A 144179-nucleotide genomic window follows, 5' to 3' on the forward strand; every position below is an offset into this window, starting at 1 on the left:
ATATATATATATATATATATATATATATATATATATATATATATTTTAAAGCCATCGATCCCTTTTGCTTGTCTTATGTGGCTTATAGTCCAGTGAAGAATATGTAGCCAAATGACATTGTAGATATCAATGTGATTGGCTCCTGTGACTTTCTTCAGATCATGATTGTCTGAGAAGTGGCTCAGCGGTTAGCATTGCAGCACTAGGGTCCAAATCCCACCAAGAACAACATCTGCAAGGAGTTTGTATGTTCTCCTCGTGTTTACGTGGGTTTCCTCTGGGTTCTCCGGTTTCCTCCCACATTCCAAAGACATACTGATAGGGAATTCAGATTGTGAGCCACATTGAGGACAGTGATAATAATGTCTGTAAAGTGATGTGGAATATGAAAGCGCTATATAAGCAAAGCATAATAAGTACAATAATAAAATCTAGTGAGCCTAATACCCTTTTTATACTCTATGGATAGGGAAGAGAGGAGCAGAGAGAGAAAATAGGCATAAGGAGAGAAACGAAGATTGTACTGAGCTTTCTAACAAGTCTTTTACCTCACCCACAGAGCTGGACTCACATCTACACTGCTCAGTACTGCTCTATATTGTCTTACATGCTGCTGCTACGTCTTTCTGTGTGGTAACTAAAGAGTAAACATCAAGAATCCTTCCTTTGGTGTGTGCTTTACATAAAAGATATTATTGTCGCTAGTTTCCAACCACCAGGTCAGATTCAACTGTGATTTAAGAAATAGATCCTGGAGAGCAGAAAGCTGATAAAAACTGCAGGATACAAGTTATGCAATGGCCAGAAGTTGTGTTATCCTTGATGTACATACAGTTGAAACCAGAAGTTTCCATCCACTATATATAAAGACACATCTGCAGGTTTTTCTCAATATTTGACATGAAATCAGAATAAACCTTTCCTGTTTTAGGCCAATTAGGATTACCATAATTATTAATATTTGCCAAATGCCAGAATAATGAGAGAGATAGAATGTTTTAAAGAATTTTTATTACTTACTGCAAAGTCAAAAGTTTCCATCCATTTCATTAGTATTTGGTACCATTGCCCTTAAACTGAATGACTAGGATCAGACGTTCGGGATTTCCTTCCACAAGCTTCTCACAATAGTTGGTTGGAATGTGGGCCCTCCTGACAAAACTGGTGTAACTGAATCAGGTTTGTAGGTCGCATTTAGCTTTGCCCATAAATTTTCCATAGGCTTGACATCAGGACTTTGTGATAGCTGCTCCAAAATATTAACTTTGTTATCCTGAAGCCGCTTTGTTACCATTTTGGCAGCATGCTTCGGGTCATTGTCCATTTGGAAGACCCATTTCCACCCAAGTTTTACCTTCCTGTCTTGAGATGTTGCTTCAGTATTGCCACATAATTTTCTTTTCTCGTGCCATCTATTTTGTGAAGTGCACCAGTCCCTCCTGCAGCAAAACAACCCCACAACATGATGCTGCCACCACCATGTTTCACAGTGGGGATGGTGTTTTTAGGCTTCCAAGCTTCTCCCTTTTTCCTCCAAATGTAACGATGGTCATTATGCCCAAAAAAATTCAATCTTAGTTTCATCAGACCACAGGACATGTCTCAAAAATTAAGGTCTTTGTTCCTGTGTGCATTTGCAAACATTAACCTGGCTTTTTATGTTTCTTTTGGAGTAATGGCTTCTTCTTCCCGGCAGAGTGGCCTTTCAGCCCATGTTGATACAATACTGGTTTTACTGTGGATATTGACACAATGTTACCAGCTTCCGCCATCATCTTCAAGGTCTTTTGCTTTTGTCCTTGGGTTGATATGCACATGTTGGACCAAAGCACGTTCATCTCTGGGACACAGAACTCATCTCCTTCTGAGCGGTATGATGAAATTGTACCCAAGGATGAGCCAGACTTGTGCAAGTCCACAATTCTCTTCCTGATATATTGGCTGATTTATTTCGACTTTCCCATGATGATACACATAGAAGCAGTGTGTTTCAGGTGTGCATTAAAATACATCCACAGGTGTGTCTCTAATTAACTCAGATGTTGCCAAAAGAATCTTCCAAACACATGAATTCGTCATATGGGCAGTCCAGAATTGTTTAAAGGCATAGTAATCTTAGTGTTTTAAGCTTTTGACTTTGCAGTAAGTAATACAAATTCCTTAAAACTTTCTCTCTCTCATTATTCTGGCATTTGGCAAATATTAATAATTATGGTAATTATAATTGGCCTAAAGCAAGAAAGGTTTATTCTGATTCCATGTCAGATATTGAGAATAACCTGCAGATGTGTCTTTACAGTGGGGCAAAAAAGTATTTAGTCAGTCAGCAATAGTGCAAGTTCCACCACTTAAAAAGATGAGAGGCGTCTGTAATTTACATCATAGGTAGACCTCAACTATGGGAGACAAACTGAGAAATAAAAATCCAGAAAATCACATTGTCTGTTTTTTTATCATTTTATTTGCATATTATGGTGGAAAATAAGTATTTGGTCAGAAACAAACAATCAAGATTTCTGGCTCTCACAGACCTGTAACTTCTTCTTTAAGAGTCTCCTCTTTCCTCCACTCATTACCTGTAGTAATGGCACCTGTTTAAACTTGTTATCAGTATAAAAAGACACCTGTGCACACCCTCAAACAGTCTGACTCCAAACTCCACTATGGTGAAGACCAAAGAGCTGTCAAAGGACACCAGAAACAAAATTGTAGCCCTGCACCAGGCTGGGAAGACTGAATCTGCAATAGCCAACCAGCTTGGAGTGAAGAAATCAACAGTGGGAGCAATAATTAGAAAATGGAAGACATTCAAGACCACTGATAATCTCCCTCGATCTGGGGCTCCACGCAAAATCCCACCCCGTGGGGTCAGAATGATCACAAGAACGGTGAGCAAAAATCCCAGAACCACGCGGGGGGACCTAGTGAATGAACTGCAGAGAGCTGGGACCAATGTAACAAGGCCTACCATAAGTAACACACTACGCCGCCATGGACTCAGATCCTGCAGTGCCAGACGTGTCCCACTGCTTAAGCCAGTACATGTCCGGGCCCGTCTGAAGTTTGCTAGAGAGCATTTGGATGATCCAGAGGAGTTTTGGGAGAATGTCCTATGGTCTGATGAAACCAAACTGGAACTGTTTGGTAGAAACACAACTTGTCGTGTTTGGAGGAAAAAGAATACCGAGTTGCATCCATCAAACACCATACCTACTGTAAAGCATGGTGGTGGAAACATCATGCTTTGGGGCTGTTTCTCTGCAAAGGGGCCAGGACGACTGATCCGGGTACATGAAAGAATGAATGGGGCCATGTATCGTGAGATTTTGAGTGCAAACCTCCTTCCATCAGCAAGGGCATTGAAGATGAAACGTGGCTGGGTCTTTCAACATGACAATGATCCAAAGCACACCGCCAGGGCAACGAAGGAGTGGCTTCGTAAGAAGCTTTTCAAGGTCCTGGAGTGGCCTAGCCAGTCTCCAGATCTCAACCCTATAGAAAACCTTTGGAGGGAGTTGAAAGTCCGTGTTGCCAAGCGAAAAGCCAAAAACATCACTGCTCTAGAGGAGATCTACATGGAGGAATGGGCCAACATACCAACAACAGTGTGTGGCAACCTTGTGAAGACTTACAGAAAACGTTTGACCTCTGTCATTGCCAACAAAGGATATATTACAAAGTATTGAGATGAAATTTTGTTTCTGACCAAATACTTATTTTCCACCATAATATGCATATAAAATGATAAAAAAACAGACAATGTGATTTTCTGGATTTTTTTTTCTCAGTTTGTCTCCCATAGTTGAGGTCTACCTATGATGTAAATTACAGACGCCTCTCATCTTTTTAAGTGGTGGAACTTGCACTATTGCTGACTGACTAAATACTTTTTTGCCCCACTGTATATATAGTGGATGGAAACTTCTGGTTTACACTGTACAGATTTCTGGATTTACCCATTCTGCATAGTCCTTTATGAATAATCTCTGATCATCAATATCACAAGGACTTCATCACTATCACAAGGACTTCATCACGCTGAGCCTTGGTGTAGATGAAATCTAGATGGCTGAAGGATGGGGCAGAGTTACATGGCAGGCTTGCGATTTCCATCATTTTGCCTGAACACCTTGAACATGGTTGATAGATGGGATGAAGCACGAGGTTTTCCGCATTGTGTACACAATCTATAATTAGTAATTACTGATTGACAAGACCCACCGCAATGAATACCGCGCAGGACATTGAAGGACACGTGAAATTTTCAAGACTCTTAATAAATGTGTCATTTGTGATTGCATATTAATTCTATGAACATTTAAAATGCAGATTACATGGAAAATCAAGAGAGAGACGGATAATCATAATGTATCAGAACAATGATTTGCAATAACAGAACATTGGACGTGTACATGTGTAGGGCACAGTTATAGGACAAACTTAAATCTATGATTTTTAATCAGCTATTTAACATCTCATTTCAAAAGTATGTACTCCCTTTCTTATAGCTGGTAATACATGGTGGTGGGGTGGAGCGCACCCCCAAATAATGGGGTAAGGAGTGTCCTCCTGATATCTGTGGAATAGCCCCATACTGTATGTTATTTTCATCAATAATATAAAGTAGAAAAAAGCCTTAAATGTGAATACATAGATAAAAAACAGCAGTTGGCCAAAAAAAGTAGCTCTCTTGGGGTAAAATGAGGTCTGGTTCAAGGAACAAGAGGGAAGCATGATCCAAGAAACGAAGGATTCTGGGGTGCAGGCGGATGCTAACAATCACCCTGAAACACTTTCTCCATCAATGAAGGAAGGTCCGGAGCGCACTCTATAAGGTCGGTGTAGAGGTGCCGGTTGGACAAGGAGGACCCTGAGCTGAAGAGAAATCATATTCTCTGCACTCTCTTGGATGGAGGCAAATAAAACTTCTTTATTGTGATACACTGTTTCCCTATAGATGAACAAGCAAATACCTTTCTCTTTTATGCAGGTTTCTGTTGGCAGTCATATCCATCCCTTGGATTTTCAGGTCCTTCCTGCCGATCTGGATTGGGGTTTCCAATTTTTTAAGTCATAAAGACTTTTAGATTTTCTTGCAACGCAGCCAGGACTTTCCACTTAGTGGATGATGTGAATATTCTTGGATGTTCGTCCCTATTTACTCCACAATTAGCGTTGTTCCGTTTGTGCCGTTCTTTCCAATTATCCATGGACTCTCCAGCTGCTCCGGCTGTAACAAAACCCTCCGTGGGGGGATGTATAAATTATGCCATAAACTTTATAGGTTTGGTTTACATTTTACAGTGTATTATTATGCTCCTTGGATGTAGATGAAAAAGTTTATAGGTTTATTTGTGGCCAGACATAAAAATGAATCCGAGTGACCTTTTAAAAATTGCCGTTAAGAGTTTCCGAGGAAAAGTGCAATAAACCTGGAACACGAGGCTAAAAGGAGAAGACGCAAGAATATTTATAAGAATAAGAGGCATTTTTCAGCTTTTAGAATCCATCATTTTAGATGTTTTTCAGCACTTTTTACATAATAAACCTGCGACCTTGCAGGTAAAGTGTCACATTTTCGGGGGTAGCCATCTTGCTGGAGCTCCTGCACTCAACTTCGAAGAGAATTTTCATAGTTGCTCTATAGGAACAAGAAACAAAGAGAAATAAAAAATTGACTTCAAGTGAAGATATTTGGTGAACATTCTCTGCATCGCGTGAGCCGGTGACCACACAGGACAACTGGAAAGAGCCAGCGGCTCCCAGCAAAAGGAGATATATGCAGATGGGCCACCAACTGATCAACATGGGCCCTAAGAATTGCAAACGTGTAAGTCTATATAGCAGCATTGCTGACCCTCCTGACCTTACCACATACATGCACAGTCAATTAGGGTACTGTCACACAGTCACACTTTGATCGCTACGACGGTACGATTCGTGACGTTCCAGCGATATCCATACGATATCGCAGTGTCTGACACGCAGCAGCGATCAGGGATCCTGCTGAGAATCGTACGTCGTAGCAGATCGTATGGAACTTTCTTTCGTCGCTGACATCGCTGGATCGTTGTGTGTGACAGCGATCCAGCGATGTGTTCGCTTGTAACCAGGGTAAACATCGGCTAACTAAGCGCAGGGCCACGCTTAGTAACCCGATGTTTACCGTGGTTACCAGCGTAAACGTAAAAAAAACAAACAGTACATACTTACATTCCGGTGTCTGTCCTCCGGCGTTCTGCTTCTCTGCACTGTGAGCGCCGGCTGGCCAGAAAGCGAGCACAGCGGTGACGTCTGACGTCACCGCTGTGCTTTCCGGCCGCTGTGCTTACACAGTGCAGAGAAGCTGAGACGCCGGGGACAGACACCGGAATGTGAGTATGTACTGTTTGTTTTTTTTACGTTTACGCTGGTAACCAGGGTAAACATCGGGTTACTAAGCGCGGCCCTGCGCTTAGTAACCCGATGTTTACCCTGGTTACCCGGGGACTTCGGCATCGCTCCAGCGCCGTGATTGCAACGTGTGACCGCAGTCTACGACGCTGGAGCGATAATCATACGATCGCTGCGACGTCACGGATCGTGCCGTCGTAGCGATCAAAATGGCACTGTGTGACGGTACCCTAAGTCTAAGCATGCATGTTTTTTTAATGGGCAGATGAGAATTTGCTGCTACCAGATATCTCTACCTGTAGATTATTTTCTTTAATGTGGGAATAGGATTAGACATGCTGAAAGCCAACATGTCCAATTCTTCACCACCAATAAAAGCGGGAAGACAGCCCAATACTCATTAAATAGTAGGCATAGTGAGGCAGCTTTACCTGTCACTGTAATCCGAACTGATGTAATTGGGATTTAGCCTTTTGTGACTACTTTGTGCCCGAAGAAGCTGCTGAACACTGGAATGAAATTTGAAGGATTAGATTACAGCTGATGTTCTATGTCTATAAAGAGAGGAAGAGTGAGGCAGAGAGTCAAGCACAGATTTGTGCTGCAGCTTTCTAGTAAGTGCTTATCTCACTCCGGTGCTGGATTTCTAGCTACACTGCTCAATAATAATCTCCTCCATGCTGATGCTTTCTATTAGTTGATTATCACACCTCAATGCTGGATTTGCGCCTACACTGCTCAATATTGCAGTTTAATTTCCTCCATGTTACTACTTTATAGTAAGTGTTTATCACTCTGCAATACTGGATTTCCAGCTACATTGCTCAATATTGCAGTTTAATTTCCTCCATATTACTACTTTATAGTGAGTGTTTATCACACTCCAGCGCTGGATTTCCACCTACACTGCTCAATATTGCAGTTTATTTCCTCCATGTTGCTACTTTCTAGTAAGTGTTTAGCTCACTTCAGTTCTGATATCACAGCTACACTGCTCGATGCTGCAGTTTTTTTCCTCCATGTTGCCACTTTTTAGTATGTGATTATCACACCCCAATGCTGGACTTACAGCTAAAATGCTCAATTCCAGTTTTTTTTCCTCCGTGTTGTTACTTTTTAGTAAGTGTTTGTCTCACTTCACTGTTATTATCACAACTACGCTGCACAGCTCTATACTCAGTGCTGCTGTATAATGTCCTCCATGCTGCTGCTTCTGAACATGTGCTACATAAAAACAGGCGAGCAGTGATCCTTCATGTCTGTGTCTGCTGTGTATGGGAGACCACCATAACCGTTCTTCTACACCCTCTAGCTCAGAGACAACTGAAAATCAGATATAGATGCTACAGTGGGGAAAACTTAAAAAAAATGAAGGACATGAGTCATATGATTGCCAGATTTAGTATTAGTCTACGTTCACATTTGCGGTGTGTGCCGCAGCGTCGTCGCCGCAACGCACGACGCAACAAAAACGCAATAGAAACGCATGGTTTTTCGACGCATGCGTTCAATGCATGCGTCGAAAAACGCAGCGTTTTTTGGAAACGCAGTTGCGTTTTGACCAAAAAACGCAGCGTTTTTCGACGTATGCGTTTTCCTACAGTGAGTCATTCTTCATCCCCCCCCAAAAAAAAGTGTCTACACACTAGATAAGGACCACCAATGGCTAGAAGAGGGTTGGTGTAATGTAATTGTGTATATATACCCTGGCAGAGATGAATTCCTCCCATTTTGCTGGTATTCATGATGGAGCATCCCATGGACAGTATCTACATGGATATGGAGATGGAATTTGCCTTGGCTAATGCCTATGCTGTCGCCTGTTTTCATCAAAGGGAAAGGGAAAAATGGAGATGGAGTCGTCGCCGCTTTTGGATACACCCTATCGTGGAAGTCCGGGAGAGCCGTGGAGCCTACCACTGCTTGTTTGGCGAACTCAATGACAACCTGGAAAAATATTTTGAGTATACCAGGATGTCTCAGGACAGCTTCCGCTATCTTCTGCGTCGGGTGGAAGGAGGCATTAGCAGGCAGGACACGCAGCTCCGGAGATCAATTTCCGCAGAGGAACGGCTGCTGGTGACTCTACGGTACATAGCTGTGAATGACTGTGATATGTTCTTCCCTTTGTTTATCTTTTTTTAAAAATTTTTTTTTGGTTTGGTATGGTCAATATACTTTTATAAATTGCAATGTACTTTAATGTAATTTCTTTATCTTCTTGGCAGTTTCCAGGCTACCGGAGAGACCTTGAGATCCCTTCATTTTCAATTCAGGATTGGAGTCTCCACTCTTTCCGGAATTATTGCTGACACATGCCGCGCTTTGTGGGATAATCTCCGGGAGGAATTTTTACCCGTCCCTACAAGTGAAATCTGGGAGGCCAACGCACAGAAATTTGAGCAAGTGTGTTCTTTTCCAAACTGTATTGGCGCAGTGGATGGAAAGCACATTCGGATTACCAAGCCTGCAAAAAGTGGATCCCTTTTCTATAATTATAAAAAATACTTTTCAACTGTTTTAATGGCAATTGCAGGTGCGGACTGCAGGTTTCTCGCAGTGGACATTGGTGCTTTTGGCCGTGCAAATGACTCACGGACATTTAAGGAGTCGGATATGGGCCAAAAATTATATGGGAACAATTTTAATTTCCCACAGCCACGACCTCTTCCCCACACCGAAGGCCCTGCGATGCCATTTGTTGTGGTTGGGGATGAGGCATTCCAAATGTCTGCCAACCTATTGAAACCCTACTCCAGTCGGGGCTTGGACCATACAAAACGGATTTTCAATTACAGACTGTCCAGGGCCAGAAGGACTGTGCAGTGCGCCTTTGGCATCCTTGTCTCCAAATGGCGTATACTGGGATCCGCCATTAATCTTAAAATTGAAACAGTGGATGAGGTGGTGAAGGCTTGTGTGGTTCTCCACAATTATATTATGGCCAAAGAGAGACTGAACGTGGAACTCGATGAACCCATAGCCAACCCATTGCCCGATTACCATGATCATCCTCTGAGGACAAGTGTGAAAATTGCGCAGATGAGGGATCGTTTTGCGGCCTATTTTGTTTCAGATGTTGGCCGTGTGTCATGGCAAGATCAAATGGTGTAGTGTTAATGTTACTGTTGGACTGTATTCTGGTTTTAACTACACCAATAAATACCTCTACTGTGACTGTGCTAAAAATATAATATAATAATAAACTAATTCTCCAGTATTATGTGCAATAAATGTCATCCGTTTAGGTTGGTTTTGTTAGGTCAAATTTTGCATCTACCTATACTTCACAAATGTAATGTGCCTTATCCAAAAACTTGGAACCCTTTGTTTTTAAAATGTTGTTGTTTAATAAAAAAAATTTCTAAGTTTTCTACCCTGCTTCAAAGAACATATTTATACCATACCATATACATATTTATTTGGTTGTCAGATCGCCGTGTATCGTTGTGTTTGACAGCAAAAGCAACGATACCAGCGATGTTTTACAATGGTAATCAGGGTAAATATCGGGTTACTAAGCGCAGGGCGGCGCTTAGTAACCTGATATTTACCCTGGTTACCAGTGTTAAATGTAAAAAAAAATAAAACAGTACATATACTCACCTTCGCGTCCCCTGGCGTCCGCTTCCTGCACTGACTGAGCGCCGGCCGTAAAGTGAATGCACAGCACAGCGGTGATGTGACCGCTCTGCTGTTAGGGCCGGCACTCAGTCAGTGCAGGGAAGCGGACGCCGGGGGATGCGATTGTGAGTATATGTACTGTTGTTTTTTTTACATTTAACACTGGTAACCAGGGTAAACATCAGAAGCGCGGCCCTGCGCTTAGCAACCCGATGTTTACCCTGGTTACCCGGGGACCTCGGCATCGTTGGTCGCTGGAGAGCTGTCACACAGACAGCTCTCCAGCGACCAAATAGCGATGCTGCAGTGATCTGCATCATTGTCTGTTTCGCTGCAGCGTTGCTTAAGGCTACTTTCACACTAGCGTTAACTGCATTCCCTCACAATGCGTCGTTTTGCCGAAAAAACGCATCCTGCAAAAGTGTTTGCAGGATGCGTTTTTTTGCCATTGATTAACATTAAGCGACGCATTGTGACGGATTGCCACACGTCGCACCCGTCGTGCGACGGATGCGTCGTGCAGTGGCGGACCGTCGGGAGCAAAAAACGCTACATGTAACGTTTTTTGCTCACGACGGTCCGCTTTTTCCGACCGCGCATGCGCGGCCGGAACTCCGCCCCCACCTCCCCGCGCTTCTCCGCACCTCACAATGGGGCAGCGGATGCGCTGGAAAAATGCATCCGCTGCCCCCGTTGTGCGGCGGAGACAACGCTAGCGTCGGGAACGTCGGCCCGACGCACCGCGACGGGCCGAGCCCGACGCTAGTATGAAAGAAGCCTAAGTGTGAAGGTACATTTAGTGTTTGTAAACACCTCATACACTTTAGTGTTTGTAAACACCTCATACAGCAATGAGAGACACCCAAAAAAAGGCAAAATAAAAATGTTAAAAATACTGTCTGACATTGCATATATGAGGTGTTTGAAGCACAAAATATGTGTAGACGGCGCACGGCGTGAATTGCCGAGAAGTATACTGCAAAATAAGAACAAATATTGTTGTTTTAAAAATAACAATTTTTATTGGGGAAACAGGAAAAAAAAAGGGGAAATAAACTTAGGGGGTATCAACCTCAGCTACCATGGGTGAGTGGTAAGTCTCTGGTTGGGAATGGGGAGAGGAAGAGGAGGATGATGAGCCAGAGTCCAACAGGCTCGATGGTAATTCCAAGCCCTCCTCAGGGTACACTGGTGAAGAAACCGCAACCTCTGTAGGGGAGGGAGGAGGCAAAACCAGTCTTGCCCTGGTTCTTGAATGGCCCTGGCTGCTCCTGCTGCGGCTAGACCCCCGCCGTGAAGTTGGTGTCTGTATGATTGGAGCAGCCAGAGCCTCAGTGTGTGTCCTCCTTCTTTTTCTCTTTCTTTGATCTCCCGCGGCAGCTCCCACAGCATGATGATGGCTACGGGAGGATGAGGGCCTGGCAGGAGCAGGAGCCGGCGGCACAATGTTACGGTGCCTGCGGTGGCGTCGCTCCGCACGCGGACCTGGGTGGGGTGGCTGGAGTGGCTCTGCAGCAGGAGTCGGAGTCATGCTAGCCAGCGACGGCACTACGGGCATTGTTGTCGCTGACTGCATGACCCGAGCCTGCTGCAGAGCCCTCACATAGGCAGTGTTGCAGGCCTGCATCACCGAAATCTGGAGTTCTGGCGTAAGGTGTTCCACCATGCCCTTAGCAATGGCACTAAAAAAATGTTTGGCCGGCCTCGAGAGCTCGGATTCCATATTTTCAAGGCGCCGGTCGATATTGGGCAGAGCAGTGTCCATTCTATCGCCCAACGCCTTGAAACAGTTCTGGAAGACCGTGCTCAAATGCAAAAATTCGGGCATGGTTGGCCTGTCCGAGGCCCGCTGGCGCTGTCGGGAATTCCTGAACGAAGGAGCGCCAGAGGCCTCGGGCAGGGGAACACCTGATGGACCGGCTGCCGGTTCTCCAGATGGTGGTGCAAGCCTGCTGTCGCTGTGGGATGGCTGTGATGGGTCAGATGGCGATTCATGAAGGTCCGCTCCTGATGGGCAAGCTCGCTCGAGGGTGCTGCTGTGTGTTCTGTGAAAAGATAAGGGAAAAATTAGTCTTCAATTAATAACCTATCACATACGCCAACTCCTGTAATAAAATTAACATTACATGACACAACAATACATTACAATCCTCTGTCTCTCAATCTGTGTGGCCTATAATAAATTGCTGATTGTTATCGCCAGATGACCGTTATGGCTGACGATAACAATCATGGACATACCAACGGCAGAAAATGACTGCTCATTCCCGCTGCCAAAGCCTTTTGACCGCATACCACTGTCATCAGACAAAAATTATTTTGTCAAAAAATCTTTCTTGACGCTGCCTATGCCGCAAAAATAGTATAAAAAATTTTAAAAAAAGAGAGAACTTAAAAAAAAAAAAAAAAAAAAAATATACACAGTGACTTTGCTGATGTCTGCCATGTTAACGCTGATCGCAGGAACGGCCATGACGTTAGGATCATGTGATCGAGACGTCATCATTATTCCTGCGATCAGAACTACCCTGACTCAGAACGTAACCTGTCATGGACTACAAGGACTCACGCTTAACCCAAAAAGTTACTAATCCACTATATACCATCCCACTAGGGAAAAAGTTACGTGGATGGCCAATATGCTACGCTGACTACATGGATGGCCAATACACTATGTGCCTGGGAAATATACTATGTGGATACGTGGCTAGAACGTGTACTATGTGTCTGCGATATAGTGGCCTGCCAATATACTATGTGGATGCACAATGTACGTGGCTGGGCAATGTACAATGTGGCTGTGCAATATGGTATGTGGACAAAATACTTACTGTCGACAGCCAAGGACCGGTCTTAGGAACTGTAATGCCCTGTGATATTTATAGGGCACAGACTTGGCCGCAGCAGCACCACTCCGAGCTTGCTCCTCCTCATTACGGAGCCCCTTATTGAAATGGTCCTTCATGGATCGCCATCTGGTCCTCAACTTTTTAACTGTGAATGCAAAGAAAAAAAAAGGTTACATATTTAGCATTTAAAAAGGATAAAACAACCGTGTGCGATGCAAAGTTGAAGGCGTTGATCGCATCACACACGGTTGTGTTTATCCTGGCATGATGGGTCATAGCAGCGTATCAGCACGGCGTATCAGCAATACTCACCGAAGTTGCTTTTGTCCGTGCCTGAAGCGCTTTCAAAGCCATCCCACAGCAACTGTGCCACCTCAACCCACAAACGCCTCAACACCACCTGGTCCATGTGCCGGGGGTCACGGCTGTCCCACAACGGGCCACGCTCCTGTATGCAGGTGATAAGGAGGTCCACATCAATACCACGATCTCCTTGGTCCCGTTGTGAAACCTAGAATAATTAGAAAACATAAAGGTGAAAGACTTGAAAATATGAACAACCACCAGCACCTGTCATGATATGTACCTTTGCCCTGTCCTGTCTTTGAATAATATGCCATTTGATGTATGTATATCTCTGGTTTCTACACCTGTATTTATGTATGTTCTTGTGTGTATGTTACCTTCCCTCAAAACTTGCAGCCCTTAAAAGCTATCCCTAGTGAAAGCAGGATGCTACTCAAGAAAAAAAAAAAAAATAAAAAAAAATACTCACTCGCCGGCTTGACGCCACACCTTGGCCCCGAGCTCTCTGCTCCCGCTGACTCCCTTCTCCCTCACTTGAAGAAGCCTGTTAAAATTGGAGACAAAAAGTATTGCCAAGGCTACAAATGACAGCGAATAGTAAGCAACTGGACATAATTACTCACCGCACTCCCCTGCGCCGATTGGCTATGTTCTGAGTCACTCGCCATTCTTGCAAGTTTGTTCTGCAATGAAAAAATGAGCAAAAAATCACATCCAAAGCTAACAATGCCACATACAATTAAATAGCCCCCCCAAAAAAATAACCACAATGGACTGTTGACTGATAGGACAATGCAAACTCAACAAGCGACACCACAACGCCATACATTGCAAGAGAATACAATAGAAGATACAACACAAGGCAGAGTATGAAAAAGTTTAATCCAGAATAGACCCAAACAAAATGAAGCCAAAATAGACACCTATGTCCACATTTGAAAAAATAAAAACTTACAAAAAAAAACATTTATTTATACAGAAAAAAAAGGCCCAATGAAATAGCAAACTAATGAACGCCATACTTTACAATTACAACAAGACATGATCCAAAACAACACCATCTGGTGACATATAACCACAGAAATACATCAGAAAAAGGTGATAAATACCATTCTAGATAATAAGCAAAAAACATTACAGGACAACCGCTGTTACAATATACAGCAACCCAAAAGATAAACCATAGTCAAATAGAAAAAAACCCCCATGAAACTGAAAAAAAAGGGCCTCACCAAAAAAAAAAAAAAACATCCATACTACACACTTGGCAATGCAAACAGTAAAGGAAGGAGATATATGCCATACGGAAAACGACGTAAAACCATCAGAGATTTAAAAAAAAAAAAAAGAAAAATACTATTGAAAATAGAAGGGCATATAGCCGCACGGAACAATACAATACAAATGAAACATCACAAATGTAGCCCCCCCACCAGCAAGAAAAGACACTCAAGGAAAGAAAAAAAAATGCCAACAGCATACTTTACAATAAAACACAGCAAGACATGAGCCAAGAAAACGCCATACGGTTACCCCCAACAATAGAAACCAGAAAAAGACATGCACCAGAAATTTAACAAGAAAAAATCAGCCAAAAAAAAGACATTGAACAACCGCATGACACCAGAACAACCCAAAATCCATTAAAACCAATCCAAAACCAAGCAAGGCCGAAGAGAATAAACGCCATCATATAACGCCAGAAGTACATCAGAACCAGATTTAAAAAAAAATATTTCAATAACAAACCACAGTGCCATAACCGTACAATAGCACAGACCAAACATTGCACAAATTTAATCAAAATCAAGAAATAAAACACAGAATTAAAAAAATGCAAAGAGAAATTAATATACTTACAGGTTTTGAAAGCAGATTCTCCTCTCAGTCCTCTCTCTCTTGAATAGCCTTGTGAAAGACAATGCCAAACCCCTTTTTTTTTTTAAATATATAGTGTTTTTTTAGTGTCTAGACAAAGTCTAGACAATGTTTTGCATTTTTTATTTGAAAACGCATGCGTCGTACAACACACCACAACGCAAGTACTTGCGTCGTCTGCGTTGTCAATACAATTCAATGGGGAATAAGGCGCATCGACGACGCAAACACAACGCAAACACGACGCATGCGTTTTTTAAAAGGTCGGCGCCGCCCAAAAAATGCAACATGTTGCGTTTGCCGCGCCCTGACAGGTGCGCCCTAACGCCGCATGCGGCGTACAACGCAACACAACGCATGACAACGCATGTACATGCGGCCCCATGAGGCGCCAATGTTAAAGATAGGGCCGCACGACGCATGCGTTTTCTTGCGGCGACGACGCTGCGGCGCACACCGCAAATGTGAACGTAGCCTTATTCCTCATGTACACACACGAGAGCTTGTTGTAAATAATTATCTGATATGACCCCCTATACTTTACATTATATACAGTAAAACATTCTGTGACATAAGAAGAAATTCCACAATTTATTGTCATTATTAGCCAACATTTTCCTTCTAGAATCCTCATGAGTGAATGCAGCAAAAAATATTAATTGTTGCATGCACTGAACTTGGGATATATTATTTGTAGAGTTATCAATTACAAAAAATAACAATAATAATAATAACGATAATAATAATAATAATAATAATAATAATAATAATAATGTAGCCCCGTCATTGTCTGCCATAACCAGCCCTCCTGGATTGTCAGCAGGTTCATACGTCACCTTTTCCCACACACTTATATTTATGGCATTTAATTAGCACGACATTTCATGGACACACTGTGGGCGGTTTCCCTCGCTCTTGTTATAAATCATCGCTGTGATTATTTCCTGGATATTGCGATCACCTTCCAGTAAGAATCACTCCCAGCATCAATGCGCCTCTTGTTGTCTTTTATAGCGATGTGCCGATGATTAGTATGGACGCCACAAACAAGTCTGATCCCACAAGAGACGCAGTGTTGATCTCTGGAAGGTGAAGGACTAGAAGTCTCAGCACAATTGTAAATCAGATTTTCCCACTTCCTATAAATAAGCCATAAAGAGGACCTGTCACCAGTGGAAGGAGGACAGATTATTCCCGCGGCTCCCTTGAGTAATCTTTATTTGTCAGATCTTCCGGACTATCAGGCAGCAGGATGGGTAGCATCCAATCGTTCAGAAAATCAATGGGGTTGTTGGTAATAAAACCTTTTTCATATGATCTACAGTATTAGGGGGTAATATGGAAGTCGTATCCAGCTCTGGACTTCCAATGAGGCGATGAATGCCGAAGATGGATCATTAGTGGGGGTCTTACTCCTACCACTAGGGTTGAGCGAAACGGGTCGGCAATTTTCAGAAGTCGCCGACTTTTGGCAAAGTCGGGTTTCATGAAACCCGACCCGACCCCTGTGTGGGGTCGGCCATGAAGTCGGCGATCTTCTGAATCTGGAATCGGAATTCCGATACCGATTCCCGATATGTTTAAGATATCGGGAATTGGTATCGGAATTCAGATTTAAGTGTAAAATAAAGAATTAAAATAAAAAATATCGCTATACTTACCCTCTGATGCGCCCTGGTACTAAGCGGGAACCTTCTTTCCTTAGAATCAGCCTTCCAGGACCTTGCGGTGACGTCGCGGCTTGTGATTGGTCGCGCGGCCACCCATGTGACCGCACGCGCGACCAATCACAAGCCGCGACGTCACCGTGATGTCACCGAAGGTCCTGGAAGGGCTGATTCTTAGGAAGGAAGGCTGCTGGAAAGAAGCAGGGCGCGTCCGAGGGTGAGTATATACCTAATAGGAATATACTCACCCTCGGCTTCTTTCCGGCAGCCTTCCTTCCTAAGAATCAGCCCTTCCAGGACCTTCGGTGACGTCGCGGCTTGTGATTGGTCGTGCGAGCGGTCACATGGGCGGCCGCGCGACCAATCACAAGCCGCGACGTCACCGCGATGTCACCGCAAGGTCCTGGAAGGCTTATTCTAAGGAAGGAAGGTTCCCGCTTAGTACCAGGGCGCATCAGAGGGTAAGTATGGCGATATTTTTTATTTTAATTCTTTATTTTACACTTAAATATGGATCCCAGGGCCTGAAGGAGAGTTTCCGCTCCTTCAGACCCTGGGAACCATTGGAAACCCAATGCACTGCATTGGGTTTCGAGTTTCGGCCGACCCCGACCCCGACTTTTTTATAGGATCGGCCGATTTCACTCGACCCGACTTTTGAAAAAGTCGCGTTTCGTGAAACCCGACCCGATCCTATAAATGTAAAGGTCGCTCAACCCTACCTACCACCCGTGTTATCACATTGTGGCTCCCACACCTCACCACGGACCACCAGGGCCACCAACACAACACCGTTCTCCATAAAATGTCCATAATGGTGGCAGACTAGTGGATGCTCTGCACTCACATATTCACCCTGGGAATCTCTCACCCGATACATTACATTGTCATTGATCTGACACTTTTTTTTCTGCTGCATCATAAGAAATTCCTGTTCTACAGCATAAAATGGGTTTATTTGGATCCCAAGGTCACGAGCATCCGCCAAGGTCATCTGCAAAGTCTACAGGACATATGGGGATGGGATGAGGTCTCATTACATGCACAGACACTTGATGGAGACTCTTGGCAGTCTGGATCCCATTATAGCAGTAAGTGGGTGTCACATTATCCTGATATTTGTCAATCACACCAGATGCTATATCGTGTCTTTATAAAAAGTAGCACAGGTGCAGATTGTCTCTCTTGTAGAATATGATAATAATTAATGTGTCCCAGGAGAGAGGTTTATCAGGCTGAACATCACTGTTCATGAGTGCCAGATTGTGACGGTGCACACTGCACATACAGTAATGTCAGGATTCCACTCGATCGCCAGCGCAGTCATGTGACCACAGGGACTGGACTGCAGATGAGAATGTAGTCAGCACCTGACGGCCTACTGATGCTGGCGATAGAGGGCAAGTGACATTACGCACTGTCACGATCCAACAGTCACATATAATGATTACAGACTTCTCTGCTCAGCCCAGAAAACCCCAATGTGCAGGTGGGCAATAGGAGGGCCGCGGAGGTGACGCTTTGCTATTTAGTATTCTTAATATCATTCGTTAGGGAGGTCATTAGATGTTTGCAGTGTAAGGAGAGCTGACATGGGGCTCCTGGTCCTGGAAAAAAAAAAGAAAGAAAGAAATATCTAATAATCTTTAGTCAGCTTTTCTGGAAAATGCAATAACCTTCAGCACTGAGAAGGTTAAACTATAACATAGCGCTCTGTGAAATGTGCAAGGCAAGCAGCCATTGATTGTGCCTGAAATACCAAGCGCCAGTGTTAGCGGCCGCTCTATAGTCGGTGAGCATCGTATGTATTAATTGAACACACATTTAATCAAACGCAGCATATGGGAGCAAGCTAAACAAAAGCCTAATGAAATAGATTGATTGCTTCTACTTCCAGATCCCACAAAGGGAAGCAGGACTTTCTCTATTTGCTAAGTAATTGAAGATCAATACATTAGAGGCTTCTGCTCGCAGTGAATGTCGTCTTCTCCTCCGGACGACACCGCTACTAAGAAAACATCGGAAAAGCTTCCAATCAGCAGAAGCAAACCGGGAATAATGAGTCTTGGATGCAGCCCTGAATCCTCATACTCCACTATCTGTCTGTCTGTCATCTACCTACAGAAGCATGTAAAAGTTTGTCCACCCCTGGTCAAAACTACTGTGATTGTGAACAGTTAAGCAAGTCAAAGATGAAATGATCTCTAAATGGTCTAAAGTTGAAGATGACACATTTCCTTTGGATTTTATGAAAAAAAAAAAAAAAAAAAAAAAAAAAATATATATATATATATATATATATATATATATATATATATATATATATATATATATATATATGCAGCGCCCCAGAGTCCTGGTCGTTGCAGTACTCTGGCTCCACCACTATGGGGAGCTATGGTGCGTCTGATGGCACTGAAGGAGTTCATCTGATCAGGTATCACAGACACCAATACATTTCACAGCCGGGCCTCCGGGGGGAGCTAAGGGTTCTATTCATTAGGCCACTCCCCACAATAGTGGGTAAACTGGGGGTCAGGCAGGAAGTTAGATGAGAAAGCTGACTGGGTTGGAACCAGGCAACACCTTGTGGCAGAGGGTGTTGTAGGGGAAGATACAGTAGGGTCTCTATCAGGGGTGGGATCCTGACAGAGGCTTGGCAACAAGAAAGAACGTAACGGGACCGTGCCTGCTCCGGGTAGCGGCGGTACCCAAGAAAGGATTAGAAGCGAGATAGATTGTGCTGAGTGAGAAACGAGATCACGCAAAGGAGAAATACCAGTAGGAGTCGTGCTGTAAGACCGAAGCAACATCCTATTGAGGCGCACTACCGGTGGCCGAAACGCCGAGGGAGTATAATAACATTCAGCTTCAAGCAATACTTCAAACAGCGGCAGGGCAGTCAGTCTAAGGCGGGCTGTCTAACACATATCACCTATGCAGTCTTGGGGGGCAACTTGTGGAGAGGGGCGACTCTAGGGTCCCGGAAGAGCTCCGAGCCTACCCGTCAGCGGGTGCCGTCCCAACCAGAACATCAGGGAGGGACGGAGGATTAGCAGAACATCATCTAATCGAGTTGTGAGGGAACTTAAGAAACAGACACAACAGTTGTGGGGGACTTTCCGTAAGCACAGCAGGGAAGGACCACAACACATAGCGCTAGAAGGAAGGCACCGATTTCCACCTGTGAAGAGAACTCTGGAGGTGCCATTGGACCGGCCGGACTTGCGCAGCCTGGTGAACCGTATTCCGGACTGAGGACTCAGAGATGTTCAGTAAAGAGGTAAAGAGACTGCAACCTGGTGTCCTCGTTATTTACTGCACTGCACCCATCATATCCATCATTCACTGTGCGCCCCTCAGCAGGGTCACGGACCGGGGCCTAGCCGCCGTGACAACCCCAGAGCAGAGACTCAGAGGCCCGGTACCGGGTACCCCTCGGCCCTGCGGCGGTGGGGGCGCTGCAACTTGGCGTCACGAACAGGATCTACTCAAGCCTGAAGAATCAGGTCATGTGTGCCTTGGAACTGTGATCTGTCGTATTTGGACTGTACTTTATTGGGAGACTGTGTACTACCACTTGCCGCCAAAAGTTCCCGCCAAAAACCGCCGCCATTGCTGCGCCAGAGAAGAAGGAGGGCTGTCATGAATCCCCAATGGCTAGGGATAGCACAGGATGAGCAAAGTATAATAAATATCGGACGAGCTCTAGGGTGATGGAACCTGGGCTGACCGCTGCCCTACGCCTGACAAACGCAACTAGAGATAGCCAGGGAGCGTGCCTACGTTGGTTCTAGACGCCACGCACCAGCCTAAGAGCTAACTAGTACTGCAGAGAAAACAAAGACCTCACTTGCCTCCAGAGGAATTAACCCCAAAGATATAGTTGCCCCCCACATGTATTGACGGTGAAATGAGAGGAAGGCACACACATAGAGATGATGTATATAGCTTTAGCAAATAGAGGCCCGCTGAAAACTAGAAAGCAGAATGACACAAAAGGGGACTGAGCGGTCAGCAAAAAAACCCTAATCAAAAAAACCATCCTGAGATTACAAGAACCCATGTGCCAACTCATGGCACATGGGGAGAACCTCAGTCCACTAGAGCAACCAGCTAACAAAGAGACATTCTAAGCAAGCTGGACAAAAAACCAAACAACTGAAAATCAGCACTTAGCTTATTCTGAAAGATCTGGGAGCAGGTAGGCAGGAACCAAACAGAGCACATCTGAACACATTGATAGCCGGCAAGGGAAATGACAGAGAGGCCAGGTAAAATAGGAAACACCCAGCCTCTGATGGACAGATGGAAACCAAAGGCCGCAACCCACCAAAGTCACCCAGTACCAGCAGTAACCACCAGAGGGAGCCCGCAAACAGAATCCACAACAGTACCCCCCCCTTGAGGAGGGGTCACCGAACCCTCACGAGAACCCCCAGGGCGATCAGGGTGAGCTCTATGGAAGGCGCGGACCAAATCAGTCGCATGAACATCGGAGGCGACCACCCAGGAATTGTCCTCCTGACCATAACCCTTCCACTTAACCAAATACTGGAGTTTGCGTCTGGAAACACGAGAATCCAAGATTTTTTCAACAACATACTCCAATTCTCCCTCCACCAGCACCGGAGCAGGAGGCTCGACCGAAGGAACAACAGGCACCTCATACCTCCGCAACAACGACCGATGGAACACATTATGAATAGCGAACGATGCTGGGAGATCCAAACGGAAAGATACAGGGTTAAGAATCTCCGAGATCCTATAAGGACCGATGAACCGAGGCTTGAACTTAGGAGAAGAGACCTTCATAGGGACAAAACGAGAAGACAACCACACCAAGTCCCCAACAAGAAGTCGGGGACCCACGCGGCGACGGCGATTAGCAAACTGCTGAGTCTTCTCCTGAGATAACTTCAAATTGTCCACCACCTGATTCCAAATGTGATGTAGCCTGTCCACCACCACGTCCACTCCAGGACAATCCGAAGACTCCACCTGACCAGAGGAAAAACGAGGATGAAACCCCGAATTACAAAAAAAAGGAGAGACCAACGTGGCCGAACTAGCCCGATTATTAAGAGCAAATTCGGCCAGTGGCAAAAAAGCAACCCAGTCATCCTGATCAGCAGAAACAAAACACCTCAAATAAGTTTCCAAGGTCTGATTAGTTCGCTCCGTCTGGCCATTCGTCTGAGGATGGAATGCAGACGAGAAAGACAAATCAATGCCCATCTTGGCACAAAACGTCTGCCAAAATCTAGACACAAACTGGGATCCCCTGTCAGAAACGATATTCTCCGGAATCCCATGCAAACGAACCACGTTCTGAAAAAACAAAGGAACCAACTCAGAGGAGGAGGGCAACTTAGGCAAGGGCACCAAATGAACCATCTTAGAAAAGCGGTCACACACAACCCAGATAACGGACATTTTCTGTGAAACCGGGAGATCAGAAATAAAATCCATGGAAATGTGCGTCCAAGGCCTCTTCGGGATGGGCAAGGATAACAACAACCCACTAGCCCGTGAACAGCAAGGCTTAGCTCGAGCACACACTTCACAAGACTGCACAAAGGTACGCACATCCCTAGACAAGGAAGGCCACCAAAAAGACCTGGCCACCAAGTCTCTTGTACCAAATATTCCAGGATGACCAGCCAACACAGAAGAATGGACCTCGGAGATGACTCTACTGGTCCAATCATCCGGAACAAACAGTCTTTCTGGTGGACATCGATCCGGTTTATCCACCTGAAACTCCTGCAATGCGCGTCGCAAGTCTGGGGATACGGCGGACAATATTACCCCATCCCTAAGGATACCAGCAGGCCCAGTGTCTCCAGGAGAGTCAGGCACAAAACTCCTGGAAAGAGCATCTGCCTTCACATTCTTTGAACCTGGCAGGTATGAAACCACGAAATTGAAACGAGAAAAAAATAACGACCAACGAGCCTGTCTAGGATTCAAACGCCTGGCAGACTCAAGGTAAATGAGATTCTTGTGATCAGTCAAGACCACCACGCGATGTTTAGCACCCTCAAGCCAATGACGCCACTCCTCAAATGCCCACTTCATGGCCAAAAGCTCCCGATTACCCACATCATAATTGCGCTCGGCGGGCGAGAATTTTCTAGAGAAGAAAGCACATGGCTTCATCACCGAGCCATTAGAACTTCTCTGTGACAAAACCGCCCCCGCTCCAATCTCGGAAGCATCAACCTCCACCTGGAAAGGAAGTGAAACATCTGGTTGACACAACACAGGAGCAGAAGAAAACCGGCGCTTAAGTTCCCGAAAGGCCTCCACGGCCGCAGGAGACCAATCAGCAACATCAGCACCCTTTTTAGTCAAATCAGTCAAAGGTTTAACAATACTGGAAAAATTAGCAATGAACCGACGATAAAAATTAGCAAACCCCAAGAACTTCTGAAGGCTCTTAACAGATGTAGGTTGTGTCCAGTCACAAATAGCCTGAACCTTAACGGGATCCATCTCAATAGTAGAAGGAGAAAAAATGTACCCCAAAAAAGAAATCTTCTGGACTCCGAAGAGACACTTTGAACCCTTCACAAACAGAGAATTGGCCCGCAAAACTTGAAACACCTTCCTGACCTGTAGAACATGAGACTCCCAGTCATCAGAAAACACCAAAATATCATCCAAATACACAATCATAAACTTATCCAGATATTCACGGAAAATATTGTGCATAAAGGACTGAAAGACTGACGGAGCATTGGAGAGTCCAAAAGGCATTACCAAATACTCAAAATGGCCCTCAGGCGTATTAAATGCGGTTTTCCACTCATCACCCTGTTTTATCCGCACCAGATTATACGCACCACGAAGATCTATTTTAGTGAACCACCTAGCCCCCTTAATGCGAGCAAACAAATCAGTAAATAATGGCAATGGATACTGGTATTTGACTGTAATCTTATTCAGAAGGCGATAATCTATACAAGGCCTCAGGGAACCATCTTTTTTTGCCACGAAAAAAAAACCTGCTCCCAGAGGGGACGAAGATGGACGAATATGCCCCTTTTCCAAGGACTCCTTAATATAATTCCGCATAGCAGTATGCTCTGGCAGTGACAGATTAAATAAACGACCCTTAGGGAACTTACTGCCAGGAATCAATTCTATAGCACAGTCACACTCTCTATGGGGAGGGAGCGAATTGAGCTTAGGCTCCTCAAAAACATCCCTATAATCCGACAAAAACGCAGGGATCTCCGAAGGAGTAGATGAAGCTATAGAAATCGGAGGTGCATCATCATGAACCCCGTGACATCCCCAGCTTAGCACAGACATTGTTTTCCAGTCCAGGACAGGATTATGAGTTTGTAACCATGGCAGACCAAGCACTAGTACATCATGTAAATTATACAGTACAAGGAAGCGAATCACCTCCTGATGAACGGGAGTCATGCACATGGTCACTTGTGTCCAATACTGCGGTTTATTCATAGCCAATGGTGTAGAATCAATTCCTTTCAGAGGAATAGGAACTTCCAGAGGCTCTAGACTAAAACCGCAGCGTTTAGCAAATGACCAATCCATAAGACTCAGGGCAGCGCCTGAATCCACATAGGCATCGACGGAAATGGAAGACAGTGAAAAAATCAGAGTCACAGACAAAATGAACTTAGACTGCAGAGTATCAATGGCAAAAGATTTATCAACCCTTTTTGTGCGTTTAGAGCATGCTGATATAACATGAGCTGAATCACCACAATAAAAACACAAACCATTTTTCCGCCTATAATTTTGCCGTTCACTTCTGGACTGAATTCTATCACATTGCATAGTCTCAGGTGCCTGTTCAGAAGACACCGCCAACTGGTGCACGGGTTTGCGCTCCCGTAAACGCCGATCAATCTGAATGGCTATAGCCATAGACTCATTCAGACCTGTAGGCGCAGGGAACCCCACCATAATATCCTTAGTGGCCTCAGAAAGACCATTTCTGAAGTTTGCAGCCAGGGCGCACTCATTCCACTGAGTAAGCACCGACCATTTCCGAAATTTCTGACAATATATTTCCGCTTCATCATGCCCCTGAGAGAGGGCTAATAAAGCCTTTTCAGCCTGAATCTCTAGGTTAGGTTCCTCATAGAGCAATCCCAATGCCAGAAAAAACACATCCACACTGAGCAATGCAGGATCCCCTGGTGCCAATGCAAATGCCCAATTCTGAGGGTCGCCCCGTAGGAACGATATAACAATCTTGACCTGTTGAGCAGGGTCTCCAGAGGAGCGAGATTTCAAAGAGAGAAACAATTTACAATTGTTCCTGAAATTCAGGAAGGTAGATCTATCTCCAGAAAAAACCTCTGGAATAGGAATTCTAGGTTCAGACATGGGAGTGTGAACAACGAAATCCTGTATGTTTTGAACCTTTGCCACGAGATTACTCAGGCTGGAAGCCAAACTCTGGACATCCATGATAAACAGCTAAGATCAGAGCCATTCAAGGGTTAAGAGGAGGTAAGAAGCAGCTAGACAGCAATTAAGGGCTAGGCAGCAAAACTCTGAAGGGAAAAAAAAAAAATTAAAAAAAAAAAAAAAAAATTTCCTTGAACACTTCTTTTCCTCCTGCTTCAGCCCAAACAATTAACACTTTGTAGGCCGGCTATACTGTCATGAATCCCCAATGGCTAGGGATAGCACAGGATGAGCAAAGTATAATAAATATCGGACGAGCTCTAGGGTGATGGAACCTGGACTGACCGCTGCCCTACGCCTGACAAACGCAACTAGAGATAGCCAGGGAGCGTGCCTACGTTGGTTCTAGACGCCACGCACCAGCCTAAGAGCTAACTAGTACTGCAGAGAAAACAAAGACCTCACTTGCCTCCAGAGGAATTAACCCCAAAGATATAGTTGCCCCCCACATGTATTGACGGTGAAATGAGAGGAAGGCACACACATAGAGATGATGTATATAGCTTTAGCAAATAGAGGCCCGCTGAAAACTAGAAAGCAGAATGACACAAAAGGGGACTGAGCGGTCAGCAAAAAAACCCTAATCAAAAAAACCATCCTGAGATTACAAGAACCCATGTGCCAACTCATGGCACATGGGAAGAACCTCAGTCCACTAGAGCAACCAGCTAACAAAGAGACATTCTAAGCAAGCTGGACAAAAAACCAAACAACTGAAAATCAGCACTTAGCTTATTCTGAAAGATCTGGGAGCAGGTAGGCAGGAACCAAACAGAGCACATCTGAACACATTGATAGCCGGCAAGGGAAATGACAGAGAGGCCAGGTAAAATAGGAAACACCCAGCCTCTGATGGACAGATGGAAACCAAAGGCCGCAACCCACCAAAGTCACCCAGTACCAGCAGTAACCACCAGAGGGAGCCCGCAAACAGAATCCACAACAGAGGGCGTGCCATGGGAGGAGACTACCAAAGTGGCGCCAGAAGCGGCGACCGCCCCCTGCATCTCTTGTTGCAAAGCGATGACCTGCCTCAAGGCAGAGGACGACCCCCTGACCTGCAACGGCGGGAAACGGGAGACGGAGAGGAAGCCCGACCCCGAAGAAATGGCGGAGTCAGATGCATGCACTGCCACCAAATGTCGGACAGTGAAGACGAACAGCAAGTGCCTGAACGAGGAAGGAGCAATTCCGGCTTGCCCTCACCCATTGGAGGCGGACTCGCGTCCACCGCCGGTGAAGGACCTGAACTCCTTGGGGCCGCCAGTGGAGGAGCCGAGCCTACCTATCCCAGCCGCGGAACCATGGAGGGCGGAGCCACATCGAGAGGTGGCTCCGGAGGAGCCGCGGTTCGGGCTGCAGCCGATTCCAGTGCCCTTGTCAATGGACCGGAGCGACATCGGTGGAATCACATCAGGCGCAGGTATGGACGGCGTCCCTACTCCCCTGGCTGATTCTGCTCTCCTGACCGATCCCGCTCCTGTGACCGCTCTTCACCCCAGCAATGACCGTTCCTTCTTGGTGGAGCGGGTGATCCTCACCTCTAACGCGATGGGGAAGCTAGTGCCTCCGCTACCAACCAAGATGGGAGAACCCATAGATGTGGGCCTAGACGGGGTGATCCTTCGGTGGGACACCCCCTGGACCGGGCCGGATGGGACCCGGGAGGATGGCCTCACCCTTGCGGTACTTACCTGGGAACAGTATAAGCAATGTCTGATCCAACACTGGAAAGATCGGGACGAGACCGAATCACCTGACACACAACGTAAGAAGTCTGCTCCCGGCAAGAAAGACGTGGTAAAGCGGGGAACCGTGCTGGCCTACCACCCGAAGAGGGGATGGGGCTCCATACAGGAACCGGGGCTACCAACTGATGTCTTTGTTACTAGCTATAACGTGAAGACCCCCTGCTGCAGTCGAAATGGTGATCCGTTACAAAAGGGGGATCAGGTGACCTACACCCGCCATTGGAGTGCACAAGGATGGTGTGCCCGGAACGTTCGACGGTGTGAGCCTGAGCGGGCGCCCCCTGAAGCCCCGATCATGACTGATCCCGGTTTGCCGGACCTTGTTCCTATCACCACTGTACGCCTTGTAGCGGCTACCGAACTCGCAAGCAGGATTAGCCTTCAAATCCAGGCACCGGCTGATCTGATGGCATCTGAGAGACCAACTACCAGTACGGGTGCTGCGTCAGCCGGGGGACAAAGATCACCCCCAGGCTTAGAAGGATAAACCTCGATACCATGAATATGTAAATAGTTCTTTGACTGTTTGTTAGTTTCCTGATTTTTGCTGAACCCGTCCAGGGTTAACTCTTAAGGGGATCCCTCTGTGGACCTGGGATCCCTATTGTTTTGCTTTTGTTTGATTTTTCCAAAGTTTTTGCACAAGTTTCTAGTTGAAAAGAACTGCTGAAATCATGAACAGTGCATGATCCGAACTTCTTGTACATAGTTTGCACCTTATTAAAGGCGCTCCCTACTGGTTTTACTTAAAGAAGGACTCTTTGTGAAGATACCACACTGGAACCTTTGCTGAGTATGGACTGGTAGCTTGAGAAGGCGTGCTACCTCATAGAGACTTGGTCCCCTCTTAAAGGGGATGTTCATTTGTTGCGCTTAAACCGTGATATTGCTTTAAGATTGGAAGCAATAATGTCTTGACCAAAGAAAGTGATGATAATGTTTATGTGAGTAAGTTATATGTATTTAATTAGTTGATTGTGAAGAAATGCTGATGATGTTCTCTGACAAGAAAAAGTGAAAGATAGAAGAAAGATGCAGTGGGCCCGTAGGGATAGACGTGGTGTCCAGCATGCATGATAGAAAGATAATGAGAAGGCCTAATGTTCAATAGAAAATGTTTTAATAATGTTGATAGATAGCTAGGATAGAAGGTAAACCCTGAGTCCTCATAGGAGTCATGTAGAGATGGCTCAGTGCTCTTAAATTGAAAGTAATGTTATGTTCTATACTGTGTATAGTAGTTGAAAAGGCAGTAGGCCCTGGCTGAACGGGGCGGTCCTGTAACAGAAAGGAGAGGCAGTGGGTCTGGTGCCGATAGGACAGGCGGTCCTGCAGATTTAAAGTGGGAGAATGAAAGTGTATGTCCTTAAAGGCGATGTTTAAAGGCGATGTTAAATTATTGTTCAACAATTTTGCACTTAGTAGAATACCCGGTTGGGTAACAGGAGTTATTTATAGCCTGTAATTTATAATGTTAACCATGTTTGTAACGTTCAAGTGTCCTTACCTCCCATAAAGGGAAGCCTGTTCAAGTATACTTATTGTTATTGCACTCAACAAAACTGTATGTCTTTTTGCTAACTTGTATTGTTGTTTTCTTCCCAGTCCCGGAGTACTGTGTTTAACCAGGGGGGAGTGCAGCGCCCCAGAGTCCTGGTCGTTGCAGTACTGTGGCTCCGCCACTATGGGGAGCTATGGTGCGTCTGATGGCACTGAAGGAGTTCATCTGATCAGGTATCACAGACACCAATACATTTCACAGCCGGGCCTCCGGGGGGAGCTAAGGGTTCTATTCATTAGGCCACTCCCCACCATAGTGGGTAAACTGGGGGTCAGGCAGGAAGTTAGATGAGAAAGCTGACTGGGTTGGAACCAGGCAACACCTTGTGGCAGAGGGTGTTGTAGGGGAAGATACAGTAGGGTCTCTGTCAGGGGTGGGATCCTGACAGAGGCTTGGCAACAAGAAAGAACATCTAAATCTGAGCAGTGGCCATTTTCCCGGAGGTCACCGCATAGCAGCAATGGAGCTGTCTCCGGGAAAATGGCCGCTGCTCAGATTTAGATCTCGTCTCCCGAGATCTAGGGACGAGATCTGAATCTGAGCAGCGGCCATGTTCCCGGAGGCCACTGCATTGCACCGATGGAGTTGCCGGCAGGGCCTCCGGGCTTTAAGGAGATACCGGAGGAGCCCCGACTGCCTGAAGATAAGCCGCCCACGCCGCCCAGCAGCACAGAGGCCCCACACTGAAGAAGAGGAGCCGCCGCCCCACAGCACAGCCGCCGCCGCCGCTCCCAGCAGAGACCCCCACGCTGCAGCGATACAATGAGGTAATGGGGGATACTCACTTTCCTGTGAGACGCCCCCTCGTCGTCATCAGGCCCACTCCCCCCCCCCTAAAAGGCACAAAAGTCACCGGCCCTATAAGACGACACGGTTTATAAGAAGACCCCCGACTTTTAAGAAGATTTTACATTTTAACTGGAAAAGTTGGGGGGTCGTCTTATACGCCCAGTCGTCTTATACGCCGGAAAATACGGTATGTCATCGCTGGCTGGAGGCAGAGGAGGCCTTAACCTGGGAGATCTTCCTCCAGGTTATCCTAAAAGAGCAGTTTTACTTCAAGTGCCCTGCTGAGATCCGGGAATGGGTGCGTGAGAGGAGACCAGCCACTGTGGAGGAAGCTGCAGCTCTAGCTGATGAGGCTCTCACCATCAAGCCTCAGTGGAAAAAACTACTACTCAGTGAGAAAAAAACTACCAGCCCACCAACGCTGGTGGCCCCTGGTCCTTCGGCTTCCAATATTCACCATCCCACTAGACCATCAACTCATGGTGACCTTCGTGTGACTGTGCCTCACACTACTCCTGCTCCACCTTTGGGAATACGACGTGGAGGAAGAATCCCAGAGCGCAGATGTTATGGATGTGGGCAGCCTGGGCATTTGCAATTCCAATGTCCAGGTGTTCGGAGGCAGTAACCAGAAGTCAAGCCAAGAGAGCAGCGGATGTGGATGTGTACAACACCTGTGGTGTCAATATGATCACTACACAGCTAGGTGAATTTATTGAGAGGTGTAGGTTTTAAAATGGGGTCTCTTATGGGGGGTTCTGCTTTTCTGGCACCTCTGGGGCTTTCCAAGTGGGTCATGGCACCAGCAAACCAAAACAGAAATATCTGCACAATAATATGGCGCTCCTTCCTTTCTGAGCTTTGCACTGTGTCTGAAAAACATTTCTCAAAAGGGTATTGGCGCACTCAGGCGACATTTTTGCAACAAGCTGAGGTCCATTTTTTTTCCTACTAACGTTTAGAAAAATTAAAAAGTTGGGGCTGAAACAACATTTTACTAACAAAAATGTAATTATTCTTTCTTTACTGCCCAATGGTATAAAATACTGTGAGGCACATGTGGTGTCAATATGGTCACTGCACCTCTAGATGAATTCACTGAGGGAGTGTAGTTTGTAAAATTGGGTCACTTTTGGGCGGTTTCTGCTGTTTTGGTACCTGAGGGGCTCTGCCAACGTGACATGGCACCCTCAAACTAGTCCAGCAAAATCTGAACTCCAATATGGTGCTTTTTCCTTTCTGAGCTTTGCACTGTGCCTCAAAAACAGTTTTTGACCACATTTGGGATATTGGTGTACTCAGGAGAAATTGCCCAACAATGTTTGGGGTTTATTTTCTCCTGTTAACTTGTGAAAATACAAATTTTGGGAATAAAAGAAAATTTTTGTGCAGAAAATGTGATTTTATTTCATGGCTCGACGTTATAAACTTCTGTGAACTAACTGGGGGTTCAAGGTGCTTACCACACATCAAGATAAATTCTATGAGGGGTCTAGTTTCTAAAATTGGGTCACTTGTGGGAGGTTTCCAATGTTCATGAACATCGGGCTTTCCAAAAGCAACATGAGTTGACATCAAACTCTGCATTCCAAAACATCACTTCATCCATTCTAAGTCCAGCCATGGTCTCAAACAGTAGTTTTTCCCCACAAATGAGGTATCGGCATGCTCAGGAGAAACTGAACAACAAATTTTAGAGTCCATTTTCTCTTGTTACCCTTGTAAAATAAGCAATTTGGGGCTAAAAACATTTTTGTGGGGAAAATGTGATTTTTGTATTTTCACGGCTTAACATTATAAACTTCTATGAAGCATCTGGGGGTTAAAGGTGCTCACCACACTTCTAGATAAGTTTTCTTAAGGGTCTAGTTTCTAAAATGGGGTCACTTGTGGGTGTTTTTCATTTTTTATGCACATCAGGGTCTTTCCAAACTTGACATGGCATCTGCTTTTGATTACAGCAAATTTTACAATCAAATAGTCAAAGGGCATTCTTTCCCTTCCGAAACATGCCGTGCACCCAAACAGTAGTTTAACTCCATATATTGGGTATCTGCGTGCTCAGGAGAAACTGCACAATAAATTGTATAGTACATTTTGTCCTGTTACCATTGTGAGAATAAAAAATTTGGGCTAAAAAAACATTTTTTTGTGGGAAAAATATGATTTTAATTTTTACTTTTTATAATCTTCTGTGACGTTCTTGGGAGTTCAAGGTGCTCACCACACATATAGATGAGTTTCCTGAGGGGTCTAGTTTCCAAAATGGAGTCACTTGTTGGGGGTTTCCACGGTTTAGGCACATCAGGGGCTCTCCATGTGCTGGAAAAAGTGTGGGCTCACCACTGGATCCCACACCAAACAGAAGGAGGTGTCCAATGTCGGATATATCCGTCAATGGACATTAGGGGGTTGAGGGCATAAAAATAAAATTGCAAAAAATTTTCAAAATTTTCACCAAATTTTCGATATTTTCACAAATAAATGCATGTCATAACGAACAAATGTTACTAATACCATAAAGTACAATATGTCATGAAAAAATAATCTCAGAGTCAGTGGGATCCATTGAAGCATTCCAGAGTTATTACCTCAGAAAGTGAATGTCATCAGAATTGTAAAATTTGACCTGGTCACAAAGGTGAAAACAGCCTGGGGGGTGAATGGATTAAAATGTAAAATATGAAAAAAAAAAAAAAAAAAATAAAAAAAAATATATATATATATATATATATATATATATATATATATATATATATATATATATATATATATATATAGTTTATGGTTCAAAATCGGAACAGCATCTTATATTACCAAACTGTAGTGCAGCGTCTTCCCAACCACTGTTGAAATGGTCTTTGGTAATAGATGAAAAAAAGAAAGACAGCACAAAAAAAATAGAAAAAAAGGGCTTTAATGCCTGAACGGCGTGGCGACGTTTCGGATATCTTTATCCTTTTTCAAGCCTTGAAAAAGGATAAAGATATCCGAAACGTCGCCACGCCGTTCAGGCATTAAAGCCCTTTTTTTCTATTTTTTTTGTGCTGTCTTTCTTTTTTTCATCTATATATATATATATATATATATATATATATATATATATATATATATATATCCTACTATATAATTGTCTAAGGGTCACTTTTGTCTGTCTGTCGCGGATATTCATTGGTCGCGGCCTCTGTCTGTCATGGAAACCAAGTCGCTGATTGGTCGTGGCAAAACGCCCACGACCAATCAGCGACGGCCATAGTCTGGCAGCGAAATGGCCGCTGCTTTACTGCCCTGCAGTCAGCGCTGAGCGCTCACACAGGGTTAATGCCAGCGTTCACGGACCGCGGTGTAACGCACTCCGTTAACGCAGCTATTAACCCTGTGTGACCAACTTTTTACTATTGATGCTGCGTATGCAGCATCAATAGTAAAAAGATCCAATGTTAAAATAATAATAATAATTTAAAAAAAGCGTTATTCTCACCCTCCGACGTCGCGGCTGTCCTCGGCAGTGCAAGCGGCAGGTTCCGGTGCCAAGGATGATATGCGAGAAGGACCTGCCATGATGTCACGGTCATGTGACTGCGACGTCATCACAGGTCCTGCGCTCATACCAACCCTGGGACCGGAAGCTGCCGCGTGCACCGCACACAGGTGCCAGAACTTCAAGGGGCCTTCGGAAGGTGAGTATTTGTTAAAGGATAAAGATATCCGAAACGTCGCCACGCCGTTCAGGCATTAAAGCCCTTTTTTGCTATTTTTTTTTGTGCTGTCTTTCTTTTTTTCATCTATATATATATATATATATATATATATATATATATATATATATATATATATATATATATATATATATATATATCCTACTATATAATTGTCTAAGGGTCACTTTTGTCTGTCTGTCGCGGATATTCATTGGTCGCGGCCTCTGTCTGTCATGGAAACCAAGTCGCTGATTGGTCATGGCAAAACGCCCACGACCAATCAGCGACGGCCATAGTCTGGCAGCGAAATGGCCGCTGCTTTACTGCCCTGCAGTCAGCGCTGAGCGCTCACACAGGGTTAATGCCAGCGTTCACGGACCGCGGTGTAACGCACTCCGTTAACGCAGCTATTAACCCTGTGTGACCAACTTTTTACTATTGATGCTGCGTATGCAGCATCAATAGTAAAAAGATCCAATGTTAAAATAATAATAATAATTTAAAAAAAGCGTTATTCTCACCCTCCGACGTCGCGGCTGTCCTCGGCAGTGCAAGCGGCAGGTTCCGGTGCCAAGGATGATATGCGAGAAGGACCTGCCATGATGTCACGGTCATGTGACTGCGACGTCATCACAGGTCCTGCGCTCATACCAACCCTGGGACCGGAAGCTGCCGCGTGCACCGCACACAGGTGCCAGAACTTCAAGGGGCCTTCGGAAGGTGAGTATTTGTTTATTTTTTCTTTTAAGTCTTTTTTAACCACGCATATAGTGCCCACATTGCTATATACTGCTTGGGCTGTGTTACATACTGCATGGGCTCTGTTATATACTACATCTCTGTGTTATATATTACGTGGCCAGTGTTATATACTGCGGGGGCTGTGCTATATACTGCGTGGCTGCTATGTACTGCGTGGGCTGTGCTATATATTACGTGGCCAGTGTTATATACTGCAGGGGGCTGTGCTATATACTGCGTGGCTGCTATATACTGTGTGGGCTGTGCTATATATTACGTGGCCAGTGTTATATAGTACGTTGCCTGTGTTATATACTGCGTGGCTGCTATATACTGCGTGGGCTGTGTTATATAGTACGTGGGCTGTGTTATATACTGCGTGGCCACTGTTATATACTGCGTGGCCTGTATTAACGCAGCGGGTATTCTACAATAAGTATGTATGTATGTGTATAGCAGCCACATAGTATATAGCACAGGCCACGTAGTATTTGTCTGCTATATACTACATGGCTCCTATATACTATGTGGCCTGTGCTATATACTATGTGGCTACTATATACATACATAAATACTCTTGAATACCTGATGCGTTAGAATTGGACCACCATCTAGTGTATATATATATATATATATACATTGTGCCTTGCGAAAGTATTCGGCCCCCTTGAACTTTTCAGCCTTTTCCCACATATCATGCTTCAAACATAAAGATACCAAATGTTACAACAAGTGGAACGCAATTGTGAAGTTGAACGAAATTTATTTGTTATTTTAAATTTTTGTGGACATTCAAAAACTGAAAATTGGGGCGTGCAATATTATTCGTCCCCTTTACTTTCAGTACAGCAAACTCCCTCCAGAAGTTCATTGTGGATCTCTGAATGATCCCATGTTGTCCTAAATGCCTAATGATGATAAATATAATCCACCTGTGTGTAATCAAGTCTCCGTATAAATGCACCTGCTCTGTGATAGTCTCAGGGTCCTGTTTGAAGCACAGAGAGCATCACAAAGACCAAGGAACACAGCAGGCAGGTCCGTGATACTGTTATGGAAAAGTTTAAAGCCGGATTTGGATACAAAATGATTTCCAAAACTTTAAACATCCCAATGAGCACTGTGCAAGCGATCATATTGAAATGGAAGGAGTATTATACCACTGCAAATCTACCAAGGCCCGGCCGTCCCTCTAAACTTTCATCTCAAGGAGGCCCATGATCACTCTGGATGAACTGCAGAGATCTACAGCTGAGGTGGGACAGTCTGTCCATAGGACGACAATCAGCCGCACACTGCACAAAGCTGGACTTTATGGAAGAGTGGCAAGAAGAAAGCCATTTCTCAAAGATGTCCATAAAAAGTGTTTTTTAAAGTTTGCAACAAGCCACCTGGGAGACACACCAAACATGTGGAAGAAGGTGCTCTGGTCAGATGAAACCAAAATCAAACTTTTTGGCATCAATGCCAAACGATATGTTTGGCGTAAAGGCAACACAGCTCATCACCCTGAACACACCATCCCCACTGTCAAACATGGTGGTGGCAGCATCATGGTTTGGGCCTGCTTTTCTTCAGCAGAGTCAGGGAAGATGGTTAAAATTGATGAGAAGATGGATGGAACCAAATACAGGACCATTCTTGAAGAAAACCTGTTGGAATCTGCAAAAGACCTGAGACTGGGATGGAGATTTGTCTTCCAACAAGACAATGATCCCAAACATAAAGCAAAATCTACAATGGAATGGTTCACAAATAAATGTATCCAGGTGTTAGAATGGCCAAGTAAAAGTCCAGACTTCAATCCAATCGAGAATCTGTGGAAAGAGCTGAAAACTGCTGTTCACAAATGATCTCCATCAAACCTCACTGAGCTCGAGCTGTTGGCCAAGGAAGAATGGGCAAGAATTTCAGTCTCTTGATGTACAAAACTGATAGAGACATACCCCAAGCGACGTGTAATCGCAGCAAAAGGTGGCGCAACAAAGTATTAAGTTAAAGGGGCCGAATAATATTGTACGCCCCACTTACATTTCGTTCAACTTCACAATTGTGTTCCACTTGTACTTGATTCTGCACCAAAAATGTTCATTTGGTATCTATAAGCTTGAAGCATGATATGTGGGAAAAGGTTGAAAAGTTCCAAGGGGCCGAATACTTTCACAAGGCACTGTGTGTATATATATATATATATATATATATATATATATATATATATATATATATATAGCCTAAAATACAAAAGAAAAGTGTCATACCTAACTTTAGTCCTTTCAGAGATAATATCATCTTCAACTTTCTTAATTGTTCACAGTAACAGTGCCCAAACTATTACGTGCAACTGTATTTATCTATAATCAGTCTATTACCTTTCTTTCTATCTATCAGATATCTATCTATTATATGTATCTATCTATTATGTATCTATTATTGTTTTGCCAAGTATTCAAAGGGGTCGGATACGGCTTTTAAGAAGGCGATTAATTTTATTATAATAATTAAATGATTACAGAAAATAGGAAATAGTGTGATATTGCGTCCATTTTTGCATAATATAAATCACAGCAGTAAAGTACTTACATTGTACACTGCACAGGAAAAACTTCACCAGAAGTAGCGCATCATCTGTCCGGGAACATCAGCTGCGAGAAGCAGAACAGCGAAGACAGAGAAATTCCTGGGATGCACACAGTGGCATCACAGGTGTCCCCTTTTTAGTCCGCAGGTTAACAGGTCTTCTGTCTTTTCTGAAGTGTTCCTCAACTTATATCTTGTGTAGAAACAAATGCTTGTGTAACCAAGTATTACACAAGCCCTTCCAAGTTCTATTTGTCCGATATAGTATCCCTCTGGTGGAGTGGCCAACTCTTCAGATGTCAATCAACATCGGACAAATACTTCACCGGATAAAATATGCAAAAGGCTCTCCTGGTACCAAATATTTTACCATACTATAAACATGACAGATCTCACTAAACATGGATAACGAAACTATGCAGTAATTGGATGAAACTATAAACATACGCTTTCCCACTAAAGATTGATAAAGGAGTTATGCGGTCTAGATGTTGGGAAAGATACAGAAAATATAAGCCAAACTGTTACTGTCTATTATCATAAAGGTTCCTTAACCCCTTTCTGCCATCGGACGGAATAGTACGTCCAATGGCAGAACCTCAGCTTTGATGTGGGCTCCGGCGGTGAGCCTGCATCAAAGCTGGGACATGTCAGCTGTTTTGAACAGCTGCCATGCCCGCAATAGGCGCAGGTGGAATCGTGATCCACCCGCACCTATTAACTAGTTAAATGCCGCTGTCAAACTCCAACTGCAGCATTTAACAAGCGCTTCCGGTCTTCCGGCCAGAAATGCGCGCACTTGTGACTCTGTCACGTGATCGGGAGTCATTGGCACGTAGGCATGACAACCAGAGGTCTCCTTGAGACCTCTATGGTTGTTGATGCCAGATTGTTATGAGCGCCACCCTGTGGGCGGCGCTCATAGCAATGCTGTCATTCTACTACATAGAGGCGATCTGAGCATCGCCTCTATGTAGCTGAGCCGATCGAGTGGTGCCAGTTTCGAGCGTCCCATGGAAGCTATTGAAGCTTGGCAAAAGTAAAAAAAACAAAAGTTTTCAAAAATATGACAAAAATAAAAAAATATAAAAGTTCAAATCACCCCCCTTTCGCCCCATTCAAAATAAAACATAAAAATAAAATTAAACATACACATATTTGGTATTGCCGCGTTCAGAATCACCGGGTCTATCAATAAAAAAAAAGGATTAACCCTATCGCTAAACGGCGTAGCGAGAAAAAAATTAAAAACACCAGAATTACGTTTTTTTGTCGCTGCAACATTGCAATAAAATGCAATAATGGGCGATCAAAGGAACATATCTGCACCAAAATGTTATCAGTAAAAACATCAGCTTGACAAGCAAAAAAAAAGCCCTCACCCGACCCCAGATCACGAAAAATGGAGATGCTATGTGTATCGGAAAACTGCACAATTTTTTTTTTTTTAGCAAAGTTTGGAATATTTTTTCACCACTTAGATAAAAAAGAACCTAGACATGTTTGGTGTCTATGAACTCATAATGACCTGGAGAATAATAATGGTAGGTCAGTTTTAGCATTTAGTGAATCTAGCAAAAAAGCCAAGCAAAAAAACAGTGTGGGATTGCACTTTTTTTGCAATTTTACCGCACTTGGAATTTTTTCCCCATTTTCTAGTACACGACATGGTAAAACCAATGGTGTAGTTCAAAAGTACAACTCGTCCCACAAAAAATAAGCCCTCACATGGTCATATTGATGGAAAAATAAGGTTATGGCTGTGAGAAGGAGGGGAGCGAAAAACGAAAACGCAAAACCAAAAAAAGCTCCGGGTGTTAAGGGGTTAAAGACAGGCTGCCAATATGGACTCCTGATAGCCATTAACATCTAAGCACTTCAATTATCTATTTAACTATTATCTATCATCTATTTATTATCTATTATCTATATATTATCTATTTCTATTTATCTTTTATTTATCTATTATTTTTCTAGAAGCAATACAAGCGAAATTCATTATAGAAAACATTGTTATTGTATATTGTTATTTTGTTTCTACTTTTTCAAAGGTTGAAAAAGTTTTAAAACATAAAACAATGTTTGGTTTAACCCTTTCCTCCCCCTTCCTGTGCTTTGATGCAAAAGCTTCAGAACTGGATGGGTAAACAGAAAGTTCATATGGGGACATAAGTGAGAGATGCAGCTCATGTGGTTGAGAGGGGCACAGCACAGAGTTATTGCAGCTCTGGATAGTGAACGCCTCCTGCAGGGATCCCATATTACCATGTTAAAGCACCACTCCTGTCCACCACTCCCGCATTTCTTTTATTTCAGCCCTCGAGCGGTGAAACTAATCAAAGTACCCTGACCCTAGTCTTATACTTACCAACCTCTGTCTACAGCTGTTCCCGCCGCTGATCCCGTCCTGTTCCGCCATCTTATGACTGCAACTTCAGATTGTGAGGCTGCCGTGACACTATTAGTATTTGGTCAGTGTTTTATATCAGTATTTGTAGCCAAAACAAGGAGTGGAACAATTAGAGGAAAAGTATAATAGAAACATATGCTCCACTTCTGCATTTATCACCCACTCCTGGTTTTGGCTTACAAATACTGATGTAAAATACTGACCAAATACTGCTAGTGTGACGGCAGCCTAAGTCAGAGGTAAAAGTCGCACACTCTCAATGTAAGTCTATGAGAGCCATGCTCTGGCCTTGTTCTGACTCGCATAGACTTACATTGAGTTGTGACTTCTGGATCACCCAGCTAATATTGGAGAGATCCAACACGTACCAACCTGCAGAAAACAACCGGATAAAAGCCTAGAACCAGGGAACTTAGATTAATAGCACCACTCCAGCACTGCAATAAAAAAATGGTGGTGTGGTGCTTTAACAATCAAGGATGTGGGTCTTAAATCCAAGGATCATGGTGACTGAGGTGCAAACAAAACACATCTGGACTCAGGTCATTAGCGGTGTCACAATAACAACTAGCACTAGAAGGGATCCCATTTAAATATTTTCATTTGTTCACAACTTTGTGCACCTCAAATGCCTTTCCAAAACTTGGGGACTTGTGCTGGTGAGTGAGATCCAGCAAGTCCCACCACTTATGTTTTATGTCCCACCAACTCATATATTGTGTCCCACCACATCATGTATCATGTCCAACCACATTATCTACTGTGTCCCGCCACATCAGGCATTGTGTCCCACCACATAAAGTGTTGTGTCCCACCACATCATGTATTGCGTCCCACCACATCAGGTGTTGTGTCCTACCACATCAGGTGTTGTGTTCCACCACATCAGGTATTGTGTCCCACCACATCAGGTATTGTGTCCCACCACATCATGTACATCATGTATTGTGTCCCACCACCTCACGTATTGTGTCCCATCACCTCGCGTATTGTGTCCCACCACCTCGCGTATTGTGCCCCACCTCCTCGCGTATTGTGCCCCACCACCTCGCGTATTGTGTCCAATCACCTCGCCTATTGTGTCCCACCACCTCGCGTATTGTGTCCCACCACCTCGCGTATTGTGTCCCATCACCTCGCGTATTGTGTCCCATCACCTCGCGTATTGTGTCCCACCACCTCGCGTATTGTGTCCCACCACCTCACGTATTGTGTCCCACCACCTCAGGTATTGTGTCCCATCACCTCACGTGTTGTGTCCCACCACCTCACGTATCGTGTCCCACCACCTCACGTATCGTGTCCCATCACCTCACGTATCGTGTCCCACCACATCACGCATCGTGTCCCACCACCTCACGTGTCGTGTCCCACCACCTCACGTATTGTGTCCGACCACCTCACGTATTGTGTCCCATCACCTCACGTATTGTGTCCCACCACCTCACGTATTGTGTCCCATCACCTCACATATTGTGTCCCACCACCTCACGTATTGTGTCCCACCACCTCACGTATTGTGTCCCACCACCTCACATATTGTGTCCCACCACCTCACGTATTGTGTCCCACCACCTCACGTATTGTGTCCCATCACCTCACGTATTGTTTCCCACCACTTCACGTATTGTGTCCCATCACCTCATGTATTGTTTCCTATCAACTCACGTAGTGTCCCACCACCTCACGTATTGTGTCCCACCACCTCACGTATCGTGTCCCACCACCTCACGTATCGTGTCCATCACCTCACGTATCGTGTTCCACCACATCACATATTGTGTCCCATCACCTCATGTATTGTGTCCCATCACCTCGCCTATTGTGTCCCACCACCTCGCGTGTTGTGTCCCACCACCTCACGTATTGTGTCCCACCACCTCACGTATTGTGTCCGACCACCTCACGTATTGTGTTCCACCACCTCACGTATTGTGTTCCATCACCTCATGTATTGTTTCCTATCAACTCACGTAGTGTCCCACCACCTCACGTATTGTGTCCCATCACCTCACGTATTATGTCCCACCACCTCACGTATTGTGTCCCATCACCTCACGTATTGTGTCCCACCACCTCACGTATTGTGTCCTATCACCTCACGTATTGTTTCCCACCACTTCACGTATTGTGTCCCATCACCTCATTTATTGCTTCCTATCAACTCACGTAGTGTCCCACCACCTCACGTATTGTGTCCTACCACCTCACGTATTGTGTCCCATCACCTCACATATTGTGTCCCACCACCTCGCATATTGTGTCCCACCACCTCACGTATTGTGTCCCACCACCTCGCGTATTGTGTCACACCACCTCGCGTATTGTGTCCCACCACATTATGTATTGTGTCTCACCACCTCATCTGATAAATAAGTAACATTGAATGACTTATATCCTCTCCTCCATAGTACAGCACCTCCTGCTGGTAAATCATAACTTAGCAGAACAAGGTTAATTCATTTAACTTGTCGGTCTTTACTGCTCTTCTTTTCATTCCTCTTATGCACTAGAGAGAACAGGATGAGCAGGGCTAAAAGTTGTACTCAGACAGCAGAATATTTAGGCGAAAGGTAAGAGATGGAGGGGTGAATATTCTGCTGCGATCTATGGAGTCCTCTTGGAATAAGTATGTACACCCATCTGAGGGTGCAGACTCAGTTTTGGAATTCTTTGAAGACAATGCACATTTTCGTCTTTTCTTGGCTAAGTTCCATTGAGCATCCATCTGCATTGCAAAGAGTTCAGCTGCCAGCAGGAGGCAATTGTCTGGAGTGGCAGCACCATCAGATGGCAGCGGATGAATCCTGTCTATTTACCTGATGACAAACGATGGCGCTGCAATGGATTATTATTGTCTTCTCCAGTATAAGCAGCGGCTAATTAATGTAATCGCGCGGCTCATCTCATATTCAGATGCTTCTTCTCTGCATTTACTGGAGCCCTAATGATTTGGACAGTTTTCCAGTGAAACTATTACAGCGCTAATGATCCCTTGGATTTGTTTGAATGCAGAGATGATGGCGTCGTGGTATCAGGCTGAAGTTTAGCTTGTTTTCAGCTTAGAACGAATGCGCTGTGAGATACATTCACAAAGCCCGTGAACTGGAAAATGCCATTAAAATGATCATCAATAGCGTAGGGTTTAATTGCCTCTGGCGGGGGGTGAATACAATGTTTCTTCTAAATTATGCAGACAGAATGTACTATGGGGGAAAGTTCTTATACAGTAAGAAAAGTCGGATTCTTCTGCGCTGGGAGTAATAAGTGTTAGAGATAAGCATCCACCACAATTACGGGAACCTCGATCCATAGGGTACAAAATCACAGGACAGCAAAGATAACCTGCAGACAGCGGAGAAATCAGCAAAAAGCGACAACTGGATCCCTCCTGTCTGACAATAAGAAAATAGGGTGAGGAGGCCAAGAATTTACTGCGGAAAATTTATTGCGCAAATGTAAAAATATGGAACATGTCATGTATTATTAAGTGCAAAAAGGAAAAAAAAATGGTAACACTTTGTGCAAAATCCTACTTGTGACAAACTATTAACAATTGACGCAAGTTTTCAGATGTAGAAGTGATGATAAATTCTGTTGTATCTTTAGACTGTTAAGTCTCAGTAAGCGCCATCCATTAGTTTTCATACTTTGCACCAGAAATTTGTTCCAAAATGTTGGTGCTCTATTGGTGCACAGTGTTGGACATCAGGACTCATGAAAGACACGTGAAATATAATCAGTTCACCAACAACAGAAAAATGTAATCTTCCACCACTGGCTAACAATGTATTATGTCCACTCAACTCAGAAATGTGATTGGTTCATGACGTCATGATTAAGGGAGCTTAGTCTCCAGAAACGCGTTGAGATTCTTACCCATATGGTTTGTGCTGAAGTTTGTATCCTCCATGTTTAAGTTTGTGAATAAAGAAAACTTTTTTTCACGGATTCGGTGAAGCTGGACATTTTCTTCTCTTGGTTTCCAAAAGTTACTTGTGTTTTGTCTCACTTTCGTCCTAAGTAAATAAAGTAAACATTTTCTTGGGAACAGAACTTTAAGGAAACTTGTATCAGTGTTAATAGAAGTCTCCCATGTATTTACACACTGAAAAATTGCTCAAAAGTGTATTTTTACCTAACCCTGGCAAGGCTGTCAGGAATGGGATCCTCTGCTCCTGAACACGGCTGATAGAGATGTTGTTGTAGTTGGTCAACTTGCCCCAACTTTTTGGCCATATTGTAAACTCTTTCTGCTTGGTCCTAGTGGTTAATTTCCACATTGTGACTTTTAGGTCATGTTCACACGTTGCAGTTTTTACTGCGGATCCGCAGCGTTTTTGACGCTGCGGATCCGCAGCAGTTTTCCATGCGGTGTACAGTACCATATAAACCTATGGAAAATAAAAACGGCTGTGCACATGCTGCGGAAAAAAACGCGCGGAAACGCAGCGGTTTATTTTCCACAGCATGTCAATTCTTTGTGTGGATTCCGCAGCGGTTTTACACCTGCTCCATAATAGAAAACCGCAGGTGTAAAACTGCAGTAGAATCCGCACAAAAACCGAGGTAAATCCGCAGTAAATCCGCGATAAATCCGCAGGAAAAACACAGTGTTTTTGCCCTGCGGATTTATCAAAATCAGTGCGGAAAGATCTGCACACCATTCCGCTGCGTGTGCACATATCCTTAGATTCTTTTTTTTTTCAGTATTGGCAGTTTACTCTTCCTGGCCATCATAAGGAAGTATATAATGTCTCGTCTTCCTTTTCTTTTTGACTGCACTGATACAACAGTCCTTTTTTCGTTATCTTTGTAAGCTGTTAGTTGTGCTTTAGATGCCGGTTTGTTGTTGTTGTTTTTTTAGCTTTTAGTTTTGGTTCTGAGAACTGTTTCTTCCCTTCCTTAGAAAAATATTTAGAATTGAAAGTCCTCAGTGGTTGATACCTTTTAATGGCTAACTGAGAAGATGGTAACAAATTGCAGCTTTCGAGACTACTCAGGTCTCTTCATCAGGCATAGACTAATACAAAATCTGAAGAAACACATTTATACACAACACAGCAGAAAGATAATGCAATGGATAAGACAAGTGACGTGAAGCAGAACTACCATTATGTGAGAGTGATAAACAGTTGTGTCCATAAATATTGGAACAGTTCATAGATAAGGAGAGTGAATGTTTTATTGTCTTCTGATTGAGGTTTGGTTCTGTGTTGTGATGTCCCCACAAAGTCTTAAGAGCAAATTCCTTAATTGATGTAAAAAGACATAAATCCATGCGACACATTCATTCCTGCACTAAGTGTGTCAAAGATCGTCATCAGTTTATACTCCCAGATTCTCCTGTCTCTCTGAGATTTTAGGTTACCTTTTAATACAAGTAATTTCATGTCCATGGTACTGTGATCAGGGAGACAAAAATGTTTGGCCACAGGTAGATCCATTTTTTTTCTCTTATTGTGTGGCAATGAGAGTTCATCCTTGTTCTCAGTTTTTGCCCTGTCTCCCCCACATACAAACCCCCAGGTGGACATTTGGTACAAATAATTAAGTACACCACATTAGATGTGATGCAGCTGAAAGTTCCTGGGATCTTGTAGTCCTGATGTGAGTTGGGGATCTTTATCTTGTCCGTGGTCATTATAAATGGACAGGTTTTACATTTTTTCTGGTTGCAAGGAAGGGATCTTGCAACTATTGGAGAGGACAGGGAGCTTCTGACAATGATGCTTCTTAAATTTGGGGGCTGCCTAAAACTGTAGTGGGAGGTCTGGAAAAATGGATTGTAAGCAGGCATCTTATTGTAGTAAAGGTTGTAATTTCCGTGCCGCTCCCCTTAGCACCTCCAGATTTGGATTGTAGGTGACAACTAGAGGCACCCAGTTATTTTCTTCTTTAGCTTTGTAATGTAGGAGATGATTCCTTTCTTATTCCCTCTTACTTTTCTTGTCTATCCATCTTTTCTTGCCTTGATTTGGGACATCGGTATTAATAACTATTTTTGCTGTTGCTAACATTTTCCTCTATTAAGACTAATTTGAGAAAAAAAAGAAATGTAACGAGCCCAATTTAGTCTCTAGGATGATTAGCCCACTCGTGGCTAAACATTAATTTTCCTGGACCGTATTAGTCGTCTCCTGCTGAACATGTAATCAGACCATTCCTGCATGGAATATTGCCAGTCCGCCGACCCTACAATGCCGGTGCCCCTCTGTGAGTTATTTTCTGTCCAGCTTTCTCCAGCCCGATCTCATCTGTCTCTTGAATGGAACATTATTACTCCACTTAGAATAAGCTTGATGTTATAACAAGTCAGCAATCAATGTGATCCGTGCAGCAATCACCGTGAATGAGTCTCCTGCAATCTCTGAATCTTCCTTAATTCATGTAGAAACCTTTTATGATGAATTAGTAAAGAACACAATGTATCCTCGAGCTCCATCGGGCCCCAGTCTAATGGCCCCTGCATGACATCGCTGATGTTAGGTGGCAGGACGGGGATTTCGATGATTACAACAATTACCAATGACAAGTTTAAGTTTGGGATTGAATTGTCCCAATATTTCCTGCCTTATTCAGTGGCATCGGCTTAATGCTACAAGGAGGAGAGCACGGATCATTCCTCTAATGTCTTTTTGATGCATTTTAAATTATACTATTTCAAGTTCCTCCATGTACCTAAACCTTGATATCAAGAATAATGAGTAATACACCAGGGGAAATGATGGGAGAAAGCAAATAAAAACTTCCTTCACACGTCGATATCCACTATATGGGAGCGTAATGTAAGTGATGGTTACCCAAATGCTGGAGACAGAGGGGACCGCGGCTGAGGGGATATATAACAAACTGCAAAAGGTACAATTAAAGACTGGTGGAAAGACCAAAGTATGGAAATGTCCGACGGATACAAAACATCTCCAACTCTTACTAAACTCCTGTACAACTCCCAGCTGCCATACTGTACATTCACCCCTCCATCTTCACTTCATCCACAGCCATTGACAACCTATCCAAAATTAAAGTCGTCAGTGTGAGATCAGTGGGAATCTGACTCCCGGCACCTCTACTGATCATCTGATATCTGCTCCCGTCGGCAATGTATGGAGCAGAATGTCACATCTCTGTACAATGTGTAGTGGCCGCTGCTGAGGACTGCAGTTATCTCCCATTAAAATGAATGTGATCTGAGCTGCAATACCTGGGGACATCCCTTTAAGTAAAATGCAATATGGTGCTCCTACGGCCAATATAAAACAATGAGGCACTGCTGCAAGTGAATTGCGGGAATCCACAAACTGCAGATAAATGCTATTTGTGGACGAGCAGAAGGTGATATTATCTATAGATCCGCTACGTCTGCTTCACGTGGATTAAACAGTGCAACGATTTCCCAGTGTCACCGATAATTTCTTACTGGATGGTCGCGGTGCTGAATATGGGGTTTAACATCGATCCTTATTTTTTGCACTCGCACAACAGCATGGCCTCATGGGGAACTGGGACAGGAACACTGGGTTTTTGGCTCTTTTATTTCTAGAGGATTTGCCACTGGTCTAAGTGCTTCCTAAGGGACAAAATTGAGTTGGAATTGCCAGTCCACCAAACAAGTGGACCTGCAGTAATACTTCATTTTAGTAAAAAGTCAGGATCAATGTTAAACTCTATAGGCAGCAAGTAAAAGATCACCTTTGACATTGTGAAATTGTTCTGTTTTTAACCAATGAAACACACAAAGGATCTACAGTATATCTAATATTAACTTCTGCATGTGTGCAAATAATGTGTATATTCCCCTGAGAACAGCCACCATATAGTGCGCAACGCTGTGCTGTTTGTTACTCTCCTGTCTCGGCTCCAGCTCTGGGATTTGCTACCTTATCTTATGGATGGCTCCTTCGGTTTTAGTCTGCAGCAGGTTACTATGTGCTCCCTGAGGAAGTATAGTGCTCTGCTACCATGTGCTTATCAGGGGTTTAGCTTAACATTGCACTTTGTTCAGAGTGTCATACATGTTTCATTATCTCCTCAGCTTCTCCTGACTTCTAGCCAGCTACCAAGTGTTTTCTCACAAGCTCGGTGCAGCTTCTGCAGTGGCAGAGCTCATCTACAACTCAGCAGAATCAAGATTCCATATCAAAAACTTTTCTCAACTCTTCTTGGTATTGTTCACACCTTTGTCTCTGCTATCAAGTTACCTAATAATTAGTTTTTGCAGATCTGATGCCATCTGCATGTTCAGCTTAGCAGCAATTTCTGAAAGCCACTTAACCAGTCTCAACTTTCCCATTGCTACCCACACAACTCTGCTGTCTGTTTCTGTGAGTAACTACATGCCTACATCCAGATACCAGTTTCCTACACATCTCGAATATCCCTATGTGTAATCACATTCCTACAGCAAGGTAACAGTTCCCTATTCATCTCTGCTGTTCCTGTACAACCTGCACATCTAGCTCAGTCAGTTGTGTCTAGTGCTTCCAGCATGCAACGGCACTCCATATCCATTTAGGGGCTGGGCAATTTTTTATTTTTTGCACTTCTATTTTAACTCCCCTTCTTCCAAGCGACATAACTTTTTATTTTACGACGACATTGCCATTTGAGGCTTGTTTTTTGAGGAACGAGTTGTAGCTTTTCCATTCATTTTACTATATAATGTACTGAAAAATGGAAAAAAACTTCTAAGTTCAGTGAAAAAAATGCCATTCCACCATTGCCTTTAGGGGTTTGCTTTGACGGCATTTGTTTTGCAGTAAACATGACCCAGTAACATGGCTCTTCAGTTCAGTTTGATTTCAGGTGATTCCAAATCTACAAGGTTTTTTCCATATATTAGTGGTTAAAAAACAATTCAGAAGTTTGTAAAAAAAAAAAAGTTAAATATTGTGTGTTGCCATTTTCTGAAACTCAGAAGCTTTTTATTTTTCTATGGAAGGAGATGTGTCAGGGCTTGTATTTTGCGTGTCGAGCTGACATTTTTGTTTTTTATCAATTTTGGTGACTCTTTGGCTTTCATTTTTTTTCTACATTTTTGTTTATAATTGCAACAACAAAGAAACTCCAGTTCTGACTTTTCGATATTTTATCTGCTCCGACATTCACCGTATGGAATAAATGTGCAGCAATACTAAATATGCTAATTGTATTTAATTTTTACATTTTGCTATTTTCATTTTGGGAAAAGGCGGGTAGTTTAAACATTTCCCATTTTTATTTTTAGATTTTTTTTACATTTACAATTTTAATTAATCTCCATAAGAACTTGGAGTTGCGCTCTCTTGACTACCCCATGCACTGTACCGCCATAGTATTGCAGTGTACTGTGTAATCACGGGTCTCTTATGACGCACAGCCATAGATTTCCCATGACCATGGCCATGATTAAGGGAGCTTAGTCTCCAGAAACGCGTTGAGATTCACACCCACATGGTTTGTGCTGAAGTTTGTACCCTCTATGTTACCGGTTTGTAAATAAAGAAATTTTATCTTCACGGATTCGGTGGAGCTGGACATTTTTCTTCTTTCGGACTTGACACGTTTGGACACAGCGGGTCTGTGCTCCCGAAGCTCAACTAATGCATCACGGGTGAGCTGGTTTATTTTTTTTTTCGTTAAACCAATATGCATTAGTTACAGTCAGGGATTGCATACCGAGATAGCACATGGTCACCTATACATGTAAGGCGGCCATCATTAAGTGGTTAAAGGGGCTGTCTCATAAAACCATCCCTTGTCCATATCTGCTGTATCAGAGCATATGGACAGCACAATGGGGTCTCCGCTCAGGACTTCTGGTCTGAAAACGAGATTGACAGACTTATCTTACTGCCATGTAATTCGTGATTCTGGTCAGATACAAATTCCTGAGCAAAGTTGTCTCTTTGCTGAAGTTGTAAAAAGCCAAAACTGCAATGTCAGCTCATCTCTGATGGTAACTGCAACATAGAAAGGACTTATCTCCAATGAGAAGACGTCTTGCCAAAAAATATTCAGACTTAAAGTTTGGAGATTTTTCCCCTTTTCCCATGACCGCGTATAGCCCATATGGAAAAAATTTTTCCCCCCCATACATAATTCCCCTAAAACTGCCACCTGTAACCATACTAAATTCTACCACCCCCATCTTACGCTAAACATGCAATAAAAACATAACACGTTAAATTCTTTGGAATATTTTGGCCACAGCGGCCAGTTTATTAACAAACAACAATTAAACATTATAATCATAACAAAATTATCTGAAAACCTGAGGGGGAGGGTTCTTGGAGCTAAAAGATCTGGTATATATATATATATATATATATATATATATATATATATAGGCAAAAACCAACCTTTTTTACCCTCAGCCGTAACCACCAGCTCGAGGGCACCATGTAACCCTTTTCAGGGCAGACCAAAAACCCCAAAGCTCCCGAGGACAATCCCCGTCCAGAGCGCGTAACCACAAGCCAGATCCACCCCCATCCAATTGACCTTCCTCCAATAAACATCACCAACTCCAAGAACCCTGCCCCCCCTGCCATACTTGCCACTGTGACAATGAAAAACTCATAAATTAACAAAACAACAACCTCCCCGTAAACTAATCATGGTTAAATAGTCACAAACAAAACACTAATCAAACATTCCTGAAAAAAGAGGGAGGGTGGGTGGGCTTTTCCTGCCGACTTCCTCCTCGTGACTGGTAATTCTCCCGCACTTTTTTTTCCCTATCACTGATCCCCAGCCCCCAGCTCCTCCCCCCTTTTCTCTACAGCCAATCCCCTACAATAGCTTTAAAAAATAACATGGAAAAAACCCTCCCATGGCAACGCAGTCATGGGGGGCCTCCATCTAGCTCTGCCCATTCCAGCCACCCCCTAGAGTTAGGATCCAATTCCATTTTTGGCAATTGGGAGGACGTAACTTCCAAGAGCAGCAATAACTGGTAACAATCTTCTACACCTTTGTTCCCCAACAATGTAACTCGTATGTCGGGAATTGTATCTTTGCAACAGCTGTAAAGCATCAGGTTGGAGATTGCTGCTCTGTAGCATAGGGGACATTTTGCTGCAAGAAATTTCACTCCATCTGCATGAGGATGAATGAGAAAAGTAACATATTTAACACAGATGCGTCAGATTTTTATTTTATTTTTGGGTATTTTATTTTTGTGCCCATAAAACCCTCAAAAGTTTTGTGGACGGAGAATCTCCTGCCTTTTATTTCTGGCCTAAAATCAATTAAGTTGCTTCACTTTAAATTGAGCAGTAAAGTTGCAGCTGTGTTCTGCTAATGCTCAGTAGCCCATGAGATTTTATCTCTGCTCGTTTGTCAATTTCTATCACTTGCCACTCAGATAAAAACCCAAGGCCATTAGCTGTCATTTTTGTTGTGACAGTGCACAACTTTATACAATAAATGACAGAAAGTTCTTCCCGGTGCTTTATTAACACTGAGATTGGTGGTTTTATTTTTGCATCTTTCAGGAGAATGATTAACATGGGTGATGTCTGGTGACAATGAATGTCAAGCATCGGACATTCAGACTTTACTCAGAAGTTAGGATTCATCACTAGGGTTGAGCGAAACGGATCGTTCATTTTCATAAGTCGCCGACTTTTGGCAAAGTCGGCGTCTCATGAAACCGAGCCGATCCCTGTGTGGGGTCTGCCATGCGGTACGCGACTTTCGCGCCAAAGTCGCGTTTCAATGACGCTAAAAGCGCCATTTCTCACCCAATGAAGGTGAACACAGAGTGTGGGCAGCGTGATGACATAGATCTCAGTCCCCACCATCTTAGAGAAGGGCATTGCAGTGATTGGCTTGCTTTCTGCGGCGTCACAGGGGCTATAAAGGGGCGTTCCCGCCGACCGCCATCTTACTGCTGCTGATCTGAGCGTAGGGAGAGGTTGCTGCAGCTTCTTCGGAAGCAGGGATAGCGTTAGGCAGGGTACATAAAGCTACAAACCGCTTGTGCTGTAGCGATTTCCACTGTCCAACACCACCTTTTGATTGCAGGGACAGTGGAAGCTACATTTTTTTTTCCTCAGCGCTGTAGCTCATTGGGCTGCACTAGAAGGCTCCCTAACCCTGATAGCTGCGTTGCTGTGCCTGTGTGTACGCCGCTGTGCAAAACAACTGCTTTTTTCAAAGCACAAATCCTGTTTTTCCTTCCTTTCTGCACAGCTATCTTGTGTGTTTGTCCACACTTTTGTGTGCAGCAGTCCTTTTTATAGCTGCCTGCCATACTTTTCTGAGATAACTGCAGGGAGATAAATATTGGCAAGTCTGCCTCCGTGCCATTGCTGTGTGTGGTATCTGTCTCTCATTGTGTGGCACCGAAAACACTGTGTAATACTTGGCCTTTTTTTTTTTTGGGGGGGGGGGTACATTCTCCCTTTTCCAAAAAAAAAAATTAGTGGGAGATAAATATTGGCAAGTCTGCCTCTGTGCCATTGCTGTGTGTGGTATCTGTCTCTCATTGTGTGCCACCGAAAACACTGTGTAATACTTGGCCATTTTTTTTTTTTTTGCTAAATTCTCCCTTTTCCCAAAAAACAATTAGTGGGAGATAAATATTGGCAAGTCTGCCTCCGTGCCATTGCTGTGTGTGGCATCTGTCTGTCATTGTGTGGCAACGAAAACACTGTGTAATACTTGGCCATTTTTTTTTGGGGGGGGGGTACATTCTCCCTTTTCCCAAAAAACAATTAGTGGGAGATAAATATTGGCAAGTCTGCCTCCGTGCCATTGCTGTGTGTGGCATCTGTCTGTCATTGTGTGGCACCGAAAACACTGTGTAATACTTGGCCATTTTTTTTTGGGGGGGGGGTACATTCTCCCTTTTCCCAAAAAAAAATTAGTGGGAGATAAATATTGGCAAGTCTGCCTCCGTGCCATTGCTGTGTGTGGTATCTGTCTCTCATTGTGTGCCACCGAAAACACTGTGTAATACTTGGCCAGTTTTTTTTTTTTTTGCTAAATTCTCCATTTTCCAAAAAAAAAATTAGTGGGAGATAAATATTGGCAAGTCTGCCTCCGTGCCATTGCTGTGTGTGGCATCTGTCTCTCATTGTGTGGCACCGAAAACACTGTGTAATACTTGGCCATTTTTTTTTGGGGGGGGTACATTCTCCCTTTTCAAAAAAAAAAAATTAGTGGGAGATAAATATTGGCAAGTCTGCCTCTGTGCCATTGCTGTGTGTGGTATCTGTCTCTCATTGTGTGCCACCGAAAACACTGTGTAATACTTGGCCATTTTTTTTTTTTTGCTAAATTCTCCCTTTTCCCAAAAAAAAATTAGTGGGAGATAAATATTGGCAAGTCTGCCTCCGTGCCATTGCTGTGTGTGGCATCTGTCTATCATTGTGTGGCACTGAAAACACTGTGTAATACTTGGCCATTTTTTTTTTTTGGGGGGGGTACATTCTCCCTTTTCCCCAAAAAAAATTAGTGGGAGATAAATATTGGCAAGTCTGCCTCCGTGCCATTGCTGTGTGTGGCATCTGTCTCTCATTGTGTGGCACCGAAAACACTGTGTAATACTTGGCCATTTTTTTTTTTTTGGGGTACATTCTCCCTTTTCCAAAAAAAAATTAGTGGGAGATAAATATTGGCAAGTCTGCCTCTGTGCCATTGCTGTGTGTGGTATCTGTCTCTCATTGTGTGCCACCGAAAACACTGTGTAATACTTGGCCAGTTTTTTTGGGGGGGCGGTACATTCTCCCAGAAAAAAAAAAAAAATAGTGGGAGATTAAGATTGGCATTTCTGCTTGAGTGCTGGTCCTGTGTGTGCCATCTGTCTCAAATTATTGGGGCACAGAAAACCTAGTGTGTAACATTGGGCCTGATTTTCCTTTCAGTGTCAGGCACCTATAAAGGTATATATAAATCCTACAGAAGTTTGAGTTCACCTGATAAGTTGTTTTACAGTAACAAATAGCGTTACTTTGGTTACGTTTTGCAAACAATGAGGAAGTCTAGTGGAAGAGGTCGTGGCCGTGGGCGGTCATTGTCAGCTGGTAATGATGGTAGTGGTGGTGGAGCATCAGGTGGTTGTGGTAAAAGCAGTACAGCACCTAAGTCTCGAGTTGTTGAGCCAGGTTCGTTGTCTGGCTACACAAGGCCTCGAACGCTCTCTTTTCTGGGAGTAGGAAAACCACTTTTGAAGCCGGAGCAGGAGGAACAAGTATTGGCTTTCATTGCTGACTCTGCCTCTAACTCTTTTGCCTCCTCCTCGGAAAGTGCCAAATGTCAGAGCAGTGCATCGTCAGTGGATGATCCCGGTCAGGAACAAGTCGCTTCCTTGTGTCCTTCACTAAAAACAACAGTGAAGGATGCGTCAGTCGACACAACAGGTTACTCCATGGAGCTCTTTACACATACTATTCCTGGGTTACACAGTGAAACAGTTAACAGGCTATGCCCATTAGAAGTTGAATCGGACATGGAGTGCACAGATGCACAGCCACAGCCAGATTACTATGCTGTTCCTTTGACTCAGACCAGAACATTGCCCTCGCAGTGTACTGAGGCAGAATCAAAACCAGCGGAGACTATGGTGCTCCGTCACGAACGAAGAGGAGGTCATAGATGACCCAGTTGTGGACCCCGATTGGCAGCCATTGGGGGAACAGGGTGCAGGCGGCAGTAGTTCTGAAGCGGAGGAGGAGGAGCCGCAGCAGGCATCAACATCACAACAGGTTCCATCTACCGGGCCCGTATCTGGCCAAAAACGCGTGGCAAAACCAAAACCAGTTGGAGGACAGCGTGGCCATCCAGTTAAAGAAGCTCAGTCTGCAATGCCTGAAAAGGTATCCGATAGTAGAAAGAGTGCAGTCTGGCATTTTTTTAAACAACATCCAAATGATCAGCGCAAAGTCATCTGTCAAAAATGTTCAACTACCTTAAGCAGAGGTCAGAATCTTAAAAGTCTAAATACAAGTTGCATGCATAGACATTTATCCACCATGCATTTGCAAGCCTGGACTAACTACCAAACGTCCCTAAAGGTTGCAGCACCCTCGGCCAATGAAGCTAGTCAGCAACGCTACATCCCTTCCCTCCCTGTAAGCCGACCATTTCCCACACCACCTGCAGTATCTGTGCAGCTTTCGTCGCCAGGCCAAAGCAGTCAGGGAATCACCAGGTTAGTAGTAGGAAACACTGCATGTAGGGCACCGGCAAAAATACCATCTCCAACCCTCTCTCACTCACCCATGTCCACCGGCACCACCGCTAGTTCCACGATCTCCAGCTCTCCAGTCCAGCTCACCCTACATGAGACTCTTGTTAGGAAAAGGAAGTACTCATCCTCGCATCCGCGTACACAGGGTTTGAACGCCCACATTGCTAGACTAATCTCATTAGAGATGATGCCCTACCGGTTTGTTGAAAGCGAAGCTTTCAAAGCGCTGATGGACTACGCTGTACCACGTTACGAGCTACCCAGTCGGCACTTCTTTTCTAGAAAAGCCATCCCAGCCCTCCAACAGCATGTTAAAGACCGCATCGTCCATGCACTCAGGCAGTCTGTGACTACAAAGGTGCACCTGACAACAGATGCATGGACCAGTAGGCATGGCCAGGGATGTTACGTGTCCATCACGGCACACTGGGTGAATGTGGTGGATGCAGGCTCCACAGGGGACAGCAATATTGGGACAGTTCTGCCTAGCCCACGGTCAAGGAAAGAGTTGGCTGTAGGCGTTCGCCCCCCCTCCTCCTCTTCCTCCTCCTCCTGCAGAAGCGAGAGCTCGTCCACAGACCGCAGTCGCACATCCACTCCATCCGCAGCTGCCACTGTTGCACACCAGGTGTGCCATTATGGGACAGCTAGTGGCAAGCGTCAGCAGGCTGTATTGGCAATGAAGTGTTTGGGCGACAACAGACACACCGCGGAAGTTCTGTCCGAGTTCTTGCAAAAAGAAACTCAGTCATGGCTGGGCACTGTACATCTTGAGGCAGGCAAGGTAGTGAGTGATAACGGAAGGAATTTCATGGCTGCCATAGCCCTTTCCCAACTGAAGCACATTCCTTGCCTGGCTCACACCTTAAACCTGGTGGTGCAGTGCTTCCTGAAAAGTTATCCGGGGTTACCCGACCTGCTCCTCAAAGTGCGCAGACTTTGCTCGCATATCCGCCGTTCGCCTGTACACTCCAGCCGTATGCAGAACTATCAGCGTTCTTTGAACCTTCCTCAGCATCGCCTAATCATCGACGTTGCAACAAGGTGGAACTCCACACTGCACATGCTTCAGAGAGTGTGCGAACAGAGGCGTGCTGTTATGTATTTGTGGGAGGATACACGGGCAGGCAGTTGAATGGCAGACATGGAGTTGTCAGGTGTGCAGTGGTCGAAGCTACAAGACCTGTGTCAAGTCCTTCAGTGTTTTGAGGAATGCACACGGCTGGTTAGTGCAGACAACGCAATAATAAGCATGAGCATCCCCCTAATGCGTCTGCTGATGCAAAGTTTGACGCACATAAAGGAGCAGGCGTCTGCAGCTGAGGAAGAGGAAAGACTTGATGACAGACAGCCATTGTCTGGTCAGGGCCGTGTAGAGGACGCGGTAGCGGGCGAAGAGGAGGAGGAGGACGAGGAGGATGATGGGGATGAGTACTTTTTTACTGAGGAAGCTTCTCCTGGGCCAACAGAAATTAGTGGCGTTGCAAGGCCGGGTTCTGTTTTTGTAAGGGAGACAAGTGACGTAGATTTGCCTGTAACTGCCCCTCAAACCAGCACAACCGCAGATTTGCCAACTGGAACTTTGGCCCACATGGCGGATTATGCCTTACGTATCCTCAAAAAGGACCCACGCATTATTAAAATGATGAGCGATGATGATTACTGGTTGGCCTGCATCCTTGACCCTCGCTATAAAGGCAAATTGCAAAATATTATGCCACATGAGAACCTAGAACAAATATTAGCAACCAAACAAGCTACTCTTGTAGACCGTTTGATTCAGGCATTCCCAGCACACAGCGCCGGTGATGGTTCTCACACGAGCTGCAGGGGGCTACAGGGCAGAGGTGTTAGAGGTGCACGGATCAGAAGTGGCGTTGGACAGAGGGGTTTTCTGACCAGGTTGTGGAGTGATTTCGCAATGACCGCAGACAGGACAGGTACTGCAGCATCTATTCAAAGTGACAGGAGACAACATTTGTCCAGTATGGTTACTAACTATTTTTCAGCCCTTATTGATGTTCTCCCTCAACCGTCATTCACATTTGATTACTGGGCATCCAAATTAGACACCTGGCCTGAATTGGCAGAATATGCGTTGCAGGAGCTTGCTTGCCCAGCAGCTAGTGTGCTATCAGAAAGAGTATTCAGTGCTGCTGGTTCAATATTAACCGAAAAAAGGACTCGTCTGGCTACACAAAATGTGGATGATCTCACCTTCATTAAAATGAACCACTCCTGGATTTCAAATTATTTTGCCCCACCTTTCCCGGCTGACACCTAGCTTTCCTATAAAAAGGTCTTGCTTGTGGACTGGTCTTACTGAGTGTTAAAATCTCTTAATTTGCAGCAGCTGTTTGACCAGCATACGACATGTTTACACATCCCCCAATGGGAAAACTCCCCCCACGGGGCCGTTGTCTCACTCTCGACACTTGGCGCAAGCACCCGTTAGTTACAGTGCTGTTTGTCAGAAGAGGTGGGTGTGCTCGCTTTTGGTCGACGGCACTGCCACTGGGTCCCTCATAGTACAATGTAGTGTCTCTGGTGGTGGTGGTGCGCACCCAACGTCAGACACACCGTTGTAACATGAGGGGCCCTGGGGCGGTACCGCCGGCCACAAGAGAGTCCCCCCCCCAGCTCAAACTGTGCTCTACCACGTGCCAAATTATCTCGCACAGCTCCACCAATGTATAGTCTATGCGCTGACATCATTCAATGCCTGGCAATGACAATCAATACCAATTTGTTGACATCTATGATGATAGTTACAGTAGTCTGGGTCAGTGTCCTATATTGACACCAGTAAATACTAATTTACTGCCAAATTACTTTGTCATAAACTCTGCAGATGAGCCCACCCCTGTACCTAAGCATGCCACCCTTTTTTTTATTTATAGTTGTTTTGCGAGACATTAACATCTATTTATTTTTTGGGAGTACTAACTGTGTCAGACACTTCTTGCAATACTCCTCCACTGACCACAATGCTGCCTGTCATGATTCCCAATGGCAGGGAAACATCAAAACACAAAGATAACGGACGAGCTCTGGGTGATGGAATCTCGAGCTGACCATGAGCTAAATCGACCACACAACTAATAGTAGCCGGGGAGCATACCTGATTAACCCTAGATGCCACGCGCCAGCCAGAGGACTAACTACCCCTGGTAGAGGAAGGAACAGACCTGGCTTACCTCTAGGGAAATACCCCAAAAGATGATAGCAGCCCCCCACATGTAATGACGGTGAGTTTAGAGTAAAAGACATACACAGTATGAAGGTAGATTTAGCAAAGAGAGGTCCACTTACTAGATAGCAGAAGGATACAAAAGAGGACTTCACGGTCAACTGAAAACCCTATCAAAAAACCATCCTGAAATTACTTTAAGACTCCTGTGTCAACTCATGACACAGGAGTGGCAATTTCAGCCCACAAGAGCTTCCAGCTACAGAGAATAACAAAACTGCAAACTGGACAAAAGATACAAAACAAAAGGACAAAGTCCACTTAGCTGATCAGCAGACTAGTAGCAGGAACATGCAACCGAAGGCTCTGGTTACAATGATGACCGGCAAGGAAATGACTGGAGAGCAAGGCTAAATAGGAAACTCCCAAACACTGATGGGAGCAGGTGAACTGAGACAGCAAAGACACACAAGTCACCAGTACCACCAGCAACCACCAGGGGAGCCCAAAAGCGGATTCACAACAGTACCCCCCCCTTAAGGAGGGGGCACCGAACCCTCACGAGAACCACCAGGACGATCTGGATGAGCCCTATGAAAGGCACGAACCAAATCCGAGGCATGAACATCAGAGGAAGTTACCCAAGAATTATCTTCTTGACCATAGCCCTTCCATTTAACCAGATACTGAAGTCTCCGTCTGGAAATACGGGAGTCCAGGATCTTCTCCACAACGTACTCCAATTCACCCCCTACCAGCACAGGAGCAGGAGGTTCAGTAGAAGGAACCACCGGTACCTCATACCTCCGCAACAACGACCGATGGAATACATTATGGATAGCGAAAGATGTCGGGAGGTCCAAACGAAAGGACACAGGGTTAAGAATCTCCAAAATCCTATAAGGACCGATGAACCGGGGCTTAAACTTAGGAGAAGAAACCCTCATAGGGACAAAACGGGAAGACAACCACACCAAGTCCCCAACACGAAGGCGAGGACCAACACGACGCCGGCGGTTAGCAAACTGCTGAGTCCTCTCCTGGGACAACTTCAAATTGTCCACCACTTGTCCCCAAATCCGATGCAACCGATCCACCACAGCATCAACTCCCGGACAATCGGAAGATTCCACCTGACCAGATGAAAAACGAGGGTGAAACCCTGAATTGCAAAAGAAAGGGGAAACCAAAGTGGCAGAACTAGCCCGATTATTAAGAGCAAACTCTGCCAACGGCAAAAAGGCAACCCAGTCATCCTGATCCGCAGACACAAAACACCTCAAATAAGTCTCCAAAGTTTGATTAGCTCGCTCCGTCTGGCCATTAGTCTGAGGATGGAATGCAGACGAAAAAGACAAATCAATTCCCAACCTGGAACAGAATGTCCGCCAAAATCTAGACACGAACTGGGTTCCCCTGTCAGAAACGATGTTTTCCGGAATCCCATGCAGGCGAACCACATTTTGAAAAAACAGAGGGACCAATTCAGATGAGGAAGGCAACTTAGGCAATGGCACCAAATGGACCATTTTAGAAAAACGGTCACACACCACCCAGATGACAGACATCTTCTGAGAAACAGGGAGATCAGAAATAAAGTCCATAGAGATGTGCGTCCAAGGCCTCTTCGGAATAGGCAAGGGCAACAATAACCCACTAGCCCTAGAACAACAAGGCTTGGCCGAGCACAAACATCACAAGACTGCACAAAAACACGCACATCTCGAGACAGGGAGGGCCACCAGAAGGACCTAGCCACCAAATCTCTAGTACCAAAAATTCCAGGATGACCTGCCAGAGTAGAAGAATGAACTTCTGAGATGACTCTACTGGTCCAATCATCAGGAACAAACAGTCTACCAGGTGGACAACGATCAGGTCTATCTGCCTGAAATTCTTGCAAAGCACGTCGCAAGTCTGGGGAGACAGCAGACAAAACCACCCCATCCTTAAGGATACCAGCAGGTTCAGAATCCCCAGGAGAGTCAGGCTCAAAACTCCTAGAAAGAGCATCTGCCTTCACATTTTTAGAACCCGGTAAGTATGAGACCACAAAATTAAACCGAGAAAAAAACAACGACCAGCGTGCCTGTCTAGGATTCAGGCGCCTGGCAGACTCCAGATAAATCAGATTCTTGTGATCAGTCAAAACCACCACCTGATGTCTGGCACCCTCAAGCCAATGACGCCACTCCTCAAACGCCCACTTCATGGCCAAAAGCTCCCGATTACCAACATCATAGTTTCGCTCGGCGGCAGAAAATTTACGAGAAAAGAACGCACAAGGTCTCATCACTGAGCAATCGGAACTTTTCTGCGACAAAACCGCCCCTGCTCCGATCTCGGAAGCATCGACCTCAACCTGAAAGGGAAGAGAAACATCAGGCTGGCGCAACACAGGAGCAGACGAAAAGCGGCGCTTAAGCTCCCGAAAGGCCTCCACAGCAGCAGGGGACCAATCGGCAACATCAGCACCCTTTCTAGTCAAATCAGTCAAAGGTTTAGCAACGCCAGAAAACCCAGTTATAAATCGACGATAGAAATTAGCAAAGCCCAAGAATTTCTGAAGACTCTTAAGAGAAGTAGGCTGCGTCCAGTCACAAATAGCCCGAACCTTAACAGGGTCCATCTCAACAGAAGAAGGGGAAAAAATGTACCCCAAAAAAGAAATCTTTTGAACCCCAAAAACACACTTTGAACCCATTACACACAAAGAACTAGTCCGCAAAACCTGAAAAACACTCCTGACCTGTTGAACATGAGACTCCCAGTCATCAGAAAAAATCAAAATATCATCTAAATACACAATCATAAATTTATCCAAATATTCACGGAAAATATCATGCATAAAGGACTGAAAGACCGAAGGTGCATTTGAAAGGCCGAAAGGCATTACTAAATACTCAAAATGGCCCTCAGGCGTATTAAATGCGGTTTTCCACTCATCCCCCTGCTTAATTCGCACCAAATTATACGCCCCACGAAGATCAATCTTAGAGAACCACTTAGCCCCTCTTATGCGAGCAAACAAATCAGTCAACAAAGGCAACGGATACTGATATTTGACTGTAATTTTATTCAGGAGTCGATAATCAATACAAGGCCTCAGAGAGCCATCCTTCTTGGACACAAAGAAAAAACCAGCTCCTAAAGGAGATGAAGAAGGACGAATATGTCCCTTTTCCAGGGACTCCTTAATATACTCTCGCATAGCAGCATGTTCAGGCACAGATAAATTAAACAAACGACCCTTTGGAAATTTACTGCCAGGAATCAGATCTATGGCGCAATCACAATCTCTGTGGGGAGGGAGAGAACCAATCTTAGGCTCTTCAAAAACATCACGATAATCAGACAAAAATGCTGGAATCTCAGAGGGAGTAGATGACGAAATGGAAACCAAAGGTACATCCCCATGAGCCCCCCGACATCCCCAGCTTATCACAGACATTGTTTTCCAGTCAAGGACTGGGTTATGAGATTGTAACCATGGTAATCCAAGCACTAAAACATCATGTAAATTGTACAACACAAGGAAGCGAATCACCTCCTGATGGTCTGGAGTCATACGCATAGTCACTTGCGTCCAGAATTGTGGTTTATTACTAGCCAAAGGGGTAGAATCAATACCCTTCAGAGGTATAGGGACTTCCAGTGGCTCTAAATCAAACCCACAGCGCCTGGCAAAGGACCAATCCATAAGACTCAGGGCGGCGCCAGAGTCCACATAGGCATCCACAGTAATAACTGATAATGAACAAATCAAGGTTACAGACAGAATAAATTTAGACTGTAAAGTGCAAATAGACTTGTCAGCCTTCTTTGTGCGTTTAGAGCATGCTGATATAACATGAGCAGAATCACCACAATAGAAACATAACCCATTTTTACGCATGTAATTCTGCCGCTCGCTTCTGGACAGAGTTCTGTCACATTGCATATTCTCTGGCGACTTTTCAGAAGATACCGCCAAATGGTGCACAGGCTTGCGCTCCCGCAAACGCCGATCAATCTGAATAGCCATTGTCATGGACTCATTCAGACCTGTAGGCGCAGGGAACCCGACCATAACATCCTTAACGGCATCAGAGAGGCCCTCTCTGAAATTTGCCGCTAGGGCGCACTCATTCCACTGAGTAAGCACAGACCATTTACGAAATTTTTGGCAGTATATCTCAGCTTCATCTTGCCCTTGAGATAGGGCTATCAAAGCTTTTTCAGCTTGAATCTCCAAATTAGGTTCCTCATAAAGCAAGCCTAAAGCCAGAAAAAAGGCATCCACATTGAGCAACGCAGGATCCCCTGGTGTCAATGAAAATGCCCAGTTTTGAGGGTCACCTCGCAGCAAAGAAATCACAATCTTAACCTGCTGGACAGGATCTCCAGAGGAGTGAGGTCTGAGAGAAAGGAATAATTTACAATTATATTTGAAATTCAGAAACCGAGATCTATCTCCGGAAAACACCTCTGGTGTAGGAATCTTAGGTTCAGACATCGGAGTATGTATAACAAATTCTTGTAAATTTTGAACCTTAGTAGCAAGATTATTTAAACCTGCAGCCAAGCTCTGAGGATCCATCTTTAAACAGGTGAGATCAGAGCCATTCAAGGATTAGAAGGAGAGTAAGGCAAAGGCTGTAATTAGAGCTGAAATACAACTGATCCAACTATGGAGCAAACATAGGAAAAAAAAAAAAAAACTCTACAGACTTCTTTTTCTCTCCTTTCTTCTGCCAGTAACTTTAACACGGGCCGGTCATACTGTCATGATTCCCAATGGCAGGGAAACATCAAAACACAAAGATAACGGACGAGCTCTGGGTGATGGAATCTTGAGCTGACCGTGAGCTAAATCTACCACACAACTAATAGTAGCCAGGGAGCATACCTGATTAACCCTAGATGCCACGCGCCAGCCGGAGGACTAACTACCCCTGGTAGAGGAAGGAACAGACCTGGCTTTCCTCTAGGGAAATACCCCAAAAGATGATAGCAGCCCCCCACATGTAATGACGGTGAGTTTAGAGGAAAAGACATACACAGTATGAAGGTAGATTTAGCAAAGAGAGGTCCACTTACTAGATAGCAGAAGGATACAAAAGAGGACTTCACGGTCAACTGAAAACCCTATCAAAAAACCATCCTGAAATTACTTTAAGACTCCTGTGTCAACTCATGACACAGGAGTGGCAATTTCAGCCCACAAGAGCTTCCAGCTACAGAGAATAACAAAACTGCAAACTGGACAAAAGATACAAAACAAAAGGACAAAGTCCACTTAGCTGATCAGCAGACTAGTAGCAGGAACATGCAACCGAAGGCTCTGGTTACAATGATGACCGGCAAGGAAATGACTGGAGAGCAAGGCTAAATAGGAAACTCCCAAACACTGATGGGAGCAGGTGAACTGAGATAGCAAAGACACACAAGTCACCAGTACCACCAGCAACCACCAGGGGAGCCCAAAAGCGGATTCACAACAGCTGCCTGCCTGTGTATCCATGTAACCGATTTAAAACTGCCATGCCTGCCTATTGTTTGTTATTTTAGGCCTTTGATAGCCTGTCTGCGGCCCCTACTTGCAATACTCCTCCACTGACCACAATGCTGCCTGCCTGTGTATCCATGTAACCGATTTAAAACTGACATGCCTGCCTATTGTTTGTTATTTTAGGCCTTTGATAGCCTGTCTGCGGCCCCTACTTGCAATACTCCTCCACTGACCACAATGCTGCCTGCCTGTGTATCCATGTAACCGATTTAAAACTGCCATGCCTGTCTATTGTTTGTTATTTTAGGCCTTTGATAGCCTGTCTGCGGCCCCTACTTGCAATACTCCTCCACTGACCACAATGCTGCCTGCCTGTGTATCCATGTAACCGATTTAAAACTGCCATGCCTGCCTATTGTTTGTTATTTTAGGCCTTTGATAGCCTGTCTGCGGCCCCTACTTGCAATACTCCTCCACTGACCACAATGCTGCCTGCCTGTGTATCCATGTAACCGATTTAAAACTGCCATGCCTGCCTATTGTTTGTTATTTTAGGCCTTTGATAGCCTGTCTGCGGACCCTACTTGCAATACTCCTCCACTGACCACAATGCTGCCTGCCTGTGTATCCATGTAACCGATTTAAAACTGCCATGCCTGCCTATTGTTTGTTATTTTAGGCCTTTGATAGCCTGTCTGCGGCCCCTACTTGCAATACTCCTCCACTGACCACAATGCTGCCTGCCTGTGTATCCATGTAACCGATTTAAAACTGCCATGCCTGCCTATTGTTTGTTATTTTAGGCCTTTGATAGCCTGTCTGCGGCCCCTACTTGCAATACTCCTCCACTGACCACAATGCTGCCTGCCTGTGTATCCATGTAACCGATTTAAAACTGCCATGCCTGCCTATTGTTATTTTAGGCCTTTGATAGCCTGTCTGCGGCCCCTACTTGCAATACTCCTCCACTGACCACACCAATGCTGCCCGTGTACCCCTGGAACCTATTTAAAAGTTCATAGAGCCTAGTTATATATTTTATTTACTATTAATAAGGCCATGATGGACTACGCTGTACCACGCTTCAAGCTAACCAGTCGACACTTCTTTTGCGAGAAAAGCCATCCCAACCCTCCACCAGCATGTAAAAGACCGCATTGTCCATGCACTCTGGCAATCTGTGAGTACAAAGGTGCACCTGACAACAAACGCATGGACCTGTAGGCATGGCCACGGAAGATTACGTGTCCATTAAGGCGCAATGGGTTAATGTGGTGGATGCATGGTCCACAGGGGACAGCCTACTAAGTCTGTCTGCAGTCCCTAATTCAAATTGTCCTCCACTGTCTAAATCGGAGCTTCCACCTTCTGGCTTTCGGCCTATACTATCAGAAATTAAACTGCATTTGGCCTTCAACTTTGGTTACGGCCTACTAACGGTGTCTGCCCCTCCCTGGTGTTTGTCCTCAACTGAATAAAGCTGAGCTTCAACCTTCTGGCTCTCATTAAGTGCTGTGTTTTTAAAAATTGGTGGTTAGGGCCTACTAACGGTGTCTGCCCCTCCCTGGTGTTTGCCCTCAACTGAATAAAGCTGAGCTTCAGTCTTAGGCTTTTGGCCTAAAGTATCAGATATTAAACTGCATTTGGCCTATTAGTGTGTTTGGGCCCTTAAAACAGTGTCTGCTGCTCCTGGGTTTGCTACTCCACTGAACAAAGCAATGCCGCCTGTTTAGTCCTGTTACCAATTTTGAACTGCATTTAGCCTACTTTATTCTTTGGCCCTATATCTGTTTCCTCCTCATCCTGCCCATTGCCCAGCCACTGCTAGATGAGTCTGCTGGTACATTGACCTAGACCACTACATTCCCCTTGCACTCTACACAGCCAGAATCTGACCCTGCTGAAAGTAAGGTTCTCCTTCCCGCATGTTATACCACCTTACACAGGGACAAAGAGGAAGGTGCAGATGAAAGTGCAGGTTCCTTCATCAGGTGGTGGGGGCATACTCGTTGGCGACGTCACTGGCACAGGGCCCCTCAGAGTACGCAAAAGTGTCGCTGCTGGTGGGAGGCGCCCCCGCCGTGCAAACACACCGCTGTACTTTGAGGGGCCCTGTGCCAGTGCCAATGCGAACAAGTGTGCCCCCCTGCTTGCTCAGGATCACAGCACTTGCAACGTTTAAATACTTACCTCTCCCTGCTCCACCGCCGTGACGTAGTCCACGATTCCTGGGCCCACTAAAACCTTGAACCAGCCCTACCCCCCACAACTTTTGCCAAATAACCCAAGTTCCATTGAACAACTATTATTATAAAGTTAATTAAGATTGACAAGCTTCAGAAACAAGAATGGATGTTTTTGGCATTAAAATGGGCACTGTAGGTGTTTTCCTGGCCTCCACTCACTGCCGACTATGCTTCCCCATTGACTTGCATTGGGTTTCGTGTTTCGGTCGATCCCCGACTTTAAGCGATAATCGGCCGACTGCACTCGACTCGACTCTGGACAAAGTCGGGTTTCACAAAACCCGACTCGATCTTTAAAAAATGAAAGTCGCTCAACCCTATTCATCACCGCTCGTGTTTTCCCAAAGACTCCAGTTATTATTATGTTACTCTGTGGTTATATTTAGAAAAATGATGGTTATAAGTTGTGTGTTCTCATCTGCACCATATAGGAGCTGCAGTGTTATGGTATGGTTTCTACACAGCAGTGGTACGTGGCTGGTTTCACGTCTCCCAGATGCATGTATTTACTCTAGAGTAAATATAATAACATAGCTAACATGGATCCTGATTTATGGGCTGCCACGTGTCCATCTCTCTCTGCCCAATCAGAGTGCTGTCTCTCCACTCCCTGCCCTCTAGGATCTTGTCATTTCCTTTGCACTGTCCCTTCCTCTAAAGGGTTTGCTCTATAAGGACACAATTACCCCAAAGTTTCTTGATCATGTCTTAGAGAATGTCTGTCATGGGCCAACAATACCAGGCTTCAGGACTTCTCCACTCTCACAACCTTATAGCAAGGCAGTAATTCATTTGCACCCTGCCTTCTGCTTGTAGTCTAGTTAAATTGCTCGGTCAACTGTTTTCACCCAACAGCCCAATGCATCGCAAAACTACACGTCCGCACCATGCTACAGGCTCACCGGGGGACCAGGCTCCTTCTTTAATTCCTATTGTACAAAATGATCCTCTCCACAGAACCTGACTACAACCCATCCCCAGTGAAAGCTCACCAACTATGGTTCCACACTGGGCTTTCCCAAAGCTCCCGCCGGCTCATCAAACTAACCATATGGCATAATGATACATTTTAGCTATCACAAGTCTGGTGGCAGCCTACGGGAAACTCTTAGAGCTCCACCTCCTGTATGGCACAACTCTGTGAACGCTACACCACTGCAGGCCAATGGGTAGCTGGCTGTCCACTCCATGACATACTCACTAGTCCCCACTTGCCAAGACAGCCAAAGCATCTTCTACTTAAAACCCAGGACTCGATCCAACAGGAACTTTCCTCCGCTGCTCCTCAGGGGCCAATTAATCACTGATCACCTCCAAATCTGGTCCTCTCCTTAAACTCAGAATGCTTCCAATGATCCTTGGACTTATTTGATTCTGACTCAGTTTAGGTCTATTTCCTGCTTAGGCCAACAACAACAACTTGGATAATCACCATAAAAGATGATACTGACATCATATAAACAGCACCACAGCCTATAACTGAGCTCAGCAGCTCTGCTCGAGTTGATGGCCCGACTTACTCAAATGCTGATCTTATTTATTGGTTAAGCACTGTCCTCGACTTATATACAGTCTACGATGTATACGCTGACATGTATTGTTGTTTTCTTCCCAGTCCAGGAGTGCTGGATTTAACCGGGGGGGAGTGCAGCGCCCCAGAGTCCTGGTCGTTGCAGTACTGTGGCTCCGCCGCTAAGGGGGGCTATGGTACGTCTGATGGCACTGAAGGAGTTCATCTGACCAGGTATCACAGACACCAATACATTTCACAGTCTGGCCTCCAGGGGGAGCTAAGGGTTCTATTTATTAGGCCACTCCTCACAGTCTGGTAAAACTGGGGGTTAGGCAGGAAGTTAGACAGAAAGCTGACTGGGTTGGAACCAGGCAACACCTTGTGGCAGAGGGTGTTGTAGGGGAAGATTCAGAGGGGTCCCTGTCAGGGGTGGGATCCTGACAGAGGCCTAGCAACCAGAGAGAACGTTACGGGACCACGCCTGCACGATATAGCGGCGGTACCCCAAGAAAGGACAAGAAGCGAGATTTATTGTGCTGAGTGAGAAACGAGATCAACGCAACTAGGAGAATACCAGTAGGAGTCGTGCCGTAAGATCGAGGCAACATCCTATTGAGGCGCATAACTGGTGGCCGGAACGCCGAGGAAGTATAGAGCTCCAAGCCAAACTTCAAACCTACGGCAGGACAGTCAGTCACAGGCGGGCTGTCTCACACAGACCCAGGAAGACACAGGGGGGTAACAACAGGAGAGGGGTGACGATAGAGCCCAGGAAGAACCTCCAAGCCTCCCCGTCATACGGGTGCGTCCTAACCGTAAGATCAGGGGGAAGTAGAAGAACATCAGAATCGAGTTGTGAGGGAACACGAGAAACAGACACAACAGTTGTGGGGTACTATCCCGTAAGCACAGCAGGGAAGGACCACAACACACAAGCGCCAGCAGGTAGGCACAGATTTCCACCTGCGAAGGGAACTCTGGAGGTGCCATCAGACCGGCCGGACTTGCGCAGCCCTGTTAACCGTATTCCAGGCTGAGGACCCAGAAGCCTTCAGTAAAGAGGTAAAGAGACTGCAACCTGGTGTCCTCGTTATTTACTGCAACCGGCACTACACCGCACCATAACGTTATCATCCCATACCTCTACACCTATTATTGTAAGCCCCTCAGCAGGGTCACGGACCGGGTCTAGCCACCGTGACAACCCCAGAGCAGAGACTCAGAGGCCCGGTACCGGGTACCCCTCGGCCCTGCGGCAGTGGGGGCGCTACAACTTGGCGTCACGAACAGGATCTACTTAAGCCTGAAGAATCAGGTCATGTGTGCCTTGGAACTGTGATTTATTATACTTGGACTGTGACTTATTGCAAAGACTGTGTATTGCTACTTGCCGCCAAAAGTTCCCGCCAAAACCCGCCACCATTGCAGCGCCACAGGGAGCGCAGAGGGAGAAGGAGGGCGTGCCATGGGAGGAGACTACCAAAGCGGCGTCAGGAGTAGCGACCGCCCCCTCCGGCTTCTGCTGCGGGATGATGACTTGCCCAGCAGCAGAGGAGAACCGCCCCCTGATTTGCAACGGCGGGAACGAGGTGAAGAAGGAGCTCGACCTCGGAGAAATGGCGGAGCCAGGTGCATGCTTTGCCGCCGAATGCCAGACAGTGACGAGGAGCAGCAAGTGCCCGAGCAACGGCGAAGTGATTCCGGCTTGCCCTCACCCATCAGAAGCGGACTCGCGTCCACCGCCGGTGAAGGATCTGAACTCCCTGGAGCCGCCGACGGAGGAGCTGAGCCTACCTATCCCGACCACGGAGCCATGGAGGGCGGAACCACATCAAGAGACCACTTCGGAGGAACCGCAGTCCGGGCTGCAGCCGATTCCAGCGTCCTTGTCAGCGGGACGGATCGACATCGGTGGAACCACATCAGGCGCAGGTATGGAAGACGCCCCTGCTCCCCTGACAGATCCCGCTCCCGCGACCGCGCCTTACCCCAACAATAACTGTTTCCTCTCGGCGGGGTTGGCGGTGCTCACCCCCGACATGATGGGGAAGCTGGTGCCCCCGCTACCGACCAAGATGGGAGAACCCGTAGACGTGGGCCAAGACGGGGTGATCCTCCGGTGGGACACCCCCTGGATCGAGCCGGATGGAGCTCAGAGGGACGGCCTCACCCTTGCTGTGCTCACTTGGGAACAATATAGACAATGCCTGATCCTACATTGGAAAAACCGAAAAGAGACTGGGCAGACTGATCCGCTAATAGTACGACGCCAAAAGCCTGCATACGACAGGAAAGACATGGTAAAGCGGGGTACTGTGCTGGCCTTTCACCCAAAGCGGGGCTGGGGCTCTATACAGGAACCGGGGCTACCGACTGACGTCTTCGTTACTAGTTACAACGTGAAAACTCCCTGCTGCAACAGATATGGTGATCCATTGCAAAGGGGGGATCAGGTGACCTACACCCGCCACCGGAGTGCGCAAGGATGGTGCGCTCGGAACGTCCACCGATGCGGGCCCGAGGAAGTGTCACCTGTCGCCCCGATCATGACCGATCCGGACTTGACAGATCTTGTTAATATCGCCACTGTATGCCTTGTTGCGGCTACTGAGCTTGCAGCCAGGGTTAGCCTTCGAGTCCAGACACCGGGTGATCTGACTGCACCCGAGAGACCAACCATTGACACTGAGACTACATCAGTCGCAGACCAGGGGCCGATACCTGAACCGTCCAGAGGTGCCCACTATCGGCTGATGTCTTGCAACTCACTATGAAGCTCCAAATGCTCTAATCTGCTGAGCACTTTGCCAATGTAAATAAGTTAACTGTTTGTTTTCTTGCTGTTTGCTGCTAAAACCCGTCCAGGGTTAACTCTAAAGGTACCGTCACATTAAGCGACGCTGCAGCGATAGCGACAGCGATGCCGATCGCTGCAGCGTCGCTGTTTGGTCGCTGGAGAGCTGTCACACAGACCGCTCTCCAGCGACCAACGATGCCGAGGTCCCCGGGTAACCAGGGTAAGCATCGGGTTGCTAAGCGCAGGGCCGCGCTTAGTAACCCGATGTTTACCCTGGTTACCAGCGTAAAAGTTAAAAAAACAAACAGCACATACTCACCAGCGCGTCCCCCAGCCTCTGCTTCCTGACACTGACTGAGCTCCGGCCCTAACAGCACAGCGGTGACGTCACCGCTGTGCTTTCACTTTCAGTTTAGGGCCGGCGCTCAGTCAGTGTCAGGAAGCAGAGGCTGGGGGACGCGCTGGTGAGTATGTGCTGTTTGTTTTTTTAACTTTTACGCTGGTAACCAGGGTAAACATCGGGTTACTAAGCGCGGCCCTGCGCTTAGTAACCCGATGTTTACCCTGGTTACCAGTGTAAAATATCGCTGGTATCCTTGCTTTTGCTGTCAAACACGGCGATACACGGCGACCTAGCGACCAAATAAAGTGCAGACCTTCTAGCAGCGACCAGCAATTTCACAGCGGGATCCATATCGCTGCTGCGTGTCAAATACAGCGATATCGCTATCCAGGTCGCTGCAACGTCACGGATCGCTGGCGATATCGCCTAGTGTGACGGTACCTTAAGGGTACTGTCACACAGTGGCACTTTTGTCGCTACGACGGTACGATCCGTGACGTTCCAGCGATATCCATACGATATCGCTGTGTCTGACACGCAGCAGCGATCAGGGACCCTGCTGAGAATCGTACGTCGTAGCAGATCGTTTGGAACTTTCTTTCGTCGCTGGATCTCCCGCTGTCATCGCTGGATCGTTGTGTGTGACAGCGATCCAGCGATGCGTTCGCTTGTAACCAGGGTAAACATCGGGTTACTAAGCGCAGGGCCGCGCTTAGTAACCCGATGTTTACCGTGGTTACCAGCGTAAAAGTAAAAAAAAAAAAAACAGTACATACTTACATTCCGGTGTCTATCCCCCAGCGTTCTGCGTCTCTGCACTGTGAGCGCCGGCCGGCCGGAAAACACAGCACAGCGGTGACGTCTGACGTCACCGCTGTGCTTTCCGGCTGGCGCAGACACAGTGGAGAGAAGCAGAACGCCGGGGGACAGACACCGGAATGTAAGTATGTACTGTTTGGTTTTTTTTACTTTTACGCTGGTAACCACGGTAAACATCGGGTTACTAAGCGCGGCCCTGCGCTTAGTAACCTGATGTTTACCCTGGTTACCCGGGGCCTTCGGCATCGTTGGTCGCTGGAGAGCTGACTGTGTGACAGCTCCCCAGCGACCACACAACCACTTACCAACGATCACGGCCAGGTCGTATCGCTGGTCGTGATCGTTGGTAAATCGTATAGTGTGACAGTACCCTTAAGGGGATCCCTTTGTTGACCCGGGATCCCTATTGCTTTTTGTTTGTTTTCTACTTTTTGCACCAGTTATCAAGAACTGCTGAATCATGAACAATGCATGATACAAACTCCTTGTATATAGTTCGCACCTTCTTAAAGGTGCTCTATACTGGTTTTACATAAAAGACGGACTCTTTGCGAAGATACGGTTCTTGAAACCTGCACTGGAGTCCTTGCTGCGTACGGACTTGCAGCTTGAGAAGTTGCACTACCTCATAGAGACTTGGTCCCCTCTTAAAGGGGATGTTAATCAAAAGCACTTAAAGAATGATGATGTTTTGAAAGAAAGTACTGATAATGTTGACATGTGAAAGTTATATATAGCTAACTAGTTGATTGTAAGAAATGTTTAATGATGTTAATAGAAGAATGAGGACAGGAAGTGAACCCGTACGGGGTTAGTTAGTGAGTCCTCCTAGGAGCCATACAGAGATGGCTCAGTGATCTTGAACTGAAAGAAAAATGATATGTTCTATACTGTGTATAGTAGTGGAAAGACAGTAGGCCCGGGCAGAAAGGGGCGGTCCTGTAACAGAAGGGAGAGGCAGTAGGTCTGGAGCAGTTAGGACAGGCGGTCCTGCAGATATAAAGAAGGAGAATTCATAAAAGTTAATTAGCCTTATATGTGATATAAGAAGGTCTTTAGTGGATTTAGCGAGTACGTCCTTAAAGGCAATGTTAAACTATTGTTCAGAATTTGCACTCAGTAGAATATCCGGTTGGGTAAGAGGAGTTATTCATAGTCTGTTATTGAAAGTATTTAACCATGTTTGTAACGTTCAAGTGTCCTCACCTCCCATAAAGGGAAGCTCTGCTAAAAAGTTTACTTGTACTTGCATTTTCAAAATTGTATGTCTTTTTGCTGACATGTATTGTTGTTTTCTTCCCAGTCCAGGAGTGCTGGATTTAACCGGGGGGGAGTGCAGCGCCCCAGAGTCCTGGTCGTTGCAGTACTGTGGCTCCGCTGCTAAGGGGGGCTATGGTACGTCTGATGGCACTGAAGGAGTTCATCTGACCAGGTATCACAGACACCAATACATTTCACAGTCTGGCCTCCAGGGGGAGCTAAGGGTTCTATTTATTAGGCCACTCCTCACAGTCTGGTAAAACTGGGGGTTAGGCAGGAAGTTAGACAGAAAGCTGACTGGGTTGGAACCAGGCAACACCTTGTGGCAGAGGGTGTTGTAGGGGAAGATTCAGAGGGGTCCCTGTCAAGGGTGGGATCCTGACAGAGGCCTAGCAACCAGAGAGAACGTTACGGGACCGCGCCTGCACGATATAGCGGCGGTACCCCAAGAAAGAACAAGAAGCGAGATTTATTGTGCTGAGTGAGAAACGAGATCAACGCAACTAGGAGAATACCAGTAGGAGTCGTGCCGTAAGATCGAGGCAACATCCTATTGAGGCGCATAACCGGTGGCCGGAACGCCGAGGAAGTATAGAGCTCCAAACCAAACTTCAAACCTACGGCAGGACAGTCAGTCACAGGCGGGCTGTCTCACACAGACCCAGGAAGACACAGGGGGGTAACAACAGGAGAGGGGTGACGATAGAGCCCAGGAAGAACCTCCGAGCCTCCCCATCATACGGGTGCGTCCTAACCGTAAGATCAGGGGGACGTAGAAGAACATCAGAATCGAGTTGTGAGGGAACACGAGAAACAGACACAACAGTTGTGGGGTACTATCCCGTAAGCACAGCAGGGAAGGACCACAACACACAAGCGCTAGCAGGTAGGCACAGATTTCCACCTGCGAAGGGAACTCTGGAGGTGCCATCGGACCGGCCGGACTTGCGCAGCCCTGTTAACCGTATTCCGGACTGAGGACCCAGAAGCCTTCAGTAAAGAGGTAAAGAGACTGCAACCTGGTGTCCTCGTTATTTACTGCAACCGGCACTACACCGCACCATAACGTTATCATCCCATACCTCTACACCTATTATTGTAAGCCCCTCAGCAGGGTCACGGACCGGGTCTAGCCACCGTGACAACCCCAGAGCAGAGACTCAGAGGCCCGGTACCGGGTACCCCTCGGCCCTGCGGCAGTGGGGGCGCTACAATAGTGTCTCCTCATTGGCTTTGCTATATGAATTCAATTCACAGTAAATCAATTCACTAATCTTCTGCCATAATCCTTGATAGACGGAAAATGATTTTGTAAGTGTCCAGCCCAATTGTCCAAGAATGAAAGCTTCCACCACTACAGGAGTGGCCCTTTGACTTAATAGACCTTCATTTTGGCTTGATCTATGTAGGAGCTACATTAATTTAGTTGCATGACTATGATCGCTTAGTACTTCAACTTTTGGTAAATTAGGCCGTGTTCACATCTGCATCTTATCTCCACTTCTTGAAAATCAAATGTTTATTTAAATTTAAGCCAAGCACTTGACAGAAAGATCCTTTTATAAGTCAGAGCGGTCCATTGGGCGCAGGGTGCCTTACTCTATTGCTGAGGTCTCTTCTGGTCATGGATCCCAATGGTCATTTGACCTCTACCATAACCCATATACTAACCCACTGTCATCAAGTTGCTCTAAAAACCCAGACATGTTTCTATTTCAGAACATCATTCTTTTTTCTATTACTGAATGTATGAAATCCTTGTCTATTCTTATATTTTTGCTTTGTCTTGACGCAACCCAAGCAGACACCGCAACTTAGCCTGTTCTAATAATCCACATGAATGAATGTGACTTGTGTAGGTATTAATTTTAAGAGCTGTCTAATTGAAAACCCTCAGGTGAAAACAGAGAGAAATTGCCATTTCTAAGAGTTTAAACAATTCCTAAGCAAAATGGAAGCAAAGATTTCCCTGTAGGCGGGTCCCTGGGCTAAAAAGTCAAACCTTCAATCCCAATCAGATCTCGGCACGAAGCTCTTCAGCCGTCAGATTGAAACTAAATGAATGATGTGATTGTTTGGAGCGATGCTTTTCGTGTAAGATCAGAGGTTCACAGGTAAAACGTTAGGAAGAAAGAAAAGTAAAATGGTTTAATGAGAGAACAATTACAGATCGGATACAATTACAGCTGAAAACAAGTAAAGGACGCGGTGCTTCTTACAATTCGGTCCTGTAATGAAGATATATTCTAGGAGAGACTTCATAATGTTTAATGTCAGTACTGTATCCATCTCCTGGAGATCAGAACTTGGCAACTGTAATGGCACAAGATTAAAGCACAAATTGTGGATCTGGACTGGAGTTCCTGGGTCACTTTCCAATACTTGATCATCTAGAGCAAGTATGATTTGACTATTAGAATGGGATCTGATTAGGAAGCAGACTCAATTATGCCTATATTGAGTGCCAGCCAGGGCCGTGGGGTACTCGGTACAGAGTCCGGTACTTAAATGGATGTGTCACAGCGGCGACCCGGTCCGTGGCCCTGGGCGCCCATGTAAAAGGGGATTTGAAATGGGAAATAAAGTTTGTGTTTGTGACGCCACCTGTGGTATTCGGTCAGGGGTGACTGACACTGCTAAAAGGGGTTCTCTGAGGTGATATTATGGCAGCTAAGATGGTATAACTTCCCACAGGTGAAGCTGGGTCCCCAGGGCTCCCAGTGTAGTAGGGACAGGTGGTAGGTGGTGTAGAAAGAAATGGAGGACACAGGGTTGCAGTCTTTTTACCTTTTTACTGGTGTAAGGCAGCCACAGTCCAGGTTACGGATCACAGGTGATGGTGCGGTCCGGCCGGCGTGTCAGGAATCCCCCTTACCAGGTGGAGTTGGAAGCCTTCCCTCTAGCGATGTGTTGTTGTAGTCCCTTGCTGCCTTAGCCTTCTCACAAGGTCCTCACGTTTCCTCTCTGTCCTCCTTGCAGGTAGGACACTAACCCGTATGACAGGTGGCTCGAGCCTTTTTACAGGGTCTCAATCATGACCCGGGCTCTCTGTGCCACTGTGTCTTCGGGTGTAAAGGTGAACAGGTGACTTAGAGTCCAGCTATCCCGCCGGTTTCTGCTGTGAGACGTACAGTACTGCACAACCTCGGTCTTCCGGTTACTGGTATCTGTGCTTCAGCTTGGAGGGAGCCCACTCGCAGCTCTCCTCCAGCTCCTTTCTCTCTCCTGTGCTTCACTTCCTCTCTCAGTCTCTTTACAGACTGCTCTGCTTTCTCTTTGCTCTTCCCAGGAACTGCAGCATGGCTGCACGGCCCCGCTATTTCTCTCTGCCTCAGACTGCTCCAGTCTGCTGTCTGGCACCAACTCACTCCTCTCACTGACTGACTAAGTCCTCCTCCAGACCATAATATATACCGTATTTTTCGCTTTGTAAGACGCACTTTATTTCCCCCAAATTTGGGGGAGAAATGGGGGTGCGTCCAACAAAGCGGATATACCGCTTACCGTTACAGACTGGGATGAGGGGGTGTCCGCCGCCGAGGTTGTCTGCCACCGCTGCCACCCGCCACCACTGCCGCAGTTGTCTGCTGCTGCCCAGGGTGATGCTGGAGGCTCCGGTGCTGCGGGGGGCTCTGGCGACATTTTGTGAAAGTCCAGAGCCCCCCGGCAGTTCGTCCATGCTTTCCTGTGTGACGGACTCCGGGAAAATGGCCGCCGGAACCTCGGGAAATGTGATTTCAGCGCTGAGATCTCATCTCTCGAGATCTTGGTCCCAAGATCTCCATCTGCGCATGCGCCGCCTCCCGGCGGCCATTTTCCTGAAGTCCACTGCACAGGAAAGCATGGATGAACTGCCGGGGGCTCTGGCCTTTCACAAAATGTCAGCAGAGTCCCCCGCAGCACCGGAGACACCCCCTGCAGCACCGGACACACCCTTGCAGCACCGGAGCCCCCCTGCAGATCTCCTCATCCCAGCCTGCAGCACAGGAGCCCTCCTGCAGCACAGGAGCCCCCCTGCAGACCCCCTCATCCCAGCCAGCAGCACAGGAGCTCCCCTTCAGCACAGGAGCCCCCCTGCAGACCCCCTCATCCCAGCCTGCAGCACAGGAGCCCCCCTGCAGCACAGGAGCCCCCCTGCAGCACAGGAGCCCCCCAGCAGCACAGGAGCCCCCCAGCAGCACAGGAGGCCACTTGCAGCACAGGAGCCCCTCTGCAGACCCCCTCATCCCAGCCAGCAGCAGAGGAGCACCCCTGCAGCACAAGAGCCCCCCTGCAGACCCCCTCATCCCAGCCTGCAGCAATGCTCCACTCCTGCCTCCAGCAAGGACCCTGGGACCCTGATCCACCACAGCCACAACCCCTGGTAAGCAATAAGATGCATGAATTATAAGAAGCCCCACCAATTTATTAAAAAAAGTTTTTTCCTACTTTTCTCCTCAAAATTTGGGGTGCGTCTTATAATCCAGAGCGTCTTACAAAGTGAAAAATACGGTATCGATACCTAGGGAAGCTCCCCTGAAAACCCTGAAACCAGGTTCAGAGCTCTCCCTTATGGCCTGGAGTCAGAACAATGTTGTATGTGCTGATTACCTGATAAAAGGAATCCTTCCTCGCTTCCAAGAGTGACATCACTCTCCCCGTGAGGAAAGCAATGCCACAACCAGGAACCTGGGGTGTTACATATACAAGGTATCAGAGAATACAGAAACATGCAACAGTCATTCTTTGTCTTTAGTACTTTTATATTTGTCTCAAAATTGAGGATGAACCCAAGATTCACAGAGGCAGAGATGGCTCCAGATTTTTGTGGAATTTATAGTTAGTCGCCCTACTTATTTTATAAAATGTATTCACCACCCAAGACAAGTGTGCCTGTTTTCTCCTTTGTTTTACGTTAAGATTCTCCAACTCTAGATCTATAGTGGCTTTGGAGTTATAAAACTTAGCCAGTTTTAATTATTTTTGGCCCATAGACTTACAGCACCCCCTATGTAACGTATCAATGACAATCATAGGGAATACTTACCAAGATCTGTAAGGGCCATCTCATCCTGTGGACCCTGTTTAGTTTCCTTGGAGAAGAACTAGCTCCAGTTATAAGTTGGCTCTTGAGACTTCATTGCTTATTTTACTGCTGCTCAGCTTACAGATTGCTAACAAAGATCTCATGTCCTTCCATGCCCTGTGAACCCAGGTATTTGCCTTGATTTTCAGAGTCAACTCTAGATATGAGGGTCTTAGATTTACAATGTTGCCTCTATCTATTTTACCCTTGACTAGAGATGAGCGAACTTGTTCGGAAAATAATTGCCAATCTCATATTCAACAGGAACGTAGCATATTCATATTCGCTTTCACAAGCATTTTTCCTCAAAGTTAGAAAAATTTGGTCACAGTTTGGTAAATGATCACATTTCCACTAATGCTTTTGCTAGAACTTTGGCTAGGAAAGTGGTGCTGTATGCTGATTGGGGAGACATGTTTTCTGAGGGGAGGGGGTGTGTCTAGGTCAGAGGAGCGGCAGATAATTTTTTTTTAAATAATTTAATGTGTGTACATACCGGCAGCCAATCAGAGTGCTGAAACCATCCACAATGTCATGACACAAGGGCTCTGTGATTGGCCGCCCAGGTCACATGTCCCTCTCCATATAAAATTCGGACATGTTGTTTTTCTAGCACCATGATTAAGACTGCATAGCCACCTGAAACGCATTTATGTTGCATATCATGTAACTTACAACTCTGATGTTGTTTGACCGTCTGCTGAGCACGTTCGGTGAGTAAAGACGTTTGTTCACAAGTTCGTTGAGTAGGATTTTCTTCTGTTTTTTTATTACTCCACGCCTTGACACAGTGTTTCCTGTGCTCCGAACACCTAATGATGTCTATTATGGTGAGCTGATCCCATTTCTAATATTGGGGTGCAGACACCAGGCCCCATTTGCTAATCAAAATCGTTAGGGCAAGTAGTGCTGTGCAGGCAGGAGTGCATATTTTCTACTCAAAATTGTTTGGGCTAATACTGTGTTGCAGTCAGGAGTCTGTGGCCCCATTTGCTAATCAAAATCATTTGGGCTAATATTGTTGTTCAAGCACACTATCTCAAAAAGTAAATACTGATCGTTAATTTAGTGACATTTGGCTGAGAGGTCTGGGCCTAAGGTTGTCAAACAGCAGGTTAAAAGAGAAGGGTACATACAACATGAGTGGAAAAAGAGAGGCCTTGGTGGAACAGGGGATAGGCTTGGTTTTTGAGGTGTACGTGGGTTATGTGTTAATGTTACTGAAAGCTCAACTGAAGAAACACCGTCTCGTCCTATCAGCTGAGAGTCCATCAGCTGTTACGGAAGTGGAGATGGCTTTTGCTTTTGTTTCACAGAGCACAACACATGTTTGTCAATCCACCATAATGCTTCCGCCAGCACCTCTCTCACAGTCCAGCAGTTAGTCCTGTTCATCCTACTCCACCCTCTCTCAGCACAGCAGCCAGCTTTCAGTCCCTTCAGTTGTGGTCACGTAAAAGAATGTTTCCTCCTACATATGCCAAAGCTAAGAGCTTGAACTCCACCATCTCCAATTTGTTGGCCATGGAAATTCTGCTTTTCCTTCCACCTGTTGGATACAAATGGTTTCCTAAGTTGATGGCCATTACAGTACCCCAGCACCAGTTGCCCAGTCAACATTACTTCTCAAAGAAAGCTGTTCCTGTGCTACACCAGCATGTCACAGGCAGCATCACCCATTCCCTGAAAAAATCTATGTCTGCCAGGGTGCATTTCACTACTTAAACATGGATGGGCAAATATAGACATGGGCGTTAAATCTCGCTGGGCACTGGGTGATTCTGGTGGCTGACGGGGGCAGGCAGTCAAGGGGCTGCTCCACAAGCCTTGGAATCCCCAAGGCTTGCGGGACAAACCTCTGTTTCTAACAGTTTCTCCATTGCTTCTGGCTCCTCCACTTCCTCTGGGGCCTTCATCTGCGCTCTCAACCTCTTCCTTAATGAGACATACATTTTAACAGTGCAGATAGAATTCCCCCACCTCGGTACTGCGCAGCCAGGGCTCACCACAATCAGGCAGTGTTTAAATTAATGTGCCTTGGAGATCATACTTACACAGCTCAAGAGTTGTGGACAGCTCTCCAGGCTGAGTTAACGCAATGGCTGTCTCCACTGAACCTGGAGCCATGAAAGGCCATGTCCGTTAATGGTGCCAACCTGGTGGCGGCCCTACGCCAGGGCGACCTCACACATGTGCCTTGCATGGCTCATGTTTTCAACCTGGTGGTACAGCAATTTCAGCGCCACTATTTCGGCCTGGATTTGCAGCTGCAGAAAGTATGTTTGCTGTGTGCTCACTTCTGACAATCGCACCCTGCAGGTCATCAACTGGCATCACAACAGAGGTATTTTGGCCTACCGGTTAAGTTTGATTTGCGATGTGCCAACATGGTGGTATTCCACTCTGCACATGTTGCAGTGACTTTGGCAGCAGCGACAAGCCCTGGTGCAGTATGTCCTTTTTGCATATCCTGGGCCAATGCAGTATGGACATGGTTAAAATTACGCTTGCAGACTGGGCACAGATGAAGGACCTCTGCACCCTTCTGCACAGTTTCAAAAGGGCTACTAAGATTCATCAGCACCACTATTCCGATCATCTATACGCTGGAGCACACATTGTATAGTTTATGGGAGGAGGTGGTAGTCCCATAGGAAGAGGTGGAAGCAGAAGAAGATGCGGAAGTGATAATATCTCTAAGTTCTGGACTGTCGCACAGGCAGGTGCTATGGGAGGGTGGATTACAGCCATCGAGGGGGACTCATGGTACCAGACTGTTAGTGAAGGTGCAGGAGCAGAGGAACAAATGGAGGAGGATGAGGAAGGAAAAGGTGATGGGCGTGCAACAGTCAGGAGATGAAGAGGATAGTGATCTGCTCTCTGTCATCCGTGATTGGCGGGAGGGGACGGAGGAAGGAAGCTTGAGTGTTACCCCACCACCAACACACCATGGACTTGGTCCTCATGGAAGCGCCTGACACATGAGCGACATCTTGCTGCACTATTTCCAACATGATGACCATATTGATAGGGTTAGAAATCGTTCTGACTACAGGGTTTCCATTCGGTTAGATCCATGGTACAAGAGTAAATTTTGCCAGATGCTACCGCCGAGGGGTATCTAAACACACTTGTAGACAATCTTTCCCCAAGACAGCAGTGAGGCACACAGTGTGCATCGCAGTTATAGACTTCCAACCCCAAGAACGTTGAGTTGTCAACACAAAAAACATTAGCAGCAGCAGTATCAGTGGCATAAGGAATTTCTGGGATTCGTTTCACAAATTTTTTAGACCAGCCCATGCACCAACAGATCAGAGTACAAGTCTGACATATTTTGAGCGACTGGACAGGATGGTGCAAAAGTATCTTGAGCTTAATATCACTGCCATCAAGGGTAATTTGGACCCTTTTGCATTTTGGTCTTCAAAAATGGAAGAGTGGCATGAGGTGGCCTGTCACGCCTAGGAGGTTTTGTCATGCCCCGCTGCCAGTGTTCTCTCTGAACGTGTGTTCAGTGCTGCTGGTTTTGTCCAGATGGATAAGCGCATCTGGCTGTCACCTGAAAGTGTAGACCACCTAACTTTCATAAAAATGTACAAGTCATGGGTCTCCAATGACTTTTGCACCCCAGTTGTAGACTGGGCAGAATAGGCGATGGTGTCATTTGTAGTGTGAAGCATTAATGTTGCGCTATTGCAGTCTGTGCCATCTTTGTGATATCTTCTGTACCTCCTGCTGTTGCTACTGCTGCTGATGTTAAAAAACAATTTTGTGAAATGTGGAGACTCCAAGCTGGGTCTCCATCTGTTGGGTTGCTTGTAGTGGAAGGGATGTCAAAGGCACATTATACTGCTTCTTCTTGTGGGAAATTGATGCCACTTGATATGTGACAATGATTTTTTGCAATGTGGAGACTCCAAGTTGGGTCTCCTTCATGCGTGTTGCCTTTAGCAGTATGGCTCCCAGACCGGCAGGCCTGCACTTACTTTCAGTCAACTACCTGTGTAACTGTCCTTACATTTTTGTACCAATAGTAGTCTGTGAAACTGATGTTTTTGCCACCTGAGTTTGGCTGAGAAAAAAAAAAACAGTTTGAGCTGTTGCATGAGGTGTCAGGGCTCTCAGCACAGAAGGCTTACACTGATCCCTCACCACCTCATTTTAATTGAAGATTCAAATCAAAGCTGTAAATGCTGGGCCAGAACCTGCTACCTCATGCATGGCCCATGGCTGACTGCTTTTGTGGCATTATAAAATGTTCCAATGTGGGTAAATTGATCAGTCAACTACCCGTGTTAATATACTTACTTGTTTCTGAAAACAGTAGTCTACGAAAACTGATGCTTGTGCCACCTGAGTGTGCCTAGCAAAAAAACTATTTGAACTGTTGGAGGCAGTATCAGGGCCCCCAGCACAAAAGGCTTACACTGATCCCTCACACACTTGTCTTAATTGAAACTTTAATTCCAAGCTGTAATTGCAGGCCCAGACCCTGATACCTCATGCATTGCCCATGGCTGACTGCTTCTGTGCCATTATAAAATGTTCTACTGTGGGTCAATTGATGCTACTTTTCCTGGTGTCTGCCCCTAATCTGAGCTGTTTGGGAAGCTTTTGGCCACCTCTTAAGGTGTTGTCTATGCATTTGGTTTTGCCTTTCCTTGAATTCAATGGGGTTCAGGGGTGTTTGGCGAACATGGTCGGAGAACATCGGGACGTTTGCCGAACCAAACTGAACCTTGAAAGGTTCGTTCATCTCTTCCCCTGACATGCCTAGTGAATTATCACTATGGAAGATTGCCATGTGGCCACTCAAGCCCCGTAAGCCCTGATGTTTGCTTCAGATTACTTGGTTTAGAAATTGGGCATAGACAATTGAGCATGGTGGGTCTGTGAAGAAGGAGTATGGAGTATGGAAGGTGTGCAGAGGAGTATGGAGGAGTATAGTGTATGGAAGGTCTATGAATAAGCAGTATGGAGCATGGCTGGGCTGTAAAGAAGTATGGAGCATGGTAAGTCTGTGAAGATGGAGTATGGAGAATGGGGGTCTGTGAAAAAGGTGTATGTGGTATGGCAGATCTGTGAAGGATTAAAAAGTATGGCGGTCTGTAGAGTATGGTGGGTCTGAGAAGAAGATACATGGAATATGGAGGGTATGTGAAGAAGGAATATGTAGTATGGTGGTTTGTAAAGAAGGAGTATGGAGTATGGTGAGTCTGTGAAGAAGGAGTATTGCGTGTCTGTGAAGGAGTAAGAAGTATGAAGATTTTAAAAGAATGTTGTGTCTGCATAGGAGGAGTATGGAGAATGGTAGGTCTGTGAAGAAGGAGTATGGAGTATATCTGGTCTGAGAAGAAGAAGTATTGAGTGGTGCGGGTCTGAGAAGAAGTAATACGGAGTATGGCGGGTCTATCAAAGAGTATGGAGTATGGTGAGTCTGAGGAGTATGGAGTATGGTGAGTCTGTGAAACAGAGTATGTGGTATGGTGGGTCTGTAAATAAGATGTGTGAAGTATGGTGGGTCTGTGAAAGAATATGGAGTATGCTGGGTCTATGAAGAAAGTATGGCGGGCCAGTGAAGATAGAGAATGGAGTATGGCGCGTCTATGAAGAATTATGGAGTATGGTGGGTCTGTGAAGAATTATGGAGTATGGTGGGTCTGTGAAGAACTATGAAGTATGGTGGGTTTGTGAAGAAGTATGGAGTATGGTGGGTCTGTGAAGAATTATGGAGTATGGTGGGTCCGTGAAGAAGTATGGAATATGGTGGGTCTGTGAAGAAAGAGTATGGAGTATGGCAAGTCTGTTAAACAAAGTATGGTGATTCTGTAAAGAAGTATGGCGTATGGCAGGTCTGAGAAGAAGAAATATGGAGTATGGAGGGTCTGAGAAGTCAGTCCAGGTAATGAATAGCACCATACATTACCAGATAAGTGTATCATGTGCAGAGAAATAAGGGCAGCTCTCACTTGCCTCGGCACCCACCAATACGCCATGTTTTCAGGCCCCATATTATTCTCTTTGCAAATTTTTTACTACAAAATGCCTCGATTACTTGTTAGAATGTTGCTGTACTGAGTATTTATTCAGACTTTTCTCTCCACATGTTTTTTTCTCCAGACTCCCCCCAACTGTGTTCATCTCATGGGGTCTCACTCTGTCTAGATATGCATCTTGCCTTTGAAGATGTCTGGGATATCCTTACCATAGAGAACCTGACCTGACTACAAAAGATATTGCTGATAAGAGGAGATACCTCCAGGTAATGTGTAAATGTCTTAATTGGCTTTATTTTACAAGCCATGACTCTAGTGGCGGAAAAACTCTCCGAATACAATTTTTCCTGTAGGTTAAAAAGGACCCTGGGGTCTACAAAACCTTTTTAAAAAAAAAAAAAAAAAGAAAACACTCTAAACTGGCGATGAGCCGAGGACCACAGCCGCCATGTTTTCTGTAGACATTATTATCTGTGACTTTGTGTTGGACTCGATTACTGTAAAACATTTTATTGGGAACAAGTCAGTGCCTCGAGAGAGAGAAGCATCACCTGCCTCTGCTCATCAGAAATGACACCGGATCATTTACGATAGGAAATTATCACTTTTGTCAGCTTTAAAGTCTGATTAACAATTCCATGTAAAGAACCTAGAAAGAATGTGAGCAGCGCGTCCTATCATTAATGTCTGCATACAAGAGAGGAAGGATTATAACAAAAACTATCTACTTATCAATTATCTATTTATTACCTATCTATTCATCTATTATGCATCTATTATCTATTATCAATCTATCATCTATCTATCTATATATTATCTCTTTTTCCTTCTATCTCCGCTTTCAGCCTTGAGTTCATCCCCATTTCCTTATTTCTTGTAGATGTCATTACTTTTACCTATATAAATATTGCCTTTTACTTTTTCTGTTGAAATGTTTCTTATCTTTTTGTAATTAATTGTATACATAGGATTCTTTTCCAGGTTGCCAGAAGCAAACCAGTGAACGACAAGGTCATGCCGCCACTCAGGTGTCATCCCACCAGCATCAACGAGAGCGGGAAGCAACATAATGATTCAATACGTTACTATGTCAGAATATTAAACATTGTATCAGTGTTTAAATGATGAATAATATAGTAGCAGGAGTAATGTGTCATAAATAATGTGGCCACAATAAATAATGTCCTATTTCATTTAGCGTTGTAAAATATCAGCAATACTAATAGTATTAATATATTTTTATAATGATTTCCATTGTAAATTTTTGACCATTTTTCTTCTATATCCGCTTTGTATCGTTGTATATTGCAGGGTGCAGAATGAGTTGATAAACAATAGTTATTCCATCAATGACCTTGTTCTAATGGCAAGGCTATACATATAGGAAAAAGTGTGATAGAAAAAGGTGCAGAAGCAACCAGGATAACCGCAGCCTTGTTCAAAAATGTGGGGGAGATTGACAAGGAGTGGACTGCTGCTGGAGTCTTTGCTTCAATAGCCACCACACACAGAGGTATCCAAGACATGGGCTACAAGTGTCACATTCCTTGTGTCAGGCCACTCATGGCCAATAGACAACGCGAGAAGCGTCTTACCTGGCTAAGGAGAAAAAGAAACGGACGGTTGTCGGTGGTCCAAGGTGCTGTGTTCAGATGAAAGTAAATTTTGCATTTCATTTGGAAATCAAGGTCCCAGAGTCTGGAGGAAGAGTGGAGAGGCCACAATCCAAGCTGCTGGAGGTCTAGTGTGAAGTCTCCACAATCAGTGCTAGTTTGGGGAGCCATGTTTCTGCTAGTGTAGGTCCACTGTGTTTTATCAAGACCAAAGTCAGCGCAGCCGTCTACCAGGACGTTTTAGAGCATTTCATGCTTCCCTCTGCCGACAAGCTTTTTGGAGATGGAAATGTCATTCTCCAGCAGGACTTGGCCCCTGTCCACACTGCCAAAAGTACCAATACCTGATTTACAAACAGTATCACTGTGCTTGATTGACAGCAAACTCGCCTGACCTTAACCCCATAGAGAATCTATGGAGTATTGTGAAGAGGAAAATGAGAGACACCAGACCCCAAAATGCAAACGAGCTGAATTCTACTATCAAAGCAACCTGGGCTTCCATAACCCCTCAGCAGTGCCACAGGCTAATCGCCTCCATGCCATGCTGCATTGATGCAGTAATTGATGCACAGGAGCCCCGACTTAGTATTGAGGGCATTTACTGAACAAACATTTTAGTAGGACAACATTAGGGATTTTAAAATCATTTTTCAAGCTGGTGTTATAAGGTATTCTAATTTACTGAGATAATGGCTTTTGGGTTTCCATTGGCTGTAAGCCATAATCATCAACATTAACAGAAATAAAAACGTGAAATAGATCACTCTGTGTGTAATGACGCTATAGAATATATGAAATTCACTTTTTGTATTGAAGAACTGAAATGAATAAATTTTTTGATGATATTCTAATTTATTTAGAATCACTTGTGTATATATAAAATAAATTAGAAACGATAGCCATGATGACTAAAAGTAGAAATTGGTGAACATAATGAGGAATATTAATCATAAAGATGTGTGACAAAGTCACTGGCAAAGTGCTGGAGGAGAGATACGTTTCATTAAGGCTATTAGCTTCAGTGATATGAAACCCAGAAGGTTGCTCCAGCACACTGTGCATTGAGAGGAGTTAATTGGCCATTTTAAGGGCTGCGTTTTTGTGGATAACCATATAGAAGGTAGGAGTTTGTCTACCTTATCTCCACCCCAGAGTGTGGTCTGGGGTTTAAATAGTCAGCCTTCTGAGGCATTCATTGTTCAGTAGGCCTGGAGAGTGGAACTCCAGTGCTTTGTGCCCTGACAAGTTATCTGAACCATTATATGTGAATTCCCTGAATGGGCGGATCCCCACAACAACACGGACTGTGATGTATGCTATGTTTTGTTTTTCCTTAGGCCAGACAGGCCTTATGCTTGCTAAATCTACACTGGCTTATGCATCGCCCCTAATTAACCAGGGGGAGTCATAAAGAAACAGTGTTCCTATGTCTACTGCCGTGTGCAGTCAAGTGAGTCAATTTACGACAGTTGATGCTAGAAGTGCAGGCAAGATCCCCAGGAAGCAAGTATGACTGCTGTGGACAAACTGCATGTCTTGGGTGAAGGCGGAGATAGGGATAGAACAGTGGTCAGATAAAATGGAGGAACTGATCAAGCACCTGATGCAAAGCCAGAAGCAGCACCAAGAGCAGCAGTAGTGCCAAAAGCAGCAGCTGCAGCACCAGGAGCAACCGTAGATACAGCAGGAGACAAATAAACTGCTGATGCAGCAGATCCAACAGTAGCAATGGCAGATGGAACTCCTGGCAGGGGATGTCCGCAACAAAGAAACCCTCCCTTCCCCATGTCAAAGTGATGACACATACGTCCGTAAGGCGGTAAGATGAGCCATGCAGAAGATGTCCCCGGGGGATGATGTGGAAGCATTTTTTACAGTTTTTGAGCGGGTAACAGAGTGGTAGAAGCTACTGCCAGACCAGTGGGTGGAGGTGCTGGCCCCCTATCGAGCTGGCGAGCCCTAAAAGGCTTATAATAAACTAGCCTTACAAGATGTCTTGGAATATGCCAAACTAAAAACTGAGATATTGGCACGCGCAGGGGTGACTATGTCTGTCCGAGTGCAAAGGGTCCATTACTGGGTGTATTGCGGTGAAAAAACCTTGCTCCCAAATGTTCGATTTGCTACATTTGGTACAGATGTGGTGGCAGCCAGAGTCCTCCACCCCAGCCCAGATGGTCAAGCGGGTTGTCATGGACAGATTTGTTCACTGGCTTCCTAGGCCAGTGCAGAGCTTTGTTGACCAGGGAGGCTTAGTCAAATGATACCAGATGGTCGAGAGGTCACTAAGAAAGCCAGTGGGTGGTGCATTCTCATACTGGGGTACCCAGCGGGAGCCTGAGTGGACAGATTTATCCACTCTTTTCCCAGGCCAGTGCATACCTGCAATCCCCAAAATGTGGATGACCTGCTTGTCCTAGTAGAAAGGTATCAGGTGGTTGAGAGGTCCCTAAGGAAGCCGGGTGGTGTGGCAGGAAGCCGGGTGGTGTGGCATCCCCATACAGGGGTACCCAGAGGGAGCCTGAAACCCAAAAGAGGGGTAATAGAGTCACCACTGGGGGGAGTCCAAGATCCCAAGGGGTTGCTGAGGGGTTGCCAAAGGCCGCTGGTAAAGACTTGCTCTTGTGGAGATGTCAAGACCCTGGTTATATAGCCTCCCGGAGTCCTATATCCTACGAACAGATGGACTGTAGCATCGGGAGTAGCTGTTCATACTTTGCCTATCCCTCCACCACTGTGGGTTATCAGATTGGTAAGGGGCTGTGTCATGGTTCCCAATGGCAAGGGAACGTAAGAAACATATAAGTAACGAACGAGCTCTCGGGTGATGGAAACTCGAGTTGACCGTGAGCTAAATCTACCACACAACTAACAGTAGCCAGGGAGCATACCTACGGCTTCCTATATGCCACGCGCCAGCCGGAGGACTAACTACGCCTGGTAGAGGAAGAAACAGACCTGGCTTACCTCTAGGGAAATACCCCAAAAGATGATAGCAGCCCCCCACATGTAATAACGGTGAATTAAGAGGAAAAGACATACACAGTATGAAAGTAGATTTAGCAAAGAGAGGTCCACTTACTAGATAGCAGAAGGATACAAAAGAGGACTTCACGGTCAACTGAAAACCCTTTCAAAAACCATCCTGAAATTACTTTAAGACTCCTGTGTCAACTCATGATACAGGAGTGGCAATTTCAGCCCGCAAGAGCTTCCAGCTACAGAGAATACAAAAACTGCAAACTGGACTAAAGATACAAAACAAAAGGACAAAGTCCACTTAGCTGATCAGCAGACTAGTAGCAGGAACATGCAACCGAAGGCTCTGGTTACAATGATGACCGGCAAGGAAAAGACTGGAGAGCAAGGCTAAATAGGAAACTCCCAAACACTGATGGAAGCAGGTGAACAGAAGCAGCAAAGTGCAAACAAGTCACCAGTACCACCAGCAACCACCAGGGGAGCCCAAAAAGCGGATACACAACAGTACCCTCCCCTTAAGGAGGGGGCACCGAACCCTCACAAGAACCGCCAGGGCGATCTGGATGAGCCCTATGAAAGGCGCGAACCAAATCCGAGGCATGAACATCAGAGGCAGTTACCCAAGAATTATCTTCCTGACCATAGCCTTTCCATTTAACCAGATATTGAAGTCTCTGTCTGGAAATACGGGAGTCCAAGATATTCTCTACGACGTACTCCAATTCACCCTCCACCAGCACAGGAGCAGGAGGTTCAGTAGAAGGAACCACCGGTACCTCATATCTCCGCAACAACGACCGATGGAACACATTATGGATAGCGAAAGATGCCGGGAGGTCCAAACGAAAGGAAACAGGGTTAAGAATCTCCAAAATCCTATAAGGACCGATGAACCGAGGCTTAAATTTGGGAGAAGAAACCCTCATAGGGACAAAACGGGAAGACAACCACACCAAGTCCCCAACGCGAAGGTGGGGACCAACACGACGACGACGGTTAGCAAACTGCTGAGTCCTCTCCTGGGACAATTCCAACTTATCCACCACTTGTCCCCAAATCCGATGCAACCGATCCACCACCGCATCCACTCCAGGACAATCCGAAGATTCAACCTGACCAGATGAAAAACGCGGATGAAACCCTGAATTGCAAAAGAAAGGAGAAATCAAAGTGGCAGAACTAGCCCGATTATTAAGAGCAAACTCCGCCAACGGCAGAAAGGCAACCCAATCATCCTGATCCGCAGACACAAAACACCTCAAATAAGTCTCCAAAGTTTGATTAGTTCGCTCCGTCTGGCCATTGGTCTGAGGATGGAATGCAGACGAAAAGGACAAATCAATGCCCAACCTGGCACAGACTGCCCGCCAAAATCTAGACACGAACTGGGTACCCCTGTCAGAAACAATGTTTTCCGGAATACCATGCAAGCGAACCACATTTTGAAAAAACAGAGGGACCAACTCAGATGAGGACGGCAACTTAGGCAATGGCACCAAATGAACCATTTTAGAAAAACGGTCACACACCACCCAGATGACAGACATCTTCTGAGAAACAGGGAGATCCGAGATAAAGTCCATAGAGATGTGCGTCCAAGGCCTCTTCGGAATAGGCAAGGGCAACAACAACCCACTAGCCCTAGAACAACAAGGCTTGGCCCGAGCACACACATCGCAAGACTGCACAAAAACACGCACATCTCGAGACAGGGAAGGCCACCAGAAGAATCTAGCCACCAAATCTCTGGTGCCAAAAATTCCCGGATGACCTGCCAGAGTAGAAGAATGAACTTCCGAGATGACTCTAGTGGTCCACTCGTCAGGAACAAACAGTCTATCAGACGGACAACGATCAGGTCTATCCGCCTGAAATTCTTGCAAAGCACGTCGCAAATCTGGAGAGACAGCAGACAAAACCACTCCATCCTTAAGGACACCAGCAGGTTCAGAATTCCCAGGAGAGTCAGGCTCAAAACTCCTAGAAAGAGCATCTGCTTTCACATTCCTAGAACCCGGTAAGTACGAGACCACAAAATTAAACCGGGAAAAGAACAACGACCAACGTGCCTGTCTAGGATTCAGGCGCCTGGCAGACTCCAAATAAATTAAATTCTTGTGATCAGTCAAAACTACCACCTGATGTCTGGCACCCTCAAGCCAATGACGCCACTCCTCAAATGCCCACTTCATGGCCAAAAGCTCCCGATTACCAACATCATAGTTTCGCTCGGCGGCCGAAAATTTTCGCGAAAAGAACGCACAAGGTCTCATCACTGAGCAGTCGGAACTTTTCTGCGACAAAACCGCCCCCGCTCCGATCTCGGAAGCATCGACCTCAACCTGAAAGGGAAGAGAAACATCAGGCTGGCGCAACACAGGGGCAGACAAAAAGCGGCGCTTAAGCTCCCGAAAGGCCTCCACGGCAGCAGGGGACCAATTGGCAACATCAGCACCCTTTTTAGTCAAATCCGTCAGAGGTTTAGCAACGCCAGAAAAACCAGCTATAAATCGACGATAAAAATTAGCAAAGCCCAAGAATTTCTGGAGACTCTTCAGAGAAGTAGGCTGCGTCCAGTCGTAAATAGCCCGAACCTTGACAGGGTCCATCTCAATTGAAGAAGGGGAAAAAATATACCCCAAAAATGAAATTTTTTGAACCCCAAAAACACACTTTGAACCCTTTGCACACAAAGAATTCTCCCGCAAAACCTGAAAATCCTGACCTGCTGAACATGAGACTCCCAGTCATCAGAAAAAATCAAAATATCATCCAAGTACACAATCATAAATTTATCCAAATATTCACGGAAAATTTCATGCATTAAGGACTGAAAGACAGAAGGTGCATTAGAAAGGCCGAAAGGCATTACCAAATACTCAAAATGGCCCTCAGGCGTATTAAATGCGGTCTTCCACTCATCCCCCTTCTTAATTCGCACCAAATTATACGCCCCACGAAGATCAATCTTAGAGAACCACTTAGCCCCCCTTATGCGAGCAAACAAATCAGTCAGCAAAGGCAACGGATACTGATATTTGACTGTAATTTTATTCAGGAGACGATAATCAATACAAGGCCTCAGAGAGCCATCCTTTTTAGAGACAAAGAAAAAACCAGCTCCTAAAGGAGATGAAGAAGGACGAATGTGTCCCTTTTCCAGGGACTCCTTAATATACTCGCGCATAGCAGCATGTTCAGGTACAGATAGGTTAAACAAACGACCCTTTGGAAATTTACTGCCAGGAATCAGATCTATGGCGCAATCACAATCCCTGTGAGGAGGGAGTGAACCAATCTTAGGCTCTTCAAAAATATCACGATAATCAGACAAAAATGCCGGAATCTCAGATGGAATAGATGACGAAATGGACACCATAGGAGTGTCCCCATGAGCCCCCCGACATCCCCAGCTTAACACAGACATAGCCTTCCAGTCAAGGACTGGGTTATGAGACTGTAACCATGGTAATCCAAGCACCAAAACATCATGTAAATTGTACAACACAAGGAAGCGAATCACCTCCTGATGGTCTGGAGTCATACGCATAGTCACTTGCGTCCAGAACTGTGGTTTATTACAAGCCAAAGGTGTAGAATCAATACCCTTCAGAGGTATAGGGACTTCCAGAGGCTCTAAATCAAACCCACAGCGCCTGGCAAAGGACCAGTCCATAAGACTCAGAGCGGCGCCAGAGTCCACATAGGCATCCACGGTAATAACTGATAATGAACAAATCAAGGTTACAGACAAAATAAATTTGGACTGTAAAGTGCCAATTGAAATGGACTTGTCAACCTTCCTAGTACGCTTAGAGCATGCTGATATAACATGAGCAGAATCACCACAATAGAAGCATAACCCATTTTTACGCCTATAATTCTGCCGCTCGCTTCTGGACATAACTCTGTCACATTGCATTTTCTCTGGCGTCTCTTCAGAAGATACCGCCAAATGGTGCACGGGTTTGCGCTCCCGCAAACGCCGATCAATCTGAATTGCCATTGTCATGGACTCATTCAGACCTGTAGGCGCAGGGAACCCGACCATTACATCTTTAACGGCATCAGAAAGGCCCTCTCTGAAATTTGCCGCTAAGGCGCACTCATTCCACTGAGTAAGCACAGACCACCTACGAAATTTTTGGCAGTATATCTCCGCTTCATCTTGCCCTTGAGATAGGGCTATCAAAGCTTTTTCAGCTTGAATCTCCAAATTAGGTTCCTCATAAAGCAACCGTAAAGCCAGGAAAAACGCATCCACATTGAGCAACGCAGGATCCCCTGGTGCCAATGAAAATGCCCAATTTTGAGGGTCACCTCGCAGCAAAGAGATTACAATCTTAACCTGCTGGACAGGATCTCCTGAGGAGTGAGGTCTGAGAGAAAGGAATAATTTACAATTATATTTGAAATTCAAAAACCGAGATCTATCTCCGGAAAACACCTCTGGTGTAGGAATTTTAGGTTCAGAAATAGGAGTATGCATAACAAAATCTTGTAAACTTTGAACCTTCGTAGCAAGATTATTTAAACCTGCAGCCAAACTCTGAGGATCCATCTTTAAACAGGTGAGCTCAGAGCCATTCAAGGATTAGAAGGAGAGAAAGGCAAAGGCTGTAATTAGAGCTGAAATACAACTGATCCAACTATGGAGCAAACATAGGAAAAAAAAAAAAAATCTACAGACTTCTTTTTTCTCTCCTTTTTTCTGCCAATAAGTTTAACAAAGGCCGGTCATACTGTCATGGTTCCCAATGGCAAGGGAACGTAAGAAACATATAAGTAACGAACGAGCTCTCGGGTGATGGAAACTCGAGTTGACCGTGAGCTAAATCTACCACACAACTAACAGTAGCCAGGGAGCATACCTACGGCTTCCTATATGCCACGCGCCAGCCGGAGGACTAACTACGCCTGGTAGAGGAAGAAACAGACCTGGCTTACCTCTAGGGAAATACCCCAAAAGATGATAGCAGCCCCCCACATGTAATAACGGTGAATTAAGAGGAAAAGACATACACAGTATGAAAGTAGATTTAGCAAAGAGAGGTCCACTTACTAGATAGCAGAAGGATACAAAAGAGGACTTCACGGTCAACTGAAAACCCTTTCAAAAACCATCCTGAAATTACTTTAAGACTCCTGTGTCAACTCATGACACAGGAGTGGCAATTTCAGCCCGCAAGAGCTTCCAGCTACAGAGAATACAAAAACTGCAAACTGGACTAAAGATACAAAACAAAAGGACAAAGTCCACTTAGCTGATCAGCAGACTAGTAGCAGGAACATGCAACCGAAGGCTCTGGTTACAATGATGACTGGCAAGGAAAAGACTGGAGAGCAAGGCTAAATAGGAAACTCCCAAACACTGATGGAAGCAGGTGAACAGAAGCAGCAAAGTGCAAACAAGTCACCAGTACCACCAGCAACCACCAGGGGAGCCCAAAAAGCGGATACACAACAGGGCTGAAAGCATGTCCCGTAACAATAATTGGGGTACTGGTGTCAGGACTCTTGGACTCGGGGAGTTTGGTGTCCCTGGTAATCCCCAGAAAACAAGTGGGCACCTGCTATATTCACCGGGACGTCAAGGACTACCCCTTGTGTCTATAAAAACAAACTATGGGGCTGAGACCCATGAGATTGGAATGGTTAAGGAGTCAGACCTACTACACCTGTTGACAATAGAGTGTGACTTTAGCTTGTTTGGGACTTATGGAGGAAGGCGGAAGTATCAGGTGACTCAGACAGGAGGCCGTTCCACCATGATGAATTGCTATCACAGTAGGAGGCGGATGAGTTCCACCTGTGTGTCCTTGCTGGTGATGAGGACAAGACTATGACCAAATGCAAGATCTAACCGCAGGGTCGGACTAGGGTGTCTGGGGCCCACCAGGGGAATGGACTGTAGGGGCCCTACAGCTATATGCAAATGTCTGTCATTATAGTGGAGCATCGGCTTTAAAACACCGGCGGCTGCTGCACATCTGCCGTGTGCCCCAATAACTGGGATGTATAATTACGGTAGTTTACATTAATGGGGTTCTTGGTTAAAACAAGTTATCACCGATCCATGGGCTCCACAGGATAGGTGATCGCTTAGGTCCGACCATTAGAAACTGCACCGATCGGAAGAATTGGGAAGTTTCATCCCTGACAGGACACTTTTATCACTATTTTACAGGTGTCTGACCGCAGCTCCATTCATTCTCTTTGGGGCTTCCAGAAAAAAAGTGCAGCCACTGAGGGAATGAATGGATCAGTGATCTAGTCCTGTACAGCAACAGTCGCACTCAAGAAAGAAGTCTTTAGAGTTTTTGTTAGCCAAAAAACGTGGTTCTTTATTGTGAACAAACACCAAAATTAAAGGTATCACCGCAGTGTTTCAAGGTAACGTTTAGACCCACTGGGTCTTTCTCAAACCTTACTGAAAAAAACAAAATATACAAGGTATCACAAAACATGAACACATAACATATTACAAAAAAATTTTTTACAAAAATTTTTTATATACAAATACAGAGTCCCATATATAATGAAAATTGCGTATTGTCGCCATAATAGTGGACAAGGCGACAGTATTGCAAGACCCATCAAGTTATTGAAGAGATATAGTGGTAAGAAACATCAGGATTGTCATTGGGCAATGCGGATGACGCTGCCGCTCTATATAACACCACAATAGCTGTAGCTTTGGAATCTGCTGCCCCACTTATGCAGCGCCCCAGAGTCCTGGTCGTTGCAGTACTGATGCTCCGCCGCTAAGGGGGGCTATGGTACGTCTGATGGCACTGAAGGAGTTCATCTGACCAGGTATCACAGACACCAATACATTTCACAGTCTGGCCTCCAGGGGGAGCTAAGGGTACTATGTATTAGGCCACTCCTCACAATCTGGTAAAACTGGGGGTTAGGCAGGAAGTTAGATGAGAAAGCTGACTGGGTTGGAACCAGGCAACACCTTGTGGCAGAGGGTGTTGTAGGGGAAGATTCAGAGGGGTCCCTGTCAGGGGTGGGATCCTGACAGAGGCCTAGCAACCAGAGAGAACGTTACGGGACCGCGCCTGCACGATATAGCGGCGGTACCCCAAGAAAGGACAAGAAGCGAGGTTTATTGTGCTGAGTGAGAAACGAGATCAACGCAACAAGGAGAATACCAGTAGGAGTCGTGCTGTAAGACGAGGCAACATCCTATTGAGGCGCATAACCGGTGGCCGGAACGCCGAGGAAGTATAGAGCTCCAAGCCAAACTTCAAACCTACGGCAGGACAGTCAGTTATAGGCGGGCTGTCTCACCCAATTGACCTAGGAAGACACAGGGGGGTAACAACAGGAGTGGGGCGTCGCTAGAGTCCCGGAAGAGCTCCGAGCCTCCCCGTCATACGGGTGCGTCCTAACCATAAGATCTGGGGGACGTGGAAGAACATCAGAATCGAGTTGTGAGGGAACACGAGAAACAGACACAACAGTTGTGGGGACTATCCCGTAAGCACAGCAGGGAAGGACCACAACACACAAGCGCTAGAAGGTAGGCACAGATTTCCACCTGCAAAGCGAACTCTGGAGGTGCCATCGGACCGGTCAGGCTTGCACAGCCCGGTTAACCGTATTCCGGATTGAGGCCCCTGAAGCCTTCAGTAAAGAGGTAAAGAGACTGCAACCTGGTGTCCTCGTTATTTACTGCACCGCACTACCACCACCATCCACACCTATTATTGGGCGCCCCTCAGCAGGGTCACGGACCGGGTCTAGCCACCGTGACAACCCCAGAGCAGAGACTCAGGCCCGGTACCGGGTACCCCTCGGCCCTGCGGCAGTGGGGGAGCTACAACTTGGCGTCACGAACAGGATCTACTTAAGCCTGAAGAATCGGGTCATGTGTGCCTTGGAATTGTAATTTATTGTGCTTGGACTGTGACTTATTGCAAAGACTGTGTATTGTCACTTGCCGCCAAAAGTTCCCGCCAAAACCGCCACCATTACAGCGCCACAGGGAGCGCAAGGGGAGAAGGAGGGTGTGCCATGGGAGGAGACTACCGAAGCGGCGCCAAGAGCAGCGACCGCCCCCTCCGACTTTTGCTGCGAGATGACGACCTGCCCGGAAGCAGAGGAGAACCACCCCCTGATTTGCAACGGCGGGAACGAAGTGAAGAGGGAGCTCGACCTTGGAGAAATGGCGGAGCCCGGTGCATGCGTTGCCGCCGAATGCCGGACAGCGATGATGAACAGCAAGTGCCCGAGCAGCAGCGAAGCGATCCCGGCTTGCCCTCACCCACCAGAGGAGGACTCGCGTCCACCGCCGCTGCAGGATCTGAACTCCTTGGAGCCGTCGGCGGAGGAGTCGAGCCTACCTATCCCGACCACGGAACCATGGAGGGCGGAACCACATCCAGAGACCACCTCGGAGGAACCGCAGTCCGGGCTGCGGCCGATTCCAGTGTCCTTGTCAGCGGGACGGATCGACATCGGTGGAATCACATCAGGCGCAGGTATGGAAGACGCACCTGCTCCCCTGACTGATCCTGCTCCCCTGACAGATCCCGCTCCCACGACCGCTCCTCGCCCCAACAATAACTGTTTCCTCTCGGCGGAGCTGGCGGTGCTCACCCCCGACATGATGGGGAAGCTGGTACCTCCACTACCGACCACGATGGGGGAACCCATAGATGTGAGCCCAGAAAGGGTAATCCTCCAGAGGGACACCCCCTGGACCGGGCCAGACGGAGCTCGGGAGGGAGGCCTCACCCTTGCTGTGCTCACTTGGGAACAATATAAACAATGTCTGATCCTACATTGGAAAAACCGAAAAGAGACCGAACAGACTGATCCGCTAACAGTACGACACCCAAGGCCTGCACCCAGCAGGAAAGACGTGGTAAAGCGGGGTACTGTGCTGGCCTTTCACCCAAAGCGGGGCTGGGGCTCCATACAGGAACCGGGACTACCGACTGACGTCTTCATTACCAGTTACAACGTGAAGAATCCCTGCCGCAATCAATATGGTGATCCACTATTGCAAAGGGGGGATCAGGTGACCTACACCAGCCACCGGAGTGCGCAAGGATGGTGCGCTCGGAACGTCCAATGATGTGGGCCAGAGGGAGTGTCACCTGTTGCCCCGACCACGACCGATCCGGACTTGACAGATCTTGTTACTATCTCCACTGTACGCCTTGTTGCGGCTACCGAGCTTGCAGCCAGGGTTAGCCTTCGAATCCAGACACCGGGTGATCTGACTGCACCCGAGAGACCAACCATTGACACTGACACCACATCAGCCGCCGACCAGGGGCCAAAGCCTGAACAGTCAGGAGGTGTCCACTGTCGGCTGATGTCTTGCAACTTACCATGAAGCTCTAGATGCCTTATAGAATGTAAATAGTTAACTGTTTCTACTGTTTTGCTGCTAAAACCCGTCTAGGGTTATTCTTAAAGGGATCCCTTTGTTGACCCGAGATCCCTATTGCTTTTTGTTTGTTTCCCACTTTTGCTCCAGTTATTAAGAGACTGTCGAATCATGGACGGTGAATGATTCACAAACTGATGCTGTAAATAGTTTGCGCCTTCTTAAGGGTGCTCTCTACTGGTTTTACATAAAGAAAGGACTCTTTGCGAAGACACTGGTCGCAGAACCAGCACCGGAGTCCTTACTGCGAACAGACTTGCAGCTTGAGAAGTTGCACTACCTCATAGAGACTTGGTCCCCTCTTAAAGGGGATGTTCACATATTGCACTTATGAACAGTGTTGCCTTAAGATGGTTAAATGGCAATAATGTCTTGAAAGAAAAAGTTAAATGTAGCTAACTAGTTGATTGTAAGAAATATTTAATGATGTTGATAGAAGAATGAGGACAGAAAGTGAACCCGTACGGGGTTAGTCAGTGAGTCCTCCTAGGGGCCATACAGAGATGGCTCAGTAATCTTGAACTGAAAGATGGATGATATGTTCTATACTGTGTATAGTAGTGGAAAGGCAGTAGGCCCGGGCGGAAAGGGGCGGTCCTGTAACAGAAAGGAGAGGCAGCAGGCCTGGAGCAGTTAGGACAGGCGGTCCTGCAGATGTAAAGAAGGAGAATGCAGAAAAGTTAATTAGCCTTATAATGTTTTATAAGAAGGTCTTTAGTGGATTCAGTGAGTACGTCCTTAAAGGCAAAGTTAAATTATTGTTCAAGAAATTTGCACTTAGTAGAATACCCGGTTGGGTAAAAGAAGTTATTTATAGTAAGTTATTCAAAATATTAAACCATGTTTGTTACGTTCAAGTGTCCTCACCTCCCATAAAGGGAAGTACTGTTAAAAAGTTTACTTGTACTTGCATTTTCAAAATTGTATGTCTTTTTGCTGACATGTATTGTTGTTTTCTTCCCAGTCCAGGAGTACTGGATTTAACCGGGGGGGAGTGCAGCGCCCCAGAGTCCTGGTCGTTGCAGTACTGATGCTCCGCCGCTAAGGGGGGCTATGGTACGTCTGATGGCACTGAAGGAGTTCATCTGACCAGGTATCACAGACACCAATACATTTCACAGTCTGGCCTCCAGGGGGAGCTAAGGGTACTATGTATTAGGCCACTCCTCACAATCTGGTAAAACTGGGGGTTAGGCAGGAAGTTAGATGAGAAAGCTGACTGGGTTGGAACCAGGCAACACCTTGTGGCAGAGGGTGTTGTAGGGGAAGATTCAGAGGGGTCCCTGTCAGGGGTGGGATCCTGACAGACGCCTAGCAACCAGAGAGAACGTTACGGGACCGCGCCTGCACGATATAGCGGCGGTACCCCAAGAAAGGACAAGAAGCGAGGTTTATTGTGCTGAGTGAGAAACGAGATCAACGCAACAAGGAGAATACCAGTAGGAGTCGTGCTGTAAGACGAGGCAACATCCTATTGAGGCGCATAACCGGTGGCCGGAACGCCGAGGAAGTATAGAGCTCCAAGCCAAACTTCAAGCCTACGGCAGGACAGTCAGTTATAGGCGGGCTGTCTCACCCAATTGACCTAGGAAGACACAGGGGGGTAACAACAGGAGTGGGGCGACGCTAGAGTCCCGGAAGAGCTCCGAGCCTCCCCGTCATACGGGTGCGTCCTAACCATAAGATCTGGGGGACGTGGAAGAACATCAGAATCGAGTTGTGAGGGAACACGAGAAACAGACACAACAGTTGTGGGGACTATCCCGTAAGCACAGCAGGGAAGGACCACAACACACAAGCGCTAGAAGGTAGGCACAGATTTCCACCTGCAAAGCGAACTCTGGAGGTGCCATCGGACCGGTCAGGCTTGCGCAGCCCGGTTAACCGTATTCCGGATTGAGGACCCTGAAGCCTTCAGTAAAGAGGTAAAGAGACTGCAACCTGGTGTCCTCGTTATTTACTGCACCGCACTACCACCACCATCCACACCTATTATTGGGCGCCCCTCAGCAGGGTCACGGACCGGGTCTAGCCACCGTGACAACCCCAGAGCAGAGACTCAGAGGCCCGGTACCGGGTACCCCTCGGCCCTGCGGCAGTGGGGGCGCTACACTTACACATACAAAAGCTCACAAAATCAACAGACAGCCCTGGCACACCAGCCTGACCAAAGAACTGAGGCGAGCTTCCAGGGCTGCTGAGCGCAGATGGAAAAGATCCCACTCCAACGACCACTTCATCACATTCAAACAGTCCCTCACTACTTTCAAGACCACACTCGCCACAGCTAAACAAACCTACTTCTCATCTCTCATATCCTCCCTGTCTCACAACCCTAAACAGTTATTCAACACTTTCAATTCTCTCCTCCGTCCCCCAGCACCTCCTCCCTCCCCACTTATCTCAGCTGAAGACTTTGCCTCATTTTTCAAGCAGAAGATTGATAGCATCAGAGACAGTTTTGGTCAACAAGCCCCAGAGCCCTGCCTCCCGACTTCCCAGCCCTCCACCTTCAAAACCAACTTCTCCACCATTACAGAAGATCAACTCTCCACTCTACTCTCAAGATCGCATCTCACCACCTGTGCACTTGACCCACTCCCATCCCACCTCATCCCAAACCTCACCACAGTCTTCATCCCAACCCTAACCCATCTCTTCAACCTATCACTAACAACTGGTGTTTTCCCCTCAAGCTTTAAACATGCCTCCATCACACCTATCCTCAAAAAGCCCTCTCTTGACCCATCCTCTGTATCTAGCTATCGCCCTATATCACTTCTCCCTTATGCCTCCAAACTACTGGAACAACACATCTACCTTGAACTGTCCTCCCATCTCTCTTCTTGCTCCCTCTTTGACCGCTTACAATCTGGCTTCCGGTCACACCACTCCACTGAAACTGCCCTAACTAAGGTCACCAACGACCTCTTAACCGCCAAGAGCAAGCGATACTACTCTGTTCTCCTCCTCCTCGACCTGTCGGCTGCCTTTAACACAGTGGACCATTCCCTATTATTACAGACCCTTTCATCCCTTGGCATCACAGACTTGGCCCTATCCTGGATCTCATCATACCTAACAGGCCGGACATTCAGCGTCTCCCACTCACACACCACCTCCTCACCTTGCCCCCTATCTGTCGGAATCCGGCAAGGTTCAGTCCTTGGGCCCCTGCTCTTCTCCATTTACACCTTTGGCCTGGGACAGCTCATAGAATCTCATGGCTTTCAGTATCACCTCTATGCTGATGACACACAGATCTACATCTCTGGACCAGATATCACCTCCCTACTAACCAGAATCCCTCAATGTCTGTCCACTATTTCATCCTTCTTCTCCGCTAGATTTCTGAAACTTAACATGGACAAAACAGAATTCATCATCTTTCCCCCATCTCACGCGACCCCCCCAAACGAACCTATCCATTACAGTAAACGGCTGCCCACTCTCCCCAGTCCCACAAGCTCGCTGCCTCGGGGTAATCCTTGACGCTGATCTCTCCTTCAAACCACATATCCAAGCCCTTTCCACTTCCTGCCGACTTCAACTCAAAAATATTTCACGAATCCGTTCATTCCTCAACAAAGAATCTGCAAAAACCCTATTCCATGCCCTCATCATCTCTCGCCTTGACTACTGCAACCTCCTGCTCTGTGGCCTCCCCTCGAACACTCTCGCACCCCTCCAATCTATCCAATCTATTCTAAACTCTGCTGCCCGACTAATCCACCTGTCCCCCCGCTATTCCCCGGCCTCTCCCCTCTGTCAATCCCTCCACTGGCTCCCCATTGCCCAGAGACTCCAGTACAAAACCCTAACCATGACATACAAAGCTATCCACAACCTGTCTCCTCCATACATCTGTGACCTCGTCTCCCGGTACTTACCTACACGCAACCTCCGATCCTCACAAGATCTCCTTCTGTACTCCCCTCTTATCTCCTCTTCCCACAATCGCATACAAGATTTCTCTCGCATATCACCCCTACTCTGGAACCCTCTACCACAACACATCAGACTCTCGCCTACCATCGAAATCTTCAAAAAGAACCTGAAGACCCACCTCTTCCGACAAGCCTACAACCTGCAGTAACCACCGATCAACCAAACCGCTGCACGACGAGCTCTATCCTCACCTACTGTATTCTCACCCATCCCTTGTAGATTGTGAGCCTTCGTGGGCAGGGTCCTCACTCCTCCTGTACCAGTTATGACTTGTATTGTTTAAGATTATTGTACTTGTTTTTTATTATGTATACCCCTCCTCACATGTAAAGCGCCAAGGAATAAATGGCGCTATAACAATAAATAATAATAATAATAATAATAATAATAATAATAATAATTGGGCGTACCCTGTAATGGCAGATAAATACCTATAGGATATATGCGTAGCAGTGGCTACATAAGCGGAGAGCACCACGGAAGCCATATCATAAGGAGACACACACTATGGTAAAATCGGTCAATATCTTGAATAAATCAGTGTCCTGTATGAGAACAGTGATCCGAAGAGGACAATGTTATGCAAAACCAGTATTAAGCAGACACAATACCCTGATGCGAAGTAGTAACATAAAAGAAAGTATGGAATACCCAGGTGGTGGACACTGATGGAGGCTAGGAACTGACCTTACAATAGTAGATACCGAGAGGAGGGCAAAAATCCCTGGAGAGGTGCAGGAGTCCCGTTAGGGGCTATGGGAAAAAAAGCCACAGCGGTAAATATACTAACAAAGGATGCGAGTCCCAAGCAAGGAGAAAAAGGAGGGCAGGCATAATTACCTGTAACTTGGTAGTAACTGGTGTCTGCGGTGGTGGTGTGTGTGGGACCAAGGAGAGAAGCGCCTTTTTGTACTGGGCGGCAGGAATTGTGGCGTGAGGTGCGCCGGTGCATTGGTGTAGTGGGCAGAGAGTGGTCTGGGATGCTTGGGGCCGGAAAACCAAGTCGCGCATGCGCAATGTGAGCCAAGCTGCGCTGAGAGCTAGGGGCGGTAATCTCAGTGGGAGCCGTCTGCGCAGGCACACTATGTAGCGGTGAGAGTAGACCTAGGGCGCTCAGGGGAAATATTAGTGATGGCTCATACACAGTAACGGGACGCAGAGTGCGGTGACCCCAATGAGGTAGCACCATGTGATAGGGAACTGATAAAGGGGAAAAAAAGCCCTAAAGCTAAATGTGCTGTAAGCGCTGAGGGTCCAGAGTAAAGAAACAGGAGGGATCCTGCTGGGGGCTGACAATATATGACCTAGTGTTCGGGCAGAATAATGTAGAACCAGATAAGAACGTAGGAGAGGAGTAGGTAGCGTTGAGTAATCAGGTTTGAAGAGAAACTAGTTATATTGTGTAATATAGGTTGTGTAGTAAACCCTGAGGAACAGACAGGAAGAACATGGAATAGAAATAAAAAAATGAAAAACTAAATCAATCAATGCAACGAAAATAAAGATAAAGGTAAAAATAAAAATAAAAATGGAAATATATGGAAAATAATGATAAACATAATGATAGAAATAATGATAAAATTGAAAATAAAAAAAATAATAAAAATAAATAATGAACAAAAATGAAAAAATAATAAGAAAAATAAAAGAAAATTGAAGAAAAATAATGAGGAAAATAATGAAAATATGAAAAAAATATATGAGATAAAAATGAAAAAAATAAAAAATAAAGGGTGATGAGGCTGCACAACGTACAATACTCACCCTATGGAGAAGGCAGAGGACTAGTGTGTCTGAAAAGATAAAGTATAGGTTAGTAAAAAGGAAATGGAAGAAAATACATATCCACCACCTGTATGGGTATTACATAGGTTTAGAGTTTAGTTACAATAATGGAAATATGGTTACTTGAATGTAAAGTCCAGTTCTCTGTTGAGGCCTCTTGGGGCCAATGTTTGAAGGGTGTAAATCCAGTAGGCCTCCCTTTCCTTCAATCGTTTGATGTGGTTTCCACCTCTTCGAGGCCGCTCGACTTGTTCGATCACTTGTACTCTCAGTTGCGAGACACTATGGTTCTCACTGATGAAATGGTGGGGAACTGGTAGCCAAGACTTCTTGCAGCGTATGGTGGACTTGTGACTAGCAATTCTGTCACGTAAATGCTGGGTGGTCTCACCCACATAAAGTAATCCACACGGGCATTTTATGAGATACACAACTTAGTTGGTATCACATGTATAGAAGCCTTTGATACTGTAGTATTTGCCCGTGTGGGGGTGGGTGATTCTGTCTCCTTTGATGATATTGGAGCAACAGGCACAGCTGAGGCACGGGAATGTACCTCTACGTTCTGTGCCGAGAAAGGTCTGTTTAGAGACCCTGGAGAAACTCCCTACGTCAGCTCTGACTAGGCTATCCCTGATGTTTTGTGGACGTCGTTTACACATGAGTGCAGGAGTCTGGAAGGCTTCAACGCTAGGGTAGGATTTAGACAAGATGGACCAATGTTTGTGGATAATATTGTAGATTTTTGGCATTACCGGATGATGTGTATGAATGAATGGAACCCTTTCTTTGGTAGGAGCAGTGGGTGGTGTCAATCGAGGTTCAACAGCTCTAGATTTCTCCTTAATAAGGAGTTCATGAGGATATTGTCTATTTTTGAATTTGTTGGCCATCTCATCAAGGCGAGTAGGAATGAGATTAGTATCAGATACTATCCTCCTGATCCGTGTGAACTGGGAGCGAGGTAAGCTATTTTTAGTTGAAGAGGGATGGCAACTGGTGTAGTGCAGTAAGTTATTGGTATCGGTTGAATTTGTGAAGATATCGGTGGAAAGAGTACCCTTATCGTTCTTTATAACCAGGGTGTCAAAAAAGGAAATCTGTGTCATGTGCCAATTTAGTGTAAATTGTAATTCTGGTCTGATGGAATTGAGAACCTCAGTGAAAGATAAAAGGTCCTCGAGAGTCCCTGCCCAAAGACAAAAAATGTCATCTATGAAGCGTAGCCAACATTTGCTGTATTGTTGGAATAGGGCGTTGGTATAGACATATGATCGCTCAAAATTGTCCATGTAGATATTAGCATACGCGGGCGCCATGTTCGATCCCCAAATAGGGAAATAGTTCTCTCTCAGGACAATGGACAGGAGGTCAAGGAATAGTTGGGTGGAGTTATGGCTGAGGTTCGATGATTGGAAGAGCTCAGCAACCGCAGTGATGCCTAGGTTGTGTTCTATGGAGGTATATAAGCTCTTGACATTGAACGTTGCCAGAATACAATCAGAGGATATATTAGTAATCTGACTAATGGAATGGAGGAAGTGGCCAGTGTCCAAAATAAATGATTGGGTTTTCTTGGTTAGTGGTGTTAATATCTTTTCAAGAAAAACGGAGATTGGGGCTAGAATGGAATCTGTCGAGGCCACTATTGGGCGACAGGGGGGATTTGTTAAGGATTTGTGGACTTTTGGCAGGGTGTAAAAAACTGGGGTGACAAGATTCTGATTTACTAAAAAGGTGACAGTTTTAGAGTCAATGGTGTTCAAGGCTGCATATTTGGACAGAGTCTGTTGTATTTTGGACCTAATTGTAAGTACCGGATCATGAGGGATAGGTAAATACGTGGTGGTATCAGACAGTTGGCGAAGGATTTCATTAACGTAGTCAGTATGGTTCTGGACTACAATGGCACCGCCTTTGTCTGTGGGTTTTACAACAATATGTTTATTGTCTTTGAGGGATTTGATTGCTTGTTTCTCAATGGGCGTAATTTTGTTGCATGTAGGTAGAAAGCCCTTTTGGTGTTGGTCTAGAACCCTGCCGATGTCCCTATGTACTAGATCAATAAAGGCCTCAGTGGCGTTGAATGAACGTGGGGGGCAAAAATTGCTTGGGTTTCGTAAACCCAGGTCAGTAATGGATATCTCGGGAGCAGGATTCCCTCCTGATGGAAGGACTCTGTTCCCTCTGGTCTCTTGTTCATGCCCAAAGTACGTCTTCAGACGAATGTTCCTATAGAAATGTTCGAGGTCTTGGGATAATTGAAATTTATCCCATGGAGGGGTAGGGCAGAAGGAAAGCCCCCGTTGGACGATGGCTAGTTCAGACGGGCTGAGTGTGTATGTGGAAATGTTGAGGATGGAGTTGGAGGGTTTACCTGTGATCTGGTCGTCATCCGATCTGCGGCGTTTGCGGGCGGCCCTCCTTGTACGTCTCCTCCTGTATGACGGCCACGTGCCCTGGTTGGTGGTCGTTTCTGAAAAAAATGGTTCGGAGAAAAAGTGCCAGTCGAGCTGTCGCTGTCTGTGCTGTGTGAGCCGGTAAATCTTGGGTTGTAGTTGTAGTTTTGTCGCCAGGAGCCCATATAGGTGGAATCTTTCCATCTGTATACCCGATCTTGGATGTAGTCGTCAGAGTCTCTCTGGAATTTAGATCTTTTCTTGTCCTGTAGGGCTTTACAATGGTCTTCGATGATTTTGTCTGTTTTAGATTTTAAACTTTGCCACTCGGTGTTAGAGAGAATTGAGCCAAGTTGTTCCTCAATGGAAGTAATTTTCTGTGCTGTTTCGGTGATAGCTGTCTGTAAAGTTTCTATGGTGAGTAGTATGATATCCAAAGAGCACTTGTTGAGTATTGACTGGAACTTCTCACAGAATTCTGGTTTATCTGAGAAAAAGGTGGGTCTCAGGTGGCACCGCAAACCCCGCGGTATTCTGCTGAGTTTGTGATATTCCGCCAAGGTGGTTGCGTGTAAATCATATGAGGTTAGACGTTTCCGTTCTCTTTCATAATCTCTGGTCCGTACTTCATGTGCTGGAGTTTTAAGGAAATCCCCTGATGTGGTTATTCTTGATAGTATCCTGGATGCTGTCGTCTCATCAAAAGCGAAGGTGTTGGTCGTCATCGAGGGAGCGGGTGCAATCGTCAACTTAAGATATCGTAGTAAAGAACAAGACGTGCACTCTCACTAATACTGGTGCCGACTGAACATGGAGGGATTCATGTTTTGTGATACCTTGTATATTTTGTTTTTTTCAGTAAAGTTTGAGAAAGACCCAGTGGGTCGAAACGTTACCTTGAAACACTGCAGTGATACCTTTAATTTTGGTGTTTCTTTACAATAAAGAACCACGTTTTTTGGCTAACAAAAACTCTAAAGACTTCTTTCTTGAGTGCGACTGTTGCTGTACAGGACTACACTCTGCAGAATCCCTCCATGTTCAGTCGGCACCAGTATTAGTGAGAGTGCACGTCTTGTTCTTTACTACTGGATCAGTGATCTAGTCGGACATGCCACTCCAGTCTAATGGGGATAAAAAGTTCCACATTTTGCTGAATGGGTCCAAGCAGTCAGACCCCCACCAATCAATACGTTATCACTTATCCTGTGGAGAGGTGATTATTTTTTTCCACAGGAAACCTGTTATGATCCTTAGTGGCTGAGGATCACAGAATGAACTAGCTAAGTTACTGAACATAGAACGAGCTCTAGGGAGGTGGTAACTGGACTGACCGCAAAACCTGATCCTAACAAACACACTAAAGGTAGCCGGTGAACGTGCCTAAATTCCTGGACGTCTCGACGCAGCCTGAGAAACTTGCTACCCCTATAGAGAAAGTAAGACCTCACTTGCCTCAGAGAAATGACCCCAAAGATATAGGAAGCCCCCAACAAATAATAACGGTGAGGTAAGGGGAAAATACAAAACGTAGAAATGAAAACAGATTCAGCAAATGAGGCCCACTAATACTAGATAGCAGAAGACAGGCAGGGAACTGTGCGGTCAGTAACAAAACCCTATACAAAATATCCACGCTGAGAATACAAGAACCCCCACACCAACTAACGGTGTGAGGGGAGAAACTCAGCCCCCTAGAGCTACCAGCAAGCAAGGAAATCACATATTAGCAAGCTGGACAAGGACAAATAAATAACCAAAAAACATATTGAACACTGATGAGCAAAAAATAACCAAACAGAAACTTAGCTTCTCTTGGCGAGACTGATAACGAAGGGATTCAGGAGAGATCAAAATAGCACTGAATACATCGACAGCAGGCAACCACTGAAAGTCCAGGTGAGCTAAATAGGAAACCAGCAACAGATAACGAGACAGCTGAACCAGCCTCAGACCTGCAGAATGACACAAAGAGCCACCAGAGGGAGCCCAAAGACAGCACTCACACAGTACCACTTGTGACCACAAGAGGGAGCCCAAAAACAGAGTTCACAACAGTACCCCCCCCTTGAGGAGGGGTCACCGAACCCTCATCAAAACCCCCAGGGCGATCAGGGTGTGCCACATGGAAGGCACGAACCAAATCGGCCGCATGAACATCAGAGGCGACAACCCAGGAATTATCCTCCTGACCATAGCCCTTCCACTTAACCAAATACTGAAGCCTCCATCTAGAAACACGAGAATCCAAGATCTTCTCCACCACGTACTCCAATTCGCCCTCAACCAGCACCGGGGCAGGGGGCTCAACAGAAGGAACCACAGGCACCACATACCTCCGCAACAAAGACCTATGGAACACGTTATGAATGGCAAACGACGCTGGGAGGTCCAAACGAAATGACACCGGGTTAAGGATTTCCAAAATCTTATATGGACCGATGAAGCGAGGCTTGAATTTACGAGAGGAGACCTTCATAGGAACATACCGAGAAGACAGCCATACCAAATCCCCAACACGAAGTCGGGGACCCACACCGCGATGGCGGTTGGCAAAGCGCTGAGCCTTCTCCTGTGACAACTTCAAATTGTCCACCACATGGTTCCAAATCTGCTGCAACCTATCCACCACAGAATCCACCCCAGGACAGTCAGAAGGCTCGACCTGACCCGAGGAGAAACGAGGATGAAAACCAGAATTGCAGAAAAAAGGCGAAACCAAAGTAGCAGAACTAGCCCGATTATTAAGGGCAAACTCGGCCAATGGCAAGAAAGTCACCCAATCATCCTGATCAGCAGAAACAAAACATCTTAAATAAGTTTCCAAGGTCTGATTAGTTCGCTCGGTTTGGCCATTCGTCTGAGGATGGAAGGCCGACGAAAAAGACAAATCAATGCTCATCTTAGCACAAAAAATCCGCCAAAATCTGGACACAAACTGGGATCCTCTGTCAGACACAATATTTTCAGGGATGCCATGCAAGCGAACCACATTCTGAAAAAATAGAGGAACCAAATTGGAGGAGGAAGGCAACTTAGGCAAGGGCACCAAATGGACCATTTTAGAAAAACGATCACACACCACCCAGATGACAGACATTCTCTGAGAGACTGGAAGATCCGAAATAAAATCCATGGAAATGTGCGTCCAAGGCCTCTTCGGGACAGGCAAAGGCAAAAGCAAACCGCTGGCACGAGAACAGCAAGGCTTAGCCCGAGCACAAATCCCACAGGACTGCACAAAGGAACGCACATCCCGCGACAAGGAAGGCCACCAGAAGGACCTAGCCACCAAATCTCTGGTACCAAAAATCCCAGGATGGCCTGCCAACACCGAAGAATGAACCTCGGAAATAACTCTGCTGGTCCATCTATCTGGGACAAACAGTCTCTCTGGTGGGCAACGGTCAGGTCTATCCGCCTGAAATTTCTGCAGCACTCGTCGCAAATCTGGGGAAATGGCAGACAAAATCACTCCCTCTCTGAGGATACCAGCCGGCTCTGAAACTCCCGGAGAGTCAGGCACAAAACTCCTAGAAAGAGCATCAGCCTTCACGTTCTTCGAACCAGGCAGGTACGAGACCACGAAATCGAAACGGGAGAAAAAGAACGACCAACGAGCCTGTCTAGGATTCAGCCGCTTGGCAGACTCGAGATAAATCAGATTTTTGTGATCAGTCAAGACCACCACACGATGCTTAGCTCCCTCGAGCCAATGTCGCCACTCCTCAAATGCCCACTTCATAGCCTACTCCCGATTACCAACATCATAATTCCGCTCGGCAGGCGAAAACTTTCTTGAAAAGAAAGCACAAGGTTTCATCACAGAGCAATCAGAGCTTCTCTGCGACAAAACAGCCCCTGCTCCAATCTCAGAAGCATCAACCTCGACCTGAAAAGGAAGAGAGACATCAGGCTGACACAAAACTGGAGCCGAAGAAAACCGGCGCTTCAGCTCCCGAAAGGCTTCCACGGCCGCAGGAGACCAATTAGTCACATCAGAACCCTTCTTGGTCAAATCCGTCAAGGGTTTAACCACGCCAGAAAAATTAGCAATGAAGCGACGGTAAAAATTAGCAAAACCCAAGAACTTCTGAAGACTCTTAACAGATGTAGGCTGAGTCCAGTCATGAATAGCCTGGACCTTGACTGGGTCCATCTCAATAGTAGAAGGAGAAAAAATAAAACCCAAAAAGGAAACCTTCTGTACTCCGAAGAGACATTTTGAGCACTTCACAAATAAGGCATTAGCACGCAGGACCTGAAATACCATCCTGACCTGCTTCACATGGGACTCCCAGTCCTCAGAAAAGACCAAAATGTCATCCAGATACACAATCATAAATTTATCCAGATATTCTCGGAAGATGTCATGCATGAAGGACTGGAACACAGAAGGAGCATTAGAGAGTCCAAAAGGCATCACCAAGTACTCAAAATGGCCTTCTGGCGTATTAAATGCTGTTTTCCATTCATCCCCCTGCTTAATACGCACAAGGTTATACGCACCACGAAGATCTATCTTGGTGAACCAACTGGACCCCTTAATCCGAGCAAACAGATCAGATAATAATGGCAAAGGATACTGAAATTTGACCGTGATTTTATTTAGAAGACGATAATCTATACAAGGTCTCAGAGAACCATCCTTCTTGGCCACAAAAAAGAATCCTGCACCAAGAGGGGAGGAGGACGGGCGAATATGTCCCTTCTCTAAAGACTCCTTTATATAACTCCGCATCGCGGCATGTTCTGGTACAGACAAATTAAAAAGTCGTCCCTTAGGGAACTTACTACCAGGAATCAAATTTATAGCACAATCACAATCCCTGTGAGGAGGCAGGGCACCGGATCTGGGCTCATCAAATACATCCTGGTAGTCCGACAAAAACTCAGGGACCTCAGAAGGAGTGGAAGAAGCAATTGACACCAAAGGAGCATCGCCATAAATCCCCTGGCAACCCCAACTTGAAACAGACATAGCTTTCCAATCCAAAACTGGATTATGAGCCTGCAGCCATGGCAGACCCAAAACAACAACATCATGCAAATTATGCAGCACAAGAAAGCGAATCACCTCCTGATGTACAGGAGTCATGCACATGGTCACTTGAGTCCAATACTGAGGCTTATTCTCAGCCAATGGTGTAGCATCAATTCCCCTCAGTGGAATAGGGAATTCCAAAGGCTCCAGGACCAAACCACAGCGCCTGGCAAATGACAAATCCATCAGGTTCAGGGCAGCACCTGAATCCACAAAAGCCATAACCGAATAGGAAGACAAAGAACAAATTAAAGTAACAGACAAAATGAATTTAGGCTGTATAGTACCAACGGTAACAGATTTAGCAATTTTTTTTACGCACTTAGAGCATGCTGAGATAACATGAGTTGAATCACCACAGTAAAAGCACAACCCATTTTGACGTCTATGATCTTGCCGCTCAATTCTGGTCAGAATTCGGTCACATTGCATAGACTCAGGTCTCTGTTCAGAAAACACCGCCAGATGGTGCGCAGATTTGCGCTCCCGCAAACGCCGATCAATCTGAATGGCCAAAGCCATTGAGTCATTCAGACTTGCAGGCGTGGGGAACCCCACCATAACATTCTTAATGGCTTCAGAAAGACCTTCTCTGAAATTTGCAGCCAGGGCACACTCATTCCATTGAGTAAGCACCGACCATTTCCGAAATTTTTGACAATGCACCTCAGCTTCATCCTGGCCCTGAGAGAGAGCCAGCAAGGCCTTTTCTGCCTGGTTCTCAAGATTAGGTTCCTCATAAAGCAATCCAAGCGCCAGAAAAAACGCATCCACATTCAGCAATGCAGGATCTCCTGGCGCCAGGGAGAAAGCCCAATCTTGAGGGTCGCCACGTAACAGGAAGATAACAATTCTAACTTGCTGAGCGGAATCACCAGAGGAACGAGGTCTCAAAGAAAGAAATAATTTACAATTATTCTTAAAATTCAGAAACCTGGATCTATCTCCAGAAAACAACTCAGGAATAGGTACTTTTGTCTCAGACATAGGACTGTGAACAACAAAATCCTGAATGCTTTGCACCCTTGCAGTAAGATGATCCACACTAGAAGTCAGACTCTGAATATCCATGTCTGCAGCTGAACTCAACGCCACCCAGAGATTAATTGGATGAGAGAAGCTGGACAGACTGCAGCAAAGGGAGAGGGGAAAAAAAAAAATTGTACTCAGGACTTCTCTTATCCCACTTCTGCGATGCATTAAACACTTTTTTGGCCTGCTGTACTGTTATGATCCTTAGTGGCTGAGGATCACAGAATGAACTAGCTAAGTTACTGAACATAGAACGAGCTCTAGGGAGGTGGTAACTGGACTGACCGCAAAACCTGATCCTAACAAACACACTAAAGATAGCCGGTGAACGTGCCTAAATTCCTGGACGTCTCGACGCAGCCTGAGAAACTTGCTACCCCTATAGAGAAAGTAAGACCTCACTTGCCTCAGAGAAATGACCCCAAAGATATAGGAAGCCCCCAACAAATAATAACGGTGAGGTAAGGGGAAAATACAAAACGTAGAAATGAAAACAGATTCAGCAAATGAGGCCCACTAATACTAGATAGCAGAAGACAGGCAGGGAACTGTGCGGTCAGTAACAAAACCCTATACAAAATATCCACGCTGAGAATACAAGAACCCCCACACCAACTAACGGTGTGAGGGGAGAAACTCAGCCCCCTAGAGCTACCAGCAAGCAAGGAAATCACATATTAGCAAGCTGGACAAGGACAAATAAATAACCAAGAAACATATTGAACACTGATGAGCAAAAAATAACCAAACAGAAACTTAGCTTCTCTTGGCGATACTGATAATGAAGGGATTCAGGAGAGATCAAAATAGCACTGAATACATCGACAGCAGGCAACCACTGAAAGTCCAGGTGAGCTAAATAGGAAACCAGCAACAGATAACGAGACAGCTGAACCAGCCTCAGACCTGCAGAATGACACAAAGAGCCACCAGAGGGAGCCCAAAGACAGCACTCACACAGTACCACTTGTGACCACAAGAGGGAGCCCAAAAACAGAGTTCACAACAGAAACCCCCTGTAAGTGCATCTCCGCCGCTGTGTACAAAGCATTAAAACTCTTATGGAAATAAAGAATCTTCTCCTAATTAATATCAGAGAGAACAAATGACCGCCATACACAACACAATCCACTCTACCAAGACCAATATTAACACATACAGGAAGAAATACCACCACACAATGACCAGACCACATAGTGACCAAACAATACTACATATAAGGGACAAACACCGCTGTGACGGGGTGTACGGCAGAGCAGGAAGGGACAACAGGCCAAGGGATGATTCCACAGATTTATTATCAAGAACGCTGGAACAACACATGCAGGTAGATCTACAGAGTCCACAATTAGTCCAACGGAACAGGTTTGGGGGCACCTCCCGATAATCCTTGTGCCAGCTAACAAAGCAATAGTCCACACGAGTCCAAGGGATCCCAAAACAATCTCACGAATGACGAGATATGTCCTCAGCTCAAGTCTCGCCCCGTTCGCTTCCACAGTCACAGATGGACGTGGGGTCTTGCCTCAGCTAAGAATCCCCACTCCTTCTCCTTTTAGGATCAACTCACATCTGATCTCAAAATAAGAATGGATTGTCTGAGCTCCTGGGATCCGCCCATGAAGGGGGGTAGGGGTCACACCTTCTATTCAATGGTTGGGTCCATCAGAAGATTCTACACTGGTTGGCTCCGCTTAGTCTAGGTAGTATGTACATTTGACTAGCCACCTGCTGTGAGGAAGAATGGTTATTCCTTCACTAGTTGACAAAGCTTAATTACATTATAGCTTAGGGCTGCAAGTATTGGGGGAAGGAGACATTGTTACAGGTAAACTCCCAGCACAAGAAAATACATAAATTACAGCTAATAGAAACCAGAGAACAGTTACATACATCAAATGGCATATTATTCAAATACAGGACAGGGTAAAAGTACATATCATGACAATCCCTTCCCCTCCCAATTTGTGTACGTACTAGGGACCTCTACAGGTCGCTGGTTAAGTACACACAGGCAGAGCGTAACTTACATGTGGCTTCATGCAGCCACGAATTGGCATCGTAGCTCTCCCACATCATTGCCCAGGAGAACATCTGCAGGCAGACCACCCATCACCCCAACCACACATCACCTGACCCCAAAACCAAAGTTCAGATCCACAGTGGCTGTGGGAATAGTCCTCCATTGCCCACCAGCCAGTCTAATGACAATCCCAGGTCCTCTATGAACTGCCTCAGGCCGAACCACTCGGGGATCAGCCAGTGTGAGGAAAGCCCCCGAGTCACAAAATCCAATAAGTCTCTGTCCATCCAGCACGACCTCCTGCAAGTGCTTACCTCGATGAGCAGAAGTCGTCATAGCTGCAGGTCGCACACCATAAATTCCTAGTGGTGCAACATGGGTGGGTGAGGCACTAGGCCAGTCCTCACATAGTGGTGACACGTCTTCCTCCATGGCACTTGGCTGTACATAATTAATAATACAACTGGGTACAGGATCAATCCTCATTTGAACAGCTGGGCAGGAGGCTTGCAGATGCCCCGGCTGCCCACATCGATAGCATCTGTGCTGGGTCTCACTCCATCCAAGGCGTCCTCTTGGGCGAGAGGTAAGGGAACCTGGAGGCTGGCTCCCAACTGAAGGTGCTGTAGGGGTGTGAGGATGACTCCACCATGGGCTAGCTGGGCATGAGGCCTGCAGATGCCCCAGATGCCCACAACCATAACACCTGCGCTCTGCTAATTCCTCTCCTCGTCGTATTCCAGAAAATGCAGTAGAAGCAACTGGAGGCACATTTACACGGGTATCAGCATGAGGTGGTGGCTTAGAGGAACAGGGAACAATGGGGACAGAAGAACTGGGGGCCACCGATGTTGTGGAGCTGGTAGGCCTCTCTCCATCCTCCAACAGAACCCTCCACTGAGGCTTGATGGTGAGAGCCTCATCAGCGAGAGATGCAGCTTCTTCCACTGTCGCTGGTCTCCTCTCACGCACCCATTCCTGGATCTCAGCAGGGCACTTGAAGTAAAACTGCTCTTTTAGGATAACCTGAAGGAAGGTCTCCCAGGTTAAGGCCTCCTCTGCCTCCAGCCAGCGATGACATATTTGTTTGAGTCTATGAGCATATATCTTAAAAGACACTTCCCCATCACAGACTAAAGTACGGAACTGAGTCCTGTAAGTGTCTGGCATCACAGCATAATGTTCTAGAATAGTCTGTCTAATCTCCACATACTCATGGTTCCCCCGAGGGTCCATAGCTCTATAGGCTTCAGCAGCTCCACCCTCTAAGAGCCCCACCAGATGTCGGACTCGCTTCCTTTCCGGGACTTCCATTAATCAACACTGATGCTCAAAGTCCTTGAAGAAGCCCTCAGTGTCGCCTGCAGCCTCATTAAAGGGCTTGAAGTCTCTGCAGGACACTCTGGGGAGTTCCCTCATGGTGGGTGCTGGGGTTACAGTCTGTCTGGAGCTTCTAGCTGCTTCCAAAGCGATCTGCCTCTCCAGCAATGCCATCTCCTGAGCTCTGTCCTCGGCTCTGTGAATGGCCTCCCTCTCCCTCTCCTCGGCTCTGTGAATGGCCTCCCTCTCCTGAGCTCTGTGAATGGCCTCTCTCTTATCATCTATGGTGGCTTCCTTTCCCAGCAATGCCAACTCCTCCTCGTACCACACAACCCACTGACTTTTTTGGGTATTTACCTCCGGCTGCAGTCTTTCCTCCATTTGCTGCGAGGATCCTTCCTCAGTGTCATCTTGCAGGCGAACTCCTTCCAAAGCCTCAATTAGCTGCTCCTTGGAGAGTCCTTCAAAACGGACTCCTACTTCACGGGCCTTTGATTGTAGGCTCCCCAAAGTCCAGTTCTTGTACTCTGCGGTGCTGGTTCCCGATGTTGGGCCATTGTCCTCCATTCCTTCTGCTCTGATCCTGCTGCTTGCCACCAGTTTGTGACGGGGTGTACGGCAGAGCAGGAAGGGACAACAGGCCAAGGGATGATTCCACAGATTTTTTATCAAGAACGCTGGAACAACACATGCAGGTAGATCTACAGAGTCCACAATTAGTCCAACGTAACAGGTTCGGGGGCAGCTCCCGATAATCATTGTGCCAGCTAACAAAGCAATAGTCCACACGAGTCCAAGGGATCCCAAAACAATCTCACGAATGACGAGATATGTCCTCAGCTCAAGTCTCGCCCCGTTCGCTTCCACAGTCACAGATGGACGTGGGGTCTTGCCTCAGCTAAGAATCCCCACTCCTTCTCCTTTTAGGATCAACTCACATCTGATCTCAAAATAAGAATGGATTGTCTGAGCTCCTGGGATCCGCCCATGAAGGGGGGTAGGGGTCACACCTTCTATTCAATGGTTGGGTGCATCAGAAGATTCTACACTGGTTGGCTCCGCTTAGTCTAGGTAGTATGTACATTTGACTAGCCACCTGCTGTGAGGAAGAATGGCTATTCCTTCACTAGTTGACAAAACTTAATTACATTATAGCGTAGGGCTGCAAGTATTGGGGGAAGGAGACATTGTTACAGGTAAACTCCCAGCACAAGAAAATACATAAATTACAGCTAATAGAAACCAGAGAACAGTTACATACATCAAATGGCATATTATTCAAATACAGGACAGGGTAAAAGTACATATCATGACAACCGCCACACCATGAACAGATCACATATTACCACCACACAGTGACCGAATAATATGACATATTAGGGCAGCTCGGTTCATAGGTTAGCACTGCAGCCTTGCAGCGCTGGGGTCCTGGGTTCAAATCCCACCAAGGACAACATCTGCAATGAGTTTGTATGTTCTCCCCGTGTTTGCGTGAGTTTCCTCTGGGTACTCTGGTTTCCTCCCACATTGAGAAAGACATACTGCTAGGGAATCTAGATTGTGAGCCCCATCGGGGACAGTGGCAATAATGTCTGTAAAGCGCTGTAAAATTAATAGTGCTATATAAATGACTACAAATAAATAAAAATAAATATTACCAGCATATAGGGACCACATGATACCACATACAAGGAGAAATACTGCCACGCCGTGACCAGACCACAAATTACCAACACATAGTGCCCGAATACTACAATATTGATTATGAATACAAACCACAATACTAACAACACTGTTATTACCACCAGTGACAATGTACACAGTACCTCTGTATATAGTGTCAGTGTACAGGTAATACAGTGATCACCAGTGACATTATACACAGGAGCTCTGTATATATTGTATAGTGTACGGGTAATACAGTGATCACCAGTGACATTATACACAGGAGCTCTGTATATAGTGTCAGTGTACAGGTAATACAGTGACCACCAGTGACATTGCACTTAGGAGCTCTGTATATAGTGTCAGTGTACACATAATACAGTGATCACCAGTGACATTATAAAAAGGAGCTCTGTACACAGTGTATAGTGTAAGTGTACAAGCAACACACTGACTCACCGGTGACATCTGTAGTTGAGGTCTTTTTTCTTCATCCAGTGCAGACCGCCATTACTTCTTCCAGCAAAGAATCGTCTCTGCAGAAAATAACACAGTTAGCTATAGCTGATCGCTTCCAGAGCACATTCCCCACTATTTTCCTCAACTTCTATACTATGTCAGATGAAGAAAAAAAAGACATAGTGCCACCCTGCTCAGTAGCAGGACCCTTTTGTTCTCCCCATGGAAGACAGCAAGATCAAAAGTAAATTACAGCAGTAATAATGTCCCCTGATTGGCTCTTACAGCAATTATGTCCCCATTTGCCACCATAAACCAATAATGTATGTTCCTCATCCTGACCTCAATACAGTAATTATGTCACCCCTTTATTTAATAAGGTGCCAGATCCTTGGTCCCTTTATTTAATGTCTCCATCTTGGACCCCAATGTCCACCTTAATAAGGTCCCTATCCTGGGCCCCTTCCAGTAATAATGTCCTCATCCTGGGCCCCTTTATTTAATGTACCCTCCCTGGGCCCCTATGTCCGTCCCTATGGCCACTACCTTGCCCAACTACAGAGGGGGGGATTCTTCTCACCCTCTTGCGCTCCCCAGCATCCTCTATTCGGCGTGGTCGGTACAATGGCTGCCGACTGCAGCTGTGACAGGGCGCTCTGCTCTGTGACAGGCCGCGCGCTGACGTCACATAGCAGTAACATTGAAAGGCCGCCGGCCTATCAAAGGTTGCAGGAGTCATTTAACAACATTTTTGACTAATAGGCTGTGAACCAGACACTATGCAGTACCATTGTGTGAACAACGCCCTATGTGGGCCTTTACTGTGCACTTGTATACTGGGCAGTCACCCCCTCCAAGAGTGGGTATGTGGTGAGTGGCTGTTGATCTGGTATTTTGCACCTGTGTTGCAAACATCTTGCTTTATGGGCTGGCTGCACCCTGCAGTGCATTTGTTCCAAGATCTGGGCAGGTAAGTGTTGCTGCCTTTTTTTTTTTCTGCTGTTGAAAATTGAATTTTTGTAGACCTTGAGTATTTAGTGGCTTTGCTATTTAGTCATTTAACAAAACTGCTATGTGACTTCAACACATGGCCTGTCACAGAGCAGAGCGCCCTGTCACAGTAGCAGCTTGTATTCATCTTGATGTGCGTTGTCACCAGGGTCGGCTCCAGGTTTTCATGGACCCCTTTAACACATGCCACGATTCCTGATGCACAGATAAAAAAACAGAAATAGTACAAAATATAGGCACCACACAGTGCGCCATACAGTATTACGGGCACCTCATAGTCCTCCATACAGTATTATGGTCAACCACATAGTCCTCCATACAGTATTATGGGCACCTCATAGTCCGCCATACAGTATTATGGTCAACACATAGTGCTCCATACAGTACTACGGGCACCTCATAGTCCTCCATACAGTATTATGGGCAACCACATAGTCCTCCATACAGTATTATTGGCCCCATATAATGCTCCTCCATACAGTATTATTGGCCCCATATAATGCTCCTCCACACAGTATTATTGGCCCCATATAATGCTCCTCCATACACTATTATGGGCACCTCATAGTCCTCCATATAGTATTATGGGCCCCATGTGATGCTCCTCCATACAGCACATCATGGGCCCCCTGCTCCTACATACAGTATTGTGGGCCCCGTGCTTCTCCACACAGTATTATGCCCCCCAGCTCCTCCACACAGTATTATGGGACCCCCGCTCCCCCACACAGTATTACGCCCCCCCAGCTCCTCCACACAGTATTATGCCTCAGCTCCTCCATACAGTATTATGGGCTCCCCGCTCCCCCACACAGTATTATGCCCCGCACAGTATTCCCCCCATCTTCTCCACACAGTATTATGCCCCCCCGCACAGTATTATGCCCACCCCCTGCACAGTATTATTGCCCCCCGCACAGTATTATTGCCCCCCCTGCACAGTATTATGCCCTGCACAGTATTTCCCCCCCCAGCTTCTCCACACAGTATTATGCCCCCGCACAGTATTCCCCCCCAGCTCCTCCACACAGTATTATGCCCCTGCACAGTATTTCCCCCCAGCTCTTCCACACAGTATTATGCCCCCGCACAGTATTTCCCCCCAGCTCCTCCACACAGTATTATGCCCCAGCACAGTATTTCCCCCCCCCCAGCTCCTCCACACAGTATTATGCCCCGCACAGTATTTTCCCCCAGCTCCTCCACACAGTATTATGCCCCTGCAGTATTTCCCCCCCAGCTCCTCCACACAGTATTATGCCCCGCACAGTATTTCCCCCCAGCTCCTCCACACAGTATTATGCCCCTGCACAGTATTTCCCCCCCCAGCTCCTCCACACAGTATTATGCCCCAGCACAGTATTTCCCCCCCCAGCTCCTCCACACAGTATTATGCCCCGCACAGTATTCCCCCCCAGCTCCTCCACACAGTATTATGCCCCTGCACAGTATTTCCCCCCAGCTCCTCCACACAGTATTATGCCCCCGCACAGTATTTCCCCCCAGCTCCTCCACACAGTATTATGCCCCAGCACAGTATTTCCCCCCCAGCTCCTCCACACAGTATTATGCCCCACACAGTATTTCCCCCCAGCTCCTCCACACAGTATTATGCCCCTGCACAGTATTTCCCCCCCAGCTCCTCCACACAGTATTATGCCCCTGCACAGTATTTCCCCCCCAGCTCCTCCACACAGTATTATGCCCCTGCACAGTATTTCCCCCCCAGCTCCTCCACACAGTATTATGCCCTGGGCCCCGCACAGTATTCCCCCCCAGCTCCTCCACACAGTATTATGCCCCCGCACATTATTTCCCCCCCCAGCTCCTCCACACAGTATTATGCCCCCGCACATTATTTCCCCCCAGCTCCTCCACACAGTATTATGCCCCCGCACAGTATTTCCCTCCCCAGGTCCTCCACACAGTATTATGCCCCCCTCCCCCTGCACAGTATTATGCCCCCCCGCTCCTTCATAAATTATTATGGGCCCCAGTCAGACATAAAGAAAAAAAAATCCTCACCTCTCCCGTTCCCAGCGCAGGTCGGGTGCACTCAGCATCTCTCCGGCTCTGCAACGCTCAGGACAGAGAGGCTGAGCACGCAGTGATGACGTCATCGCACCCTCTGCCCTGAGATGTCGCAGAGTCAGAGGGTACTGAAGACACTGCAGCTGCCGCAGGAACCAGGAGAGGTGAGTATTAGAGGGGGGGCCCAATGCCAGCGCTGGCACCGGGGGGCCCCTGGTCGTGGCGGCAGTCGGCGCCACCCGAAGATTTAAAGGGCCCGCATCTCTTTTTGTTTTTTTCTTCTTCCTCCTCCTTCTCCTCCTCCCTGGGTCGGGGCCCACCGGGCATTTCACCAGTATCCCGGTGGGCCAGTCCAACCCTGTCTAACCGTATTTTTCAGACCATAAGACCCACTTTTTTCCTCCAAATTTGGGATGAAAATGTGGGGTGTGTCTTATGGTCCGAATGTAACATGTGGGGAGGGGGCAGTTGCAGAGTGGGATCGCACTCCCAGGAGGCATGAAAAAGTTGCTGCAGGAATCCGGCTCTGAGGAAACCACGTGGTCCCAATGCTTAAAGTGAAGGAATATTCATTAGCTGCTTCCCTGCCTACCTGTCAGCATCAAGCAGTGGGCAGGGAGCAGCAAATGAATATTTCTTCACTTACACAGTGGACTCACATGGTTTCCCCAGCACCGGATTTCTGCAGTGGCTGAGGAGATTGGTGTCCAGTGGAGAAGGAAACGGCAGCAGCAGGGTGCCACAGGAGAGATCGCAGTTGCATACCCAACAGCACAGTGCGGGCTGTGCTGATGCTGAGTGCTCCCCATATAGGACCTGTGGTGAGGTAATGAAGAGGGTGGGCTGGAGCATCACATGATAGTACAGAGCCCTCTCTCTTCATTATGTCACCACAGAACCTGCAGACACCACACTAGAAACAATTCAGCTTCCTCTTTCAGGACCTGTGGTGAGGTAATAAGAGGGAGTTCTGTGTGCGGTCATGTGATGATCCAGCCCTTCATTACCTCACCCAAGACCTATAAGCTATAGAGAGAGATAATTTTGGTTTACTAGCGTGGCTGCCTGGCTGGCTGCAGGTTCTGCATTGATGTGAGCACAAGTAAGAATTAATTAAAAGGTTAGTAATTACAACACATTAAAAAGCACTCTGCCACTCCTGTGGCGAACTTTAACTCCCAGCATGCCATAGGATCTGCAGGACATACTGGGAGTTATAGTTCTCCTATGGGACCTTAAAGCAGCACTCCAATGTTATTTTTCAGTGCTGGAGTGGTGCTTTAAATAAAAGCCCTGTACCCCCAGTCTTATACTCACCCTCCCTTCATATAGTAGTTTACAGACACAACACTGTTCCCGCAGCACCATCTTTTACCTGTAACTTCCAACATAATTTCATACTATTATTTATAATAACACCACATATAATAGTATGTTATTAAATATTTTATCACAAATATTTTTCCCCCATTTTCCGCCTCTAAAACCTGGGTGCGTCTTATACTCCAGTGCATCTTATAGTCTGAAAAATACGGTACTCTAAAAGGGACATTTGACAATGTAACTGTGATAAATGGGGTCACTCAAGAGCCAGGGGCTGACATCAGCTTTCCCCATTTTGCTTTAAATGAGGAGCTGCTATATCGAGTCGCTAAACCAAGAGAGGAAGTGGTAGAAGAGTTGTTAGAACCGGATCCCTACAAACATAGGGTACTAGATCTGGCCCATTCTCATATCTTGAGTGGGCATCTGGGAGTAGACAAAACTCAAGAACTGGATGTCACAGAGAAATTGTTAAGTACTGTAGGTCCTTTTCTACTTGTCAGCTAACTGCTCCTGTATCCCACTTCTGGAGTCCCCTAGTGCCATTGCCTATTATAGAAGTCGCATTTGATCGGATTGTCATGGACTTTGTATGGTCCCTAGTTAAGTCCACCGGGAGGCACCAATACATCCTAGTGGAGATGGACTATGCAATACGACACCCGGAGGTGGTACCACTGAGAAGCTCCTCCACCAGGAGCCTGACAGCTAGTCCATATTTTCTCCCAGACTGGTCTGCCAAAGGAGATCCTAACAGACCAAGGAACTTCTTTTATGTTCAAAGTGATGAAGGAGTTGTGTAAGGCTCTCCAGATTACACAACTATGTGGAGCGCCCCCACACCGCCGCAGGGCCGAGGGGTACCCGGAGCCGGGCCTCTGGGATCTCAGTCCTGGGGTTGTCACGGTGGCTAGACCCGGTCCGTGGCCCTGTCTGTCAGTGGGGGACGTCCGGTGCAATAAGTGGTGTTGTAACGGTGCAGTTGTGGGGTGCAGGTCGCGATAAATAATGAGGACACCAGGTTGCAGTCTCTTTACCTCTTTACTGAAGATCTCTGGGTCCTCAATCCAGAATACGGCTCACCAGGCTGCGCAAGTCCGGCCGGTCCAATGACACTTCCAGAGTTCTCTTCACAGGAGGAAATCTGTGCCTTCCCCCTAGCGCTATGTGTTGTAGTCCTTCCCTGCTGTGCTTACGGAAAGTACCCCACAACTGTTGTGTCTGTTTCTGATGTTCCCTCACAACTCGACTAGATGATGTTCTGCTAATCCTCCGTCCCTCCCTGAGGTTCGGGTAGGAACGGCACCCGTTTGACGGGTAGGCCTGGAGTTCTTCCGGGACCCTAGAGACGCCCCTCTCCCACAATTGCCTCCCAAGACTTCATAGGTGATTTGAGTTAGACAGCCCGCCTGAGACTGACTGCCCTGCCGCTGTTTGGAGTATTGCTTGAAGCTGAATGTTATTCTACTCCCTCGGCGTTCCGGCCACCGGTAGTGCGCCTCAGTAGGATGTTGCTTCGGTCTTACAGCACGACTCCTACTGGTATTTCTCCTTTGCGTGATCCCGTTTCTCACTCAGCACAATCTATCTCTCTTCTAATCCTTTCTTGGGCACCGCCGCTACCCGGAGCAGGCACGGTCCCGTTACGTTCGTTCTCGTTGCCAAGCCTCTGTCAGGATCCCACCCCTGACAGAGACCCTACTGTATCTTCCCCTACAACACCCTCTGCCACAAGGTGTTGCCTGGTTCCAACCCAGTCAGCTTTCTGATCTAACTTCCTGCCTGACCCCCAGTTTGCCCACTATGGTGGGGAGTGGCCTAATGAATAGCACCCTTAGCTCCCCCCGGAGGCCCGGCTGTGAAATGTATTGGTGTCTGTGATACCTGATCAGATGAACTCCTTCAGTGCCATCGGACGCACCATAGCTCCCCATAGTGGCGGAGCCACAGTACTGCAACGACCAGGACTCTGGGGCGCTGCACTCCCCCCTGGTTAAACACAGTACTCCGGGACTGGGAAGAAAACAACAATACAAGTTAGCAAAAAGACATACAGTTTGGTTGAGTGCAATAACAATAAGTATACTTGAACAAGCTTCCCTTTATGGGAGGTGAGGACACTTGAACGTTACAAAACATGGTTAAATATCATAGCAACATGCTATAATTAACTTTCCTTACCCAACCGGGTATTCTACTAAGTGCAAAAATTGTTGAACAATAATTTAACATTGCCTTTAAGGACATACACTCTTAGTCCACTAAAGACCTTCCTATAATCACATTATAAGGTATTTTAACTTTTTCATTCTCCTTCTTTAAATCTGCAGGACAGCCTGTAATATCGGCACCAGACCTACTGCCTCTCCTTTCTGTTACAGGACCGCCCCGTTCAGCCAGGGCCTACTGCCTTTTCAACTACTATACACAGTATAGAACATAACATTACTTTCAGTTTAAGAGCACTGAGCCATCTCTACATGACTCCTATGAGGACTCAGGGTTTACCTTCTATCCTAACTATCTATCAACATTATCAAGCATTTTCTTCTGAACATTAAGCCTTCTCATTATCTTTCTTTCTATCATGCATGCTGGACTCCACGTCTATCCCTACGGGTCCACTGCATCCTTCTTCTATCTTTCACCTTTTTACTTCTCAGAGCACATCATCAGTATTTCTTCACATTTAACTAATTAAACACATATAACTTTCTCGTACAACATTATCATCACTTTTCTCTCATCAACATTATTGCTACTTGTCTTAAGCAATATTTCTATCGAAATGCGGCAAATGAACATCCCCTTTAAGAGAGGACCAAGTCTCTGTGAGGTAGCGTATTTTCTCAAGCTACCAGTCCATACTCAGCAAAGGCTCCGGTGTGGTATCTTCGCAAAGAGTCTCTTTCTAAGTAAAACCAGTAGGAAGCGCCTTTAATAAGGTGCGAACTATTTACAAGAAGTTTGTATCATGCACTGTTCATGATTCAGCAGTTTTTATAACATTGTGAACCAAAAAGCAAAAATGAAAGTGAAAGCAAAAATAAAAAGCAATAGGGATCCCGGGTAAACAAAGGGATCCCTTTAAGAGTTAACCCAGGACGGGTTTTAGCAGCAAAACAGCAAGGAAATAAACAGTTAACTATTTACAGTTTCAGGTTTCCGAGGTTTAGTTGGACGGCTTCCAGGGCTGCACCTGGCACTTAACCCTTCTTGGCCTGGGCAAAGTGAGGTCCAGGGTTACACCCAGTGCTGGACAAACACCGTTAATCTGTCCTTCATGTATGGTTAAATCATGCGCAGCGATGGAGGTCTGCGCAGCTTGAGTATGGGCATTTGCTGCAGCAGAGGTAGCGGCCGCTGCAAGATCAGTCACTGGAACGGAGTCAGCAGCTGTGGCACTAGCAGTCACTGGAGTGGTGTCGGTCGTCAGGGCAGGGTCGTCTTTCATACCTGCTTCAGATGCGGTCCCTCCGGTGCCGGTCTGCTCTGCCTCCGCTGGGGTCTGGAACGCTGGTTGCAGGGCCTTGTGCTGCGACATTGTCATCTCTGCTTGCAGCATACCCCTTTCCGGCAGGGCCTTGCTTTCCAGCTTCGGAGCGCTGGGACTTCTTCCCTGCTCCGGACCAGATGAGGCTGCCGACAGATGTCCGGTGAGGCTCCTGATGATGGCCTTCTTCCACCCGGCCTCAGTGCTCAGCTGCGTCCGCCGGGGTCGGTCGCTGAGCTCGTCCACTCCGGCCTGCAGGAATTCAGCATCAGCGGTGGAGGCCTGGTTGCGGTGCCCCTCCGGGTGGCTGGGGGAGTCCTCTGCTCCGACCCCACGCTCCGGCTCCGGGCGGCTCGCCATGGCGTCCTCCATGTCGCTCGCTCCTTCTTCCTGGTCCTTTTCCCGCTCTCTTCTTCGTGGGCAGTTTCGTTTTCGTTGTCTCTGCCCACCATTAAGGATCAGGAGGCGGATCTCGGCTGCTGACGGACACGTCCTCAAGGGGCCGAGATATTTAGACTGGGCGGCCATTGTCTTTCGCGCTCTTCAGCTTGTTCACGCCCACTTCCACGCCCTTCTTCTTCTCCTGCGCTCTCCTCAGCGCTGTAATGGCGGCGGTTCTGGCGGGAACTTTTGGCGGTAAATGGCGCAGCACAGTCTTTGCAATAAAGTACAGTCCAAGCACAATAAATCACAGTTCCAAGGCACACATGACCTGATTCTTCAGGCTTAAGTAGATCCTGTTCGTGACGCCAAGTTTGGAGCGCCCCCACACCACCGCAGGGCCGAGGGGTACCCGGAGCCGGGCCTCTGGGATCTCAGTCCTGGGGTTGTCACGGTGGCTAGACCCGGTCCGTGGCCCTGTCTGTCAGTGGGGGACGTCCGGTGCAATAAGTGGTGTTGTAACGGTGCAGTTGTGGGGTGCAGGTCGCGATAAATAATGAGGACACCAGGTTGCAGTCTCTTTACCTCTTTACTGAAGATCTCTGGGTCCTCAATCCAGAATACGGCTCACCAGGCTGCGCAAGTCCGGCCGGTCCAATGACACTTCCAGAGTTCTCTTCACAGGAGGAAATCTGTGCCTTCCCCCTAGCGCTATGTGTTGTAGTCCTTCCCTGCTGTGCTTACGGAAAGTACCCCACAACTGTTGTGTCTGTTTCTGATGTTCCCTCACAACTCGACTAGATGATATTCTGCTAATCCTCCGTCCCTCCCTGAGGTTCGGGTAGGAACGGCACCCGTTTGACGGGTAGGCCTGGAGTTCTTCCGGGACCCTAGAGACGCCCCTCTCCCACAATTGCCTCCCAAGACTTCATAGGTGATTTGAGTTAGACAGCCCGCCTGAGACTGACTGCCCTGCCGCTGTTTGGAGTATTGCTTGAAGCTGAATGTTATTCTACTCCCTCGGCGTTCCGGCCACCGGTAGTGCGCCTCAGTAGGATGTTGCTTCGGTCTTACAGCACGACTCCTACTGGTATTTCTCCTTTGCGTGATCCCGTTTCTCACTCAGCACAATCTATCTCTCTTCTAATCCTTTCTTGGGCACCGCCGCTACCCGGAGCAGGCACGGTCCCGTTACGTTCGTTCTCGTTGCCAAGCCTCTGTCAGGATCCCACCCCTGACAGAGACCCTACTGTATCTTCCCCTACAACACCCTCTGCCACAAGGTGTTGCCTGGTTCCAACCCAGTCAGCTTTCTGATCTAACTTCCTGCCTGACCCCCAGTTTACCCACTATGGTGGGGAGTGGGCTAATGAATAGCACCCTTAGCTCCCCCCGGAGGCCCGGCTGTGAAATGTATTGGTGTCTGTGATACCTGATCAGATGAACTCCTTCAGTGCCATCGGACGCACCATAGCTCCCCATAGTGGCGGAGCCACAGTACTGCAACGACCAGGACTCTGGGGCGCTGCACTATGGATGTCGGTGTACCAGCAGATGGACGACCTAGTGGAGAGGTTCAGCAAGATGACTTTGAAATCCATGCTTAAGAAGGTCATGGGATTGCCCACTGCTGCACTAGTTTGTCTCAATAAGGAAAGTCTCACAGGTCTCTACAGGGTTCTCTCCGTTCAAGCTGCTATACGGCTGGGACCCTCTGAGACTTCTGGATATTGTGAAGGAGATTTGGGAAGCAGAGGTTACTCCCCACCAGAGCATTATCGAGCATGTTGCCAGATGCAGTACTGGATCACAAAGATCATGCCGCTTGTGAAAGAAAGCCTCCTTCAAGCACAACAGGCCCAATTAAGGGTCTAAAATCGGGCAGTGAGGCTGAGGCAGTTTAGCCCTGGAGACCGAGTGTTGGTGTTGGTACACACTGTCAAAAGTAAATTTCGGGCCAAGTGGCAGTGGCCTTATGAGGTGGCCAAAAAACTAAGTGATGCAAGCTACAAGGTCCACCAGCCAGGGAGTAGAAAGCCGTACCAAGTGTACCAGATCAAACTGCTCAAACAGTGGAGAGACAGAGAACCAGTGGAAGCTACATGCCTGGGTCCAATCCTGAACAAGAGTTGAGGAGGTCACAATGGCAGAGACCCTGTCACCTGCACAGAAACAACAGTGCCGAGAACTGCTTCAGCGGAACCTGTTTTCGGAGCTGCCAGGATGTACGCAGGTTGTGAAGCATGAAATCCTGACAGAACCGCATGAAAGGGTGAATCAAAAGCTATATCAGATTCCTGAGGCCCTCTGCGAGGTGATCTCCAAGGGGGTGAGGAGAATGTTTAACCTAGGTGTCATCGAGGAGTCAAAAAGCGGCTGATCCAGCCCTATTGTCCTTGTGCCAAAGCTGGATGGAAGGTGGCATTTCTGTATCACTCCAGGAAACTAAATGAGGTGTCCAAGTTTGACGCATATCTGATACCCTGGGTCAATGAGCTCATTGAGAGGCTAGGGTCAGTCAGATATATCTTCACTCTGGACCTAACGAAAGGGAGCTAACAAATTCTCCTGTCCCTTAGCGCCAAAAAGATGATGGCCATCTCTCAACTGATGGGTGCTTTCAGTAAACCAGGAAGTCTTTCGGTCTGCAGGGAGCCCCTGCTACCTTTCAGAGGGCCATGGAGAGGATCATATCCTCTCACAAAAATTATGCCGCAGCTTATCTGGATGACATTGTGATTTGCGAAATCACCTGCAGAATAATGAGAGAGAGAGAGAATGTTTTAAGGCATTCTTATTACTTACTGCAAGGTTAAAAGTTTACATACACTAAGATTACTATGCCTTTAACCCCTTTCTGACATTGGACGTACTATCCCGTCGAGGTGGGGTGGGCCCGTATGACCACCGACGGGATAGTACATCCAGCACGATCGGCCACGTTCACGGGGGGAGCGCGGCCGATCGCAGCCGGGTGTCAGCTGACTATCGCAGCTGACAGCCGGCACTATGTGCCAGGAGCGGTCACGGACCGCCCCCGGCACATTAACCTCCGGCACACTGCGATCAAACATGATCGCAGTGTTCCGGCGGTATAGGGAAGCATCGCGCAGGGAGGGGGCTCCCTGCGGGCTTCCCTGAGACCCCCGGAGCAACGCGATGTAATCCGAGGGTCCTTACCTCCTCCTCCCTGCAGCAGGCCCGGATCCAAGATGGCCGCGGCATCCGGGTCCTGCAGGGAGGTGGCTTCACTGCGCCTGCTCAGAGCAGGCGCCGGGAAGCCTCCAGGAGCTGTGCACGTCAGATCACCGATCTGACACAGTGCACAGCAAAGTGTCAGATCGGCGATCTTACACTATAACATCATGCCCCCCCTGGGCAATGTTATAGTGTAAAAAAAAAATTTCACACGTGTGAAAAAAAAATAAATTAAAAAAAAAAATGCAAAAAAAATAAATATATTGTTCCTATAAATACATTTCATTATCTAAATAAAAAAACAAAAACAATAAAAGTACACATATTTAGGATCGCCGCTTCTGTAGCGACCCGACCTATAAAACTGTCCCACTAGTTAACCCCTTCAGTGAACACCGTAAAAAAAAAAAAGACGAGGCAAAAAACAACGCTTTATTATCATACCGCCAAATAAAAAGTGGAATAACACGCGATCAAAAAGATGGATATAAATAACCATGGTACCGCTGAAAACATCATCTTGTCCCGCAAAGAACGAGCCACCATACAGCATCATCAAAGAAAAAATAAAAAGTTATAGTCCTCAGAATAAAGCGATGCAAAAATAATTATTTTTTCTATAAAATAGTTTTTATCGTATAAAAGCACCAAAACATAAAAAAATGATATACATGAGGTATCACTGTAATCGTACTGACGCGATGAATAAAACTGCTTTATCCATTTTACCAAATGCGGAACGGTATAAACGCCTCCCCCAAAAGAAATTCATGAATAGCTGTTTTTTGGTCATTCTGCCTCACAAAAATCAGAATAAAAAGAGATGAAAAAATGTCACATGCCCGAAAATGTTACAAATAAAAACGTCAACTCGTCCCACAAAAAACAAGACCTCACATGACTCTGTGGACCAAAATATGGAAAAATTATAGCTCTCAAAATGTGGTAACGCAAAAAATATTTTTTGCAATAAAAAGTGTCTTTCAGTGTGTGACGGCTTCCAATCTTAAAAATCCGGTAAAAAAACATTATAAAAGTAAATCAAACCCCCCTTCATCACCCCCTTAGTTAGCGAAAAATTAAAAAATTAAAAAAATGTATTTATTTCCATTTTCCCATTAGGGTTAGGGTTAGGGCTAGGGTTAAGGCTAGAGTTAGGGTTAGGGCTAGGGTTAAGGCTAGGGTTAGGGGTAGGGTTAGGGCTCCAGTTAGGGTTGGGGCTAAAGTTAGGGTTAGGGTTGGGCTAAAGTTAGGATTAGGGTTTGGATTACATTTACGGTTGGGATTAGGGTTGGGATTAGAGTTAGGGGTGTGTCAGGGTTAGGGGTGTGGTTAGGTTTACCTTTGGGATTAGGGTTAGGGATGTGTTTGGATTAGGGTTTCAGTTATAATTGGGGGTTTTTCACTGTTTAGGCACATCAGGGGCTCTCCAAACGTGACATGGCGTCCGATATCAATTCCAGCCAATTCTGCGTTGAAAAAGTAAAACAGGGCTCCTTCTCTTCCGAGCTCTCCCGTGCGCCCAAACAGGGGTTTACCCCAACATATGGGGTATCAGCGTACTCAGGACACATTGGACAACAACTTTTCGGGTCCAATTTCTCCTGATACCCTTGGGAAAATACAAAACTGGGGGCTAAAAAATAATTTTTGTGGAAAAAAAGATTTTTTATTTTCACGGCTCTGCGTTATAAATTGTAGTGAAACACTTGGGGGTTCAAAGTTCTCACAACACATCTAGATAAGTTCCTTGGGGGGTCTAGTTTCCAATATGGGGTCATTTGTGGGGGGTTTCTACTGTTTAGGTACATTAGGGGCTCTGCAAACGCAATGTGACGCCTGCAGACTAATCCATCTAAGTCTGCATTCCAAATGACGCTCCTTCCCTTCCGAGCTCTGCCATGCACTCAAACGGTGGTTCCCCCCCACATATGGGGTATCAGCGTACTCAGGACAAATTGGACAACAACTTTTGGGGTCTAATTTTAACTGATACCCTTGGAAAAATACAAAACTGGGGGCTAAAAAATAATTTTTGTGGAAAAAAAATAATTTTTATTTTCACGGCTCTGCGTTATGAACTGTAGTGAAACACTTGGGGTTTCAAAGCTCTCACAACACATCTAGATGAGTTCCTTAGGGGGTCTACTTTCCAAAATGGTGTCACTTGTGGGGGGTTTCAATGTTTAGGCACATCAGTGGCTCTCCAAACGCAACATGGCGTCCCATCTCAATTCCTGTCAATTTTGCATTGAAACGTCAAACGGCGCTCCTTCCCTTCCGAGCTCTCCCATGCGCCCAAACAGTGGTTTACCCCCACATATGGGGTGTCCGCGTACTCAGGACAAATTGTACAACAACTTTTGGGGTCCAATTTCTTCTCTTACCCTTGGGAAAATAAAAAATTGGGGGCAAAAAATCATTTTTGTGAAAAAATATGATTTTTTATTTTTACGGCTCTGCATTATAAACTTCTGTGAATCACTTAATGGGTCAAAGTGCTCACCACACATCTAGATAAGTTCCTTATGGGGTCTACTTTCCAAAATGGGGTCACTTGTGGGGGGTTTCAATGTTTAGGCACATCAGGGGCTCTCCAAACGCAACATGGCGTCCCATCTAAATTCCAGTCAATTTTGCATTGAAAAGTCAAATGGCGCTCCTTCGCTTCCGAGCTCTACCATGCGCCCAAACAGTGGTTTGTCCCCCCACATATTGGGTATCGGCGTACTCAGGACAAATTGGACAACAACTTTTGCAGTCTATTTTCTCCTGTTACCCTTGGTAAAATAAAACAAATTGGAGCTGAAGTAAATTTTTTGTGAAAAATAGTTAAATGTTCATTTTTATTTAAACATTCCAAAAATTCCTGTGAAACACCTGAAGGGTTAATAAACTTCTTGAATGTGGTTTTGAGCACCTTGAGGGGTGCAGTTTTTAGAATGGTGTCACACTTGGTTATTTTCTATGATATAGACCCCTCAAAATGACTTCAAATGAGATGTGGTCCCTAAAAAAAATGGTGTTGTAAAAATGAGAAATTGCTGGTCAACTTTTAACCCTTATAACTCCCTAACAAAAAAAAAATTTGGTTCCAAAATTGTGCTGATGTAAAGTAGACATGTGGGAAATGTTACTTATTAAGTATTTTGTGTGACATATCTCTCTGATTTTATTGCATAAAAATTCAAATTTGGAAAATTGCGACATTTTCAAAATTTTCACCAAATTTCAGTTTTTTTCACAAATAAACGCAGGTAATATCAAAGAAATTTTATCACTATCATGACGTACAATATGTCATGAGAAAACAGTGTCGGAATCACCAGGATCCGCTGAAGCGTTCCAGAGTTATGACCTCATAAAGGGACAGTGGTCAGAATTGTAAAAATTGGCCCGGTCATTAACGTGCAAACCACCCTTGGGGGTAAAGGGGTTAAACAATTCTGAACTGCCGATATGATGATGTCATGTCATGTGAGGAACAAGGACCTTCATTTTTGGAAACATGTCCTGTGGTCTGATGAAACTAAAATTGAACTTTTTGGGCATAACAACCATCGTTACATTTGGAGCAAAAAGGGAGAAGCTTGGAAGTCTAAGAAGACCATCCCCACTGTGAGACACGGTGGTAGCAGCACCATGTTGTGGGGTTGTTTCGCTGCAGGACAGACTGGTGCACTTCACAAAATAGATGGCATTATGAGAAAGGAAGATTATGTGGCAAAACAGAAGCAACATCTCAAGACATCAGCCAGGAAGTTAAAGCTTGGGCAGAAATGGTTCTTCTAAAATGGACAATGACCAGAAGCATACTGCCAAAATGGTAACAAAGTAGCTTCAGGATAACAAAGTCAATGTTTTGGAGCAGTCATCACAAAGCCCTGGTCTCAATCCTATTGAAAATTTATGGGCAAAGCTGAAAAGGCCGATGCGAGCAAGGCGGCCTACAAACCTGGATCAGTTACACCAGTTTTGACAGGAAGACTGGGCCCAAATTCCAACCAACTATTGTGAGAAGCTTGTGTAAGGAAATCCCAAATGTCTGACCCAAGTCATTCAGTGTAAGGGCAATGATACTAAATACTAATGAAATGGATGGAAACTTTGACTTTGCAGTAAGTAATAAAATGCCTTAAAGGGAACCTGTCACCACGTTTTTGGAAGATGGGATAAAAATAGCGTTAAATAGGGGCAGAGGTGGGCGTTACATTAGTGTGTTTGTTATGCGTTTATTACCCACCTAAGTTGCCGAAATACCTTTGCAAAGTCTCCGTTTTCGCCTGTCAATCAGGCTGGTCTGGTCAAAAGGGCGTTGTCTTCCCCCAGATTTTGCGTAGTTTTCCTTTGGTGGCGTAGTGGTGTGCGCATGCCCAAGGTCCCGAATCCACTGCCAGGGGATTTAAAAGAGCGCGCTGTTCGTTATTTCCTTGGTGATCGGTGGGCGCGGCCATCTTCCTTTGGCCGCGCGTGCGCAGAAGCGGCGCTCTGCTGGCCGCGGCTTCAGGAAAATGGCCGCCGCGATATCCATCTGCGCACGCGCGGCATCCCGCAGCCGTTTTCCTGAAGCCGCGGCCAGCAGAGCGCCGCTTCTGCGCACACGCGGCCAAAGGAAGATGGCCGCGCCCACCGATCACCAATGAAATCACGAACAGCGCGCTTTTTTAAATCCCCTGGCAGAGGATTCGGGACCTTGGGCATGCGCACACCACTACGCCACCAACGGAAAACTACGCAAAATCTGGGGGAAGACAAGACGCCCTTTTGACCAGACCAGCCTGATTGACAGGCGAAAACGGAGACTTTGCAAAGGTATTTCGGCAACTTAGGTGGGTAATAAATGCATAACAAACACACTAATGTAATGCCCACCTCTGCCCCTATTTAACGCTATTTTTATCCCATCTTCCAAAAACGTGGTGACAGGTTCCCTTTAAAACATTCTCTCTTTCTCTCATTATTCTGGCATTTGGAAAATATTAATAATTATGGTAATCCTAATTGTCCTAAAATGAGAAAGATTTATTCTGATCTCATGTCAGATATTGAGAAAAACCTGCAGATGTGTCTTTATATATAGTGGAGGGAAACTTCTGGTTTCAACTGTATGTTAATATTGTTTCTACAAGGTAACAAGTAGGAAGAGTAAATTTTAGCTTTTCTGATGCTTTAATCATCTTTCAGGATATCCCATTTGTGTTCGTTTTTTTCCATTACCAAATCATTGATAAAAAAAAAATAATAATAGATTTCAGACAATGTAAAAAGTGTACATGGTGTTGGATACAAAATGTGAGCCTTTCCCATTCCACTTGAGTAAGACCGCTGATTACAGTCTAGAGTGAGCTGGTACTTGGAAAATTTCCCTTTCCATGTAACCCTCGCACCATCTGCACATCTAAAAAGTAAATTAATCAGATAAATAAATAGTATCAATAAATAATACATAATAAATATCCTAGCAGCAGAATCTAATCAGCACCACAAATCTGTTATATCCCACTCATAGAGTGAGGTTAATGTAATAATGAAAGATTTAATTATTAATATTCATTTATTTAAAAAAATATTTGATGTTTTTATTATATTTATTATCTAATTTATTATCCTGTGTAATAGAAAAATGCAAAAAGTAAAAAAAATATTTATATATTTCACATTATAAATATAAATAAAGAGCTATAAATGTCATCCCCGACCAAGCCCGTCTAGGGGCTTTTTGTTGCTATAATTAATTATCCACAAAGGTTTCATCGCTCTGAAATGTTTTTCACAATGGCCCCCAAAATCGTAGACCAGGGGAGTCAGGAGACTGGCATGTAGAGCAGGGTAGTGGCACCACTGCAAAACACTAAGTATATTGGAAACTTTTTTTGCGTAGCAAGAATGTAATTTACTGAAAGCCTCTTTACTAAGGTAAATCGGGTGATCATGGGACGAGGGCGGCTGCGAAATGACAGGTAAATTTTTACATATTTATGCTACCAAACATTTTGTTGTGATTTTAGACTTATGAAAAATGTTTTATTTACTTAAATGTTTTCAAAGGAATCACTAGAGCAAAGGCAAAAGAGTACAAAAAGATGACATTTATGGTTTCTTCCAGCTTTTTTTTGTCAGCTGGAAAGATGAGTAAACTCATTTGCATAAGAGGGTAGAATTTGAAAACTAATTTTGTCATCATTAGTGGGCAATGTCTGCAAAATCAGGGCAGAATCAATAGTGTCTTCTATTGTCTTTAATTGCTTGAGTCAAAATATTCAACTAACTTTAATTAAGAGGATAGGCTCATCTCATTATCATTAAAGGGAGGGGTCAGGACAGTCATCTCATATCAGTAGGGGGAGGGGTCAGCTGAGTCATCTCATTATTAGAGGGTGGGGTCAGCAGTCATCTCTTTATCATTAAAGGGTGGGGTCAGCAGAGTCATCTCATTATCAGTATAGGGCAGGGTCAGCAGTGATCTCATTATCATTAGAGGGTGGGGTCAGGATGATATCTCATTATCAGTAGAGGTCATCAGAGTCTTCTCATTATTAGAGGGTGTGGTCAGCAGAGTCATCTCTTTATCATTACTGGGTGGGGTCAGCAGAGTCATCTCATTATCAGTGGAGGGTGGGGTCAACAGAGTCATCTCATTATTGGATGATGGGGTCAGCAGAGTCATCTCATCAGTAGAAGGCAGGGTGGGCAGCGTCATCACATTATCAGTCAAGGGCCGGGTCAGCAGAGTCATCTCATTATCAGTAGAGGGCAGGGTCAGCAGAGTCATCTCATTATCAGTAGAGGGCAGGGTCAGCAGTCATCTCATTATCAGTAGAGGTCAGGGTCAGCAGATTTTTCTCTTTATTAAAGGGTGGGTTCTGCAGAGTCATTTCATTATTATTAAGAGACAGAGGAAGTAATGTGAGATAGCTACTACGTTGTACCACTGGAGGACTATGTAATGTTGTATCACAGTGGGTCCAGCATATGAATCACAATAATAGGGGTCCTAAGATGATTTGAGTGGTGGTGGGGAAACTCCTCTAATGTAACTATAAATGAGCAATTAGATTGGAGCTGGATTTCAGACCTTTTAATTTTAGAAATACTGTAAATCCTGGAAGTTTGAGATTTCCTAGTTCTCACTTCTGAAAAATTCTAACATTTTTACTAGTCTTGAGGAATTTTACACACACATGAAATCCAGCGTCCCTCATCTGCGGCCTCTCTTAGAGCCGCTATTATTATGCACATAAAATGCTACATAAATATGCGGCTGTTTATATAGTTTACTGTGTGTTTTGGAGCTTTTTAGAGCTTTTACAATAGTCCTGGGAGTTAGACGCCACCATTATTTATGGCTGAGTATACTTTTTGGACATGCTACATTGCATTACATTTATTCCCTTTGGCATCAGCCCCTGTATGTATGGAAACATATTACATTCCCCCTATTAAAACAAATTGCCGTTGTACACATGTTTGACAGAGCTAAATAAGAAATGAGAGGTTCCATTAAATTGATATGGATGGCGACTGAGTCACAGTGGAAGCTTCATAAGGGAAGCATTTGTGCTCCGAGAGGAATCCAATTTAAACCTGAAAATCATGTTGAGACGAATGGAACAATACAGAGAATTTTCCCTAAGTGACTGCCCGGAATATGCCGGATGCTTTTTTTTTTGCAGCTGTGACTATGTCAAGGTTATTAGGGCTCTTCCCTGTCAGTCTCTGGACAGTAGTTCCCCAGTAATATTTCTGGCAGTTTCTAATCAATTTTACTTCATGACCTTGTACATACACACAAAGAGAGCTGCAGTGTAAAGTATGGGGGAGAAATTAAATACTGAGGGGCCAATAAATAAGATTCCTACCGTAAGATGATCAGGAGTTTGTGTGATCACACAGAAAGGATGAAGTGAAGACTTGAAGAAACCACGCTTTACTGATGCAGCTCCAGTCCCGTGGTGACATCTTGTGAGAGCGACTTATGAGTGGCCGGAACTCAGAATCTACATCACAAGCTCTCAATGCAAGGCCATGAGTGACAAACGAGGCCAGAGTGAGGCCCCAACGACGCCAGAGCGAGGCTAGAGCGAGGCCAGAACAAGGCCAGAGTGAGGCCAGAACAATGCAAAAATGAGGCCAGAGCGAGGCCAGAAAAAGGCCAAAGTGAGGCCAGAGTGAGGTCAGAACGAGTCCAGTGTGAGTCCAGAACGAGGACAGAGCGAGGACAGAGCAAAGACAGAACAAGGCCAGAGCGAAGACAGAACGAGTCCAGAGCAAGGCCAGAGTGAGGACAGAACGAGGACAAAGCGAGGACAGAGCAAAGACAGAATGAGCCCAGAGCGAGGTCAGAACAAGGCCAGAGCTAAGACAGAACGAGGCCAGAGCGAGGTCAGACCAAGGGCAGAGCAAGGCCAGAGCAAAGACAGAAAGAGGCCAGAGCGAGGTCAGAACAAGGCCAGAGCAAGGTTAAAGTAAGGCTAGAGCGAGGACAGAACGAGGCCAGAAAGATGCCAGAATGAGACTCTCACAGACTTACATTGACTAGTGACCTCTGGCGCGCTCCATGAAACACTGGAGCAGCATGCAGGTCACAAGCTGAAGGAGATGGTGAGTATCAGACAGGGAACTTACATTTAAAACATCACTCCAGTGAATAAATTTAAAAACAAAATGCTGAAGTCGTGTTTTAAGTCTAACCATGTAGGAGAAAGTAGAGAAGACAAGAAGCTGAATCATGGGAGAGGCATCAAAATGTGGGAGGAAAGAGAGAAGCCAAGGAGCAAAAACATGGAGGAGGAGAAGCCAAGTAGGATATTCATTGTAGGAAGAGAAAGAGGAGAGACACAAAAAATAAAAGAATAGTTTAAATCAGTGATTCCCAACTACAGTCCTCACGGCCACAACACATTATGTTTTCAAGATTTCATTAGAATTGCACAGATGATAGAATTATCATCAAAGAATCAAAATTGCCACAGATTTCTCTCACCTGTGCAACAGTAAGAAAATCTAGAAGACATGATGTGTTGGGAGACAGCAAGGAGTCGAGGACTGGAGGTTGTGAAACACTGGTTTAAATAATGTAGAAGAAAAGTAACTAAGAAGTAAGCAAAATAATAAATGTAGGAGAAAAAAAAAAGGAAAAAAGGAAAGAAAGAAGTGGAAACAGACAATTAAGAAAATAAACTACAGAAACTTAGACATTATAGAAGGATACCTAATCTCAGAGGAGGTGAAAGATGAGCCAAGAAAAAGGCTGAGATATGGAAGAGAAAATGAGTCAAAAATCAAAAGGTGGACATGGAAGAAAACAGAAGCCAAGGAGCAAGCTGGGATATGGATGAGAAAAATGAGGAACCAAGGAGAATACGAAGAAGAGGAACAAAGATGAAGAGAGCACTTAGACAATGGAGGAAAAAAAAGAGGATGTTTGCTATAAATGAAATCTTTTAGGAAGAGAAGCCAATTTGCAAACCAGAGCTTAACCATGAAAGAGACAGTAGAAAAGCAAAGGAGCAAAGTGACTGATGGTAGAAGAGAAAGACCCTAACAAAAATATAGATCATGAAGAAAAATGAAAAAAAGTTTAAGATAAGGCAATAAGCCATCAAAGCAATATGAGAATTAGAGCTGAACCATTGGGAAGAAAGAAAGAAAGAAAGCAAGATCAGACATGAAGAAGGAGAAAGAAAAGCCAAGAAACAAGCTGTAATATAGAGGAAAGAGAAGCCAAGGAGTAAGCTGGGACATGGAGGAAAGGGGAGCCAAGGTACCAGTTGGCACATGGAGGAAAACAATGAAGAGTCCAGGGGTAAACTGGAACATAGAGGAAATAGGAGCCAAGGAGTAAGCTGGGACATGGAGGAAAGAGGAGCCAAGGAGTAAGCTGGCACATGGAGGAGAGGAAAGAGGAGCCAAGGAGTAAGTGCAGCGCCCCAGAGTCCTGGTCGTTGCAGTACTGTTGCTCCGCCACTAAGGGGGCAATGGTACGTCTGATGGCACTGAAGGAGTTCATCTGACCAGGTATCACAGACACCAATACACTTCATAGTCTGGCCTCCAGGGGGAGCAAAGGGTGCTATGTATTAGGCCACTCCTCACAATCTGGTAAAACTGGGGGTTAGATAGAAAGTTAGAAAGAAGCTGACTGGGTTGGAACCAGGCAACATCCTGTGGCAGAGGATGTTGCAGGGGAAGATTCAGGGGGGTCCCTGTCAGGGGTGGGATCCTGACAGAGGCCTAGCGAACAGGAAAGAACGTTACGGGACCGCGCCTGCACTTCATTGCGGCGGTATCCCAAGAAAGGACAAGAAGCGAGGTCTATTGTGAAGAGTGAGAAACGAGATCATAGCAAAATGGAAAAAACACCAGTAGGAGTCGTGCTGTAAGATCGAGGCAACATCCTACAGAGGCGCGTAGCCAGTGGCCGGAAACGCAGAGGAAGTGTATTGGCTCCAAGCCTTACTTCAAACCTACGGCAGGACAGTTAATTATAGGTTGGCTGTCTCACCTAAATCACCTAAGCAGACATAGGGGGCAACTGTGGGAGAGGGGCGTCACTAGGGTCCCGGAAGAACTCCAGGCCTACCCGTCATACGGGTGCGTCCTAGCCATATCATCTGGGGGACGGAGTAGAATAATAGAATAGTTGTGCGAGAAGAGAAAGAGACCATCAGAGAAAGAGAGAGGGAGAACAACAGAGAGAGAGAACATCAGTACAGACACAACAGTTGTGAGGACTATCCCGTGAGCTCAGCAGGGAAGTTGTTGTGAAATTGGATTTTGGGCTCCCCCGGTGGCCACTGGTGGAATTGAACTTGTGTGCATCATCCCCTCTGTTCACCTGTTCCCATCAGGATGTGGGAGTCGCTATTTAACCTTGCTCCTCTGTCACTTCCATGCCGGTCAACATTGTAATCAGAAGCCTTTCTGTGCATGTTCCTGCTACCAGACAACTTCCAGCTAAGTCGGACTTTTGTCCTTGTTTGTTTTTGGCATTTTGTTCAAGTTCACAGCTGCAGTTTCGTTTATGTGTCTGGAAAGCTCTTGTGATCTGAAATTGCCACTCTGATGTTATGAGTTAATACTAGAGTCTTAAAGTAATTTCAGGATGGTGTTTTGATAGGGTTTTCAGCTGACCATGAAAGTACCCTTTCTGTCTTCCTGCTATCTAGTAAGCGGACCTCGATTTTGCTAAACCTATTTTCATACTACGTTTGTCATTTTCATCTAAAATCACCGCCAATATATGTGGGGGCCTCTGTCTGCCTTTCGGGGAAATTTCTCTAGAGGTGAGCCAGGACTATATTTCCCTCTGCCAGGATTAGTTAGTCCTCCGGCCGGCGCTGGGCGTCTAGGGATAAAACGCAGGCTACGCTACCCGGCTGCTGTTAGTTGTGCGTCAGGTTTAGTTCATGGTCAGTTTAGTTTCCATCCTTCCAAGAGCTAGTTCTTATGTTTGCTGGGGCTATGTTCTCTTGCCATTGAGAACCATAACAGGAAGTACTACAACACACAGGCGCTAGCAGGAAGGCACAGATTTCCACCTGCGAAGGGAACTCTGGAGGTGCCATCGGACCGGCCAGTCTCAGACAGCCCTGTTAACCGTACTCTGGATTGAGGATCCTGAAGCCTTCAGTAAAGAGGTAAAGAGACTGCAACCCTGTGTCCTCGTCATTTATTGCTACCTGCACCGCACACCACCATTCCCACCTTTCATTGGACGCCCCCTAGCAGGGTCACGGACCGGGTCTAGCCACCGTGACAACCCCAGAACTGAGACAGAGAGGCCCGGTACCGGGTACCCCTCGGCCCTGCGACGGTGGGGGCGCTCCAACTTGGCGTCACGAACAGGATCTGCTCAAGCCTGAAGAATCAGGTCATGTGTGCCTTGGAACTGTGATTTATTGTGCTTGGATTGTGACTTATTGCAAAGACTGTGCATTGCCACTTGCCGCCAAAAGTTCCTGTCACAGGGAGCGCAGGAGAAGAAGAAGGGCGTGGAAGTGGGCGTAGACAAACTGAAGAGCGTGAAGAACAATGGCCGCCCAGTCTAAGTATTTCTGTCCCTTGAGGACGTGTCCGTCAGCAGCCGAGATCCGCCTCCTGATCCTCAATGGAGGGCGGAGACAAAGAAAGTGAAACCGCCCGCGAAGGAGAGAGCGGGAAAAGGACAAAGAATAAGTCAGCCACGTGGAGGACGTCATGGCAAGCCACCCGGAGCCGGAGCGTGGGGTCGGAGCAGAGGACTCCCCCAGCTACCCGGAGGGGCACCGTAACCAGGCCTCCGCCGCTGATGCTGAACTCCTGCAGGACGGAGTGGACAAGCTCCGCGGCCAACTCCGGCAGACGCGGCTGAGCTGTTGTGAATTTGGATTCTGGGCTCCCCCGGTGGCTACTGGTGGAATTGAACTTGTGACATCATCTTCCCTGTTCACCTGTTCTGATTAGATCTGGGTGTCGCTATATAACCTGGCTTCTCTGTTAGATGCTTGCCGGTCATCAATGTTATCAGAAGCCTCTCTGTGCTTGTTCCTGCTCCCAGACATCTACTAGATAAGTTGGACATTCGTCCATGTTTTGTTTTTGTATTTTGGTTCCAGTTCACAGCTGCAGTTTCGTTACTGTGTCTGGAAAGCTCTTGTTGATCAGGAATTGCCACTCTGGTATTATGAGTTAATGCCAGAGTCCTAAAGTAATTTCTGGATGTGTTTTGTTAGGGTTTTCTACTGACCATGAAAGTATGCTTTCTGTCTTCTGCTATCTAGAAAGCGGACCTCAAATTTGCTAAAACTATTTTCCTGCTGCGTTTGTTGTTTCATCTCATATCACCGCCAATATATGTGGGGGGCTTCTGTCTCCTTTTTGGGCATTTCTCTAGAGGTGAGTCAGGTCTTATATTTCCCTCTGCTAGCATTATTTAGTTCTCCGGCCGGCGCTGGGCATATAGGGATAAAAAGTAGGACATGCTACCTGGCTACTTCTAGATGATGCGGTAGGTTTAGTTCATGGTCAGTACAGTTACATCTTCCAAGAGCTTGTTCCTATAGAGGCTTATGCTAGTTCTCTGGCCATGGAGATCATGACAGTTTGACCGGCCCACTAAAGGGTTAAAATCCTTGGCTGAGAAAGGAGAGAAATAAGAAGTCTGCTGAGAGTTTTTTTTTTTTTTTTTCCTCTGTGCTCTTAATTGGATCACTTGCCAGTCTGTCTATGCTGCAGTCTTTCTTTTTTTTCTCTCTCCTTATAATCTTTGAATGGCTTTGTGTTCACCTGTTAATAATGGATCTTCAGAGTGTAACTGCAGGTTTGAATAATCTCACCACGAAAGTACAAAATTTGCAAGATTTTATTATTCATGCTCCGGTATCTGAGCCGAGAATTCCTTTGCCGGAATTCTTCTCAGGGAATAGATCTAGCTTTCAGAATTTTAGAAATAATTGTAAGCTATTTTTGTCCCTGAAATCTCGTTCTGCTGGAGACTCTGCACAGCAGGTTGGGATTGTGATTTCCTTGCTCCGCGGCGACCCTCAAGACTGGGCTTTTGCATTGGCACCAGGGGATCCTGCGTTGCGCAATGTGGATGCGGTTTTTTTGGCCTTGGGCTTGCTGTATGAGGAACCTCATTTGGAACTTCAGGCAGAGAGAACTTTGATGTCCCTATCGCAGGGGCAAGATGAAGCTGAAATTTACTGCCAAAGATTCCGTAAATGGTCTGTGCTTACTCAGTGGAATGAGTGTGCCTTGGCGGCTACTTTCAGAGAGGGTCTCTCTGATGCCATTAGGGATGTTATGGTGGGGTTCCCTGTGCCTGCGGGTCTGAATGAGTCCATGACAATGGCCATTCAGATCGATAGGCGTCTGCGGGAGCGCAAACCTGTGCACCATCTGGCGGTGTCCACTGAGAAGACGCCAGAAAGCATGCAGTGTGATAGAATTCTGTCCAGAAGCGAGCGGCAGAATTTTAGACGGAAAAATGGGTTGTGTTTCTATTGTGGGGATTCTACTCATGTTATATCAGCGTGCTCTAAGCGTACTAAAAAGCTTGATAAATCCGTTTTCATTGGCACTTTACAGTCTAAATTTATTTTGTCTGTGACCCTGATTTGCTCTTTGTCATCTATTACTACTGACGCCTATATCGACTCTGGCGCCGCTTTGAGTCTTATGGATTGGTCCTTTGCCAATCGTTGTGGGTATGATTTAGAGCCTTTGGAAACTCTTATTCCTCTGAAGGGGATTGACTCCACCCCATTGGCTAATAATAAACCACAATACTGGACACAAGTGACTATGTGTATTAATCCGGATCACCAGGAGACTATTCGTTTTCTTGTGCTGTATAATCTACATGAGGATTTGGTGCTGGGATTGCCATGGCTGCAGTCTCACAACCCAGTCCTTGACTGGAGAGCTATGTCTGTGTTGAGCTGGGGATGTAAGGGGACTCATGGGGACGTACCTTTGGTGTCCATTTCATCATCTATTCCCTCTGAAATCCCTGAGTTCCTGTCTGATTATCGTGACGTCTTTGAAGAACCCAAGCTGGGTTCACTACCTCCGCACCGTGAGTGCGATTGTGCTATAGATTTAATTCCGGGTAGTAAATACCCAAAGGGTCGTTTATTTAATCTGTCTGTGCCTGAACATACGGCTATGCGAGAATATATAAAGGAGTCCTTGGAAAAGGGACATATTCGTCCATCGTCATCTCCCTTAGGAGCCGGTTTTTTCTTTGTGTCAAAAAAAGACGGCTCTTTGAGACCATGTATTGATTATCGGCTTTTGAATAAAATCACGGTTAAATATCAATACCCATTGCCGTTGCTGACTGATTTGTTTGCTCGCATAAAGGGGGCCAAGTGGTTCTCTAAGATTGATCTCCGTGGGGCGTATAATTTGGTGCGGATCAGGCAGGGGGATGAGTGGAAAACCGCATTTAATACGCCCGAGGGCCACTTTGAGTATTTGGTGATGCCTTTTGGTCTTTCTAATGCCCCTTCAGTCTTCCAGTCCTTTATGCATGATATTTTCCGCGATTTTTTGGATAAATTTATGATAGTGTATCTGGATGATATTCTGATTTTTTCGGATGACTGGGACTCTCATGTCCGGCAAGTTAAGAGGGTTTTTCAGGTTTTGCGGTCTAATTCTCTGTGTGTCAAGGGTTCTAAGTGCGTTTTTGGGGTTCAGAGAATTTCCTTTTTGGGATATATTTTTTCTCCCTCTTCCATTGAGATGGATCCTGTCAAGGTTCAAGCTATTTGTGATTGGACGCAGCCCTCTTCTCTTAAAAGTCTTCAGAAATTTTTGGGCTTTGCCAACTTTTATCGTCGATTTATTTCTGGTTTTTCGGATGTCCTTAAGCCATTGACCGATTTGACTAGACAGGGTGCTGATGTTGCTAATTGGTCCCCTGATGCTGTGGAGGCCTTTCAGGAGCTTAAGCGCCGTTTTTCTTCTGCCCCTGTGTTGCGTCAGCCTGATGTGACTCTTCCTTTTCAGGTTGAGGTCGACGCTTCTGAGATCGGAGCTGGGGCAGTGTTGTCGCAGAAAAGTTCTGACTGCGCCGTGATGAGGCCTTGTGCCTTCTTTTCCCGTAAATTTTCGCCCGCTGAGCGGAATTATGATGTTGGGAATCGGGAGCTTTTGGCCATGAAGTGGGCGTTTGAGGAGTGGCGCCATTGGCTCGAGGGGGCCAGACATCAGGTGGTGGTATTGACTGACCACAAAAATTTGATTTATCTTGAGACCGCCAGGCGCCTGAATCCTAGACAGGCGCGCTGGTCATTATTTTTTTCTCGGTTTAATTTTGTGGTATCGTACCTACCAGGTTCTAAGAATGTTAAGGCGGATGCCCTTTCTAGGAGTTTTGAGCCTGATTCACCTGGCAACTCTGACCCCACAGGTATTCTTAAGGAGGGAGTTATCTTGTCAGCTGTTTCTCCAGACCTGCGGCGGGCCTTGCAGGAGTTTCAGGCGGATAGACCGGATCGTTGTCCGCCTGATAGGCTGTTTGTTCCTGATGATTGGACCAGTAAAGTCATCTCTGAGGTGCATTCTTCTGCGTTGGCAGGTCATCCTGGAATTTTTGGTACCAGGGATTTGGTGGCAAGATCCTTCTGGTGGCCTTCCCTGTCACGAGATGTGCGAGGCTTTGTGCAGTCTTGTGACGTTTGTGCTCGGGCCAAGCCTTGTTGTTCTCGGGCTAGTGGATTATTGTTGCCCTTGCCTATTCCTAAGAGGCCTTGGACACACATCTCGATGGATTTTATTTCAGATCTGCCTGTTTCTCAGAAGATGTCTGTCATCTGGGTGGTGTGTGACCGTTTTTCTAAGATGGTTCATTTGGTTCCCCTGCCCAAATTGCCTTCTTCTTCCGAGTTGGTGCCCCTGTTTTTTCAAAATGTTGTTCGTTTGCATGGTATTCCTGAGAATATCGTTTCTGACAGAGGAACCCAATTT

The 144179-nt window shown here is 46.0% G+C and overlaps 1 long non-coding RNA gene across 1 annotated transcript; it reads right to left on the reverse strand.

The window, feature by feature from the left end:
* Positions 1-4997: 4997 nt before the first annotated feature.
* On the reverse strand, positions 4998-101467 carry LOC143809519 (uncharacterized). Its single transcript, XR_013222313.1, has 3 exons — positions 101398-101467; positions 101245-101310; positions 4998-5641 (listed from the first exon to the last, which is right to left on the reverse strand). It is a non-coding gene; the product is annotated as an uncharacterized LOC143809519 (long non-coding RNA).
* Between the last annotated feature and the right edge of the window lie 42712 nt (positions 101468-144179).

This window comes from Ranitomeya variabilis, chromosome 2, assembly GCF_051348905.1.
Source record: "Ranitomeya variabilis isolate aRanVar5 chromosome 2, aRanVar5.hap1, whole genome shotgun sequence".
NCBI lineage: Eukaryota > Metazoa > Chordata > Amphibia > Anura > Dendrobatidae > Ranitomeya > Ranitomeya variabilis.